The sequence below is a fragment of the Clarias gariepinus genome, chromosome 5, assembly GCF_024256425.1.
Source record: "Clarias gariepinus isolate MV-2021 ecotype Netherlands chromosome 5, CGAR_prim_01v2, whole genome shotgun sequence".
Lineage (NCBI taxonomy): Eukaryota > Metazoa > Chordata > Actinopteri > Siluriformes > Clariidae > Clarias > Clarias gariepinus.
The window spans coordinates 28,547,474-28,691,016 of record NC_071104.1 but is presented as its reverse complement, the minus strand read 5'-3'; the positions used below and the strand labels follow the sequence as shown (position 1 = coordinate 28,691,016).

The following is a 143,543-nucleotide window of genomic DNA, read 5'->3' as shown; positions in this document are numbered from 1 at the left end:
GGGCGACACACCATCATACCTGAGATATGTCGCGTTTTGTTTGCTTTTTTTCATGACTGTGTTGAAATAGAGTTCAGTGGACCTGGAGCTGTGAAAGGATCCGGGAATAAAAGGCTAAAGGAGACCAATCTATTTACTTCCTTCTCTCTCTCTCGCTCTCTCTCTCTCCTTTTGCCGCTTCCCCTTTATTCCTTAGGTAAAACATTTACAGACACTCAGTCAATAAATGTTCAAGCTGTTTTGTCATGTGAACTTGTTCAGGTAATGCAAAACCTGCCCATTATGGAATGGTAGGACTGCTCAGACTAAATCTTAAGTTCAACCGCTTGGGCTCTCTCTGCGTATTTTAAGCAGGTTTGGTGATTTTTGTGGGATGAGGGATCTTTGTTTAGCCTGTCAAATAAAACCTCCAGTTTAAATAAACAAAACATTGAAGTTGTCAAATAAAAACCACCAACTTGTTTGATTTTGGAATGACCATTTAGTAGGGTTAAACTTTCAGTGGTTTTACCCAGAATCTTTATAGGAACGCTTCATATGCAACCTTTTTGGGCAGGAATATGTCAAATAAACATTTAGACATTAAAAACATAAAGACGTGCCAAAAAAGTAGGACTTGGATGGTAAGGACAGCTTCCTTAATGTAAAAAAGCAACAACAAAAAACAAACATATTATAACGCTCAAATCATATCTTATTGCTTTCTGTATGACACAGGCAGTAACAAAACAACAGTTACATTTACATTTACATTTAGACATTTGGCAGATGCTCTTATCCAGAGCGACTTACAAAAGTGCTTTCCATCATTAGTTTCCATCACCGAATAGATTCTTACACTGGCTTAGGTTCCAAGCCAAGGACCATCAGTCAAACACAGTTGGGAAGTTTTGTTTGTTTGTTTGTTTACACACTTCGCTGTACGGACAAAACAGTTCAGAACAGTCAGACACAAATGGAATATACATATGTTTACAGTGCCAAGAAAACCCACCTTCAAGTCTGGATCACTGTAGCACAGCTGGGCATTGAGCTAATGTGAGTTCCTATCACTTCTGGCCTTACAGACCTGAAAGTTTTATCGCATTCATCATCTATTCATTTCTCTTGTCTCTTTCCCTGTCTCTCTTTCCCTTATTCTCTTTCTCTGTCTTACACACACACACACACACACACACGCACACACTCTCATACACTGGTCTAGCAAAGTCTATTACTACTCTAAAAATATCAAGAACTGCAAATGCAAATAATTATATAAAAGCTCACGAGCACAAATATATAAATATAAAGTACATAATGAATTTATTGATATTTGCTTTTTCAGAGCTGAGGGAGTGGCGGAGCAGTGGCGCACCAGAGCGGCCCGGGTGCTCTTTAAAGTGGTGCTCTGGGCTGTGGGAATGTACGCTTTTGGGTCGTGGCACTGAGCGATGGTGAGCAACCCTGGCTTTCGCTCACACAACATCCCTGATCGCTTCACTTGCCCATTCAGGCTATACCTTTCATTTAAAGAGCTTTCCATAACATGCAAGCCACCATATTAAGTGTCAGGATATTTCTGCCTTTCCTCTCACTGGCCCGCTTTCCATCTCTTTCTCTCTTTCTCTCTGTCTCTCTTTTTCAATTTGTCTCTTTTTCTCTCTTCCTGTACTTCTTGTTCTTTTCTCTCTTAATTAACAAAAGTCTAATTTATGTCCCGGAAAGGCTGCTCTAAAGAGATAATGTATATGTTGATTAAAGCTTAGGAGACAATGGCATTAGTCATTATTATTTCCACTGATTAGGAAGTCAATCCGAAGAATTCTGCTCTTCTGAAGTAGCGTGATTCAGCGCCGGCTGTTGACACGTCGACTTCAAGATCAGAGGGCAATGTTTTGGTTATGATGCATCTGGACGCTGGTCTCTGATTGCACTTGTCTGCTTTAAACCACTTTTGATGACAAATTTGAGCTAAGGTGGGGTCTTTAGCACACGCTAGCTTGGTCCAGCAGCAGCTCAGTTTTCGGCGGCTGTGTGGGAGTTCCCATTATTACTTCCTTCAGATTTAAATCTTTTGTGAACACGAAGTTTGTTCAATGAGTCCACTTCAATTTCCTTCCTACTTTGGATTTCAAACTTTCAATTGTGAGTCCACACTGAAACCCTCCACCCATGTCTATATTTGGAAATAAAGTTCAAATTACTATAAGTAGACATCCTTAGATTTTTTTAATTGTCTGGCATGTCAGCCATCATTTATGAGCCAATTATTCAAGTATTAAATACTCGAAATTTAAACCGGTAAGTGTCATGTCCTTATAGTAGCTGGCAAAGTGAATGAGTGATAATGTTCTTTTCATTAAACCTAAATTACTGGCTATAACTCTGCTCAGACTGAAATCTATAAACTAAAGCAGTAGAATAAATATAACCTTACTATAAACATCCTGTTCAGTATAATCACCGTAGCGCAGCTCCTTGACCTGTAGCTGCGCTCAACCAGGCTTTTTTGTCTCACCTCCGCGCTCTATACAGGCTGAAAGAGCTTCGGACTAATTTAAACACAACACATATCTGTAAGCTAAGGTACAAATACAGTACACACACAAATCGTGATGACAGAAAAGCTATCAGCAATAAATCAGACTGTGGTTTCTGGATGATATAACTAACTCCAGTCAGTCTGCTGCTTTTAAGAACTTTTTCTTCAAGCATTCCCCTTGATGATATGTGAGCCTGCATTCATTGCAGCGCGGTATTTTTGTCCATTATGGTGCTAGGTGAGCACGTTTGTGGTGTGGCCGTGTTTACCTGTGGTCAGATCTGCTATACTGCCCTGCTGTGAGCCTTGGTCTACATATAGGTGAGAAAGGGAGTAAGGGGACCTGAAAACAGATGCGGAAAAAGTTAAAATTAGAAGAAAAGGCCCTACTATTTTTCACATTTTTATTTACTATTTTTTCACCAGGGAGTTCATTCACTAATTTAATTGGTTTGCTGAATTATGGACCTCACTTAAAACAAAGCATCAAAAACAAAATGAAACAAAAATCTCTGCATGTGAGTTTATCATTCAGATACAGATTCATCTGATAAATCGTCCGTCCCTCTCCAGGTGTCAGTCACTTTGATTCGTCGCGTGTGCTAATTGTTTTTAACCTTTTTGCAGACTTTTGTGATTGATGAGGTATAAAAGAAAGATGCAAGGGAGAAAAGGAGAGAATGGGTCCTGCGTGTCCATGTTGTATGGGTTTGTCTCGTGATCCTCTGCGGGATGCCGCTGTCACCCCGGCTGTGGCTAGCTGCTCTGCTGCTGCTGCAGGCTTCAAAGAGTGCAGGCCTGCCCACAGCCCTAATTAGAGGGTCCCTGCCCGGAGCTGGGGACAAGCTAGCGGAAAGTGTGCGCAAGTGCACACACCACGCTTCGCTAGCAGCAAGCCGACATGGGCCGCGGAAGCAGGGAGGAGTAGCAACCTCATCAAATCTGTCCCATGATTCTTCTGCTTTTCTCTCTTATCCATAAACACGCTTTTCTTACTTCCTGCTTTTTTTTTCTCTCATCCTCTCATTCCTGTCTTGTTTCCTGTATTTTCTGAGTAAACACTATTCACGGAAAAGGAAGCATTAAAGAAAGCCTTGGTTTAGAAACGATGAACAGCACCTAGGAACTTGTAGCATTCACGTTATAGTTTCTATTCAAGTACATGTGCGAAACAACCCAAGACAGCTGCTGTGGAGATGGATATGGAGAAACATGTGCCGCCCAAAACCCAAAACCCAAATGAAAAAACAATCACTATGCTTCAGTAATCACCATGACAACTCATCCTCATCGCTCTCTTTCAATTATCTTCTCTTTCCTTTTTCGCCCCATAAGCAGACTTTGTATACCAAGACTGTTTATGTTAACGCTTGCCCATCATTGTTTATATTACCTCAGGGTTTAACTGTTTTAACCATATTGTCACAGCCTAGTTAAAGGAAATGGGCTGTTAGCCAGCACACAGCTGGCAGGGCTAGCGGCGGTGTAGTAAAATATAAATATAATAAGAACGTTTTTGAGCTGGTGTATCCATTCTGAGCAGTGAAACATCACCACAACGACCACAGCTGTGGCATACGTGCAGGAACGAAAAAAAAAAAGGCCAGGCCTCAGGAGCCTGACAGAGGGAGCCAGCAGAAGCAAGACGCAGTGAAAGATGTGCAACATGCGCTTCAGCTCCATATTTAATGCTGGAGTCAGCACAATTGTTCCAAACAGTGGTAGCATCCTTTCCTGTTCATTATCAACTTCACTTCTGATTCTTTCTATTTCATCTTCAAACAGTCTGTGGTTTTCTGTACATGTATCCCTTCACTTCACTACATCAAAATTGAAATGAATTTGTGAAAAACCCTATTTCTAGTATAATTCACTAACAGTTTTGAAGACTGAATCTGAAATTAAACGCTGACAGTCGAGTGTCTAACTCTCTTCCTAATAACAGTCTTATATTTAGCGGAGAGGATTTAGGCCAACGGAGATCAGGGAGGATTTTGAGTAACCATGAAAAAGGAAAACGTGAAGGTGGTTCTGAAGGTATAGCAACAGAAAGAGAAAGCGAGGGGGCAGCGTCCACAGGCTGCCATTGATGCATTGAGTTATTCAGGGCTCTGGACTTTGGGCCTCAATTACAGCTATTTGGCAGGAGCACTTACGCAGAGAGACGCGGCTGTGGCAAGTCCGGACCACGCTGCCCGACCCTTCGCTCTTCCCCTGGGCAGTGCTTTGTTTTTTTAGCAGGCCGCTAGCTCAGGCTGCTTTTAGCCTCTGCTTTTAGACATCTCTGGTATTATTTTTTCCTTGCTCGCTCCAATGATGGCCTCAGCCGTTCAGGGAGCCCAAGTGCTTGAAGAGGGAACAAAATGATCAATCACTGACAGTGTGCTTCCTGTATGCAAAAATTTGATGATATGTGTCTCATCTCTTCGTTTGGCTCCAAGAAAATTTTCAAACGTTGCTGGTTTCCCTATGGACCTGGATTAACTGGTGCAGAGTGACTGCTATAAAGTTTGCAATTAAGGCAAAAGTTTTTGATTGAAGAGACAGGAAAGTAGAAAAAAGAGAGAGAAAGAGAGAGAGAGAGAGAGAGAGAGAGAGAGAACTTCTCTGTTTCTCCATAAGGCTGTTGGGGACAGCAGGAAGTGGTGAAAACAAAAAAACAGCAACTATTACCTTGAGGAGAACGACAGGCCGACTGAAACACCGAATCCCGCCACAGTCCACAAGAACGCCAGTCCTGCAGTATAAAAACAACTAAAAACAGAGTTGTTTACCATTTAATACTAGGAAAACACCAATTTTCCTATGCTCTTTCTCTTTCTTTCTCTGCCACTCTTTTTCCTGCCTCACTTCCCATGTCCTTCTATTGGGTAGCTCTTGGACTCATGAGCAGCATGACAGCCACTCACTTACTCAAGTGGCATTGAATGATTGACGTTATGTGTAAAGCACCCATCTACTCCTGGTTTATCCCTCACATCCTCTCATTTCACAACAGAAAATTAATAACTTAGCTAAATCAACGGTCTCAGGCTGCAATCTAAATTGCTGCTCTTGCACGCCTGATGGTAAACAGCAGCCGCAGCACTTATAGTACTTCATGCTGTAGTTTCTGCTCTTGAGGGTGGAAGGAAATTCTGATAGGATAAGAATACATGAAAAGTATGTGAAGTACTATCAACAGTCTAGTTCAATAGCCAGACCTCCAGGTGGCTGAGTTCATAGGTTTTCTACTTCTAACAAGAACGTACTCCATAGGATCCACAAACTCTGTAATTGGTCTGTCCATGTCTGTCCATGTCATATATGTTTATACATACTAAATCTGTTTTCATTCGACCCAAGCGTCCCTTTTAAAGATGTTTAATGCATAACGAAGTACAGCATTTTCTCTTGCCTTTCTAAGCAATGGGGGGGGGGGGGGAAATTAATTAATTTAATTCAAATTAAACTCAAAATCAGTTCCCTTCATTAAATAAACCATTTATTATAGGTGATTAAGAGCATGAAGGTATGGATGAAATGAGAATGAGAATGAGCCAGACATCTTTTTGGGTAGAAGAGAGTATGAGAAGGAGATAGCACTCCTTGTGGGTGAAAAAGTGAATGAGAATGAGATAGCAGTGCTTGATTTTACTCTTTACTTCTCTGTCCCACATGAGGACAGACAGACCTAAACAGAACTAAAATATCTTATTATTAAATACTCCCCTGAACCAAAATACTTCATCCACACAAATAATAAAAAATATAAATCAATGCCAGACCGCAAACGTTGGTAAAATTTGCTTTTGAAATGGGCACAAAACCACAAGCTTCTTTTTGGCAAATATTTGAGGAGCTAATTTAGAAGATGTGCGGCTGTTTTTCTTTCTCGTTTAAGAAAGAGCTAACAGAGTGCAAGTGTCACAGATCTAGCTTTTCTCAAGTCTTTCGCCGCTAGCCGACCGACAGGCAGACTCATCGACAGAGGCACACAGTCCTCCATCTGTGTAAGTGGAGCATCCTCTCTCTCTCTCACTCTCTCTCTCAGTGCGGTAAAATAAGAGCCGCGCCTGTGAAAGCTTGTTCCTAATTATACTCTGCCCTCTCCCCCTTACCTGCTCCATCTGCAATTAGAACAGTGGAGCCCTCAGGAGAGTCATGCCACTGTCCATCACCTGAGTACAGCCTGGTACAGACTGGAGCCCTGTGAGTAAAGATAAAATTAGACTGTATTCTCAGTCTCAAAGAAGAACAATACTGTATGCAATCTCTTTGCTGTCTATGGACAAGTGCTTAGTTTACTTTGCTACTCTGAACTGGTGGGACGAAGGTTTCCGACCTATGTATGAGTACGAGTGTTGCTTTTGTTAATTAAAATGAGAAAAGTCAGATTTTCTATTAAAAGGTAGCCTAATGTGTTCCCATTTTAAAACACAAGGATAGATTCATGCTATATGGAGGAACGAGCATGCTGGTGATAATGAAAATCAGCCTTAATACCCCAACTGCACCACCTCCTCTGAGAGGTTCTGTTTGTACAGACTTCATGCAGAGTTTCATCCATATTTACATTACTATAGTGGATATCTTACTTTAGCTAACACAATAATACTGTTCCATCCATTTATCTAGGAACCTCTGTAGTCCAACTAGGCACCGTGGAGGCCAATGGTGACCATTATATTTATTCCCATTTCCCATTCCCATATGACTGTGGTTTGATGACTCCGAAAAGCCTAATCTGCTTGTGTTGGGACAGTGGGAGGAAACCGGAGTACCTGACGGAAACCCACCAGGCACAGGGAGAACATGCAAACTTCATGTACACAGACCCAGAAACGGGAATCAAACCGGACCCTGGAGGTGCACGCCGATAATGCTAACCACGAAGCACCTGTGCTGTCAATAATACTATTACTTGGCCATTTTTTGCATCCAAGAAACAATTCTTGTCTTATACATACAGTACTTGGATGGTGCAACTCAGTAGTGTGCTTTTATCTACACTTTGCCTGACCTATAATCTAGACACAATACTAATTTAAATGAATAAAATACATACAAATGAACGTTAGATTCTCTGAATCAGTTAAGTGTGTGTGTGTGTGTGTGTGTGTGCTGTTTGTATATCTACTCACGTGTGCGCACGCTCACCGGGGTCAGTGTAGGAGGAGGAGGAGGAAACGAAGGCTGCTGTTAGTCTGAGGTTTGAGGTGACTCAGGGCCACAACACTGCGCGCCGATCCGCGCATGAAACCAAGTCCACTTCAGTAATCAATGTAGAGGTTGGAAAAAAACTGTGGCATAGTACACAAGTGGGAAACAACAACAGCCCTGCTGCATCAGCGGCGTGCTTGCGTGCGTGTGTTTGTGTGTGTTTGTGTGTCAGAGCGGCCGAGTCGGCGGTCCGTGGCAGAGCCGGTGTGTATCGCGGGGGAGGAGGAGTGGCGCAGGCGGGCAGCATAGGGGTAGGAGTGCAGGAGCGCCAGGGCGCGGTCTTTACTGCTTTCTTTACTGATCACTCCAGCTCCAGAGACGAAGAGTGGACGAAGTACGCCAGAAGGCGAAGACGAGCGCAGAACATGAGGATTCCTCCTCACAGCAGCCGGCTCTCAGTCTTCACTGCGCACCCTGTCAGTCTGTCCCTGCGCGCTGCTCTCCGAATCTCTGCGCTAAGTTCAATAAAAGGACTTACCAGGATCCCCGTGTAGCCTCTAATTAAATGGACTTGTTCTCATTTCCATTCCGCTGTTTGTCGTCAGTGCGTATGGAGAGGCACTGTCCTCTCGGCACCACTGGATCCTGCTTTTGTTTTGACGCGTTCCTCCTGCGACGCATGACAGCCTCGCGCACTTTTTACGCACAGACGATGACGAGGATAAAAGCAATAAGGAATTAAAGATCCCTCAATTTCTTTACCCCCTCTGTGGGGGGAAAAAAGGAGCGTAAAAGGGAGTGCGGAGGAAGGGGGACAGTTTGAGTTTCACCCTTGACCCGTGGCCCCCGTAGCACTCCGTGTTTGGGGGCTTTCTTGTTTTGAGAGGGGGTAATGCGTGTTCCCGCGGTGCTGGGGCTCCTGGTCGCCTGCGCGCTGATCTGCGCCCCGGTGAGCGAAGCGTGCGGCCCGGGCAGGGGCTTCGGCAAGCGCCGGCCTCCCAAGAAACTCACGCCGCTCAACTACAAGCAGTTCAGCCCGAACGTGGCCGAGAAGACACTGGGCGCCAGCGGCAGGCTCGAGGGCAAGATCACGAGGAACTCGGAGCGCTTCAAGGAGCTCACTCCCAACTACAACCCCGACATCATCTTCAAGGATGAGGAGAACACGGGCGCGGACCGGCTTATGACCCAGGTAACCGATTCGATTACGGTCCCATTAGGAGATGCGCTCGGCGCCGAGGATCCGGTTACACGGCGCATTTGGAGCAGCCGCGCGCCACGTTAAAGGGGGATTGATCTTTTCGAGCGCTTCTTCCACACAGAGAATCCCCCTGTGCCGAATTTACAGTCACGGTGCTCACGCGTGCTTGCGATGTTCATTCAGCACCATAGGCTCGAGTCACGCAGTTTAAACTAGAGCTCTTATTTTCCCTGGGACATGGCCAGCATGTCTCTGTTTTGTATTTCACCAAGTACTTTTTTATTGGACTTCATACTTTTACACACAGTATTGTTGGACTATATGTCCTCATTCAGTTTAGTTTCATTTAATTGGTTATCTGCAAAGGCTTTCACTCACTAACCAGAATTTCTATTTGCCTGTTTAACCCTGTTCAGCTTTCCCATGCTTTTCTTTTCTGACTCACTTATGCAAATTCTAAGTTATGAATGTTATACATGTTATACAGGCTTTATTTGTAACTGTTTTTCCTAAAAAAAAGTGCTCTACTAAAATTACGCTGAATTATATTAAACTGGATGGTCAAAGTAGGATCTAACACGTAAAAGGAAATCGTCTACACAAATTTAGTTGACTATTAATAATATTTTACTATTTGAGTTTTATGCCTGTGTTGATCACCTCCAAGGAGTTAACAGGTGCTTTACCATGAAAGGCATATTAATTTAACAACAGAAAATGGACAATCGTATTAACTATGCAAGCACATAAACTGAGCAAAACATCATCACTTGGTAACACATGACATTCTAGAGCATCTTATACGCCTTATTTAGAGACCATAAACCATCTGACAGTTACGTCAAGAAAAAAAGGCAACGTCTGTGTGGTTTTTTTGCTTTCAGAACAAATATTGCTGAAAATAGCAGGCTGTCATGTTTGTGTTCTGTGTGTTGGCAGTGTCTGCTTGTTTCTATAATAAAAATACAAATATGACTAATATACAGAAAAAAACCCTTGAAAATGTGAAAGCATGTCAAAAGCAAAAAGAAAAAAAATGCTTGCTTTGTATTTTTTCAAAGTTTTCCAGGATTTTTAAAATGATGAATGAATTAAAGTGTGACAGTGGAAATCACGACTAACTGGCTGTTATAGCTTGATGAATCCTTCTAGCTACTATTTTTTTTCTCAGGTGTTTAAGAATTTAAAATGTGTAGCAGCTTTCAGAAATAAAGTTCGCTAAAGAGTAGGATAAGGTATGAACATATGTACGTACAGAATTCAAGGCAATTTCAAATACAATGTATTTAACATTTCTATAGGTTAGACATTTATGGATAAACGAGTGCAGATATTTATATAATATTTGCATAATATGGTTCCATGTGAAATTTCCTTGAATCTACAATAAATCCTACTTGAGCATTTTTTATTTGTATCAGAAGGGCCAGCTTGTACAGTATGTGATCATAAACTTTGACCATCTCCGACAGTGACCTTTGTTCTTTACTGATGACTTGTTGATTGCATGTCTACATATTTTGCTCTGTTACTGTAAGAAAAATTTTCTTTAAGTTACAGTCCCACCTACCACTCCTTTGTTTTGTCTCCATCCCAAGTCCCCTTTATCACAACATAATTTGGAATTTATATTATTTATCTTATATAATTATGCAGAGCCAAATATGTAGCCACTAACAGGTGCTTTTCACTTCTTTTTGCATTTAGAACTTGCCTATGCACTATCCGTAGACTTTTTCTGGACAGAATTAGGCCAATGCTTAGTCTTAGTAATGATGAAACAGACCTGCAGTGCTCTACTTTCCAGAGAACTGCATTTTTCATTGTATGTGTATAATTTTGACATAAGTTTCTGATCTTGCAGCGTTGTAAGGACAAGCTGAACTCACTGGCCATCTCTGTCATGAACATGTGGCCAGGTGTCAAACTGAGGGTCACTGAGGGCTGGGATGAAGATGGCAATCACCTTGAGGAATCACTGCACTATGAAGGCAGGGCAGTGGATATCACCACCTCAGACCGTGACCGTAATAAATACGGCATGTTGGCACGGCTGGCAGTTGAAGCCGGCTTTGACTGGGTGCACTACGAGTCCAAAGCACACGTGCACTGCAGCGTGAAGTCAGGTAGGAACAAGACTTCACACTTTAAGGCTATCAGATTGTCAAGGGCATAAGAGTACCACATTTTACTTATGTGCGGTTTTAAGATTAAAAACGTCCTCTATATTGATTTATGATAAATAATCAGTAATAGTGGGAAATGGGAAGTTGTCAATCTTAATATTAAAGCAACTCGATATCTTTTGTTGGAGATAAAGTCAAGGATATCCTGTCTTAAGAAAGGAAAGTATTTAAAAAAAAAAAAAAAACATTGATTTCAGTGTGCGACTTTATATATCATAACAGTAAAATGCTGTTCCATAACTCCAGCCTAAGACTTAGTGACCAATTTATAATGTAGCATCTGTTTATTAAAACAGTCCTAATAGCCTTTATCTAATTACTAGGCAGATGATTAGTTGATTATGGCTCATGTTGCACAGTGCAATGCACAAATAGCTGTAAATGGCTGGATTGGATTTAGACATGAATTAGTTTCACTACGTGTGGCTGTTAATCAAGAAGTGTCCCTTTTATGATACATTTATAGCCACAGTTAGTCATGCTAAGATTACACATTTTAGACTAGACTTACACCAGATTAAACTGCAAGAGTCGATAGAAACACAAATGCTCGAAGTGTCAGACTTCTGGGTGTGACCGGATAGGCAGTAGTGCTCAGGTGTGTCCGGTTGTGGATTGTGCTTCATTCTCATTAGTAGATGAGGTAAGTGGGAGACATGGGTTGGAGGTGATGACCAGGTAACAGACCACATCATTAGGCCGTAAACACCTCCCTATACTCATGTCAACCGGGAATAAATTACAAACCAGGAAGGAAAGACTGGAATTTTTCTAGTTATAACTCTTCTATTGTCTGTGCTATCGAAAATATCTTTTGTAAACTGTGAGTAATGTTTGACTGAATCTGAGCTGATTCTTTACTTTGCTAAGAGCAGGTCAGATTCAGACACACTCTGTCTCCTAATTTCTACTTGTGTATTCTTGTTCCATACTTCTGTTATTTGTATATTTTTGGAATAATGGAATGAGTGATTTGTCCATTTCAGTCAGGAACAATGTTGCAGGAATAGATTTTGACCTCTTTTTGCACTCTTTTTACATAAACACACAAAACTTGACCCTATGTCCTATGACTTTTATGTGTTAGCGCAACACTTAAGTTTGAAAAATGTCAGTTTTGGGCCCCTGTTGAGCAATGGGACTTCTGTGTGTGGACGTTCATGAAGCACTTTTGTTATCACTCTGATAGGGAGAGCAAACACAGGCAAGCCCTGTTGTCTGCGCCTGCCTTATCAAAGTCCTTTATAGGTGTGTTCTGCTACACAAGAAGCAGTACCGCTGCAGGTTTGCGAATTTGACTAAATGCTATTTGATTATTAAAAATGTAATATTTATGATATCGCATTTGTGATCTGAACTTATCTAAAATAATCACAACATGATGATTTTTTAATACCACTTTGTAACTTTTATCATTTTTTTTAGTCTTTTTTATTCTGTTGAGCCGCAACATCATTCCCAAAACGTTTAACCTGTGCTGTGGAGAAGAGATTTGGTACTATTCTTATGTGATATGAACACGGGAAAAAAAATACTTGTAGACATTCAGTAAAAGTGCATTGACCTCTAAACCTCTCCCTTTGTAGTTGTGGAAACTGAGTTTCATAATGTGTACCTTTGGGTCCTATAAGGTAGGTGTGGAAAGGGCAGAGAGCCGACTGAGAGAGTGAGAGACTGCGTGAGACACAATGTTAAAAGTAGAGCAAGTTACTAAAGTGCTTTTGAGATGATTAACCTGCTCTTTTGTTTCTAGATGGTTATTCCGTTGTTCCTTTTCTAAGATCTCTTATCTCAGCCATGTCTTATCACCTGGCCTTGGTCCTCACCTTTTCCAAATATTTGTGTTCGGCTCTAAGGAGACTTGACTCTCGTTACCGGCTCTATAGCATCTTGCAAAGTCTGACCGAGTAACTTCTGCAAGAGGAAAGCAGAGTCTGTTATTTATTAGCTTATATTGTATTTTTATGCAGCAACTCAAGCTGAGTGAAAGAGAAAACTCATTAGCTTTAAGAATGGTGTTTAAAATGTTTGCTTGCACACAAAGTTGTTTTGCCACTGTAGATGACTTTCTTGATTTTATTGGTGTTTTTTTTTTACATGTTTGCAATGAGTAAGAGGGGATCAGAGAGACGGAGACGATGTGAAGTGTGTGAAGAAATATCACATTTCCAATCGAACACTGCTTAATATAATGGATTGCTCTGTAAGTTTAACATTTAAATAGGTTACAAATTTTTAATTGTGTGTCTTTCTCTTTTTATAAGAACACTCTGTGGCTGCTAAGACAGGTGGCTGCTTTCCGGGAGGAGCTCTGGTCAGTCTGGAGAATGGGAGCAGGAAGGCTATGCAGGATCTGCAGCTTGGTGAACGAGTCTTGGCATCATTACATGGTGACGGCAGTGGGGAGCTCATCTTCAGCGAGGTCATCGCCTTCCTAGATCGCCAGTCCTTCACCCGCACACTGTTTTATTCAATAGAGACAGAGTCTGGTGCTGCATTAAGCCTCACAGCTGCCCACCTCGTGTTTATAGCTAAGGGTAACTGCTCGGGCTCGGTGGCCAGTGGACAGCTTAGGACTGTGTTTGCCAGCGAAGTCCAGCTGGGTCAGTGTGTAGTTTCGGCTCAGGGACCAGGACAAGAAGGAACGCTGTCCCGGGTAAAAAGGATTCAGCTACAGGAGGACATGGGAGTGTTCGCGCCTCTCACTATGCATGGCACAGTTGTGGTTAATGACATTGTGTCTTCCTGCTATGCAGCCATGGATGAACATTGGCTTGCTCATGTTGCTTTCGGCCCACTAAGGGCACTTCATCATTGGGGAGGGCCGATGGGCCACCAGGCTGAGGGGGTACACTGGTACTCCTCACTGCTGCACGGGATTGGAAGACACATACTCGACCCGAAACACTTTCACCCCTGGAGTGTTGTAGCTTCTGATAGATGAGAGGGAGAGAAATGAAATGCAAAAAGAGAAATCAGACATAATGAGAGAACTGAAAGAACAGAATAACTTTTGGTCCCATAAAAAAAAATCAGTTCTCTTAAAAGACTTGAAGATTGCAGTAATTTCCTGGGTGAGTTCTCATTTGGAGGACGTCCCCAAAACTCACATGTAAAATATTCAATGCAAAACTATTTGAAATGGGTTTTTTATTTGCCTACACTGGAGCATACTCACAAACACAAATACACAAACACGCACACGTCTACACATATGTGCATACATGATATTAATAACCATTCTTATCCGGACTGAGGTAATGCAACAGAAGTAAGCTGTAGATAAATTAGCTCAGGTAAGTAGTAGCTCAGTCTTAGCCTGTCTGATACTGTAGCTGGTTCAGTATGATAAAGTGTTATATGGAGATAACATGGGCTTGGGACACACAAACAAATGCAGTTATTATTAAAGGCAACAAAGAAAATCAACCAGATCTGCTAGATATCAGGTATTTCCCACTCCTGATGTTGTACCGTTCTGTATGTGTTACGTCCTGTTCGTCGCTTACAAGTCCAAACCTGGTGTCTTAGACTTTTCAGAGCTGTAATGTTCCGTGTTTTCCTGCTGGAAATGTTCTTTGTAACTTTATCATGTATTTAATAGTCACATTGTACACTGTATTTCTACATATAGCATACACAAGGGGTAAAATACACAACATTTGCAACTTTAGCCATACTAATTAAGCTATACTCTGCTATTTACTATTTATTAACTTCACTCAGTACAGATGTGTCCGAGAGCAGCCTGTTTTAGCCAGCATCCTTTGTAAATGCTCAGTATGCTAATTCCCTAAGTATGCTTTATGGAGTGATACTTGCAATCTGGCGTGCTTTATTTACCTTTTTTGTGGCATTATTAACTTTTTACCAAAAAGATGTCAAAATTATATGTTCATAAAAATATTTAAAGATCTATTTTTCAAAATTAAACTATATGGAAATATACCTGTGTTCCCTCCTTTTTTTCTTTCCTGTTACAACTTTCATGGTTATGATATGGAATATAAGAGTGTATACAATATACTGTATATAACCAGATAAACCGAAAGCACTCAACACACCAGTTAAGGTGAACATTTTGACACAGTGCAATGTAAAACCATATCTGATGCTGTTTAACTTTATCAGCAACACATACAGTACATGCTTTCATTCAGCCTACTGAGGTAATAAGCTTGACATCTCCGCAGACGTCACTGTGATTTTCTCCACCTCCAGGCTCCTGCAGGCACAGAAAGGAAAATTACGGAGACCAGGCCAGGCCATCATGTTCTTCACAGGTTGTGGAGGCTCGTACACAGTCGCTAAGCTTTGGCTGTTTTCCTGTGGCTTATCAGCTAATGATTGTATCTTCATTGTGCTCTGATCGTGTTCGAGCCCCCTCTCAGACAGGGTTCCTGGATCACAAAATGAGATGGAACAAGTTTATGATGATGATGACGACAATGCCGCTGCCGCCGTCACCACTAACAACAACAATTAAGAAGATGGTTTACATTTCTGGGGTTAGGGGGTTGGTGAAAGAAAATGAAGGAAGTCAAGAAGGAAAAAAAAGATGGAGAGAAGGGGGTTGATTTAGGAAGATGGAGAAAGGAAACAAAGGGGAAAAATCAATAAAAGAAAGAGAAATGGTGATAATGAGGAAGTATATAAATAATGAGAAAGAGCATAGGATGATAGCAATGAAAAAGAAAATAAAGAGCAGTCAGTGAGGAAGAGATAAAGGTGTGTGTTTTGTGTGTGGTCAGTCAGATTTTTTTAAGTGTATTTGAATGAGAAAGTCAAACAACTGAATAAAATACATGGTGTTTTTAGCATTAGTGAATGTGTTTAATACCTGAAACCGTGTGGTCTAGAAGAAAGGCTAAAAAGCTAACTAAAAACACTGGAAGCATCAGACAAGACTGCAAAAAGATGTCAAGACTGCGGAGACCTAAATGCAGAAACATTTAAATTAGTGCACTCCACCCGAAATGATCAAAAACACAACCCTGTTTTACAGTGAGAGGAGAACATTTAAATGTCTTCATCCTACCAGTGTAGATAAATCCAGACTGCATTCTAAACCAGCGAGGAAGCACTAAAGACATGAATACTGTGAAGCCAGTGTTGAAAATGTTGCGTCCTGAGTCCACGTCTGTGTACTGGAGGTACGTTATTCCTGTCGCTGAAGCCACTGTGTAGGTCACACTGAGCACAGCACCTTGAAATGAGGACGCAAAGAGATGAATTCAATAGTGTGATCTTCACAGGATTTGCAGGTATGACGTGAGTGTTAGTATGAGAGGTTGAGAATGATTATGAGTATGATCACCATGGATAGCCAGAGGGACTGAAGTAAGCAGCTGGGTCAGTTGGAGGAACAAACCCAGACCCAGGAGCATCACAGCGGCGAGCTGCACCGTGGCTCGAGAACCACACTGGAAACAGAGAGACAGAGACAGATATTCTTGTACATTATAAGGTTTTGAATAATTTTCCTGAACCATTGCTTAAGACTGTGAAACATAGAGGCATGAAGGAAGCTTTGTATGCTTTTCTCTCCTACCTGGCTGAGACTGATCATACTGGCATTAGGCACACTGCTGCACAGCCCCACCGGAGCCCCCATCAGCCCAGCGAGCACGCTGCCCAGACCCTCTACACTCAGCCCCCTGTTACATGCCTGTGCTGGAGGTGTGGGAGCTTTCACAAGCCGGGCTGTTACTACATAGACCGTCTGAGAGCTTATGCAAGAAGACAACCCTGCTGCAATCCCTGCTGCAATACTGTCACCAGACAGAAGGGGGAGCCCAAGACCTTTATAAAAAACAAACAAATAAATCTGTTCATATGAAAAACTTCAGTTTTAATCATGTTGAAATAATATCATTAGTAAAGCAAGACAAACCAGAGCAACACCAAAATAACAAACCACAGCAGGTTAAATGTTTTAATATTTTTATGTGAATAAGACACTGCATGATCTTCCATGTAAAAATACCAGGTAAGGGTGGGCTAAACCACGTTGAAGAAAAGAGGTTAGAGGAATTTGCAGCTGTCCGTTTTTGAAACTGGGTCGTATTTAAATCATCCTTGAAAAGGAGTTGGGACACAGAGTGAGGAGTGATGTGTCCACAGTGTTGCAGAGCAGCACACACAACCCACACCAACAGCACAGACAGCAGCACCTACACACAAGCACACAAAGCATGTTATTAAACCCTAGTCTGAGTATCGCTCAGGCAGTATTCTGTAGCTTAACTACAGAATGTCTATTAGAGAGCAAGTATAACAAAATAAATTAATAAAGTGCATTAAGTAATCAAATTAACATCAGAATTGTTTCTTAAAAAAATCTTAACATTGATATCTGGAGCGCATGTTATATATAAACTAAAGTTTATAAAACCCCTAAAAACCCCTAAGGTAACAGCTAAGTAATTTTGTAAAGTTAAAACTGGAAAAAAAAATTAGGACTGGATTTGCTTATTTGGCTTATTTTTAATTATAGTTTATTTAGTATCGTGGAAACTTGATGTACTGTACGTAATGCTGTAACTCACAGAGAGCATACTGACTGCAGGGTACAGTGGGAGCTTTAGATGGGCAGAGGGAGTCCAGCAACGCAGGTACTGCGACAGAAACACCAGCAAAACCACAGTCCTAAAAACAAAAGTACCGGTTTGTTTGTTTTTTTTTAGCTAACAGAGACCTACTACTAAGTATTGGATTTCTGAGCCACACAGCTATTTGGTCCCAATCCTTTGGGTTCCCATCACACAATGTTTTTATTGCAGTTCAATAATTAAGCCCTTTTAAAGGTGCTACTCTTTTTGACCGGGCAGTGGATCTCATAAAGCACAAGCCCAACCCCAATATTATGTGATGCTCACAGCAGAGCAAATCCCCAGTGGTCTGAACAAAGCAGAGCTGCCTCTCTGTAGATGGAGAATCCCAGCATGCAACACACAGGAGCGAGGACAAGCGGGCCACTTCGGGTCAGCGTGGCTCCGCCCACACCAAACAAACCCACTGACAACTGCACCAGGCCTGCTACTACAGCCATGCCCTGCAACTAGACACATAGGAAGAGAAAAATGTATTGGTAAATTCTCTTAGGAAAAATCATATCACTTTTGTCCATATTTAAACCACAACTTATTCAAAACTTGTTTTTCAATTTTCTTTCCAGCACACATGGTAGCATAGTGGTTAGCACTGTAGCCTTGCACCTCCTGTGTTGAGGGGGTTAACTCCCACCTCAAGTTTGTGTGTGTGTAGTTTGCATGTTCTCCCTATGCTTGATAGTATGTTTCCAGCTTAATTGTTTTTATAGGTTCGGTGGTTAATAGGTTTAAGATTATAGAAGACAGTCAGCACGTGTAGCTGTTGTTATAAGGTAATAGGAAGAGGGGTGGTCTGAGGGTTCAGCACCACGGACAGCAGTACAGCACCTCTCTCAGCTGGTGTGCAGAGACCTCAAACTGCTTTGATTGATCACACTGCCCCCTGCAGGCTGCATGACTCCCTAAAGAAACCAAATAAAAAAGAATTGGTGTCAGTGCATAAAGAATGATTTACAATTATAAATCAGATTGCACACAGGCTGAAGTACACCATAAGTCCTGTTGGTGTAGTATTGGTGACTGACCAGCACAAAGTAGGACAAGCGCTGGAACCAGGTAGTCCAGTGATGGAGCCTGGATCAATGGCAAGCTGCGAATAAGATAGAGAGTAGGTGCAATGTTAAACAATGCACATGCAGAAAAAGTAGGAAAGTGACAAAGAAAGTGCAAAGAAAGTCACAAGAAGGTGTTTACCGTGATCCAAAACATGTCTGGAGGAGTGCAGAAACACCAGAGTAAAAGAATACAGAGGCAGTTGTTCTTTCCTTCTCAGCCTGAGGCACTAATGCTCCAACTACCAATGCACACAGAGAGGAATGGACCATAACATGCTGCAGAGAGAGAGAGAGAAAGAGAGAGAGAGAGGGGGTTGTTTAGACTTGCTAAAACAGTTCTAAATCTTATCGGAGTACAGCAGGTAAATTAAGAAAGAGAACAGAGAAGCCTGGTGCTGTGGTTTACATGAAAGAATAAAATAACAAAATGCCATAATGTTAAGGAAATAAACGTGTATATATGGAACATTTGATCATTAGCATAAAATGTGCCATGTTGTTAATTTGAAGGTCAAAAATGGAAAATATTTTTCATCATTACGATTACTCAGTTACTGGCGGCACTGTCGCCTTGCACCTCCAGGGTCCGGGTTCGATTCCTGGTCAGGTTTGATTCCCTCAGTGTTCATGGAGTTTGCATGTTCTCCCCTTGCTTGGTGGGTTTCCTCCAGGTACTACGGTTTTCACCCACAGTTTAAAGACGTGCAGATTAGGTGTTCCCAAATTGCCCGTATTGTGTCTATGAGTGTATGAGTGTGTGTATGTGTGTGAGCCCTGCAATGGTTTGGCATCCTGTCCAGGGTGCACCCCGCCTCGTGCCAAATGGCATAATGTTTCTTGGGATAGGTTCCAGGCCCCCCACAACCCTGTATACAGGATTAAGTGGTGTAGACAATGAGTGAGTGAGTGAGTGAATTACTCTATGGTATTTTAAGTAATTATAGTAGAAAGCCAAATTACATCCTATCATGTATAGTATAAAAGCTAAAAATTATAAAAAAAAATTATCAAATGTTACACACAGTATTTGAATCAACTGTTTTTGTTAAGAAACTTTTATTCCACATGACCTCTGCTGTATGTCATGGTATTACAACAATATGTGAAATGTGGAACCAATAATAAAAGTTCTAGAAATGGTTCAATTAAATTTGGTCTCGTGGATAGTTGCTAATCTATATACTGATACCATACTTAACTGAACAAAGTAATTCTTTGGCAATCCTTCCTGTCAGCAGCAAACTGAAATACAACACACTTTACCTGCAATGCCAAGGCTATATTTAGCATGAGCGGAGGACGGCAGTCCACTTTAAGACTCTTCAGTGTGTCTGCGTCGTTGATGTCATGCTGAGGACATGCTGCCATCCACTTATGTCTGTCTGCCTTTACCATTTCTGCGTTACAGCTCCACTGCACGTCAGCGCAAAGTAAGTCCTCTTTTAGTCCTGCGGCTTTTGCTTTCAATATGAACCGAATCCCTTTAAGAGACTATATCACTGGCAGAACACCTTCAGACAAAGGCCTTAATCTCTCTTTTACTTTGTGTGCTGTTTAAATCTTTGGTGACCTTTGACTCCAGGATTGTGTAAGCTGAATTGTTTGTGAATACTAACTAGATGTTTCCACTTAATCATTATCCTTTTTCAGAGTAACAATAACACAGAACTTTACTCCATAAAGTACAGTAGATTTAAGTTCAGGGAGTATATTTTTGCTGCAAACAGTTTTTTTTTCTTTTTTACACCTCGACAGTAACAAAGTCACATTTGAATGATAATTTGATGCATAGATGAGGACCTGTATTCATCTTTGAAAAATATGAAAATTGAAATAAATTAATTTGGAAATAATGTTTGACAAAGTTAGATATCTTTCACAAATATATGCATAATTTTGTGAATAATCCCAATACACATATTACTCAATATAATACAATACTCAATCCCAATAAATTTTTTTAATGTTTAATTATGCAGATTATAAGTGAGTGATGCAGGTTACTGATTTTACAAAGTACTGAATAAAGATCAGGGCAGCACGATGGCGAAGTGGTTAGCACTGTGCTGTCGCACCTCGAGGGACCAGAGTTTGCATGTTTGTGCATGGAGTTTGCATTTTCTCCCTGTGCTTGGTGGGTTTCCTCCCACTGTTGAAGGACATTGGGTTAATTGGCATTCCCAATTTCCCCATAGTGTGTGTACCATGAATTGGCACACTGTCCAGGGTGTCCACCGCCTCATGCGCAAAGTCTCCCTGGATAGGCCCCAGGCCCTCCACAAGCCTGTACAGGATAGGACATATAGAAGATGAATGACCCAACATCTGTTCATAGTGCACCAGGGATTTAAACCAGCTCCCTTCACCCCACCTACGTCATTGCTACTATTTTCATATAATCATATACAGTGGTGTGAAAAACTATTTGCCCCCTTCCTGATTTCTTATTCTTTTGCATGTTTGTCACACTTAAATGTTTCTGCTCATCAAAAACCTTTAACTATTAGTCAAAGATAACATAATTAAACACAAAATGCAGTTTTTAAATGAAGATTATGTTATTAAGGGAGAAAAAAAACTCCAAATCTACATGGCCCTGTGTGAAAAAGTAATTGCCCCCCCTTGTTAAAAAATAACTTAACTGTGGTTTATCACAGTTAAAAGTTCAATTTCTGTAGTCACCCCCAGGCCTGATTACTGCCACACCTGTTTCAATCAAAAAATCACTTAAATAGGAGCTACCTGACACAGAGAAGTAGACCAAAAGCACCTCAAAAGCTAGACATTATGCCAAGATCCAAAGAAATTCAGAAAAAAATGAGAACAAAAGTAATTGAGATCTATCAGGCTGGTAAAGGTTATAAAGCCATTTCCAAAGCCTTGGGACTCCAGCGAACCACAGTGAGAGCCATTATCCACAAATGGCAAAAACATGGAACAGTGGTGAACCTTCCCAGGAGTGGCCAGCCGACCAAAATTACCCCAAGAGCGCAGAGACAACTCATCCGAGAGGCCACAAAAGACCCCAGGACAACAACTAAAGAACTGCAGGCCTCACTTGCCTCAATTAAGGTCAGTGTTCACGACTCCACCAAAAGAAAGAGACTGGGCAAAAACGGCCTGCATGGCAGATTTCCAAGGCGCAAACCACTTAAGCAAAAAGAACATCAAGGCTCGTCTCAATTTTGCTAAAAAACATCTCAATGATTGCCAAGACTTTTGGGGAAATACCTTGTGGACCGACGAGACAAAAGTTGAACTTTTTGGAAGGTGCGTGTCCCGTTACATCTGGCGTAAAAGTAACACAGCATTTCAGAAAAAGAACACCATACCAACAGTAAAATATGGGGGTGGTAGTGTGATGGTCTGGGGTTGTTTTGCAGCTTCAGGACCTGGAAGGCTTGCTGTGATAGATGGAACCATGAATTCTACTGTCTACCAAAAAATCCTGAAGGAGAATGTCCGGCCATCTGTTCGTCAACTCAAGCTGAAGCGATCTTGGGTGCTGCAGCAGGACAATGACCCAAAACACACCAGCAAATCCACCTCTGAATGGCTGAAGAAAAACAAAATGAAGACTTTGGTGTGGCCTAGTCAAAGTCCTGACCTGAATCCTATTGAGATGTTGTGGCATGACCTTAAAAAGGCGGTTCATGCTAGAAAACTCTCAAATAAAGCTGAATTACAACAATTCTGCAAAGATAAGTGGGCCAAAATTCCTCCAGAGCGCTGTAAAAGACTCGTTGCAAGTTATCGCAAACACTTGATTGCAGTTATTGCTGCTAAGGGTGGCACAACCAGTTATTAGGTTCAGGGGGCAATTACTTTTTCACACAGGGCCATGTAAGTTTGGATTTTTTTTCTCCCTAAATAATAAAAACCATCATTTAAAAACTGCATTTTGTGTTTACTTGTGTTATCTTTGACTAATAGTTAAATGTGTTTGATGATCAGAAACATTTAAGTGTGACAAACATGCAAAAGAATAAGAAATCAGGAAGGGGGCAAATAGTTTTTCACACCACTGTATAACATTTACACATATTTTGTGACAACCAGTAAAAACAAGCATATGGTAGTAGGATTAAATCAACATTTATTTGAGCTGACTTGACAGTAGGCTACACAGATTTAAATGAAGAATATTCATGGCTTAGAGGCAGAAGGTGGACCTGGACAAGAAAGCCACCTCAGCAAGAGAACACAAATACGACTACACACTGCATATGAAGTTAAGCATGCTTAGTTCTCATTCACACAATAGTCACATCTTTACTGTACATATTTGTACTGTAGAATATTACTTGTTTGTCAATGAAGCACAACAAACTGTCACCATTTACACATCTACAAATGCACTGGCACGAGAATAGAAGGAAATATACTCCTATAAGGAAGTACTTGAGGGATAAGGGTGTTTTCTATCCTGTAGGTTTATTCTCTAATTAAATCTATTTAAATTCCAACAACCAGAACTCCATCAAGTGCTTCAGTAAATCACTTATCCTCCCTCAGTGAGATGTAATAAAATTTTACTGAAGCATAACAGTGGCAAAAATAAGTAAAATAAATAAATATCAAGATTACACAAACTCTTGATTGAAAGAAGCTCTTTCATGCTTGTCATTAAAAGAACCTTAATAAGGGAAGATCAATAAGAAATGTGAAAGACAAGACTTTCTCTTCAAACACAGCAGCACATGTAGTGGGAATCAGGCTGCACTGGGTTTATCTCGTTCTCTGTGCAAATCGTGACAAGGTTAAAGTTCGTGTCAGATATACAGTGATACACAAGTGAACTAATGCACACATTATGAGCAGTCATAAAGAACTGAAACATGACATAACACAGAGGCCTGGGAATTACTAAGAAGTCCAGCCAAGAGTCCAGTCCATGGCACTTTTACACACTCACCAGGATCTCTTTTTTTTTTTTACTGTAATTTTACTCACAATGTACAAAAATAAATCTATAAACACAAAGAAGAGTGAATAAATATAATGCATATTTTTGGTTGAACAATGCATTGGATAATTAATACAAATCACAACAGAAACTAAAACCCTTCAATCACAACAGATGCATGTGAATGTCTTAGAGAATGTTGTGGCAGAAGAATTAAGATTAGTTAAGATGTTATTGCATAATTACATATTTGCAGGAAAGGGTTTAAATGTATTACTATGGTATTACGATTTTTAAGAAATGGAAAAAAAAAATGAGGCAAAGAAACATGTTCACATTGCCAAAGAAAATCTAAGGGCCAGACAGGGCACAGTGTTTTTGCTCATTTTCATCCTGAGCAGAATATTTGTTCCTTGTTTACTAAATTAGCTGCATATGTCACTGGTTAGCTGCATATATTTAGAGCTTTTTTACAGTGTGACAGTAAGTTCAAGAGCTTTGAGGTCTGCCGGTTAGTTTCTTCTGGAAATAATGCTAAAATGATCAAGTCGTCCTAACTCTCAGCTGTGATGTGATTGTATCTACTCACAAGATTATCATGCAGACTTTCTCATCTCTATTAGTAAAATAGCAACATTACTCATAGATATTATTTATTTATTGGCTTCCTAAATTCATCTAGCTGTTGTATACTGACTTATCAGACAAAAAGACTTAAAAGCTTAGATGGAAGCTTAGATGTGTAAGTTCTTACTGGGACATATGATACATGTCAATTACAGTAGCTGTGTAAAAGATGACAACACGTTTAAAAAAAAGCCTTCAATTAAGTTAATACAGGATCAAAAACTCAATATGCTGACAAAGTCTGACAACCCCTCTCTATACACGTGTCCTGTGTTGCGCAGTGATCAGTCTCATACCTCCCTTCTCGACAAGCATCCAGAAGTGTGAAGACGGAAAAAGAGGAATCAAGAAAAAAATGAACAAATGGCAAAAGTCATATCCTGGCTTCTAAATCTTGCGTGTGAAGTTTTCAGGAAACACCCCTTTTTTGCTGTGATCCTTCACCTGAAACCAGTCAGCCTCTTTTATTCCCATCAACCATCCATCATCCTGCAACAACACAAGGACACACAGAACACTTTCAGCTTTGTTTCTAGATGTTTCTATAATCCTTGTTAGATGCAAGGAATATTTACAGTGCATCCGAAAAGTATTTACAGCGCATCACTTTTTCCACATTTTGTTATGGAATAATGTGTTGATTTCGAAGGGCCTTTTGATCAAATACATCATTGCTGCCATCCATCATGCATAAGATCTAGTATAAAACAGAAGGAGTGCTAACCTGGTCCTCTGGGTTATCATAAGTCATCACTAGCACCACATCTCCTGCCTTCATTTCCAGCTCATCCGAGTCATTGGCAGCATAATCGTGCATTGCTTGGACCTAAAATGAATATATTCAAGGATTTCCTTTTTATTCAAACAGCCTGAGGATGTTTTTCATTCTCCGCAAAGCTACATGAAATGGGTTTGTTAAAATTGTGACGAGATCAGATATTTAGACTTACTTTGAACAGGAAGTTTGGTGGCATTTCTACTTCTGTGCTCTCGTTAGTGGTTTCTGCCGTCTAGAGATAGACAGAAAGAGGTACAAATATAATCAATCAATAAATAAAAAGAATATTCTCCCTCCACTAAAAAGGATCTGGCATTTATATTTTACAAAATTATTGTAAGTCTAATATGGCTCCTACTGGTAGAACAACATACAGATACTCTTAGAATTTTAAATATTTCTTTTAAATAATTATTTTGATTGTGTAAAGCTGCTTTGCGACAATGTCAATTGTTAAAAGCGCTATACAAATAAAATTGAATTGAATTGAATATATGTACTGTATACACACACACACACACACACACACACACACACATCCGCTCAAAAGTTTGGGATGACAACTTCATGGTCGTTCCTAATATTTATCTTCCTCTACATTGTAAATCAAAAATACAATGTTGAAGGCGTCCTAAATATGCAATAATCTCGTTAATGTTAAGATGTATCCGCTACTCACATAATCTGACAAACACGCTCGCATGTACGGTATATACACATAGTCTTATTCAATAAGAAAATATGTGTATGTGGATACTCACTGATGCTGGCTGTTCTGTGGTAGCTACACTTTCTGCCTAAAAACACAGAGCAGAAGAAAAGAGAACAAATGGACAGACAGACACATAAAGAATGACAAACACAGACAGAGCAACAAAACAGTAAAGTAAATCTCTGATCTCGAACACATACCCAGCTCCACTAACACTAAGACTTCTACTACTACTACTATCACCATGCCCCCAATTGCCATGCCAACTGATGTCATGCCTAACTGGTAGTGCCCACAGCAGCATGCCTTCAGTCTGACTCTTCATCAGCCAGTGAAGGCATGAGCACAGCCTCATCGAGAACAATACCTGAGCCCCATCACTGTGCAAACCCTCAGCCTTCACCGGCTGGGACCCATCATCATCCCAAGTGGGCTCTGCAGCTGGAGCATCTACTGGTTGGGTGCCATCATCATCCCGGGTAGGATAAACAGGCTGAGCAGTACGCACAGGATGACTACCATCATCATCCCATGACTGGGCTGCTTCAGTTTGGCTTTCATCTTGCTGTAGTGGGGCGAGGGTGAGGAAGGGTGATGGATAAGGGCATATGGCAGCCAGGTTGAACCATGGCCAGGGATCATTAAAAGGAAGCAGTGAAAAAGGAGAATGAAAGATCTGAACATTGCTATAATTGCAGATTTATATACAAAGAAATGGTCTTGGTTGACAGTATAGTGGACTTTTGTGGATAAATATTTGAGATACTTGAAGATTAGATACTGAAGACAGAAACAGAACAACAGAAACTTTTAAGCATATATAGTGTTGTATCACTATATCCGAAAGTAAAAGGGAAAGGGCAGCCCTCGAATATGGTTAAAGGATAAAAGTTGGTACACTCACCTCCCACGAATCCCAGGTCTTCAGTATGCCAAGGTAAATAAATAAAAAATTAAAAAATTACAATTATGCCAAATTGTTATAATTGTTTATAAAAAAATTTAATGGTTGTCTAACTATTCGAATAAAGAAATCTTTTTGCATGAAGGTAGGAGACAGACCTGTGGTACTGAAGCAGGGGCTACTGGTGTGGTAGCGGCTTGCAGGGCATCCAGGTCCATGTCTAAAAGATTACTAGTGGCTGGAGCATCAAACTATCAGATAGGAAAAACAGAGTAGCTCATTACCTTTTCCTGATTTTAAATGTTTCAGAAGATTACGGCAAGTATGTACAATAAACAAGCAGGTGTTGAGACAGCAGTATAAAACTGACTTGTGTCGGAGATGTAACACTAATGCCAACAGCAGAAGCCTCATCAAACAGGTTAATAATGTTATCTTGCTTCAGATCCTTGGATGGAGTGACTTTTGGTGGAGGAGGAACAGCAGGTCTCAGCTGTTTACACAAAAATACACACAAACTTTAGCAGCATATTGGGAAAAGTGTATTCTGCTCTTGTAAAGTAAAATGCCTAACATACTGTATAATTCTGCATCACTTATGTTTGTAAGGAGCATAAGGAGAATATACAAATGCATTTTAAACGTTAACCGACAAAATTACTATTACAATTTTTTTTTAAATAAACTAGTGGTGTATCCTGCAACAATAATGACCCTGACAATTGTCAGTACTGATTTAATAATAAAAATAATAATTAAAAAAAAGTTTTAAAAAAAAATGTTAATACAAGGTTAGAGATCAAGTCAAACTGGGACACACATGTCAAACTTGGGCCACTAAAGGAGTTCTTGGAAGGTTGGCATTGCAGACATACAGTACTGTAAAGCAGGCAATAAAATTGGCTCCAAAGTATTGAGAAAACTTTCGATCTTGATGGTATCCAAGCAGTAAAGAAACACTGGCAATACTGTAAGTGGATTAGTTTAACAGGGAATTATACTGTATAGAGAAATACAGGCAGTCCCCGAATTTCGAACAGGTAGTTCCCGAATTTTGAGTTACGGCTTTTCGCAGATATGGACGGACCATGGTTCTACCTTCGGTTCAATCATGGAAGTTGCTCACGTGTATTGTACAGAAAATAGATACTGCAGTGCACCAGATACCAATATTTACCATTATATAGAATATTTTCAGTGTGTAAGTGAATATTTAAAATGTCTAAAGTATAATGTGTGTGTGTGTGATTTTGGGGGAAGCTATCCAAAGCTTTTCTGACTATGAATAATCTTAATTTCAGAAAATCCTCAGAGTTCACAGTCCAATACAGTGGAAAACAGCTGTTCAACAAAATACAGTCCAGGATTCCCACCACGATTTAAAGGCGCAGAGAGAACATTTGACATGTGAGATTAATTTCCTCAGATGCAATTATGTTTTTTTCCCCACATAAGGCAGTGTGGGGAAAGGGGACAGATTTAGTCAAGGCTCCATTTTTCAGACTTACGAACAAATCAGACTTACGAACGTGCTCCCAGTACGGAACTTGTTTGTAAGTCTGGGACTACCTGTAAAGGTAGTTTTTACTCTCATAACTGTGTCCTGTTATTCTGTACAATCAAAAGTCCAGGTTTGACTTGAATGTCCCTTGTATACATGCTGGGAAAAATGTGCAAGATTGGGTTACTTGAGAAAAATATTGAAAACAAACAAATGAATTACAGGGAGTTATAAAGGCTAACAGTGGATATTAGAAAATAGAATTGAGAAGATTTAAACTTTTGATAACTGGAAATTTCACTATTTATTTCATTGCTTGCATACCATCATGCAAGTTGATGTAAATAAATCTTCCTAGTCATTAATTATGCTCCAATGTATGCAAATGTACCTAGAAAGTGTCATTACTGCAAATAATATAAACAACAAAAGGGTTAGTATCTTGGTTTTAACAACGCAACATCACATACCTTAGATGGAGATTTCGGAATAGCTGGTACCGGTGGACTCAGAGTGTGATTGGTATCTTGATTTCCATCACTGGAAGGTGAAGGACAGATATGTTAAATTACCCCATAGGACACATTTGACGATGTGGTACTTTATACACTCATGCTTGTTACAGGCCAGTCCAAGCCTCACTGATCTGCACTGCAAGCCTTATCCTCTGTATGCAGTTCTGTGCTTTATCTGGATTTTAAGCTAAAGATACATTATATCCATGCAAAAAGTGTAATATACACTTGTTTCGTCTATAAAACCATTCCTCACATGCTGGGAGTAAGCTGACAGTAAAAACATGGTTGTTCAAACATACACCGTGAGGCTACAAAAGCTTACAAAATTTTCATCTCGCACAAGTGGGCAGCAAAAAGAAGCAGACAAAAAACACCTACATACTGTACATGTATACATATATAGCACAGTGGCACACAGTCACACATCCTGAAACACACAGACACACTGCTGAGCTGCCACTGTTACCTCCTTTGGACTGCTGAGGTCTTCTCCATTCGGCTATCTGTTTTTCTGTGAGAGTGGTGGTGGCGTTCATTGATTTGTTCACTTATTGGTTTTTGAGTTTCAGTCATAATGAGCAGATGTTGAGCTGCTACAGCTCATTTACACTAAATTTATTGTAAATATGCCTAGTTTATCTGGACAACACTCTGAACATTATAAACAGTAAATAAATATATTACTGACCTGGACATGTCTTGATTCTCCAGTTTTACCAATGTATCATACATATTTTGGCTCAGCTGTCAACAAAAAAAATTAAAATTAACATAATCAATAAGCTAATTTTTCATGGTAATAATAATTAGACAGTAACACAGAGGAGCAAGCGCTGTTGTGATAAATATCAGCACGGCCCTGATCACATCCTTACATGACTGGCGGAACTAACTATCTGCAACTGCTAGTGCAAGTGACTAACAGATAGTGGACGACAGTGTATTAACAGCGGTAAGAGTCATTTTAAATTCTTACCGGGACTATGTAGCAAAAGGGTGTAAGGAATTCACAATGGAGATGGTGGAAAGTCCTAAGAAACGTATGCGATTTACTTTACGTTTCTTTGCATTTCGCTTTAGATTATCAGCTAACTTTCAGGTTTTGGGTTGAATCCCAAATAGCTAAATGGAAAGCTACAGTAGTGTGCTGTGTAAGTTAGAATGCCTTGTTCCACAAACAAGCAGTGCCCTTGATCAGGGGTTCAAAAAAGATTTGAGGTTCTGCCTTGTGTTAGACGTTAGTTAGCTTTTTATTGATAAGTAAAAGAACATGGATGAGGTAAAACCAATTAGGAATAACTTAAAAACAATTATAAGGAGACAAAGTGTTGTTTAAGATGTTACATAATGCTATCAATTGTGTTTTTCCTTTTCCCACTACTGCAGACTGTATCAACCAACATTAAACCATGCTGGTGACTGACAGTTAGTGGAATTAACGATTGTTCGAACACCTGTAGTCTAGAGTGATAAATATTGTTAAACCAGCCAGTTCTGTTACTGGATATTATGACGACTTGTGGAAAGCCTCATGTCCAATCAGATTAGTTTAAACTTAGTGTTGTATTACATGCTTTTTGACTTTGCTTGGCAATGGACATTACCTTTCCAATTTCTCTGTGAAACTTCTCCTCGAGGCCAGCCACGCTCTGGAAGGTGTTTACATAGAAGCCAACACGACTAAAGAACAGAACAAAAACACAAACAAACCCCACCTCAGATCTGTCCAATGCTTCAGCAACAATCAACACTGGAATTTTTAAATATCCAGTAATATTCTATTATAAAACATGCTGCCCAACAAAAATTTGACCGCACTGTACATCTGCAATATCAGAGCGAAGTTTAATTGTGTCTGGGGTATTTATTCAAAGGGCTTTGGTGAGAATGCTTTTTGCATTTTCTATTACATTGTTCAGTAATATAATTTAAGTTAATGATTTGTAGTGTACATAACTATTGTACATACCTTTTGGCCAAAGGATTAATCATACCAACGTAGTCTCAGAACAAAACGCATAATGCACATAGAATTTCAACCAAAAAGCACTTTGCATAGATTTGTCAGGTCCTAAATAAATGATGCTCTGATATTTCGTTTTTACTGATTGTTACTGCTTAAATACAGTAGAGTTTTTGTTTAGAGGAACTCAGATGTCAGCCATCCCCCCTTAACGACCAGCTAAAAGACAATGACAGCTAGCTGAGTTTATACTGGAATGACAGCTGGTGAAAGGGATGTTGGCACAATGGTGTGATTAATCCTCCAAGCTATTATCCTGCCAGTGTTCCGAGGCTGAAATTACAAACATGGGCTCAGCTGGCCAAACAAACAGCCATGTCGGATGTCAGGTAGTAATTAGAAGCTAATTTTAATATGGAAATTACTACTGAATTTTATTTTTTTTATTCTCTCCCAATAATAATCAGAGCAATTCCAGGGTTATGGATGTGACTTTGCACTCACACCAGATTACACAATGTCTTAAAGCAGATACAATATTTGTATCGGTTATTAATTTGCAGATATTGTCATTTATGGAAAATCTTAAAACTTATGCCTTGTATTAAGTGTTACATAAAACATAGCAGTTAATCAGTATTGTAATTGTGGCATTCAATGAACACATGTTCAGAGACTACCTTCAGCATTTACCTTAAATGCTGAATTTTACTGACCACTAATGAACAAAGCTTTTTGTTTACCAATACTTTTGTAAACTTTGTATCATAATTTTTATCATACATAACTTTACATTACATACATAAGTTTAATGTAAACTCTTCAGCTGAAAACAAACATTCATTCATCTTCTACACTGCCTATTCTGTACAGGGAGTGGGGGCCTGGATCCTATCCCAGGAGACTTTGGGTAGGAGGTAGGGAACACCCTGGACAAGGCACACACACACACACACACACACACACACACATATATACAGGCAAATTTGGAGCGCCAATTAACCTAATCTCTACAAGGTGTGAGCCCACTGTGCTAACCACGATGCCAACCTGAAAATAAACAAATCCTCAAAATGCATAGAATCATTTACATCCAGAAAATATACAGCATTGTATCAGTTACTGATAGATTAAATTGACAAAATTTCAATGGGAGAGCACATTTTTTCTTCAAACTGTGAATTTTATTCTGCAAAAATCGTTAAACTTGAAGATCTGAAAATGTTTGTAAACATCAATGATTTAGGCTAAACTGGTGTTATGGATGTAACATGTTTGAATCAGTCCTATTCAAATTGTATAAAATAACTTGGTTAAATTTTAACATGAATTATTTTAAATTGTAACTATAGTAAAATGAATTATGAAATTAATAAATCAGCAATTACTGCTGACATTTTATCCTAGACCTTTCCTCTCGCTTTCTTATCTTCTTTTTAGTAATTTTTTAAAAATCATTTTTGTGCCTTTTAGTAGTTTTAACAATTAGCACTAGACTTTACTGTTTAAGTAAAGTCTAAATTGATTTAAAAAAAATAATAATCTTCTTCTAACATATTAAGTCTTGCTTAAGGATGATAAAACCCTTTGGGAAATGCTGTTATCGACCACACCACAATGTGGATTACAACAGAATGCTATTGTATAGTAAATCTCACTTGGGGAATATAATAAACCCCCTGTTTATATGGAAAAAAGTGGACAGTAATAGACAGTTAATTAAGCACTTACCTGTTCCAAAGTGATGGCAGCTCCTCCTGAAGATCTATGTTGATATCATCAAATACCTTCTGCGCCCTCTCTAGCTCCTCCTCTGCCTATATCACACACAAAATAAATATGAGGACACAGACTATTATCATTAAAGGAAAACAGGGAGTTTTAGTAACTTGCAACAATTTCACAATCAGAAAGTTATGCCACTAGGAAATAGAATGCAATATCATATAAAGGCAGTGTTTAATTATTTATGCAACTGTGTTAATATATGTACTGATATGCTACTTAGCTTTCAAATTATAGTTTGATTAAAGCTATACTACACATGTTAGTGGAATTGTCCACATTTCATGCATTTGTATATCTTGCAGCACACTTGATTTAAAGTGCTTGAAGTATTTTTTGGATTTGTTAATATGCTGCATTGTGTGTTACATTTTTCCAAAACATTGTGCACATCCAAGATCTCTCTATGATATTACCACATTTTCAAGGAGGTGTACAGTACAAGTTCTGATAGAACTTTATTGTATATCTGCTCCAAAAGCCTTTGTAAGTTCATCACCTTGTAACTGATAAGTTTAATCAATCTGTGTAATTACCTGACACCGGGTCAGGTTGGTCTGAGCGACATTGTGAGCAGATAGAATTCCTTGTGCCCATCCCGGAGTCGCCCTCTCCAACAAAGATGCAGGCTTATTAACAAAAGATCAAAAAGAAATATAAAACTGGGTTCTGATTCTTGCAACAAATTTACTCAAGACACATTGGACATGGTAACTTGAACAATAAATCTGTGCTTATGAATGTCTATCCATAGTTAACCTTGGAAGCTTTGACTGGCCCTTCCTTCTTCTTGCCCTTATTCACTGCAGCGAAGGTATGGCGGGCGCTGTCGTAATCCACCAGCTTTCTGTCCCGCTTCGCTATACGGGCCTTAAAATAAAAGTAATTGTACACAAGCTCATTCAGGTATAAACTTACACAAGACTTATTTATAAAAGAACACAAATGCCTGATATCAGTTACAGTGTCGGCATCACTACCTTTATATCAGGAAACTGGCCCAAATAAGTGTCCATGGAGATTAACGCATGATCAACTAGTTTTTGGTGAAAATCTGTCCACAGAAGGTCAGAATCCTGCAACACACACACACACACACACACACATTTATTTTTTAAGCTATCCCTCTGTAATGTATACCCTAACCACCAAGTCTATAATGTAAATTTAGTAACGGAGTAGCAAAAGTCAACTTAAGGTAAGTTAATAGTATACTGTATTTTAAATGACTACAGTTAAAAAGAAATGTCTAAAAGACAAATATAACAATTCTAGTCTATTCTATTCTATAATTCTACCTCTATTTACAGAGATGAGGTTTCACCAAACAGATGGCATGCATTGATTTCTATTGATTTTTCCCCAAGAGGACTTTCAGCCTTATGCCACTTTACTAAACTGCTTATATATAACATGGAAGCCAGACAATATGAAGCTTAAAGACCTTTAAACTCTTTGAATAGAATTAGGAAACAAATTCAACTTAATGATTTGAGTCATTACAACATTAAATCTTATGACCTTAAACATAGGTACAGCTAATTTTGTATTCTTATAGTACATTCCAATTATAGACAAACAACAAATATATATATAAAAACAAAAAAAGACTAAGTGACTCAGAAAACAGCACAGATATGAGAAAAAAGTGTAGCATATTAGCACAGTCTTCCCCACACAGTTGTTTACAGCAATGATGATAAAGTAGATAAAGCAGGAACCTCTACAACAGAGTCCATTTCATCTTTGCCATACCACTCTGGTTCATACATATCAGCTAGGCACTCATGCACACGTTTGGAGGACTCGTGCATCGCTGTTAAATAACAAAAAGAAAAGCAATAGCAGTGAAAAAAGATGCACATAAAGAATAATAACCCACAATACAAAACAGAAGTCATTAATTTAATAAAGTACCTTTCACAGCGGCCAAATAGGCCCGCAGATCTTTCTGCAGTTTGGTGCCCTCTGCCTACAAAAGGAAATCAAGTAGAAATAAATGTGAAATGTAGACAGAGACAAAAGAATAAAAAAAAGGAAACAAAAGTACAATAATTAAATTACAAGGTAAAAAGTAATATATTGTGTAATTAGTTAATGTGAGTGCTCACTAGCTGTTTGTTGAAGTTAATCACTCCTTCTTCAAATGCAAGGTCTTTGGTCTCATCTGCCTTGCCAAGCTTTTGCATAACCTAAAAAACAACATTGCTTAATTAGAAGAAGAAGATGTGTACACATTTTCCTGCATTAAAATAGACATATCACAATTACAATTTTCTTCAGTAGCACAGCTAGATAAGAAGCAGGAGTCAGAGCCCAGAGTAAGCTGTAAAACAACTGCCCTAGAGCAATCAGGATTAATGCTTCACTCATAGCAGATTAAAGGTGCTGGAGCTTGAACTACCAACATTTGGTTGAGTAACCTAGAGCCATATAGACAGTAGCCTGAACTCAGGAGTAACTGAGGGACAGTGAGACAGCAATGCTACCGGTGACACCACCATGCCTCTGCTTGCTTGTTAGATGTTGAAGATACGTGTGAGATGAGAATTCAAGCAAAAAGCATTATTAATCATGAACATTTATCATGAACATTGCCTTCATGCCATACGCAGGTATAAATGACCAGGGATGTTTTTTGGTTACGTTGATGGTATTGAATGAAGGGTCCTAAAACTATCTAAAAATTAAACTATCTTTACTCACTCATTCATCGTCTATACCACTTTATCCTGTATACAGGGTCGTGGGGGGGCTGGAGCCTATTCCAGGAGACTTACTGTAAGGCACAAGGAGGGGTACACCCTTGACATGGTGCCAATCCATCACAGGGAAAATGTCTTTAGTTTAATTGAATTCTTCTAATGCAATTTTCCTTTTATTGTACTGAAATCTTTCTATCTTTCTATTCCATCCTTTCTTACCATTTTGGTACATATAAGCAGTTGTATAAGCATTTCATTGCATTCAGTACTGTGTATGGTTGTGTACGTCATCATACAGGGTTGCAGGGGTTGCACCTGTCTTAGGAGACAGGGCACAAGGACAGGGTTCCAATCCATTGAAGGGCACACACACACACACACACACACACATATACACAGACTCACACTCTAATTCAAACAGAACAGGCAATTTGTGAACACCACTTAGCCTAATCTGCATGTCTTTGGACTGTGGGAGGAAACCCACCAACCCACACAGACCGGAGGTGAGAATCGAACCCGGACACTGGAGGTACAAGGTGACAGTACTAAGCACTAAGCCACCGTGCCGCCTGGTTTTATATGTGATGGTCCTCCTTCCTTGCTAAGGGCCCTTGGAATCTCTCCCACATGCACTCTTCATGGTTCCACTTGCAAAAAATGCCAAAAACCACACGAGAGCAGATTGTCATTTCCGAAGATGTTCTTTCATGTCTGACTGATGGGATGCTCTGTTATAGTGGTATCAATATTCATATTATTTTTAGGAGATAAGGAAAGAATTCGAGTCAAGCTGAGAGACAGCAGAGCTCACTGCAGTATCAGTTAAAGGGGAAACCTCGACTCAAGGATCTTCTATGCTAGATTATATTGTAGGCCTGCGTCTTCGGCGCATAGAGCTTCCTCCTTTTCGTTATCCTTCAGTCGTGTAAAATTGCAGTACCCTTTCTAAACGTACATGGCCTTTAAACAGGCTGGCATTAATAACATTATACTGATGAACGCCGTAGCGCAGATCTGTCACAGAAAACGGATAATTAGGACATTGATTATTTCGCCTCAACGTGGATACATAAAACGACGGACAATTAATCCTGTAATGAAATGTTAGTGATAAACACGCTAACGTGTTCCTTACCTTTTCTTGTGCCCTGGTTATTTTTTTCTGCACATTACTGGCTATTTTTCCTGCGGAAACCCCTTTGCCCATCGACAACTCGGCCATTTTGTCTTATTTATATCTCTGAAACAGTAGTCTGAATAGATTAAAATGTCTATCGCATTGAGATATCACACGCTTATCTACAAGAATATCGCGCGAATTGACGTTTTGCGTGCCGTGAATAATAGTAATAATAATACTGGTCGTTTATTATAGGGACACCTGCGCGCGCACGGAGGATGCGCGTTACCCAGCTGAAACGTCCTCTTAAAGGAACAGCGCACCCTTTTAGAATGTGGGCGGTGCTTGAGTGGTCGCGTGCGCGTGTGTACCCCGGATATTCCATAACGTTCCACAGAAATATACTGTGCATATAAAATCTGAAACATTTTCCAGTAAACATTTCCTTTTAGATTAAAAAAAAAAACATTTCCGAGGTTGGGGGTGTACGAATAAACAATCAACAGAATTTTTTTTAAATGTCATAGTTCATGATCTGTTAGCATAGTGGATTAGCACCAGGATCCTGGTTTGATTTGGGAGAAAACCAGAGTATCCAGAGGAAACCTATCAAGCAAGTGGGCATAGAGTTTGTATGTTCCCCCTGTGCTTGGTGGGTTTCCTCTGGGGACTCTGGTCCTCCCCTCACCCCCCGCCCCCTAATACGTCAGGAAATCACAGTCCAATGCAGATTAGACTAATTGACATTCCCAAATGTCATCGTATGGGTGTGTGTGTGTGTGTGCCCTGCGAAGGATTGGCACGCCGTCCAAGGTGTACCCTGCCTCATGCCCTTAGTCTCCAGGGATAGGCTTCAGGCCCCATGCGACCCTGTATACAGAATAAAGCAGTATGGATAATGAGTGAGTGAGTTCATGATCTGAAGATGATGCCATAAGATAATCAGCATTTATTTTTTTTATTTATTTTATTTATATTGTTTCATTCATTTGGAGCGGCTGCTCCAGTATCTATTCTGACAAGTGCATTTTGAGTTTAAATGAATTATAATCCATTGTGGTCCTTCAAATAGTATACATACTTCAGTCTGCACAATGGATTTAAAGAACAATTTAGCCAAATGAAAAGTCTTTGATGCCAAGCTTCTGCAAACCCTGAAAAATAAAGATGTTTAATTGCACATTGGCAATATTCAATATGAGAGGAGCAATCACAATTTCAGTGTATCACAGGAACAAATCTCTTTATTCAGTTAATATGTGGAACAGTCACAGGGCAAAGTCCTGTGCAAAAAAAAAACCCCAAAAAAACTCCACCATCTTTTGAGTAGAGTAAATCTTAAATCAAATGACAAAACCTGGTCAAAATTTTAGATTGGACAAACCTTTGTAATCCTTCTTATCCTGTTTACAAATAACAAATTAACAGAAGTGTAATTATCATTGTTTTTAGCCTTTACGTTGTTTCATTTATTTACGAAATGGCTATTCCAGTATCCATTCTGACAAGTACTTTTTGAGCTAAAATTAATTATAATGCATTGTAGATTCTTCAAATAGTATCCATACTTCAGGCCATATGACGGATTTGCAGTGCAATTTTGCCACTGTATATGTATATAATAAAAAATATGTACACTAATGCATGGCTAACACTACAAAACGTCGGCTGCCCAAATAGTATTTACTACTTAGACCTAACTGATTGAATGCTGTAACATTTATGTGAAGATCTGTAAAAAGCTTGTTGCCTGTAGATTAAATACTTGCTGGGATCTTATTGGTTAGGCACTAAAAAGAGCAATCATTTATTTTGTTAAACTACAATACAATCACTTATATTGAATAGGTAGAGTGGAGTAAATGATTATGTCCTGTCATGACGTACTGATGTATTTTCACCACATGGTGGCGACAAAACGATCATTATAAGTTTTGTTTTCTACACAGTTTACAAGATGAACTAGACACAATCCCTAATAGAAACCCTAATACTGTAGAAATGTTTTGTCTTGTCTTCTTGTCTTTTGAACCATATTCCAAGCTGCATAACATCACTGTAAAAGTAAAACAGTCTATTCTGCGGACTAAGAGCTATAAAATTCACATCAGAAAATCCACATACATAAACTATTAACTAACAAATTATCCTTTTTCTTTTTTCATGAAAAAGTAGCAAATGTAAATTTTAGAGAAATTATATTTTAAATAAAAAGCACTACTAGGTCACCAGTAGAGTGGCTGCGCACAGATGCCTTTCACCTCCAGGCTTGGGTGTTTGACTCTTGCCCTTGTCTATGAGTGTGGAGTTAGCCAGATTTTCCTCTCTGGGTACCCTGGTTTTCTCCCACCGTTCAAAGACATTTGCTGTTATCTGATAAGTATTTCTAAATCCGGAGTGCATATGTGTACTTTTAATTGGCTGGTAAACCTATGATGAACCTTCCTTGTGTCCTAAGTTCCCTGGGAATGTTTTTTACAGGACAGAAAGGATAAATTTTTGTTTTATCCAAAATATGCAACAGATGTATACACATCTGTTAGGTTCTGACCACTGCAGACTAGAAACGGCCCACAAGATCTGCAGTTTTGGGGTTGTTCTAGCCCAGCCCTCTAGCCATCACAATTTGGTCTTTGTCAAACGAACTCAAACACACTCAAATCCTTATGGTTGCTTATTTTTTTTTGCTTCCAACACATCAACTTCAATACAACTTTAGCTACTGTGAGAAGGGTGACCTGGCAATAAGGCCATGGGTGGCCAAGGCTTACCAATACAAATGGGAAGCAATGGCTGGTCCATGTATTTCGATCTAATAGAAGCGCTAGTGTAGCTCAAATTTATGGAAAGGTTAATCAAAATTTTTTTACAACTTTTAACAATTGTCATTTTCGTAAAGCAGCTTTAAATATTAAAAAAAAATTATAGAAATTTGTATGAAATGTAAAAAAAATGTGTATTTATTAAATGATTAGATAGTCCCTGATGAGCAATCCAAGGGTGACTATGCCAAAAAAAAAAAAAAAACCTCCCTAAGATGGCTTTATAAAGAAACCTTGAGAGGAACCAGACTCAACAGGTAACCCATCCTCATTTGGGTGAAGCGGATAGCAGGTATTGTTTTGCAGTCGTAATGTGTGTTAGGTGGCTGGAAGGTAAATTTAACAGTTGATATATTTAGTTCTAAAACTATTGAGCAACTGCAGTCACAAGTCCTCAGAGAACAGCTGTCTGCATCGGCCGAAGCCAGTACCCGCATCCCAAGCAAACAACACGGGTCCATGCAAAGAGATTTCTAACCGGAAGCGGGGCACCAGGACAAGAGGGAGTCAGAGGGGGTCTGTATCACTGGCAGCTCAGGAGCAACATGTATAGCTTGACAGAGAGAGACAGGAAGAGGGAGGGGGGGGGGAGAAGCTGAATGTATATTTAGCGCAGAGTGCAAGCATGGACAGCATAACTAAAAGGGAGAGCCAAAAGGAAACACAGACATGAGGGCTTCCTAGGATGTAAAGCAACCAATCACTTCACCGTCAACTAACCCGAATGATCAATAAGAGTGGGGAAAACAGCATCTTAACATATTAGTTCACCATAATACTCTATGTTCATGAGTCCCCCAGATCTGCTCCTTTACCTAAGGCAAATCTAGTCACAAAAATGCTTAAATAAATAGGCCTAGACTTCAACACTGAGACTGTGTCTGAGTCCCAAACATTAATAGGAAGGCTATTTGATTACTTTGGAGCTTTGTAAGGAAAAGCTCTGTCCCCCGCTGTAATTCAAAATTCAAATTCAAATTCAAATTTTATTTGTCACATAGACAGTCATACACAGTACGATATGCAGTAAAATGCTTATACGACTGCCAGTGACCTTAAAAAATAAAAACTTATACATAAAAAATAAATATGAATAAAAGAAATACGTTAGAAATAAAATTAACTAGTAAAATAAACTTTACAAATAAGAACAAAATATCAATAAAAGAACGAAATATCAATATAACAAATATAAAAATATAGAAAAGAAAATAGAAATTTGTCAAAAACAGAAATTTAGAATTTTTGAATTCGCTGGGGTGTGCAAATATGCATAAAAAGTGACTTCGTAAAGTGTCTTATTAAAGTGATTTGTGCAGAGGTCCATAGATGAAAATATAAATATGTAGTGCAAGTGTGCATGAATGTGTCCAAAATGGCCATGAATGCCCAATCAGTGTTGGATGTTAAAAAGATGGTATTAGACCTGTGTTGTGTTGTGGTTGAGAGACCTTATCGCCTGCGGGAAGAAGCTCCTCCTCAGTCTCTCTGTGTTGGCCTTCAGGGAGCGGAATCACTTCCCAGACCGCAACAGAGAGAACAGTCCATTGTTGGGATGGCTGAGGTCCTTCACTATCTTCCTGGCCTTGGTCCAGCACTGCTTGCTGTAGATCGAGTGCAGATCAGGGAGCTCGGTGCGGATGATGTGCTCCGCTGAATGCACCACCCTCTGTAGAGCTCGTCTGTCCTGCATGGTGCTGTTTCCAAACCAGGTCGTGATGTTTCCCGTCAGGATGCTCTCTATGGTGCAGGAGTAGAAATTCCTGAGCACCTTGGAGGGCAGTCTGAAGTCTCTCAAGCGTCTAAGGTGGTAGAGACTCTGCCGGGCCTTTTTCACCACGGTGTTGATGTAACAGGACCATGATAGGTCCTGCGTGATGTGAACAACGAGGTATCGAAAGCTGTCCATTCTCTCCACTGGGCTCCTGTTGATGACGGGGGTCTGGTAGTTCCTCTCCTGCTTTTTACAAAAGTCCACTATCAGCTCCTTTGTCTTGCTGACGTTCAGGAGGAGGTTGTTTCTCTGGCACCATTTCTCCAGATTTCCAATCTCCTCTAGGTAGGCCGACTCATCGTTGTTCGTGATCAGGCCCACCACGACAGTGTCGTCAGCAAACTTGATGACGGCAGTGGAGTTGGTAGTGGCCACGCAGTCATAGGTGTACAAAGAGTACAGCGGGGGGCTCAGAACACAACCCTGGGGAGCTCCAGTGCTGAGAGTGATGGAGGCTGAGACATGTCTGCCCATCCTTACTGCCTGTGGTCTGCCAGTTAGGAAGTTGGAGATCCACTGACACATAGATGATCTGAGTTCTTGGATCGTAGTAGGCATGGCAGATCGTAAGACACTAAGTTTACTCAGATACTGCGGCCCGAAACATTTATACGTCAAATGTGGTATATTAAAATAGCATTTATCACAGTTATAGTGGCAAAAGGTGGAGGACAAACTTATATTATAATATGAGTAATATAATGTTAGGAAGATGGCAATATTAGGCCGAATATATACAGTATATACACACATGCCTTATCTTTACCTGATATACCCTTTTATATTGCATATTCCGCACATCCTATATAATGTATATTTGTATTATTATTATATTTTTGTAACTTTAATATTTATGATGAATATTATTTAATTTATCATATTATTATCATAGCAGCACGGTGGTGTAGTGGTTAGCACTGTTGCCTTGCACGTCCAAGGTCTGTGTTCGATTCCCAACATGCATGTTCTCCGTGTTCTCGGCGGGTTTCCTCCAGGTTTCCCATATTGCCCGGAGTATGTGAATGAGTTTGTGTGCCCTGTGATGGATTGTCACCCCATCCAGGGTATAGCCCGTCTCGTGCCCTTAGTCTCCTAGTCTTTGCCACCCTGAATACAGGATAAAGCGGTATAAACAATGTGTGAGTGAGTATTATTATCATATATATATTAATGTATAACTTATAGCAATACATTTTATTTAAAACATTTTATACAGGTCTTTCTTTCCTTGAAGCGTGTATACATTTTTTTTCTGTCTGACTCTGTGTATAAAACGATATAATGACACCACTCATCTATCCAACCCATCAACCACTCGACAACCCCCCTCCCCAACTCTCGCACCCCTCCTCCCCCCCGCTCTTGTCTCACAAATGGTACACTCCAAACAAAGCCATGAGCGCGTGAGCGACTGTATTGAACTCGACCCGCTGGATTGAACGGAAGCGGGGTCGCGCAGACCCGGTCCCTGGGGTTAGGTGTTCAACCCAATCATGATTCACAGCAGAAGCCAAGACGTTTGGGTTCTTTCATATAAACGCTAAGGCGTCTGTCTGGTTCTGTACCGCGACTGCGAAAGAAAAGAGAGAGAGAGAGAGAGAGAGAGAGGAGAAATTCACCTGTTATGGTTCTCCCTAATGGAAATAGCGCTTTGTTAAATGATAGACAGGATTACAGGAGTGGGAAAACGATGCTGAGGTTTACACTCGAATAGACGACAAGGAGGACGAAAATACAACTCCTGGATGAGCGGAGGCAGTGGAAGAGGAGGAGGAGGTGGGGTAAGTTATTATTGTTATTATTTTCTTCTTTTGTTTTCATGCATCATAATATCTGAGAGAGATAAAGATCAGAAGCGCTGTTGCACTTCACTGGTTTCAGCTGCGCTTTTGTTGTTTTGAATTTTGACCTGGGATGGCTTAATGACAAGAGATCTATTTATTTGCATTTAGCATTATCGGACAATTAAAAAGATAATAACCAGGACTGATTTTTATTGTATGCATCCATATACACGGTTAACCAATAATCCTATTGATTTGTAGAGCTGGTAAAAATGACCCACGAGCACCTGAAGGCGTTGTTACTATTGTTCTCTCAGCAGTGATATGTCTCCTTTTGTTTCATCGCTCCATATCCTGTTGTGTTCTGCAGCCAGGCAATCCCGTCTGATGTCAGTCACTTAAATCTGCAGTCACTTTGTCTGTTTCTTTCATTGATTTAATTTGATTATGGATGCAGATACGTGAATGCAATGTCATTTTTTTATGTTGCTTTGTTCGGAGTAGGGCTGAACTTGGGTAGAAATAACAGTCTGTGAGCAAGTCACGTGTTCAGGCAGGCAGAAAATCTGACCCAACATTACAGGGAATTTTCCTCCATTAAAAATGGTTATATTCTAATTTACTCCACATAGTCAACTGCCAGAACATCTGATGTGATAATAGAGACTGGAGACCTTGCTGACAATTTTTTCTTCTTCTGGTCAGTAATGAGTCAGGCACTGAGGATAAATTCCTACAGAAAATATATATTGCTTGCTTAGGCCAAGCTCGGGAATAAAGTTTTGGACATAAAGCTACCAAATAGTTCCTTGTAACTGAAATGGTACATTTTATTGTGTGCATGTTTTACTTGGAAAGAATAATTACCCTTTAATATGTAATTGTAAGGTTAAATCAGTCATCCTTAATGTCTAATTATGTAACGTACATTATTTACAGTGAGAGTATCTCTGTCTGTCGTGCAGAAGTCCTGGGTTCGATTTCCCAATTGGGACCCCACAAGCGGCACAACTCAATGCACTCTCACCATGGGTCCCAAATAAGGATAAAATGGAAAGGGTTGTGTCAGGAAGGGTATCTTGTTGCCAAATCAAATGCACACATTAGCTTAAGGATAAATATATCTTTAATGGTAGGACACCACAGGAGAATGCTGCATCTAAGCTTTTACTGGCATGCTGAGATGTCACTGTACCTTGCCTATCTGATGTTTTTGGAAGATTTTATTTATATTACTTTTGCTTGCTTGATAGCCCTGAGCATCACCTTAATTGCTAGCAACACCTTTTGAGATGTGGGTTTCTTCACAAAGGATGAGTTGGCTTTACCAGCTCAGTACAAAGGTTACTGATGTGATGGCCTTTCATCTTTTAACACATTGAGATGAGTCTGATGATTATTCAATTATTCAAGCTGATTGCTTATATGCCAGATCCCCTTATCACTGGCTTTGCTTCTCTTTGCTTTGATGAATGGATGCATACACTATAAACTGTAGTTTGCTCAGTAGTAACAAAGACATGCAAAAAGTGTACTTTTCAATGGAACAATGACAGGCTAAACATTATGTGTCTGAATGTGATACTGTATGAATGTGGAATGTGAAACAGGTAAAGTTTTTTTTTTTTAGGTCAGAGAGATGATTCTGAATGAGTAAATATTAAGCTCTTCCAAAATTATTTTTTTCATTTATGATTTTATTACTTTTGACTGCTCACAGCAAACCTCATGAGCTGTACTGAACTTTTGTGCCTTAAAATTCTTTATATATTTTGTAGATTTTAAGTCAGTAGAGACCTTAGGTACATTTCACTTAAGGGAAACATGCTGCTTGTTAGACTTTCTAGCTTGTTACTAAGGATAACTGCAGAATGCAATATAATTGCATTAGTTGGATTTTCAAAGACTTACATTAACATGATTTTTTAAAGATAAATTGTAAATAAAGGTAATGAAATAATGCAGAATAGAAATGGTTAAACAGGTAAAAAAAATTCACTCCGTTGTAAAACTATAAAAGGTTCCCATTAACATTAGCCTAATTAAAATCTTAGTATAAACTAGCATTAGAAGGTTGTTGATGTTCCATTCTCACCCAAACTGTAGAAGACTTTCTCAGCGCTGTGATGGGCAGAGGGCTGTTTTAATTACACTTTCTCAGTAATTTTTCACTTTGCACCTCATTGCTAACTGCTAATTAGCATGATGTGGGTAAAGGGGGAAAAACACCAGAGGGTGGTGATCGAGTCATCAGGGGGCTATCAGGTACTCATAGAAACAAAAAGCAATGAATTCATAGATAATGCAAATGCCACATTTGTGTCACATCCCTAGTTTCTGTCAGATAATACAACAATAAGCATGGCATTAGATCTAATCTTGTAACTTGTATTGGAGTCTCTGGGGTAAAAGTTCAGAGGTGCTGTCTGATTTCCACAATCATGTCATATTGGAGAAGTATGAGATCCAGTCATTAATAATTAAATAGAATCTACTTTGTCTGCAATTATTTCATGGCAAAATCAGCAAATTAAATTACATTAGAGACACAACCTTGCTTAAAAGATTTAAAAGCTTTTGAGCTCTGCATATTTATTGACTAGCAAATGGCCTTAGGGAACTTGGGCAGGATAATGATATAGCGGCCTAACATCATTTCTGTGATAAAATTATAAACCCATTTCTGATGGACTTTAAACCAAACTTGGGATAGTACAGAAAAAAATTGAAGATTGTGGAACTTGAGTGTTAAAATTGATACTGAGGTACTTTTTCATATTCTTTTGGAAAATATGCATTATACAGTTTTACTGGAAATATTAATGGTGATGCATTATCTGTGGAGGAAAGTGTGCTCAAAATACAATAATTCATTAGTTTCCCAGATGGGCATTATAGTTCCTATAGTGTTTATACAAGTTTATAAAGTAAAATAGTGTAGGTAAGGTGCTTCAGTGTTTCTTGGTATTGTTTCTGCATTCTCTGTGTCTGGAACTGAGCTGGTGGGATAAATGCTGTTTTTCCAGAATGTATTCCCTTAAGGGGTGTTTTGATGATGATACTAGAGAGCTCTGTCTAACAGATTGGCCAAAATTGCCTGTAAGTGTTCACTAGGGTTGAGATGTAGTGCTTATAAAAGCCAAAGCATAGTTGCTCCAGGATCAAGGTGCTACATACATAAAAAGTTAAATTAAAAAAAAAAAAAAATTAATTGAATTATGGCAGCAATGCGTAGTGTTGTTTTCTCTTAAGATGTCGGTAGTCTCACCATCGTTGTTGCTATTATGTGCCTGTCAAAAGGGAGGCAAATATTTTCCATGTTGAAGTGTATATTATTTTTTGGGGCCTCTCTGTGTGTTTATATGTATTCATACAGACAGTTCTGAGAAAAAAACTAACTGCCATTAATTTTCTATATAATTCCCCTCTGCACTAATGCAATTATCAAAGAGTTTTACTAGCGTAGAAAGTTTTCTTAGTACACCAAAGCGATGATTGGACTCGTGTTTGAAGCATTGGCCTCCTAGGAACTCATGTAAGGGGCGAGACATGGAAATCACTTGGAGCAAGGTCAGCACTATATGAGAAATGTGGCGATAACTTCCAGCTGAGTTCCTGTGATGTGCAAGTGGTGATCATGTATGATTTTGTGTACAGGTCTCACAGTCAGATGATTTTTTTTTTTCTGTAAATTGTCCATTGATTATTTAGGATCAGATGCGCCACATGCTAAATGTTCATGGGAATGACTGTAGTGGCCTCCGAGCCACATTGGCCAAGATTTTCATGCATCCAGATGTTTGAATGTACAGCCTATTTAAAAACGTTTGCACTATTTAAATGTTTTACTGCGGCTAGGAGTCTCATCGCTGTACTGTCCTTGAAGACAGTTTTAATGCCCTAATTCACAAGAAATTTCATCACAAGTCCTGGTTTGAATTGAACACGCGAATATAAATATATAGACACACCTACACACAAACACAGAGCACTTGTACATTGCTGTAACTGTAAAAAAAAATGTGTGTTTTGCTCTGTGATTGGGTGTTCTACCAAAATTCATTCAGAGTTTCATTACCACAGCATGCTCATAAAAAGCTATTCTGTGAGGAGATAACGAGATACAGATGTGTGAACACCCATGCTGGCATGAAGAGGGGTATTAATTGAGGAAAATGAGGAGAGTGAGGCTGAATGAAATCCAGTCAATGTCTGGTTTAATAAAAGCAGTTATGTAACATGTGGGGATAAAGACAGCATATGGGGTCCTTAGAGAAACACCTCACATTATGTTACATTACAGTACAGTACACCTACCAGTTTTGGATTTCATTTGAGAAGAGATTAAACAAAGACTGAAGGAGAGAGAACAAATAATGGAGAAAATGAAAGCCTGAGAAAAAGAGACCTAAAAGAGACAAAGGAGAGGCACAGGTGTGAAAAGAAGATGAAGCTGAGGAGTGAGAGTAAGTCAGTGTTAATCCCATTATCCCTTTTACTGCACTCCTTCTCACCATCCCTCTCACTATTCGTTTGCATTGATGCTCCTCTTGGAAGAATGGAAGGAGGAGCATCGATTTGATTTGTGATTTAAAGACGTCATTCTCATTTTACTTACTATAAACTACAGTTATGTTGCATTTTCTCTATATAATGTGTACAGTATTTCACTTCTGGTATTGTTTATGTATGTAATTGGTTGCATAACACCAAGTGTCCTTCTATGCTGGACATAACCACAGAGTGAAGGTTCAGTTTGTGTATGTTCTGTTTGACATACTGTCTTCTCTTGCCTCTGTGCACTATGATGCTCTGATCCAAACTTGATATTTAGCTGCATTTTAAATTAAATAGCTAGAAATTGTAAAAAAATAAGGTATCAAATCTGACAGGGTGTTCTGTTATAGACAACAAGCTATACATATGATATAGCTTTGTCTTACTTAGTCTGCTCCTCTTATAAAGAAGCAGTTTCTGCACTCTTGTAACTATTTATTTATTTGACTCATTTTCATTTATACTTATGTGTGAGGAAACAAATTAGCTCATTTTTCTGCAGGGACAGTCTATGGTTTTTTTTTTTTTTACTATGTCTGACCCATGCCATTATAATAAATGAATTAATCGTCTGACCAGTTGGATTTAAGAATAGAAAGCACCAAGGTTTTAGGGGACATTGTTACAGTTTAGTCAATCACTTCATCTGTGCTTTTTATGAGTCTAGGAGTCAGTGTGTGTTACCATATTTTAAATGTCCATATTTTTATATTCTCGGTTGCTTTCATGCCGACTTATAAAGCACCTGAAGGGTTCGGTTTTAACTTTTTTTTTTTTATCATTATTTTAAAGACTGAAATGTGCAGTTTGGAGGCTGCTGTTACATCAGCCGAAGCAAAAAAAAAAATTATTACATTGTAGAAGAAAACCTAACTTATTTTAGCCCTCAGCCTCTCTGCCATACTATTTGAAATTTCAGTGGATCTTTTTTTTTTCATCCATTCATGCTGTATTGCCTGGATGCAGCAATTTGACCAACTGGAATTTAGAATTTATTTACAGAGCTGGCAGAAGAGAATAACGAAGCTCAGGCAAACATTTAGGTTATCTTCACACATTTGTACTTAGCTGGGGCCCCTTTCTATTTGACTTTACCCTCTTTTGCTGTTCTGTCCATCTTTTCTATTTTCTTGCGTGACTTCCTCTCTCCCTGCCAGCTTTCCCTACACTATTCTCTTGTGCTCCGGTGGATCTAAGAGACTTGCCAGATACCAAGGCCAAGAATAGCTCAATAGAGGCTCTGTATCAGGCTGAAGCCTGGGGAAAACCACTGTGCCATTTAATTTGGACACAAAGTTTATGTCAGGGGTCATTCTGTCATTTGGGTGTGCATGTGTGTGTGTGCATGTTACGAAAAATGCCCCACAGACCTACACCTCAACCACAATAGCATTATTTGCCATCCCTGTCAACTTAAATTTACATGAAGATAAAAGATTAAACTCTTGGCTCGTTGCTTGCAAAACTGTCCAGATCTTAAATCTAGTTATGTGTGATCAGCGCAATCCTAATGAAGTAATGAAATAATAATGGTTAGTGTCAATAGTAAAGTTGTTTGATAAAAGGAACAATACATCTTTGCTCCTAACTGTCCCTTTAGTTAATGATTGTTTTTTCCTCTTTAGCAAAGGCTTTTCCAATTGCCTGTCAGCTGTCTACTGGGAGCTTTGTCTGCGGGTCAAACGCGGGCCTCTCAATCAGATCCGATGCCAGATCAGATGCAACGCAAGGCTCAGTGTGAGCTTCTGAATTCTGTAGTAAAGCTTGGGCTCGAACATAAAACTGGGATACAGGACAATTATGTGCCCTGAACAAGCATTCAAAAGCTTGATTATGATTCAAGTGCTAATGGTGATTGCTCCTATTAGCCATCAGATGGCTGATGAGACACAAACACATACAGCATCTGGCGCAGTGTTTACAGAAATCCATTACAGGAAGACAAAGATCCTTACCCTCCTTCAGATGAAGTTCTGTCCTACGTAATGAGAAGCATTCCTCATCACTGTAGCGGGCTTTGGATGATTGTGTACACATAATACTAGCATTGTATTATAGTCATATTGAAAAATAGTGAAAAATGAAAATATTACATTACGAGTAAAATTACCGTCTATTCTACAGCAGCTTATACTTATTGTACATGTTGTCAGAAATTGCCATTGGCAATACTTGTTTAGCCACATAATGTTAAATCTATAGAACATTAGATGGTTAGTTTGTAATTATTCCTTCTCAACATTCACATGGATTTAAATACATTATTTTCATCTATTAATTCCACTATAATGAATGATAAGGCTACTATTTCCCATTCTATTTATTTTTTTCTAATTGCAGCTGAGACAGTTAAAAGATCTCCAAGTTTTCATTTTTCTACAGATGAGATCACAGATGGCCACAATCGATTTGCTCTGATGTCTTGTTCTTTCCCCAGACAGCATAGTCATTTGGACTCTCTAGATCTTTCAGAGAGGAATGTCTGTGGTATTGTTGGGGATGGAACGCATGATGTCACCTTGCAGTAGAATCAAACCTTGTGCAGCTACTACATGTATTGTGCAGGTCTAGATTTCCCTAAACAGTGCAGAAAGAAGAATAATTATTGTTAAATAAATACAGCAAGCATTGTATTAAACACTATCTCTATAATTTAAAGAGATTTAATCATACCAATGTTTTTTCTTTAATCTTCTTCGGCATTTTACTTTTAATAAACAATCTTCTTTATATGTATTTATAAGATGGATAGAAAGATAGATATAAATGTAAACGTTGTCTTTATGGTAGTTTTCACTTTCTTAGAGAAAGATCAGTGATCAGCAGTGTGTATCCTCAAAATCCTCAACTGATATTTCAAGAAGATAAACTAAAAGCAAGAATTTTATATTTTGTTTTTCTAAACCTTTTTGCGTTTAATTAATGTTTTACAAAAAGGATTTTGTTTGACTTTATAAGTATTGTTTCCTTTTATTAAGTAGGCAGCTGTATAGGAGGCTAAAAAGGCTTTTCTCTCATAAAAAGGTGGTCATATATAATGTTTCATAAATTTGAATGATTACATTTGTGCTTAAAGATTATCATTATTTTTTTAAATTGCACTCACACTCTTTTATATATATATACACTGTATATAACACATACTGTATATCTCACATATTACACAAATAAAGACCGAAAAAAAAAAAATCATGACTGCGGAGTTTTGGATGTAGATACACCCATTAGAGTGCTGATCTCATTCAGGTCAGGAGAAGGGGAAAGCCCTCCAGTGCTAATGGATTTTGGAGCAGAAGCTCTCAACAGGATTAACGAGGTTGAACAGAGCCATGGCCCTGTCGCTCAGACTTGCGCACACACACATACACACACGCACCCCTTTCTGTATCTCACACATGCACACTTACTCCTCTCAGCAACTCCGAGATTTCACCTCAGGATCCCTCCGTCACTTATCCGCTCTCCAAGCCATTGATGCCAAGAAAACCTGTACTGTGCTGCTCGCTACAGAATAAGGAGACAACAGTGTATGAAGCGAAGCTTTTATCTGGTGTCTGCTTGAAAAACTGGAGTGAGTCAGTGTTTTCTGCAAGTTCTGCAGTTCATTTTGAGTGTCCAGTCTTACTTTGTTTCTACGTGCTTTGTTTATAAATGCGAATGAATAGTGTTTTATAATTCTGTTTTTTATGTAATCCAAGTCTTTATAGATGCTGGATATGTTTCTATATTGTACATCATGTTTACAAGGAGTATTTTTTTTTTTCAATTTTACATTAGCAATTACCTGAGAATGCATTTTTAACAGTGTGATTTGTGTTTGGTCTGGATTCACGGATGCTGGCTGTTGCTCTGTGACCAGTATGATAATGACGCTGTGGTTAATGTGAAGTGCATTAGTCTAAAATGTAGATGTCAGCACAGTGTACACTCATCTTAAATTATAAAAACTGACAGCAAAGAGCATCGATTGAACACCAACTCTTGCCTTTGTTTAGAATAAGAAAAATATGTAAGTTTGATAAAATACTGGAGCCAGTCTTTAAGAGTCTTACTCGTATTATATGTAGCAGACTGCTGTAATAATTGATTGAATTCCATTTTAAATACAACTTTGCTTTTACTCCAACATGCTACCAGATTATAAATAATTAGAATTTGTGTTGTAACAGCAGGAATCAAGAAATGCATTTACAGTATAATTTGCAGTGGTGCATTTCTTTTTCTAAAGTAACAAGAAGTGTTGGATGCTTTTATGTGTCGTACACATACATTTATCTTGACACACTTGTTTAAATATCATTTCTATTCTAACAGCTTAGGGAAATGTTAGGCACTCCGCATAATGTAAGACTAATAAGAGAATTATTGACAAACCAACCTAATAACAAAATTTTAACCATTTTGTTTTTAAAAAGAAAAAAAATATATGAATGTTATGAGGATATTGAATCAAATCACCATAGAATGTTTACGAATCACCAAATTTAGACAAGCACTTTTCTACAAGAGCGATATGGCATATAATTCTCAGATGTAGTATTAACCTTTATCTCTTATAAAACTTAATTGCATTTTATCATAAAATTAAAATGTAATTTTTTTTTTACTTTTGTTTTAAAACTTCGTCAAATCAGGACAGTCATGATTTTCCCATGTGTTTCACATAAAATCTACCCTCAAGTTCGTTTAAATCCCTAGTGCCATCCACTTCACTATATGTTCACCATATAGGGTCTGTATAATTGCCATTATGGCAGGCCAACACACGCAACAGTAAAATGATCTCATCTTACTCTTCACCAGGAATGAGCATCATCATGAAACTGGATACTGTGCTCTTGTTTGAGGTTATGTGGTTAATTTTAGTCCACGCCTTTTATATAATTAATTGATTGATTTTCAGACAGCATACACAGTATGTGTTTTCCAGCCATTAGTACTAATACATATGACTGATTTGCTGTATACATGAGTGTATCATCTCTAGTCCACTGCGAAATGTTTCTTATCTATTGTGTGAGACAGTGCACATGACTCATTTACATCATGTGGCTTTGGACATAACACACAGATACACACAGTCTGGTGTCATTCTGCTGAAACTTCCTCTCGGTGCTCCTCAGTGCATTATGTAAAGAAATGCATCAGGCATTTCATGTTCAGTAGGGCTTGTTGTGCTTCATTATGACTGACATGCAATCATGCTGCAGATGAGACTGATGTTTTCTCTGTTGTAGCCTGCCGAGGAGCAAAAGAGCTAGAATAGATTACTGGAAAAGAACAAGTGAAGTGATTAGGTTTCATAGCGATGGAGGTCTTGCTTTTTGGTTTCTGGGCTCTTATTAGTAACGCCTGTAAGAGTTTGCTATAGGAAAAGATTCTGTTATTTAATCTTTTGGGGATTTTGATTGCATTTAATATTGTTAAAATTAATCGTTGTTTTGATTTTTATAATAATAAGGATATTTTATTTCAGCATTGCTTTGTTATCTACCTTGTTTATATGCCTTGAGTGTTGGAAAGTGTGGGAGGGGTGAGCGCTGATCATAAAAAAAGAAAAGAGAAACACAAGGTGAGCTAAAGCACTGATTGGTTCTAGACCTGTTGCCATGGTGGCGGGCCTTTCTCTCGTTTGCTAAGTGCAGTATAACTGAAGGCATCCCATAATGCTGCAGTTGTTATGACAACAGACAGGAAGTAAGACTTATTATGGTTATGCTACAACTTTTGGTTTATTTGATGTTTTCACGCTACCCCAGAGTCATCTATTGTATGTGTACAGTCATGAAAATTATATTTAGTACTTGTATAGTTATTACTTAATTACTTTTAAACGTTCCTGCTTCTTTTTCCACAGCATTTAGACATTGCTAAGCATCCTTCTCAAAAAGTGTATCGGATTAATATATTCTAGTCCTAATGATCTCCTCAGAGAACAAAATTCACCACGTTGACTAATTTTATCCTTTATATTTGTAAAGCATAATTGCACTGTTGACTCATAAGTATAATTATGCTAGATGAACCTGACACGAAACCGGGTAAATGTAATGCTTCGATTTTTTTTTTTTCGTTATCACACAAGAAATTAGATGTGAGTTTGCTCATTTAAAAAATACACACGACTAAAGCAGCTGCAGTTCACAGCCAGTTCACTGATGGAGCAACGAAGACGGAATTCTTAAAAGGGCCGTTTTTTCCTTAGGTTATTCTTGTGCTTCTGTCACCTGTATGATTTTCTTGTACATGAAGACTTTTGATGGTTGTGTGAGCTTTCTTTTCTCTTTTTTGTGCAAAAAAAGACCTTTTTTTTTGCATGAATCATGCCTTTGGACACTTTGTGATCCAGATCAAAGAAGGACATCTCAAAGAGCCTAATCTTAGAATCTTATTTTCTCTTCTATCTCTTACTTTCAGGGTATTTCAAGTCACACTGCAACAGCTCTGTCTTGTCAGTGAGAGAAACAGCATTTATTAGAGTGAACATAACTGTCCTTTTAGGCGTGGTATATTTCTCACACAACAGTGCATTTATGTGTGTGCGTGTTTGTGTCCTTGTTGAGAACATGCCTTTCCTAAACTCCTATATCAGTAGAGATAGCGCACAAGGGCTCTCACTCACACTCGCGCGCACACACACACACACCACTGCAAAATTGATGTGACAGATCTATACACTGAAGCACATGCTCCCACTGATCAATATGACACCCCTTCTAAATACATTCCCCGAAACGCAAACACACTCAGGGTTGTCTATACTCGCTGTCTTTGCAAGAGGATCTTCTACCACATGTTAATGCGACAAGATCTTAAATCTTTATAGAAGATGTGTTTGCGCAGGAAATGTTGTAGGGTTTAGGGCATCTTCAGTAAATGTGTTATGTTGGTTTTCAGTTTAGATAATGCATTATGCATAACAGTTCACTTGTGTTTTACTTTCTCTAGTAATTACAAGCTTTAAGTAGTTCTGTATGCTTTTAGGTCACTTTGGGAAAGAGTCATTTGTCGAATAAAAAAAGTATTTAGTCAGCCACCAATTGTGCAAGTTCTCCCACTTAAAAAGATGAGAGAGTCATGTAATTTTCATCATGGGTATACCTCAACTATGAGAGACAAAATAAGAAAAAAAATCCAGAAAATCACATTGTAGGATTTTTAAAGAATTTATTTGCAAATTATGGTGGAAAATAAGTATTTGGTCAATAACAAAATTTCATCTCAATACTTTGTTATATACCCTTTGTTGGCAATGACAGAGGTCAAATGTTTTCTGTAAGTCTTCAGAAGGTTTTCACACACTGTTGCTGGTATTTTGGCCCATTCCTCCATGCAGATCTCCTCTAGAGCAGTGATGTTTTCGGGCTGTCGCTGGAAAACAGGGATCTAGAAAGATTTTCTATGGGGTTGAGATCTGGAGACTGGCTAGGCCACTCCAGGACCTTGAAATGCTTCTTACGAAGCCACTCCTTTGTTGCCCGGGCGGTGTGTTTGGGATCATTGTCATGCTGAAAGACCCAGCCACGTTTCATCTTCAATGCCCTTGCTGATGGAAGGAGGTTTTCACTCAAAATCTCACGATACATGGCCCCATTCATTCTTTCCTTTACACGGATCAGTCGTCCTGGTCCCTTTGCAGAAAAACAGCCCCGAGGCATGATGTTTCCACCCCCATGCTTCACAGTAGGTATGGTGTTCTTTGGATGCAACTCAGCATTCTTTCTCCTCCAAACACAAAGTTCTATTTTGGTTTCATCTGACCATATAACATTCTTCCAATCCTCTTCTGAATCATCCAAATGCTCTTTAGCAAACTTCAGACGGGCCTGGACATGTACTGGCTTAAGCAGGGGGTCATGTCTGGCACTGCAGGATTTGAGTCCCTGGTGGCGCAGTGTGTTACTGATTGGTAGCCTTTGTTACTTTGGTCCCAGCTTTCTGTAGGTCATTCACTAGGTCCCCCCGTGTAGTTCTGGGATTTTTGCTCGCGAGATTATCAGTGGTCTTGTATGTCTTGTATGTCTAGAAAGAAAGTGGAATGTTCTAAGGCCAACAGGAGGAAATTTATAAAAGGAGTGGTTACAGAAATCCCGATTAATATATCGGTAGAAGATGTGAAACAAAACATAACAAATGCAAATGTAAAAGAAATCAAATGTCTGAAAACAAACACCATTTTCTAGTAATTGCTCCCACAGTTAATTTCTTCACACCAAGCTGCTTACCTATTGGATTCTGCCTTACCAGCCTGTTGCAGGTCTACAATTTTGTTTCTGGTGTCGTTTGCCAGCTCTTTGGTCTTGGCCATAGTTGAGTTTGGAGTGTGATTGTTTGAGGTTGTAAACAGGTGTCTTTCATACTGGGAATTTTCTTCATTTTTATTGGGAGCAAAAGTTGATTCACATTCCAAACCAAAAATTAGGTGTTATGATGCCAAGATGTGGACATTAAGGATGAAGTTACAGGCAGAAAACCATGCTGCTAGTCACTGGATCTCCTCTTTGTAGGCTAAATCATTATTGTTGCTGATGTGACCTACCACTGTGGTATCATCTTCATACTTGATGATGGTGTTGGAGTTATGCACAAGCCCACTGGGGTGTAGAGCAGTGCACTCAACCCCCACGAATTGCCAGTGTTCAGGCTGACATGTGATTGCCGAACCTAACAGAATAGATAAAGAATTATCGGTTAGAAAATTTAGAAGCATAGAATCCTAGAAGACTAAAATTAGGGTGTTTGTTTTATTACTTGTTACATTTTAAGAAAAATTGTGATGTTGATAAGTTTGATCTTTGTGCACTGTACTAGAATTTCAGAAATGAAAAGCAGGGCTGCATGATATTAGTTTTTATTACTACCATATTGGCATAGCCATGACCAGTACATACCAGACCAAATACATCTTGATTTTTATTGTGATCTCTGAACACTCCATACTTGCAGGACTTCCAGATGTTTTTTTTTGTGTGTGATCTCAAAAAATAAGTGCATCCTTTTTTTAATTTTTTTTTTTTTAAAGTTAACACATTAGTTTTTGCACAGTGCTTTTCATTAAATAGCCACGTATATTGCACTTGCAGTGTGTAGCTGTATAATAGCAATGCTATTTTAGTCCATGTCTTGCAGCTCTAATACAAAGCAATCACCTACAGGTGTCGAATAAAAGCTTTCAAACCCAGTGCATCACCATGGTGTTATCCTCTACATACTCTATTCATTTCTTCATCATCTTTAGCAGCATTTTTATACTGTTCAAGGATCTGGTGCACATCATAGAAATGCTGGTCATGTGGAAGAAGTACACCCCAGATGTGTTCTGTACTTAACAACAATCACTACCTCAATGCAATATGCATATTAACTGTGTTTGCTGGTAATAAACTTTGTGTGGTCTGGCCTTGTCTAGTTTGAGCAGCTTATGTAAATGATTTATCAATGTGATCAGTAAAATGTAAATCCGATGGTGTGAGATGTGCCATGTCAGCTTGGAAACAAAAAAATCTGGAAAGTTGGAACATAAATTGGGCATCTCCGAAAAAGGATGCAGATCTAGGGACAGATCTTAACTTGCACGTCACATTATGTAACAAGTTCTTTCTCTAGGAAGCTGTAAAGCATTATGACAGCATAGAAAGAGGCACTTGTGTGTTGGATAATGTAATGAATCAGAAGGCTTTATTTTAACATGAGATTTCCTAATGAAATTGGAACATATATTTAATAAATATTGCTGTTATTTTTAACATCATTTCTGTCTTTTTTCAGGTAAAACTTCTTGAATGGGAAATTTCTTCTGACCTTTTCTGACCAAGCTGACCCCACTGTTCCTGCCCTCTTCAGCTTTGCCCACCATAAGATCCCCCAAGTGATCATCATGACCTCTACGACCCAGCTGCTGGCCTTTAAGCTCGCCCCACCATCTCAGAGTGGGAGCGGTGATATCTTTAGCTGTGACGAGGAGATCGAGCGGCGCTATGAAGTTGTCCCTTCTGTTGTCTGCTCCATGTGCTGCCTTTTTGGCATCATCTATTGCTTCTTTGGTAGGTGGCATGGCATGCTGATTTGACAAGACGGTTGTGGTGTTTTTTGCAAACCACAAAGCTTTATTAATCCTTTTAACATCAGTTGGTTATGTAAGATAGGGTAATTAAGTGTGTTTGGAAGGAGAAACACACACTCACTATGCACAGACAGAAAAAAACATTTATACAGTGAATAGATTAAGCCTCATGGGTGTTAATGTTTTGCCACAAGATGTACGCTTAATAATCCTCTGAATTTGATAATGATGATGGCGAGTGCTTCTTTCTGACCATTACATTAGCTTTATCACGTGACTTGTGAAATCTTACTCCAAAGAGTCAAAATAAAACTAGGAAAGGTTGGAAGTGACAAATAGCAGATAAAGCATTTATCATCTCACTTTGTGTTTCTCTGAACTGTAGCATGGTCCTGTAGTACCTGGTCCTGTAGTACCTCCTGTCATGTCTACTTAAGGCGCACTCAGGCTGTAGGCAAATCCGATTAGTTTCACAGATCTGATCTTTAGACCCGACTGTCCACACTTATTTGAAAGGGATCAGATCAGATTTGGCTCTGTTCAGACTGGAAGCCCAAAGTCAACACATTGTCCACCTGCATCAGTTGCTCTGGCAACAAACAAAGAAGGTGTGGGTATAATTGTATCATGTGTGTTGTGTGATGACAAACTTACAGACAGATTACAACATAGCAGTTAAGAATGGTCACATCACATTTTACCTCATTCTACATTCAGGGACTATGGTTCTCCATTTCAGTCTCAATTTCTTCTATTGTGTTCCCCGTGGATTCATCTCCACGCTACATGATCGTGCGGACTTGAATTTCTCTGTCACGTTGCGGGTGATGTAATGGACACCTCTTTATAAATCCAATTTTTTAAATCACCTATGGACTTGCTTTGGATTTGCAAAAATATTATGTATTTTTTTTCACTTAAGTTTTTATTTATGTTGCCCCTTTTCACAATAGTAATCTGATTCAAACTGATTTGATTTAAATCTGGTTGAGCCAAATTTCCAATTTGGGCTAGCAGTCTATACAAGGTCTTGGTAATTTCCCTGCCCCTAGTTAATTAGAATAGGTGTGTTAGAGCAGGGTATGTAATATAAAGTGCAGGAAAGGTGGTACCTAAGGACTAGGGTTGGGGGAAAATGTGCTTTAAATTGATACTGTTAGCCAACTTAGGAAAGCCCATAACTATGTTCTTGCTCCAACTTTTTTGCTGTGATAAGGATAATAAGATATAATACATTTTACTTTTTTTTGGGCAACTGGTATGAAAATTTCCCTGTTGGCATAGGACAACATAACCCAAACATCTTTTTGATTGATATACACATTTTTATGGAATATCAGTTTTAAATAAACACATCTGTTGTGTGTTTGTGTATATATATATATATATATATATATATATATATATACACACACATACAGTGTATATATAGTGCAATTTGCTTTTAGATATGTTTTTGAATAATATGTTGTAAGTCCACCTCTGCTCTCTCTCTTAGGCTACCGCTGTTTTAAGGCTGTAATGTTCCTCACTGGCCTGATGTTCGGCTCTATCATTATCTTCATGCTGTGCTACAAGGAGCGAGTGATGGACACGCAGCTGAGCGTGGAGGCCAGTGTGGGAATCGGGCTGGGCATCGGCACGCTGTGCGGCCTAGTCACCATGCTGGTGCGCAGTGTGGGGCTCTTCATGGTGGGCCTGCTGCTGGGCTTGCTGGTGGCACTGGCGTCCCTGGTGGTGCTGGAGGAGTTTTACCACCCACGCACGGTGTGGTTGCCGCTCGGTGTGCTGCTTGGTTCAGGCATGCTGTTCGCCGTGCTGACGCTGCAGTGGCAACGCTGCTTCACCACACTCTCCACAGCCGTGTTTGGCTCGGCCGTCGTCACTGTCACCGTGGATTATTTTGTGGAGCTCTTTGCACTCACACGTTACATCTATGAAAGGGTGAAAGTGGCCCCGCCTCAGCCTGTGTGCTGGTACACGTGGGTGGTGATGGGGGTGTGGCCTGTGCTAGCCCTGCTGGGCGTCCTCATTCAGTGGAAGGTGACTGCAGACGGATACTCGCACACCGAAGGTAGGGTTCAACACCTATCGAACTGTTCTTATAGAGCTTCAGTTTCTTATCTTGGACCAAAATCAATTTTGCACATCTGCTAGAGGAGTTAGTGAATAAATGACCATTGTTTTTTTTTTTTTATTATTATTTTTAATTTTTATTTGATAAATTTTTTTTATTATTTATTTGCTCAGACAATAATAGAATTCAACATCTTGAAGAAGGTAGAAGAATTCCATGATAGCGGTTGTATTTGTTTTACACTGATATCATTTACAAAATGTGTACTGTATGTTAATAAAAGACAAAAGCCATCAAAAACAGTTAATGCATCCTTCACAACAATCTGTTTACAGCATTTTGATCTTTACTTTAAAATAGCATTCTTTAAAATACTTGAGAAATAATATTTTTGTATTGATGTGTAACTATTTATTATCTCATGCCTTTCCGTGTGGTGGCACTGTGGCATAGTGGTCAGCACTGTAGCCTTGCACCTCCAGGTTCAAGGGTTCGAATCGCACCTCGGTCTGTGTGCATGAAGTTTATATGTTCTCCCTGTGCTTGGTGGGTTTTTGGCGGGTACTTCAGATTTCCTCCCACGATCCAGACATGGCAAAAATGCCTGTTGTGTGTGTATGTGTGTGTGTGTGTGTGTGTGTGTGTGTGTGTGCGTGCTCCATGTGATGGATTTGCACCCTGTCCAGGATGTACCCTGCCTTGTGTCTCCTGGGATAGGCTCCAGGATAAGAAGATATAGAAGATGAGTGAATAAATAAATGCCTTGTGTCATTCATTATGAAAACTTTTTTAGTCAAGTACATTTAAATCACCTTAAGCCTTTGTCACATTACCACTGCCCCTTAAGCTTAGATGAATTCAGTTACCTGAACACAATCACTCCTGTGAAATATCTGGATTAGTTCAACAGAAAGATATTTCTGAATGTCCTAGAGTTGATGGGAAGGGGGAAAATAAATGCTCTGTTTTCGTTTCTCTTATTGTGAAATGTTTTATTGTAAAATACAACATTACCCAAACTATCGATTTGTGCAAGTAAAATATTAGAATGTTGTTAATGCTCTGTTATATTTTCATGGATGCAACTTTACTGCATTTTGTGTCGTTGCTCATTCTATGCTAAATATGATCCCTTTACTTATTTAATAACAAAATGCATTCAGGGGCTTGCAAGAACCCATGGTAAAAACAAAAAGGTGTCTTATGGTTACCACATTTATGAATGTTTAAATGTATGGTTGATCTAATAATTTAAAAAAACATTTAAGCGATACAAGTGGTTTCCTATCATAGAATCAGGCTGTACATTTCAAGCATGCAGAGCTAACAGCAATGATAAAGGACTGCTATTTCACTGATGATGTTGCTTCCTCAGGGTTTTTAAATGTATTATGTAATATGGACTACATAGTACTTCTGGCCAGTGTGGTTAGATGAGGAGAGAACTATAATGATACTCTATTTCTGACTGTCCTACTTAATTATTCACTTTGATGTTGGCCCTGTGGAGAGAGAACTTGTTCTGCTGCATCCTGTGTATTGGCTGAGCCAGAGCCACTGTTGAGCTGCATGTGCTGCCTGAGGATTTCTATGGCTGCCAAATCATTGTGTTTTTCCAACTAAGCTGGAGTTCTGTTAAGTCAACTTTTACTGTCGTCCATTTATGTACAAGAAGACTGAAAAAAATTCATTTCAGTATAAATTTACTTAATTTAGGATTGTGTACATTTAAGTTAAAGGTCCCACATTTTATTATTCATTTATAAGTTAAAATTCAGTACTGAGCAAAAGTCTTCAGCAATCCCCCCATTTCTTCATATTTAATTCAATTCAATTATGCAGATAAGGTAAAGAAATGGTATCAAATGTTTTACCGCAACAGGCTTATTTCGCCAAAAGGATTCAGCAATGTATAGCAGTCATAACATTATAAGTGGCTGCGTCAGAGCAACTCAAAACTTCAGCTCTTGTGGGATCGTCACAATCTGTAGTGGTAAGGACCTCCAAAAATGGTCAAAGGAAGGAAAACTAGTGGACCCAGTGACAAGGTCTGGGGTGGCCGTGGCTCACTGGCAAACAGTCCAATTCGATAGAAGAACTACTGTAGCTCAAATTGTTAAAAAAGGAATTGTTAGTCCTGGTTGAAAGGTGTCAACACACACGGTGCATAGCAGTTTGTTGTGTAAGAGGAAATGTAGCCGCAGACCCACCAGAGCACCATGCTGACCTGTGTCTACTGCCAAAAGCAGCTCCAGTGGGCATGTGAGCATCATAACCAGACCACAGAGCAATGGAAGAATGTGGCCTGGTTATGATGTATCATGAATTATTTTTTACATCATGTGTATGTAACGTGTTGCTTGCGCCATGGGAAGAATGCAAGCTGGCGGAGGCTGTGTGATGCTTTGGGCAGTGTCTTGCTAGTCAAGCGTTGGTTTTGCTATTCATGTGGATGTTACTTTAACATGTAGCACCTATCTGAACATTGTTGCTGACCAAGTACACGTCTTCATGGAAATCAGAGGGATAATGCTCTCTGCCACACTACAAAAATGGTTCAAGAATGGTTTGAGGAATACAGCAAGTTTGAGGTGTTGACATGTCTTTCAAATTCTTCAGATCTCAATCCAATCAAGCTTCTAGGGAGCTGCTGCAAAAACAAGTCCCAACTATGGAGGACCATAGAGGACTTATCTACAGTTACTAAGATCTACTACTGACAGCTTGGCGCCAGACACCAAAGACACTTTCATGCATATTTGCACACCTCTCAGTCATTTTTATTTATTTACACTAAAATTTCATTTACAGAATATTTTTATTTGTACAGAATATTTTTATTCTATCCTAGCTTTTTTTTATTTATATTTATTTCTTATTAAAAAGCTTTTATTACGGGTGGTCGAGCATTTCACTGCATATTGTACAGTGTATTACTGTGTATGTGACAAATAAAATTTTAATTTAAATATCTTCAGAGGTCTAATGGAGACCATGCCTTGAAGAGTCAGAGCTGTTTTGGTGGCAAAAGGGGATCTACTCAATATTAGGAAGGTGGTCATAATGTTATGGCTGATTGGTGCATGGTATAGTGTGTGTATGTACAAATAGTACTAGTCAAAAGTTGGACACACGTTCTTAATCATTGTTTTTTCTTTATTTTTATTGTTTTCATCATTGAATATTAATACTGAAGACATGGAAATTATGGCAGAACAAATATGGACATATGTTTTCTATAAAAATGTGTTAAATACCAAAGAACAAGTTTTTCAATTCTTTAAAATAGCCTCCTTTTGCTGTGATGAAAGCCTTACATACTCTTAATCATCTCATCTGAAATGGGTTTCCCACAATCTTGAAGGAGTTCCCAGAGGTGTTGAGTACTTGTTGGCTGATTTTTCTTCACTCGTTGGTTCAACTCATCCCGAATCATATCAGCTGGATTTAGATCGAGTGTTCTGGAGGCTCAGTCATCTGAAACAGCATTTCAAAAAATAATCTTCCAAAGTAATGGTTTCTTTACCACAATTTGATCATGAAGACCTGACTTCGAAAAGAGGGTGTTGGAATATGTCTGCTGCTATCACCACATTTTGCAGAAGCTTTTTTTATGTAGACTCTAATCTGAGGTGCTGTAAATCAGGAGTTTTTGAGGCTGGTCATTCTAATAAATTTATCTTCTGCAGCAAAAGAAGTTCTGGGTCAGGGCAAGTTTTTTTTTTTTTGATGGATTGTCTTTTCTCTTTACTTAGATGCGTGTTTCTTGCCATAATATAGATTATTACAGTAGTTGTAGTAGCACTAATGGAGATCATGACTCTGTAAACATCCTTCCACTGATGGTCTAAAGCATGTTAAGGAAGCATACCTGTGAAATAAAAACCATTCCAGGTGATTACCTTGTAGATCCGAAGAGGCGTGCCAAACTGTCATCAAAGCAATTTTTTTAAATATATAAATATACTTTGGACAACTTAAAATATAATGTAAATAAACACTTTTTTGTTACCTACATAATTCCAACTTTTCAGGATTAATGTACAATGTTGAAAATAATAAAGAGAAGGTGTGTCTAAACTTTTGACTGGTAGTGTATATAGTACAGTGAGCCACCAATTGTGCAAGTTCTCCCACTTAAAAAGATGATAGAGGCCTGTAATTTTCATTATAGGTGTATCTTAACTATAGGAGACAAAATAAGAAAAAAAAATCCAGAGAATCACATTGTAGGATTTTTAAAGAATTTATTTGCAAATTATGGTAGAATTTTTTTTTTTTGGTCAATAACAAAATTTCATCTCAGAGTTCAAACTCCAGAGATCTCCTCTAGAGCAGTGATGTTTTGGGGCTGTTGCTGGTCGACACAGACTTTTAACTCTTTCCAAACATTTTCTATTGGGTTGAGATCTGGAGACTGGCTAGGCCACTCCAGTACCCTGAAATGCTCCTTATGAAGCCACTCCTTCGTTGCCTGGACGGTGTGTTTGGGATTATTGTCATGCTGAAAGAACCAGCCACGTTTCATTTTCAATGCCCTTGCTGATGGAAGGAGGTTTTCACTTAAAATCTCACGATACATGGCCCCATTCATTCTTTCCTTTACACGAATCAGTCGACCTGGTCCCTTTGCAGAAAAACAACCCCAAAGCATGATGTTTCCACCCCCATGCTTTACAGTAGGTATGGTGTTCTTTAGAAGCAACTCAGCATTCTTTCTCCTCCAAACATGTTGAGTTTTTTCTAAAAAGTTCTATTTTGTTTTCATCTGACCATATGACATTCTTCCATTTCTCTTCTGGATCATCCAAATGCTCTCTAACAAACTTCAGATGGGCCTGGACATGTACAGGCTTAAGCAGGGGGACACATCTGGCACTGCAGGATTTGAGTCGCTGGCGGCACAGTGTGTTACTGATGGTAGCCTTTGTTACTTTGATCCCGACTCTCTGCAGGTCATTCACTAGGTCCCCCCGTGTGGTTCTGGGATTTTTGCTCACAGTTCTTGTGATCACTTTGACACCACGGGGTGAGATCTTGAATGGAGCCCCAGATCGAGTGAGATTATCAGTGGTCTTGTATGTCTTCCATTTTCTAATAATTGATCCCACAGTTGATTTCTTCACAACAAGCTGCTTTCCTATTGCAGATTCAGTCTTCCCAGCCTGGTGCAAGTCTACAATTCTGTTTCTGGTTCCTTTGACAGCTCTTTGGTCTTGGCCATAGTGGAGTTTGGAGTGTGACTGTTTGAGGTTGTGGACAGGTGTCTTTTATACTGATTATAAGTTAAAACAGATGCCATTAATACAGGTAATGAGTGGAAGACAAAGGAGCTTTTAAAAAAAGAAGTTACAGGTCCAGAAATCTTGCTTATTTGTAGGTGACCAAATACTTATTTACAGAGGAATTTACCAATTAATTCATAAAAAAATCCTACAGTATGATTTTCTGGATTTTTTAGGTATACCTATGATGAAAATTACAGTCCTTCATCATCTTTTTAAGTGGTAGAACTTGCACAATTTGTGGCTGACTAAATATTTTTTTTCCCTCCACTGTATGTGAGTGAATTCAACAGTGAAATTCATTTTGACATCTTTAGTACAGACCATGTGTACAATGGTACACTGGATTTAACATAAGGTCCTTCAGGACCACAGCACAACATGAGACAGCACCGTGAGACAGCAGCACGGCAAAACCTGCACCACATGCAAAACTGCATAACAGCACAAGCAATGAATAGTTTAAGGAGTATATTTGCAATCCAATATTATATGTGTGAAATTGTGGTATGTAGCACTATTGTACTGTACAGTATGTGTGAGTTGTATGGTAAATGATGAAAGCCGTGACAGCCAAGGTGTTAACACATGTTGGCAGTTTTACATTTTCAATGTACCCATGCTACATGCAGTTCCAGGAGAGGTGCATTGTGGTTTGAACTAGGATTTTGGGATCTGCGAATAAACTATATTTTACACCAGTATGTGCACTGGTGGTGCTGGAGGCGTTCCCAAGAAAATCACTACAGCAACAAACAGAGTGTTACTTGGTGGGAGGATTGTGATGTGAAGCATGTGGTACAAAGTGTGAGGCTTTTTTTAGTCGGTGGATTATGTGCTACACGATTGTTGCATGATCAGTACAAACGATGCGTACAAGAACAAGAGCTTAATGCGCTGTGTGAGATCAAACAAATATGTCCCCTTCTCTTGCTGAGTATTAAATAAGGTTTCTGTGGCCCGTCTTTGTGAGAAAGCAGGCATGTTAAAATACAACGCAAATTGACTCACATGACCCCAGAAATATAGTGTGTGTGTGTGTGGGGAGGATGCTTCAGTGGTGCTGTGGATGTTGCCATAGTGACAAGCTGGGGCCCCTGTGTATAGGGGGAGGAAAAAGGGGCATTGATCAAGAAGGGGGAGAATATGAGCATGGGCTAGGAGGGTTGTGTCTGTGTAAGTGTGCATGCGTGTTCGAAAGAGGGAGCTCATTATGTGAATTCTCTGACAGATGGGGCCCATATCTGTCGAGGCACAACAGAGTGAGTGAAAGGACAAAAATAATCCCGAAGCCTCTATTAGTGACAAGGAACAGAATGTGAATGCTGATTTGGGTCTGTGAAGAAGCAGAAAGTGTCAAAACACTCAGCCGTTTGTTTGGCATCGCGGTGGCGGATCAGTGGGAGAGAAATCCGACTCGTACATGCAGCTTAGTGTCTTTACTTTTTAGCAAAACTGAAATGAATGAATGGGAAAACGTCTTTTTTTATGTGTCTGTGTGATGGATGGTATGAACTGGTGTGGAAAACGAGTAAGCTGTTCTTCTGAATCAGTTTGACTTTCACCTCTCTCTCTCTCTCTCTCTCTCTCTCTCTCTCTCTCTCTCTCGCTCCACTCCATATTTCACTATGACCAGTACTCTGTTTTTCCAAACTGTCCTTATTTTGTTTAGGAATGAATGACTTTCCTCTTCCTCGCTTTAAATCTTTCTCTATTGGTTTCTCTCCTTCCCTTTCTCCTTCCCTCTTTCCCTCTCCTTTTCCCTTCTTGTCTATAAAGTGTTCATCAGTCACCAGCAGAGGCGGCTACAGCTGATGAAGATTCGCCAGAAAGAGGAGAGAAGGGAGAGCAGGAAAAAAAAGAAGAAACAGCAACAACAAAAACCTCCACAGCAACAGCAGCAACAACAACAGCATAAGCAGAAGCAGAAGTACCACCATCCGCCCCAGTCTAACCCTCACACCACCAACCCGCCTGCAAAATCCCAGCATCAAGACCCAACGTACCGCAGGAAACCCAACCCCACGCGCCGCTATGATGGAGACGTACTCTCGCCGGTAAACTCTGTTTTGATTCCATCCCTTATTTTCCAATTAATTTTTTTCCTTTATGTCCTTACAGTATATTCACCGCATTTTACTGAATCATTGGCATTGGTGTTGCTGTTTCTAACTGCAACAATACCAATAATTTCTTTTTTTTCCACTGCAATGCATCATCACATCTTATGAAAAACTTGTTTCTAAATAATATTTTTATCCCTATGTCTACTTGTAGACCTTTCCTCTTTATAAATAGCTGTCTTTTTCTTTTTCTTTTTCTTCTCTCATCCAGAGCTATATTCAGCATTTCCGGGACAGACACGTGGACAGACGAGGCTACTCTCATGGCAGACTGATCAGCAGCTCTCACACAGTGGATATAGACTATGACTGCGGCTCTCAGGTCCCTCTGACCGCCCATACAGGACCTGCAGTGAGAGTGTGATCCTGCCCCCTTGTGTTCAGTGGCGTTGTTCCAACCAGTCCTTCTCCTGTGCAGTCCTGAGTTCTGAGTCTGAAAGGAGAAGAAATATTTATACAGAGCACCCACATGCCATTGCTCTGCTCTGTTAAGATTTTTTTTTTACATTTTTCCTGACAGCCGTATTCATCAGAGCTCTGATTGGAAATAGTTCCTTTTTTTTTCTAGATTGAAATTCTGTGCTGCTGAGGGTGTGTATGCATGCATGCGTGCGTGTGAGTGGTAAGATTTGACTGTACATTGTTCCTTGGTAAGCAGAGTGGGATCATTAATGTGACACTCGTTTTAAAGAGGGGACATTATTCAGACTGAGCAATGGCCCGAATACAGCAAGGCTCTGAAGCCTTCCCATCCACATAAATCATAAACCATACACTTTTATGTCCATACAGTATGTTTAACAGCAGCAGACTTTTTAACTCTTCCTTGCGGGAGAGAAATATTCCCAGGTACGGAGGCGCACTCTATTCACGGAACATTGTTTACAGTACAGATGAGACCGTCGGTACATTTTACAGCAGCAGAAAACTGTGAGCTTCATTTGTCAGGACTAATGGCCTGATTCTGTGCACACTTGCAAAGAATGGCTCTTAGATGGACTTTACTGAAACCTATAGTACTGCCAAGCATGTCTACTAACTGGTGTATGTTTATCTCAGTCAGGCGATGTTGGGTGAATAAGGCATCGTTATTCAGTGTCTAATTAAGACTGAATTTAGCCCTCATTATGTCCCATATGGCTTAGTTAAAGCTTGGTGTAGTGACTACCATTAGACCTGCAGGGGATAAGGCATTACCGGATTACCCTAATGATGCAGGTAACACTGTGAACACTACAGGAGTTTATGTACAGAAGATTTAAAGTGTCCTTGTCTACTGTAAAGGTTTTTCAATGAGACTAAGGTATTGATGGAACTCGAGTGAAGACTAATAGTGGACCAGCCACATTAAACAGGGATTATATATATATGTGTGTGTGTGTGTGTGTGTGTGTGTGTGTGAGAGAGAGAGAGAAAGAGTGGGTCTGGGTATGTTTGTGTGCATGTGTATGTATGAAGAGTGTGGAAAAGGAGGGCAACATGACGATTTGTCTTCAAGGTTTGTTTACATCCTGTCTAATCACAAAACTGGAAAGAACTGAACCACTCAGCCTCACTCTGTTTACTGTCTTTTACCCCAGCAGCGTGTGCTGCTGCTGGACATTTTGTACATTTAGTTGAATGCTGAACATATTTGTACATATTACACCACTAGTGACATGGTTTGTGTGTTTTTTCTCTGATTAATACTTAATTACATCTGAATGCTGATTCAGTGTCATCATGTGTCTGCTGGGTCTGTTCATATTTCAACATTTTTGTTGTGTAAAAATGACTGTCTTATGAAGTCTGTCCACAGGAAACGAGGAGCCCATGTTAATTATTATTATTATTATTATTATTATTATTGCATGTGTTTGTAAAAACGTAAATATGATAAAGTGCTTCTAAAGACCTTTTTACGTGTGTGCTATTTTTGCTCTTGACAGCAGAATGAATTTAGAGATATCACATTCCCATTCTAAATGCTGCTGACTTCAGCCCATGCATCAGCCATAACGTTCTTATGCAGAGCTGGGATGCAAATCAATTTTTCTGTGGAAATGAAAGTTGTATCTCTCTGAATTAATTTGCATTGAGGAAGCGTACAAAATCAGATCATGCTAGGGCAGCAAATATAGTTAGATATTGTGTTACTACTTAAGTTGTCAGCTTTCTGCTAGACAGGGTAAAGTAAATTTTCTGTCCTATGTGAAAAAAAATTTCAAATTGAAAACATTATTCAATTGTAATTTTTCTCAGTTACACTTATTTTGTTCTGTGTATACACTTAGTGTATCTAGGTATACAAACGCTGTCATGGTTGAACTGCTTTCGTTTTATTAGGATTTCAGCGGCCATAAATAAAATATCTGCTGACTGGGAAAAGAACAGCGATACTGTAAGCTCTGTAAATGTCTGAGAAATCTCTAATATTATGAACTACCAGCATCCCAATACTCTGGTGAATCATGTTGTCTATCAAAACATGGAGTGCAAAGCTCCACTTTTGCACTAAAATTAAGGCGTTCCAGCCGGTGTGTTGCACGTGAGAGAACACTAAATGTCGCTGTCTTTCTGTTTTTCCGTTTTAAAATAACCAGCTCCTGCTAAATTCCATCAAAAGCTCTTCAAAGCTGTCCTTTGATGTATTTGTACGTGCTGTGCATGTGTATTTTTTTGAGGTGGTCCAGACTGCTGATGAGAGAAACACTAACCAGTTTTAGAATGATTATAAACTCTCAGTTTACGACCCAGTGTTTGGGATCCTGTTGCAAATGTGCTAGTACTCTCTGGAGGAAGTGTCTAGACTGCTAGATTTGAAAGTGATAGAGAGGGCATTAGCACCTGCTCCTACTGGAACAGCACTCGCAGCTGGATACATGGACTTGTAGTCTGATATTGTGTGAGAGTACCTTGAGAGTGTGTATTTTCACAATTACAGCATATTGACACCAAGCTTCTGCATATTCTTAGCCGTTTTTGCTGTGTTTTTTTTTTTTTTTTTTTGAGTCTAAATTGTGTTTAGTCTCAGCATACTCTGATGGGATGCTGAGACTGAGATCTGATCAGAGCACTGAAGCTTGATGCATAGTTTAAGTGGATGAGGAATAAGGAAACCTGATTATGAGCAGTGAATAGGAAAGGTCACAGTGGAAGAGATCCCACAAAAGCACACTTTTTTCCTGGTTTATTGAGCTGACATTTGGCTGCTGAAATGAAACATAATGTTATTAAAAAGGAGCTCAGGGGCAACCTGTGTTTGTGTAAGTGTGGAAGGAGAAAATGAGCTGCTCCAAGGGAAAAAATCTGAATAAATGAGTAGCGCCTTAATGCTATGCGAGGCATTTTGCTGACATGGTTTGAATCCACGTGTAAAAAGATCTTCTGACTGAACACGTTTATCCTGAAACATTTATTGATGAGTGAGGCCTCTTCCTGGATGGCTCCACCCCCATTCAAAATTTTCAAGGCCTTACTGTAAGGTTTGATAAGGTTAAAAATTGTTGTTGGTCTTTCACCTGCTCCTGTCGAGAGGACACCACTGCGGACCATCAATCCGAACAACAACTTGGCACTGGTTTTACGGCGGACGCCCTTATCGACTTTTATCCGGGCTTGGGACCGGCACTGCATGCAGTGGCTGGGTAGTTTGGGATGTGATCCCCTAACCAACTGTAGAGGCTTAGCCACCTGAGCTACAGTACCACTCCCCCTAAATGAGGTATGTATTATACTTTATTCTGTGGTCTTTACAGTTGTCACATCTCAACCCAGTTCAACAGCTAGGGAAGTTTTTGGAGTCATGTTTAAATCATTGCACAAATTTATGCTAAGATATACTGAGACTTTTCTACCGGCATGTGTTGGTTCATAACCTCATTACTGCACTTTATGTTTGTGTGTCTTTTTATTTGTCACCTGTCTGTATGTGTGTGTGTGTGTGTTATGGTCTTTAGTCTCATCTGCAAAGGACAGGTGTGTACGCAGGGTTCTATTCCATTAATGCAGAAGCGCACCTCCATCCACTCGTTTCATCTTTGCCTTCAAGCTAAAATCTTCTATTTGCTGAAAATCTGATAAATTCTACATCCTTACTAAGATTGACGACCTGTGGTGCAATAGGCTGTCAGTAAACACCAGTTTATGAAATCTGATAAGCATAGAGGAAATATGTCCTTTTAATGTTTTTCCCTTTATATAATCCTAACAAACAGGTTTGTATTGTAGTTCCCTTTCTCATATCTGTAAATCATTAACATTATCTTAAGTTGCTAAGCCATTGACATTTATGTGATCAAATTATGCAGCACTTCAAATGATTGTGTTTCAAGTTTCTCTTTAATGAAACCACAAAATCATTTAACAGGCCTCATATGGTGGTATGCGATAAATCATGATGCAGATGTAACCCACTTACTCACAAGCACACACATACACTTCCATACAAAATTCAGAGTTTAAGCAGTTGAATATTGCCCTTCTTTTTAACAAATGACCACCACAGTTAAATCTTTATTCATAATCTTTTGGCCTTTGCACACTTTCTCTTTTATTCCTCATAGCTGCCTGGAATTGTGGGTCATAGCATCACTAAAGGTATATAAAAAAAAAAGAAGAAAAAGTGGCCTGTATGGCTTGGAAATGTTTTGTTTTAAATTGGAGCAAATTGTACTGCTGATTTCTTTGCATAGTGCCTTTCTTCTCTTTTCTTCTCCTACAGGACGTCCTGCTGGTGCTGTGTGGATTCACTGACAACCTTTAAGAGAAGACAAGAAAAGATCAGTAAAAGGTAAAATTGACAAGGCATACAATTTTCCGTAAAAGATTTAGAAGACGTGTAAAATAAATAAAGTGCTGGAACAGACACAAGGTGGTGTAAGATGAATTCAAGACAAGGTGTGTGTCAAATGTTTGTCAGATAATAATTTTAAAAATTGAATGATAAAGTGTGCATGGGGAACTGAGTTTTTAAGCAGTAACTCTCTTCTGCACTACAGGAAGATCAATGTTTATGAGTATTGAGTGGATTTTAATGATGCTGCAGGCCTACGGTGCCTCAGAGGAATTCGTTGAGTTCAGTGGCATTTAAAATAAAGGGGTTGGATTCTCTAAGGAAACGTTAGGAAGTGTGAAGGAGGTGTGAGAAAGAAGACAAAATGGAGTTGCTGCTAAACTTACACACTGAGCGCTCATGGCACTCATTGCCTCACGAGACATTTTAGACTAGGGTTGAATAAAAAAAAATATGACAGCTGATGATTTCAGGAATAGAACAGCAGCAACTTGTATGCATCTACAATCAAAGCGATGAAAAGGTGACTAACATCTTAAAGTGACGTGTGTGTGTGTGTGTGTGTGTGTCTGTCACCTCTCCATCACGGGTCTCTATGGTCTTGATCAAAACTGTTTTCTTGGAGTGGACCTCAGAGGAACGTGGCTGTGAGTACTGCTCTGGACTCATCTCTGTAACATACATAACCACCATAAGATTACATTGTTGAACTACATTATTAAATTTTCTGTACTGAATGGTAACATCCTTTTTTAATGCATTTTTCGGTTTCCATCACAACAATAAGTGTAATGGGTTAATGCTTTCTATGAATCCTGTATCCAGGATTTATTACTGTACATAATGAAACATCTTCATAACAAGATTCTAGATATAGGCATAGATGCTATTGTGCATCCTTTATTATGGGTATAAGATTGAACAAATGGAAGTAGTGTTTTTGCTCCCCCTGGTGGAGGATTTAAAGAGTTCTGTTGACTGTAGAATGTAAATACTGTATATAGTCTATATCTACATATAAACGCCTCACCTCTGAAGCTCAAAGCGGAATACGTCTGCGGAGGCAGAGAGATCCTGAAAGGTCAAAAACAACATATAAGATTGCAATGTCTTTCTCAATGATAATAAGTTATATAGAAACAATCTGATCAGTCTGTACAAAATATTATTCTAACAACAGACGAATGCTTTTCTTCACTATTTCACCTGCTCTCCTCTCCCTCCAGCAGCTTCCTGTATGTGGCGATCTCCACATCCAGGGCCATCTTGACATTAAGAAGATCCTGGTACTCGCGAAGGTGACGAGCCATGTCATCTTTCATTTTGGCAATCTCAGCCTCCAGTCGAGCAATGGTGTCCTGGTAACCGCCAGCCTCGTGGCCCGACCTTTCTTCCATCTCTCTCATCTGCCTCATCAGAGACTCATTCTAGACACATTAGAATTATACAGAGTAAATCTTTAAAAAGACAGTTCTGTAGATACAAAATGTTAATCTTCAGAATCTCAGTTGATTCAAGTGTGTAAATACCCACTAAGCTCCCGAGCAAACATAATAAAGACCAGCTAATAACTACCCAGGTGTACTGAGGCTGAGCTCATGTTTACATTGACATGGGTGCTGGTAATTGTTCTTGTACCTTTATGAAGAAGATTAAATTAAATATGAGATTAAGCGTGGCTTACAGTGCCCTTGAGGGAATCGATCTCGCAAGTGTAGGACTGGATTTGGTGGCGGAACTCCGTCATCTCCATCTTGGCCTTTCTTAATGCATCGTTGTTCTGGCTCACGGCTTGGTTCAGATCTGATACCTGGGGAAGGGGAGGGATAAGATGCAGTCAGTGGGGTTGCTAAAGAGTGTCTTGTCCTTCCACATTTATTTATTGAGGTAATTAATTGACTTTCTTTTATTGATTTGCTCAGATTTTAATGAGTACAGATAGTTCTATTCGCTATACAATGTTGGTATTCAAATTACTGACCTTAGACTTGTACCACTCCTCTGCTTCTGAAATGTTTTTCGCTGCAATGGCCTCATACTGGCCACGGATGTCCTTCAAAGCAGAGGTAAGGTCAGGCTTAGACATGTCCATTTGGATCTGGACCTGAGTCTCCTGCATCTGGTTCTGCAACTCACGGATTTCCTATTTAGACAAAAAAAGAAATAAAAATGTAAACAAAAATAAACTCTTCAAAAGAAAAGACCTCTTTGTGGGTTCTTCAAGGGTTCTTCCAAGGGTTCAGTGCTCCAAGCTCCTCAGAATGGTTCTACTTGAATGCCTTTTAAATAGTGAAAGCACTTAAGTTCTGGGGGAACTCTTAGGTTCTAGATTTAACCTTGACGGTGCATTTTTGTAAACCTAAACTAGTACTATCGAAGTAAACTAGAGACTGTTTTTTTTCTGTTCTGTATAACAGTTGCATGTGAAGCTGTCTCTCTTGGAGTTTAATTATAGAACTACATCTGTTCCTTTGCATTGCACTGCCCCCTCCCTGTCATAGCACACACACGCGCGCGCACACACACACACACACACACATACAGTACACACACACACACCAGGCTAATGTTTTACCCTTAAATGTCAGACAGAAAAGGAAAGGAGCATGAAAGGCTCTAACCTTTGGAGATTTGGCATGTGTGTGTTCGTGTGGGCGGGTGGAAGTATGTGTACACTTTGTTCCTTTTATATACTAAGTGATTGACATGTGGGCAGAAATAGAACAGATCAGGAATGTTTATAGTCTACTAACGGCTGTGTGACATTTGTGACTACCAAGACACAATCGATATGTGACTTAGTCAATGGTCTGGAAAGCGCACAAACCTCCTCATGGATCCTCTTGAGGAAGGCAATCTCCTCGTGTAGGCTCTCAATGCGTCGCTCCAGGTCCAGCCTGGCAAGAGTGGCGGCATCAACATCCTGTAGACAGGATTAGGCTCAGATTCAACAAAAGTGCTGTAAAATGACTCATTTAAAGAAATACATTTCAATAGATGAACCTTTGATCTTGTCATAAAATAATGTGTGGACTTACAGCTCTGAAAGCAGAGAGGTTATTCTCAGCCTCTTCTTTCTGATGGATCTCCTCTTGAAGTCTGCAGAAGAATACAATTCAAGCTCAGTGACCTTCGAATGTGCTCACTTCTGAGGTTTAACAGACATTTGTATCTTTTTTTATATAAATACCAACACATGACAATAGCAGCACAACACATTACTGTTACATTAGCAAAATCTGTCACAGATTACATTCATTTTTATTTAATAAAGAATGGCAAACTTTGGATTCTTTTTGCCAGTTAGTTAGCTAGTGAGTGATAGCTGTTATAAAGTCATTCTGTCCAGAGAACCACTCAATTTGACCACCTGCCAATTCCCTCCCACCCCTATCACAAGACAGCTACCAGCTGGAAAGGTTAAAGGGTAACACATGCTTCCTCTGACAAATGTGAAGGCAGCTAATTGCATCTCTGCAGACCGCTGCCCATGCTGTGTCACAGGGTCACAGGGCAGCAGGACATACATAGAGAAAAAGCTACCTGCACTCTTTCGCGTGCATGAATTTAGAGATGCTACAAAAGGTCAATCCTGGCCACAGATGGTGGTAGCATTGTTGGGATTTTTTATTTATGTGAAACATATGTGCATATGAATCCTTTATTTCTATAGAAATGATAAATATTAGCATAAACACGTTAATAAAAACTCATGATTTGCTCTGCACCCTGGGAGCACCTACTTAACAATCAGAACCAAGCACTCAACGGCATTGCGCCATAAAACCTAATGCACAATAATAGATGCGCCGACTCATCACTCACAGTAACAAGCACCTATTAAAAGGGTTGAAGTGTATTTTTGTTCCGTGTGCTTACATGTTTTTTGTGCAAGTTTATTTTTATGAAGTATCATGATAAGATATTTTTAGCCCTATTGACCACCCCTTCCCCCTGCAGACATTTATCCCAAATGCAGTTGTTTCCATTTACAGAGGGCCACTTAATAAAAGAGAGAGAGAGAAAGAATGCCTGGTGTAATCTTACCATGAATAAGCAATGTAAGGGGTCAATGAGGATATGGCATTTGTCCAAAGTGGAATCACATTGGTTTTTAAAATCGTCCCTGACCTCTTTGAAAAGACTAGGCATACATTATGAAGCACATGTCTGGTTGCATGCATATCATGGTTGGTATGCTGATTATGTCTGATATTTTAATGACAGATGCTGGAGTCATGGCATGATTATCACTATTCACTGGCTGATCACTCAATTGCCTGCTGTGCTAGAGAGACATGATTGAACTATAATGCCATGTTAATGCTTAATAACCGGTGTCATAGGCGTTTTTGGTTTTCTTTAATCACTACATATAGGTGTATGTGTGTGTTAGTCTATGTTCTTCCTCTTTTTGAGTTTTCCTTATAATGTGGAGATCCATTCTGCTTGAGAAATGCCTACGAATAGCATCTGCTTTTACCAGCCTGCAAACGGTTCTAGTGAATCATTATTGTTAATATAGGGCAGTGATTCTCTAACGCCTACAGTCCCTTGAGTGCTACATACTCACCCTGCCACACACACACACTCAAACACACTCGCTCAGCCCCACCAGCACCCAACCCACATGTACACGCACTGAGAGATAAGAGTATTTTAGGAGATGAGAATTCTCCACAGTGCTGGGGGGGGTGGAAATATCAAGGAGGATAATAATAGCTTACTAATCTGGGAGCCATGTTACTGTGAATGCTCTTGCAGCTGGGAAAGCAACACAAGCAATTTCAAATCACATTCCCAATAACATAAACGCTTTATATATATGAGCTTCAGCAGTGGTTAATGTACACCACAAGTTCAAACGTTCCACTCAATCATATCATGTTGCTCGCTCTGTTACATGCCTTAATTCCTGAGCAGTCTTTTTTACTTTTAAACCCCCTGCCCCAGCTGTGCTTCACGATTACACTCAGTTTTAATATTTTAACAGCTAGCATTGTGTCCAGGGCTTATTGCCCTTTTATGCTTTTTGACACCATAGCTGCTAATTAAATCTTCTGTGACGAACAATGCCTGCAGGGTAAAATGGAATTGCTTTTCTGCAGTATTTGTTGAAAAATAAAACATTTGATCTTTTCCACAAACACTCTTTGAAATATTATACGACTGTTAGAAAGTATGCCCTCCTGTATTTCAGGAATCTAACCGTAAAGGTCTTTGCTCATATCTGCGCAATGTTCATGTCAAATTCTGTAACCTAGACCATGAATTTTCATTAAATTCAAATAACAGTAGTTCACTGTTATTGCTCCAGAAAAACATAAAGTTATAAAGAAACTTGGGTATATTATTGGATACAAACTCCCACTATAATATAAACTCTAAAATAAATAATACATCTTGGATCACCCTTTTTTCTGGTCTTTTTAGGTATACACATACATGAGTCATGAAGACAGTCTTCTTGTTTTCAGTCTTAACCTGACCTGTTGTATAACAAAGGTTAGAATAGTGGCGAGCATGCTGAAGACTTGCTGTGTCCTTGAAACACCTTTGCACGTCATTAAATGTTTTAGTGCTAATTTAATGTGTAAATTTTTTTAAGGATGTTGTCACGCTCAAATCGAAACATTATGCAGGAGGAATCTGTTTCCCCATAGTGTCACTCCTGAAGTGGTTATTATCTGTTTGTATTCTGTTCTAATAAAGAATGATGCATCTCTTACAAGAGCATTTTCTCAACAACACATTTCAAACTTAATTTGTATGATACATGATAGTTTTTTTTTAACCCATTTTACAGATTTTCATATTATTCTATTTCAAAATAAGTATTTAAACCTTAGGCATATTAGGCAAACTTCCAACACTATTTACATACTTTTATCTTCAGAATTTTATAACACTTTTACACAAATAGTTTTTTCAGTAGATAGAAGATAACCATAGGGGGGAAAAATAATGCAGCTATCACAATTCTAAGGAGATTTTACCCCAACATATATAGAAAGCATCCAGCTTTTTAAAAAATATATGGTTTAGAACTCTTTTGAAATTTCTTTTACCTGAGCTTAAGTTTCTGTAGGTCATCAGCCAGGTTGTCACGCTCCACCTCTACACGAGCTCTCTGGTTGGTCAGAGCATCCACCTGCCTACGCAGCTCCGTCATCTCCTCCTCGAACATCTCAGCAATACGTGTGGGCTCACGACCCCTCAAGCGCTCAATCTCTACAACCAGGCCCTGGTTCTGCTGCTCAAGGAAGCGCACCTTCTCAATGTAACTGGCAAAGCGGTCATTCAGGTGCTGCAGCTCGGCCTTCTCATTGGTGCGTGTGTGCAGGAAATCCTGGTTCATGGCATCAGCCAGGCTGAAGTCCAGCTTCTCACCCGAACCTGCATAGGAGTGTTTCCCAGCTCCACCATAGGCGAAGGAGGATGCTCCGGAGCGATGGCTTGAGTAAAGAGGGGAGGAGGTCTTGGTCATTTCATAGACCCTGGAGGAAACACGGGAAGTGCCAGAAGAGCCTCGGCCAAACATAGAGCTGGACATGGTTGAGCCCAAACCTGAACCAAAGGTACGACGATAGGAAGAGGCCGTCTCAGCAGATGAGGAGTAGGTCTTGCTCATAGTTCTGAAGTTATGGAGTGGGTTGTGTGCTGGAAAGAGGGTAACTGTGTTGAGAATGAAGATCAGTGGCAAGCTCAAAGCTTTTATATGTAGCCTTAGTCACATTTACCCCCTCCCTCACATTTGCCACCCCTCTTCTTAGTCCACCCTGTTCTCTCAGCTGTCAGGAGGTTTCCAGTAGTTGGGTGGTGTAGATGCCAGTAAGTATGTGAGATAGAGAGTGAGTTACTGGTAAAGTGACTTACTTAAGAGTTTGAAGTATAGTATTCCATTCTAAATAGATAGTCAGTGACTAACTTACCTGACGATTTAACTTATTAATTTTCCAGTTATACGCAGTATTCTGTTTAAAATAAGATGTGTCAAAAAATTCTATTTATACTGTATGCGTGAACGCATGAGGTTAAACAAAACCTCTATGTAAAGACTTACAGCCCAATGGTTTCTTTTAGACTTTTTAGCATGTATGATGTAAATCTCAGTGGCCATCTGCCATGTAAAAAATCATCCATTTCAGTGTTGGTTATATTAAATCATGGCTCCAAGTTTTCTGGTACACTCATTCACACCTCAGGCCCTCCATGTGTAGTGGGTTGCCAGATATTGGCATGTATTTTGTCTTGCAGAAGACAGTGCTTCATTCATGTTTGTCTGTGTGGCCTTGCCTTATAGAACAAAAGAGAAAATCTTTTGGATCTTTGGAGGTGATCTTTGGAGTGAAAGCTATTTGTGAGGTCGTACACATTAGTGATAACACAAAAACTTAAGTTTAAAAGGTTAAGTGAATGTCATGTGTTTCATTAAAGAAATATTTTTTGCTAGTCAGGGTATCAACAGGCCGAATTCACTTCCTATTTCCTGGCTTTTTATTTAGGTTCCTTGTATTACATCTTATTCAACAATTTAGATGACTTTACTCGACTTGGATGACTTAACTTTAAGAAAACAGCTATAAAACCCTGTAAGACCTTTGGCATGCCCACTTCCCCCGGTCTCCAGTACTGTTCCCCAGGCAGAATGGTCTGTGTTACTCCACAGCTGCTGCTGTCACTGCTATTAATAGGCTTTTAGTCTGAACAGTTTCTCTTGAATATTCTCCTTAAGGCCTCGGAGTGCATGAGAGCTTGGGCTTGACAACTTTAAACACTTACCTCTTCAAATGGAGCATCTTTATAAACACCGAAGCACTAAAATTTACAAAACAGCTATCAAGTAGCTAAAAATTAGACTATTTCGATGTAGAGTAGAGGGAAAACCAAATCTACTATCTCCCAGCTTTCATGTAGGTTGAATGAATCAAATCACTCCGCATTTGGGATGACTAGTGCTAAATTTGTGATAATGCATTGTGTTTTAATTTGAATCGTCTTTTATGGAACATATCACAAGCAATGAGAATCTTCTAGTCTTCTAAAATGCAGTGTGCAAAGTCTTGTCTGACAGGTGGCACCAAAGTTTCCAGTTATACAGTATACAAGCAGGTGAAAGCTCTTTTTTTAAAAACATGCAGGCTATTGGATTACTGCATAGAAATAGTGCACAGTTCATTCCCTCAATATCATTGTCACTAAATCACCTTGTAAGTGTTGCTATAGACACAGGCTTATGTCCCCTGGCATATTTACTGACATTTAGATTTTTATTGCACTCTAACAATATAAAAGGGGTATTTTGAAAGTAGAAAGTTCATAAACCATGTGTCTTCAAGGTCAAAAATAAACTTCCTCCCACTATGTTTAACAGCAAATAAAATCCACTAAATGATCTCTTTTTGAATATAATTACTTTTCCTAGAGACATTAGAAACAGTGAGGCATCACCCTTGTTTATGTTTCAGAGAAATCTGTACATCACCAGGGCACAAAGATTGTCTTTGGGTCATTTTTGACCTGGCAGATGGAAAATAGTTTGCACTCCACAAAAGCCACAAAGATACACATAACCCCCATCCACCCCCCCTCCCCATACATATGCACACGCAGATGCATACACACACACACACACACACACACACACACACACACACACACACACACACACACACACACACATGCATGGTTGACCCCAGAGCCCACAAGATATGCAGTCTAGGACAGTGCCTAAATGCTCTGTGTGTTCACCACACTAGGTGTCAAGAAGGTCTTCCTGGAAATAGCACAGGTGGAAATATAAAAAAACCTGGAAAAGCATCCATCCATCCATCCATCCTTTCAAATTTTTAAAAGATTAACCTTCAGGCCTACATACAGTAGAGCTGCTAATCTTGGCAGATGTGTATAGGTCCTGAGGAGAGGTTACATCTACTCCTATCTTTGTGAAACTATTTCTTCACATCTTATGAACTCAGCGAGTAGCTCCTGAAGAGGCAGATCACAATGGTAGGCATAAAAGGAACAAGCTCTTTCTACACTCCTTGCAACTAGGGAGACTCTAGCTTCATATCTACCAAAGGGTTAAAGTCCTGGTCCTTTTAAGGACAAGTTTATCCACTGTGAAGAGGTAAAACACAGTTATTCACAAAGTTTGTAATTAATAACAGGTTGTGTGTTCATGCAAAATATATTTAGGGTTTAAATATTGGTGAAGCAGCTTTATTTTAGAGGTTTAATGAAGGTGGGTCATTTTGACCTTTAAGACAAGTAGTATAGAGAATGTGTAGACAGACAAATCCATCTGTCTTTCATTGGAGATTTTTTTTTCATCTCCCAGTGCTGTGAACAGATTTGTACTTGTTTTGTGTTTCAGATGTCACAATAGACCAAAGGGATTTAAACAACACCTCATCTAATGTAGTGTACTGTAATTTTTTTTTTTTCTCATGCTGTACCAGGGAAGCTGTTAAGAGAGCTAGAATGACAAAAGCAACATAGCCTTTTTAGGGCATGGGAACTCAGTGAAACCCTGACATTTTCAGGTTTGTGGGTGCCAGATTTACTGAAATAACACAAAAACTTTAGGCTAATGTGAAGTTGCTCTAGTTTGTGGCAACATTCTGGAGTATTCTAGCAGCGCAAGTGGGTCAGCAGAATGGAAATAGCTTGATGTAGCAATTTTAGAAAGTGACATGATAAGGAAAAAATTTAGGGGAGTTCCCTTCATCTGTGTTCAAAGACATAGCATGTGTCCCTGGAATATATTACTCTCACTAAGGGTCACCAAACTTAAGAAATGATGTTAAACATTACATTAAGTAGCTAAAATATTGAGTTACAGGCAGTGTTACTTAGTGTGCATGTCCACCAGTCCTCCATATACAGTCCCGTTGAAAAGTAAATAATCCTTTATTTAATCCTATGTATTTTTGTATACAGTAAAAACATAATAAGAATCATCTGATCATAGTAGGTCTTAGTTTCAAGCAAATACCACGTCAACTTTTTTTTTTTTTTTTTTTACATTTTTTTTTCTTTTACAGTACCATTATTTGGTTAATAAAAATAAAGCCAAAAAACAAACAAAATTTTTTATACAGTATATGTGTGTGTGTGTGTGTGTGTGCAATGCTAAGTACCCCCATGATTCAAAAGCTTGTAGATTCACATTTAGCAGCAATAACTTGAAGGGATTGTTTCCTTTATAACATTATCAGTTTCTCACAAAGACAAAGGAATATTCTCCTCTCAAAGGAATTTTGGTCCATTATTCTTTGCAACATTGATTCAGTTTATTAATGTTTCGGGGTATTCAATTATGCACAGCTCTGTTAAGGTGCTGGAACAGCATTTGAGCAAGGTTGAGATCTGGACTTTGATTGGGCCATTCCAAAATTCCTTGATTTTTTTTTTTTTTTTCAGTCATTCTGATGTAGATTCATTTGTGTGCTTTGGCTCATTGTCCTGTTTTGACCCAATTTTGACCAAGCTTCAGCTGTTGGACAGATGGCCTCAAATTTGCTTCTAGAATACTCTGATATATAGAAGAGTCTGTGATTAACTCAGTGACATCAAGGCACACAGGTCCTATGGCTGCAAAACAAGCCCAAATCATCACCCCTCCACCATTGCGCTTGACAGGCGTTTCTGCTGAAATTCTATTCGTTTTTCATTAAACATGGTGCTGGGCATTAAGGCCAAACAACTCCACTTTGGTCTCATCTGTCTATGGGATATTGTTCCAGAAGCCTTTTGCTCTGTTTAGATGCAGTTTTGTGAACCATGTGCTTCCCCGGTCTTTTTATACAGGAAAGGGGTTTCTCCTGACAACTCTTCTGAACAAATCGTACTGTTCAGTGTTTTTCTAATTGTGCCGTCTTGGCCTTTAACATTTACCATGCTCACTGAGGCCTGTGAGATCTGGGAAATAGCTCTTGGGTGTATTTCTATTAGAATTGCTTGGTCTGAGTTTGGGGTGAATGCGCTGGAACGTCCACTCCTGGCAACATCTTAAATGCTTTCTGCTTATAAATAATCTTTCTTACTGTAGAACAATAAACTCCAAATTATTTGGAAATGGTCTTTACCGCTTGGCATTATGTTAACACATATCTGAATTCTCCAGACCAGCAAACTGCCAAGGCCTTTGCTTTCACAGAGATCTGCACTCCTACTGGTGATCAATTAATCAAGGGCTAATGTTCAGCTGGCTACAAGTTACCCTCTTAAATAGTGGGGAAGCATTAAGGAGATACTTAGTATTGTCCACATTTTTATTTCTTTTTGGCTTAATTTTTGTTAAATAAATAATTACCAATTAAAGAAAAGTAATATGTTGTTGTTCATCTAAAGTTAAATTTGCCTAATGCTGAGACCCACTATTATCAGATGATTATTAGTATTACTTATACTAACTTATACTGACTGAACTGACTGTACACCCTGCTACCACATACTATACAATCATGATGACATCGAAAAAGAAAAGACACACTGACAAGTGTTTAGTCCAGTTCATAACCCTATAGAAAATTATAGTCTAGTATGAATAAGATTAGTCGCTGTTGATTAAATGAAGGCTTGTGTGGTGTGCTGCATTTAGGTCACCCCTTAGTGTGATCATTTGCTCAAGCATGCTTGTGACACAGAAAAAAACTGGGCTCTTTGCCAAAACAGAAAATGAACTAGCGGATGTGCCTCTATGTTTATAGCAACTGTGTCATAGAAACAGTCATGCTTTTCAGCAGATGGAAACTAATCATATCTAATCCCTTTGCTCAAATATGATTAATTTATATAAAGAATAATCATAGTCTAAATAAGATTTGTTTTTGTCATCATCTATGATTATATTAACTAGAAACCTCAAAGTAACACCCTAAATATTTGGAGCATTCAGCTATCATATCCTGAATATAAATATATTTAATTTGCATGTGGCACATTATCAGAGTATGGCATAAAAAAGGAAGAGAGGAAAGCACCGGCTGGTATATAGGCTGACAGGTCAGAAATGATTTATCATGAGGTCAGATCTCACAAGTAACTCCTGTTGCCTGGTAACCACAAATACAGGCTCTGACATGTGGACTAACCATGTAAAAGCCGCCCTGTTCAGGAGTGGTGGTTTGTTCTCTAAATGTTTGTCTATGATATAAAATTGTTGCAATTAGGCGGATGATATTCTTAACCAAATATCAGAGATGTATTATTACATTTGAATGATATGATAAATAAATGATACATGCCAAATAGTAAAAAAGGGTTTTTGTTTTTTTGTCTACTGACCAGCTATGTGGAGCTGTAGATAACAAAACAGAGATGGAGCGGATATCATGTTTGGGAAAGCGTGACTCAATATTTCAGTGAGTGCCAGGTCACATTATAGATTTTTTCCCCTAGATTTTTACATAAAATGTTCTGCATTTCCACGTAACTAAGCTGGGTGCCATGCATCCTGTCATTATTTAAGACTTTTCAATTTTTATGAAAGAACATTGAGGTCATGTTAATCCTTAATGCCCGAGAGTAATTAGTGAGTCCACTAATGATTTTTTTTAATCTACAGTCATGTGAAAAAATTAGGACACCCTTTGAAAGCATGTGGTTTTTTGTAACATTTTTAATAAATGGTTATTTCATCTCCGTTTCAACAATACAGAGAGATTAAAGTAATCCAACTAAACAAAGAAAACTGAAGAAAAGTCTTTTCAAGATCTTCTGTAAATGTCATTCTACAAAAATGCCTATTCTAACTGAGGAAAAAGATAGGACACCCTCACATGTATTCCCTCTTAAATTGGCTCAGATCTCACACAGGTATATCACACCAGGTGCACATAATTAGTAGATCGTTACTCTGCATGTTGAATGAGGCTTGCCCTATTTAAACCTCAGACATTTAGTTTGGTGTGCTCCTGACTGTTGAAGTGAGAGTGAGCACCATGGTGAGAACAAAAGAGCTGTCAGAGGACTTCAGAAAAAAGATTGTAGCAGCCTATGAGTCTGGGAAGGGATTTAAAAAGATCTCAAAAGATTTTGAAATCAGCCATTCCACTGCCCGGAAGATAGTCTACAAGTGGAGGGCTTTCAAAACAACTGCCAACATGCCCAGGACTGGTCGCCCCAGCAAGTTCACCCCAAGAGCAGACCGCAAGATGCTAAAAGAGGTCTCCAAAAACCCTAAAGTGTCATCTCGAGAACTACAGCAGGCTCTGACTACTGTTGATGTAGAAGTACATGCCTCTACAATCAGAAAGAGACTGTACAAGTTTAACTTGCATGGGAGGTGTGCAAGGAGGAAACCTTTGCTTTCCAAGAGAAACATCGAGGCCAGACTGACATTTGCCAGAGATAAAGTTGACAAAGACCAGGACTTCTGGAATAATGTTCTTTGGACAGATGAGTCCAAAATTGAATTATTTGGACACAACAGCAGAGGACATGTTTGGCGTAAACCAAACACAGCATTCCAAGAAAAGAACCTCATACCAACTGTGAAGCATGGAGGTGGAAGTGTCATGGTTTGGGGCTGCTTTGCTGCAGCAGGACCTGGTCAGCTCACCATCATAGAATCCACGATGAATTCTACTGTGTATCAGAAGGTGCTTGAAGAACATGTGAGACCATCAGTTAGAAAATTAAAGCTGAAGCGGAACTGGACCATGCAACATGACAATGACCCAAAACATACTAGTAAATCAACCAAAGATTGGCTGAAAAAGAAGAAATGGAGAGTCCTGGAATGGCCAAGTCAAAGTCCAGATTTGAATCCCATTGAGATGCTGTGGGGTGACTTGAAAAGGGCTGTACGCGCAAGAAACCCCTCAAACATCTCACAGCTGAAAAAGTTCTGCATTGAGGAGTGGGGTAAAATTTCCTCAGACCGATGTCGAAGACTGGTAGATGGCTACAAGAACCGTCTCACTGCAGTTATTTCAGCCAAAGGAGGTAACACTCGCTATTAGGGGCAAGGGTGTCCTATCTTTTTCCTCAGTTAGAATAGGCATTTTTGTAGAATGACATTTACAGAAGATCTTGAAAAGACTTTTCTTCAGTTTTCTTTGTTTAGTTGGATTACTTTAATCTATCTGTATTGTTGAAACGGAGATGAAATAACCATTTATTAAAAATGTTACAAAAAACCACATGCTTTCAAAGGGTGTCCTAATTTTTTCACATGACTGTACATACCATTTTCTATTTTCACTGTTGCTATTGAATAATTAATTGTAGTTAAATTAACATGCTGATTAAGACTTTAATGTAACGGCACTAAACATGAACTTCTCACTTTTCTGTATAACAAAGCAACTTTATTGCGATGACTTGTTTATCCTTCTCTGTAGCATGGATCTGTCATTAGCACAGCCTGGAGCATGTGCCAGCATGGGGGTGGTGAGAGAAAGAGAGAGATACCTCTGAGAGGCACTGAGGTCTAAATGCCATGACATGTGACTCCAAACATAGGCTGGGGGGTTAGGGGACAGCGTGGGTGCCACCGAAGGTCGGCTTTCAAAAAAAAAAAAAGAAGTTGCTCCAGCAACCCTTCTAAACAAACTTCAACAAGGAATGTGATTTCATATCAGCTATTATAAGTAGATAGACGCCACAAGCATGAACCATGGGGAAGTCCGCATTAAACAGGGAACAATACTCAACTTTACAATTTTCAGCTAATATTCAGTTCAGTAATTATTTATTTATAAAATATTTTTGTGTATTGTACTTTCTAGTGGTTTTTACTTATTAGGGTAGTAGCCATGTACTGGACAGGCAATGTCTACATGTAGACAGTGGGTGGCACTGTGGCCTCGGGCTTTCTTCTGAAGTATTTTTAAGTTGATGTACCTTACAAACTGATACAATTTCAAAACAAAGCAAGTTATGGAAATGATGTTATGTGATTTAACATACTTTATAGATCATTGGAAAAACTTATAGGGTGCTCCATAATGGAGAGGCTTTGTGTTTAATATGGTTAGTCAAAAATTAACATTTAATATTACCCCTGAAGATTTTGATTTAGTTAGATAAAAGCTGTGTCAGCCCTTAGTAGTGTGTGTGTGTGTGTGTGTGTGCGCGCGCGCGCGCGAGAATGAGTGGCCAGCAGTGGGAAATTTGCACAGCGCTCCCCAGCTGTCATCCACAGTGATGTGCAGCACATTAAAACGAAACACTGTACTGTAAATGGAAGGGGTCACAGTTATAATCATAATAAGGTGTATAAAAATAATATTAAGTTTCGAAAATAAAGTAAAGTAAAAGGTTAGATTTGTTAAAAAAAATATTTCATGTTTCTCAAGGATCTAAAAACCTACAGTATAAGGTAAAAGCAGACGGACTGTTTTTGTTGTTTGTTTTTATTTATTATGTCATAGTGGGTGTGATCAAGATCAACCATTATCAAAGTTAGTCACAATAGCAACAACATCAACCAACTTTTTTAACATAAATTATATAGTTTTAGATACAGCACTGTGCCAAATCTGGCAAATATTTAGGTGGTTTTTAAAATTATTAGAAATAAAAATATACATTTAAGTTTTTATTTTTATGTCTGTCTAAGCAGACAAAAACACAATTTACCACAAATTGTTTACTTACTGGAAAGACCAGTTGTTGTTATCGGCACAAACCCTTAACTAATGGGGGAAAAAAACAGCTGACAAAACACAGGGCTGCTAAAGATGGAAGAACAACTTAGCCAGCTGGTACATGCTGTTTGGTGGAAACGGTATGTAAGTTACCACTACTACTGTAAATCTGCAGAAAGGTGTTAAAAACATAAAGCAAGTCACTTGCTGGAAAATGAATTTAAACACATTATTTAATTAACAATACAATCTGGTCTCCTGAGCAAATTATATTGGCCTACTGTAGTCTGACCCAATTTCATAATGTTTCATTAAATGGAGGTAAGAAATGCACAGTAGATGTGGAAAACCCATGGAAACCCGTAGTTAAAATAAGGGCAGAATATAAAGTCAACAAAAATAAATAAGTAAATAATGGCAAGCTTGTTAAACTTAAGCAATTAAATACAAATACGCACATAAATAAAATAGAAATACGTACATTATTGAACAGTATATCAATATATAAAAGCTACCTACGGCTATAATCCTATCTTACAATCTTCAACACTGCTGGTTTGTGCGGCGGACAAAAAAACCTGCAACCTCTCTCTCAACCTGCATACAACTACGCAACTAATGCGTCATTAAGGTGTGCTTTTGGGAGGTTTTTTTTGGAAACACAAAGCCCCCATCTGAGTGTCCATGAGAGACTGTACGGAAGACCTCAATACCCATCCTTTGTCCCTCTTCCGGGTCCGTTGATGACGTCACGACGGGTTCCCGCCACAGCGACAGGGGGGTGGGAGACGGCCCTGCGCTCGACTCCCGATCCTGGTCTCAATCCGCGCTGCACATTCCAAGCTTTCTCCATCATCTCCGTGCATGTATGTGTGTAAGAGTGTGTTTTTTTGCCTAACCCAATCGCGCTCGGTTTGGCATTAACCTGACTGGCTCGTGAGCTGTATCAACTGCTCCAGCGACCCCTGGACCAAAATGCGGAATTAAAGCGGAGATCTCCAAACTGCGCTCTGGTGGACCGTTTTGCGACGATGCGTCCGCGGTTATGGAGAGCCCTGTTGGGAATGACCGTGCTCTACCAGTTTGTCACCGCAGGCAAATACGGTGAGTAGCTATCTGCAGCCAAGGCAAGAAGGGGAGTGGGCTTTAAGGGGAAAATAGGCATCGAGATGCGTTTGAGCTGATCCGCGACTGCAAAGATGAGCAGAGCTAAGGAGACGTTTGGTTGTAGGTGTGCTTCTAAACAGAATGTAGGCAGGTAGTGCATGTAGGTTATATGCAGGCGACAATCCTACAAAAACAGCCACAATAACATGAAGCTGTTTATTCTGGGGAGGGACAGAAACAGGAGAGTGTTTACGAGGACGCGCCTGAGCGAGGATGCGAGGATCTCTTCTGATACGCTTCACATCGCCTTCGTTACATCAAACCTGACGTCGGTTTATCCAGATCACGAACCCTGACGCTGTCGTGGTCTTGAAGACGTTGGCCATTTCCGTCATTTCCGTGCACCTTACGGAGCAACTGGTGGAAAACTCGAGCTCGAGGCTTTCAGCACCACGGACAGCGCTCTCATTGCAGTCTGCTCTTCCTCCCTCAGGCTGTTCCTCTCGCTCTCCATAAGGATCCTAACACACTTGATCACTCTGGTGTGAGGAGAACACAGAGTCTAGGAATCTTTATTTTTTTATTCCTCCTCTTGTGCATCATACAGTAAATTGCCTGGTAGATTCATGGCAACATTTTAGAGTCAACTAAAATTAATGATACTTTAGTTTGAATTTGCTTGCATAATCCTTATTTGCCACTGCAGCCTGTTATTGTGTGCTAACAGAGCATTTGTGTGACTTTGTTTCTTTCTCCACAGCTAATAAATACCCATCCAGTATATGGCTGCTTTATTTTACAGTTTGCAGTATGCGTAGGAAATTGACTGTAGGAATAAAATCTAAATACCACATATTTTATTTTTCTCACCAGGTGAGATTGCTATACTTGTTTTTCCCGTTTTTCTGTCCCTGCTTTTTTTTCCTCTCCTGTGTTCCCTGTGCAGTAATGACTCACTGAGTACATCAAGACCAATCGCACACTATTTCTCATGTCTCCACCATCACAAGTCCACTGATACATGCCGATCAGTAATTTTTGCTGAATTCCTGTTGATGAATCTGATGTGTGCTTTTTTGCATAAGTTGCATTTTATTAGTATTATTATTAATAGTTTTTTGATGAATAAGTTGTGTATGACAGAGACCAGCCATAAAACTGCAGACAATACATCCAGTGTGAGTGGGAAGCTGTCACTGCCATATTCAGACATGAGATAACAGCCTCGCTCTTGCTGTCTTCTTCTCTCTTCCCATCTCAATTTCCTTCTGAATCACTCATTTGGTTGCACAGCTCAGATCACCACCTGTTAGCAAGTGCGGGGATGTGAGATTGGCAAGCCCTATCTCATCCCATTAATATTTGCTATGATTAATTCAAATGGAATACGTGCAATGGGGCTGGTGAGAAATAGCTGCCACATTTGTCCATTCACTGTGCTGGAGAAGTGATGATGTACCAGAAGTGTTAATACTTTTAATACTAAGTAAAAACTATGTGGTTTCATAGATTATTGAAGGAAGAGCTCATGTTTTAACAACTGACAATGCATAAAAAACATACACAAATATCCAATATATTGGATGGATTTGGAATGATGACATATAGTGTTTCTGGTTTAAACACATTTTGCTGCTATCCAGCTGCTACCTTTTTTTCATTTCCAATCAGGCCACTACAGGTTTTCCTTCCACCCTGAGGTATTGCTGCAGCTTTTTATCTGTGTTTGTTGAAGCTCCATGCACTTGTTAGGAGCGTTGTTAGCCATTTCAGGTTATTTACACACACACACACACACACACTGAGACAGGAGATTGGTCAGTAGCTGACTGGTCACTGAGGAGTCTCTGTGTTTGATCAGCTGTGTCCTGTACACACATTAAGGCTCTGGCCCAGTGAGTGTCCGCAGAGATCCAGGTCATCAGCTGTTTTTCTGGAGCACTGTGTATCTAAATGCTGATCTGTATTAGAGCGTTGTGTGTTTTTGTTGTTGCTGAGGGGCCATGGCTGCAGACTGACTGTGACAGAGTCAGAGACATATCAAGCAGGAAAAGACAGATTTCAGCTGGGGCTGTTTACAGTTCACTGATGCAGAGCTGCATGTAGGAGTAGGGGAGAGGTCAGATCAAATCAGAGTCCAGCGACAAACTACACACACGCATACATATATATGTACACCATACATAAAGTGACCAAACCTCTAAGAGCAAATTGAAAATGTTTTTTTTTTTCATTCAAAGGGGGGAAAAAAGCGGATAAAAAAATTTCTAGCACTCTATGACAGATTAGATCTAAAATGCATCATAAGCTTTTGCAGTTCGTGCCTGCTTAAGTGCACACTGTCGTTAAAGCAAAAACGGGATGTACCAAATACTAATAAAATCTGAAATCCATTTTTGTATTTCAAAGATTCTACTTTCCACTCCGGTTGTTGTCAGTAATACCATTTTTAATAAAAATAGTTGTTCAAAATAAAAAATAAAAAAATAATAAAAAAATAAATAAATAAAAAAAAAAAAAAATGTTTATAAATTTTTTTTATTGCAAAATAAAAGTATTTTTACTAGTTCAGTCAGACCTTTGGATCCCTCTGGATCTACTACATACTAGTAGATTATTTTTCAGATCGTGTTTCTTTTCATTTACTTGTGGTATATCAAAAATATAGTATGAAATATTATCAATATAAATACAGTTCTTTTCCCTGCAAAATTTTGTTAAGTGGTTAACACTGTGGCCTCGAACCTCTAGGGTTGAGGGATTGATTCACACCTCTGGTCTGTTTGTTTGAAGTTTACATGTTCTTCCTGTGCCTGGTGGGTTTCCTACAGGTAGTCCAGTTTTCATATGACATGCAGATTAGGCTTATTTGCATTTACAAATTGCCCATAAGGTGTGTGTGTGTGTGTGTGTGTGTGTGTGTGCGCGTAGTATCTTTGTATGCCCTTTGATGGATTGGCACTCTGTCCAGGGTGTACATCACCTCGTGCCCCAAGTCCCTTCAGGCCCCCTTTACCCTAAACAGGATACGCGGTATAGCAAATGAGTGAGACTAAGTGTATACAAATAAATTTACTATATAGGGAAACAAACACACGTCTGCTTTACATTCACACAGTCTCTCAGCAGTGTGAGTGGATGTTTTTCACTTATGTCACTTCTCAAGTTTTGTTTCATGAAAGTTCCTAATAACCTTTACTTTAAGGCTTAAAACTATAGGAGCATGATTCAGTAAATATAGTCACATTTAAACTATGCAGTTACAGAAGTGAAATATAATATAAATAGAGACCAAGCAATGGAAATTGCACTTATGTTAAGTAGATTTATTTGGTTATTATTATTATTATTATAAAAATTTTTTTTTACTACTTTATATGTTACTATACATTCCATCCATCCATCTAGGAACCTCTGTAGTCAAACTAGGGACCGTGGAGGCCAATGGTGATATATTTATTCCTATTTTTACGATCGTAATAGGATCTCCGGTCAACATTCACATGCACATTCACATACTACGGTCAATTTGGAAAGGGCAATTAGCCTAATCTGCATTTTGTGGACTGTGGGAGGAAACTGGGGAACCTGGAAGAAACCCATCAAGCATGGGCAGAACATGCAACAGAGAATTAAACCCTGGACCTGGAGATGCAAGGTGACAGTGCTAACCACTAAGCCACTGTGCTTGCTTAGTATACATTAGATGTTCTAATAGTTATCTCTTTCCAACTTCTTTCCCTCTTGCTCTCTCTCTCCTTCTTTACACTTTCTTTACTCTCAGGCTGTCTGTTTGAGAAGAGGCTGTGCTCCAGAGAGCAGTTCTGCTCTGATGGTGAGTGTATCAGAAAACTTTCTATTGGTTGAACATAGTCCACAACTGCAAACTGACTTAAAGATGTACTAACTTCTGTTATATCTAGCTCATTGACAGATACATGCTCACACATATGAGGCACCGTATAGGGTTTAAATCAAACTTCACTCATGCACACACATATAAAACACTTGCATACACATACATATATACTACTAACTGCTCAAACAACTACATATGATATATGTGTGTGCATGAGTGAAGTTTGATTTAAGCCCTATACTGCGCCTCATACACACACACACACACACGCACACACACACTTTCATACACATTCACACACAGACACACTAATGCAGATCTGCGATACACCCACAACAATACACATGGCTGAATAATGGGTTACACTGTCAGGCCGACCAGTGGAGTTTCACTCTGCTTATTCTCTGTCTGTCTAAATGTGTGTGTGTGTGTGATAGAGAGATAAAGAGAGTGTGTGTCTGTGCATATTTTAAAGAAATAGGTGTATGTGTGCCTGTAGTGATGATGTACAAAGGATCATTGGTGGCTTTGGTGTTCTGCAGATGATCTTAATTATTGTTATATAATTAGAATAATTGAATTGTAAATAAATTACATCATTATGTTTTTGGGTGTAGTCACCATGTTATAGAAGTGAATGGCTGCATTGTTGCTTATATTAGCTACCTGCATTTTTTTTCTAATAAAAAAAAATAATAAAAAGAAAGAAAAAAGTTTAGCAATACTGTACTGTATATCTTGCACTAATATTAATAAAACCTAAATATCACAGATTACTGTATATACATTAATGCATCATAAATCTGTCAGCTATTATGATATTTTTATTCCAGTAGTTTTGCCATACTACACAGCCCATCCTTATATTTCCCTGACTCCTAGCCGCTACATTCTACGGCGGCGAGTGAATCACAGTTCGCCTGCTGCCTTTTACCCGCTCCTCTTTTTCTGTTTGTCTGTCTGTTTCCCCGTTCTGTCTTCTCCTCTATCTCATCTTTTTTCTCCAACCTTCTGCACAACCCCTCCTCTTAACAACCCCCCCCCCCCCCACACACACTGCTCTTCATCTCCATGGCAACCCTGACATCATCAAGCCCATTGCAACTCAGCGCACGCCTCCACAATCACTGATGAGTCACTACCCCTTGCTTACGCACTGGCTCTCCTTTCTGTTCTCAGAAAAATCATACACAAACACCCTTTCTAACACTTACACAAAACCGCAGTTGTGCAATCATATTTAAAACTTGATCGTGAAACTATAGCAAGTGGACTTAGGCGCTAAGTGGACCAAGTAAATAGGCAAAATGGTCAAGGGTTTCTAAAACAGGACGTGAGCTGTGCGTGTACACGACTACATTAGGTCCTGCATGTGGGTGATCTAGTCTCTATACCTGAAGAGGAGATTCTTATAGATCTTCACACATACACACAAAATATTTTATGATAGGAATGTGTGTGTGTGTGTGTGTGTGTGTGTGTGTGCATACCAAAAAAGTTTATCCCATCATTCCATCATTATGCAGAAAATAAAATACACATGTGCACATAAACCACATACAAACACAGTGTGAGTGTGTGTGTGTGTGTGTGAAAGAGAGAGAGAGAGAGAGAGAAAGAGCAGGTGCTCTAGACATACTCATATTACGTATGCACAGAGGACCTGGGTCTAAAAACACACGCACACACACACAGAGTCACACCCCAAGCAGACGAGCAGCAGCCCAGAGCACCGTGTGCTTTTTTAAATTAGAGCTTTCCGATGTTTCCCTCTGTCTCTCATCCTCTTACATATCTCATTTGTCTTTAACGTTTCTGCTCTTTTTCTTTTAGTAAAGCTCACAGTGCTAACACAGATTTGATACAGAAACCTTACAACTCTGTGTATTTTTCTAAATTGCTCTCCCTCCATTATGCTCTCCATTAGACATTTAATAGCTGTGGGAGCTGAAATCTCTCCTCTAAACTCTAAGCACCAAAGAATTTTAGAATAATTAGGTAAAACAGAAGGGTAACATTTTTGTAGTTGTTGTTACGATGTCTCTGTTATAATAGCAAACAAAAAGATGCATAAATCAATATAAAATCAATATGTTTCCGATAAAGAAGATAAGACAAGTGGTTAAGACATTCTAAGATGTGTGAGTGTTCTGTGGTGTATTAAACCTTCTGAACATATCATTGCTGAGGACATTTTATAATATATTCTTCCTTTGATTTTCCTCAGCAGTGTGTCAATTCCCTGAAAAAACTTAAACATTTATATTTAGAAGGTTTTGTCTGTAGTGGTAACGAATCATTACTTAAACAGCTGCCCTCTGTCTGATAGCAGCTCATATTTCTCTATCCACTAGTAAGTGATCCATCTCCCCCTATATAGGGCTTCTCTCTCGATAGCCTCTGCCTTATAAATAGCAGTGAGTCATGTCAGCTCGGACAGAGGAACATGACTGAGTTCAGACTGCGAGCTTGCCCGCTCTGCCAGGGGCTTTTTATACATGTTTTAGTCAGGGATGAGTCAGAGTAAGAGTGAGAGAGAAAGAGAGAGAGAGAGAGAGAGAGAGAGAGTGTCTGTGTGTCCATACGAAGGCTAAAGTGTGGATCCAAGAAATTGCGTATCATAAATTATATGTATTATTTATAGAGTTTTTTATACTACTAAGAAAAAATATATATTTTTTTCTCTATTTAATATTTTTTCTTTATTGTGTCATGATATCATCTGTTATTTGTTTATTAAAAGAATACTCCAGTGTCTTTTTCAGCCTAATCTTTGTCTACAGCATCTGTAGCATATGGCTGATTACCAAGAACAAAATATTCAACACATTTCCCTGTAATGATGGAAAAACCTTCTTTATTTCAAACTCACTTTCATTGGAAGACTGTAAGAGCAATGTTTAACTCTTTATAGGATATTCTATGAAATACTTGGAAATTCCAAATGTAAAGATTTCAAGATCATTTCCAAGGGTTGTTCTTTTAGTTTTGATTATTGTTTATTGTTACCATTTTTATGCTGCAAATTAAAGTCGCTGAAGTTCAAGTTCTAGTTCTATTGCTCTTTGCTCATTTAGGGCAATTATATATTAAAAATATTTTCCTAAAAAAAAAAAAACTTATTTTCTACAAATACAAGTTTTTCTTAAAGAGCCGGTACTGGCATCTGCACAGTTGCCAAATGATAGTAGGTTTAACACATGCATGTTTATGTATACATGTAAAGTGGATATATTTTTGTAGCAAGATTTTATAATATTTTTTTACTACCTAGACAATGTGTGGCTTTTAAAGGGAAGAGTTTGTTGTGTAATTGTGACCCTGTATAATTTTACATTTCACACACTAATTTTAACTTGTCGTAACAGCAGCTTAAGTGATAGAACATTGCCGGATAATATAATCACCTGACAGAAAATCTTTTTTTTTGTCTCCTGATTGTAGGGAAAATGTTATGCTGTTTCATGTCAAAGCCAAAAAATATATAACTAATTCTTCATGGATTTACTCTCATAAACAAGTTTTGAGTAAACTTGAGTTTTAATTGTGTTTTTCTATTATTATTTTTAAGTGTGTAAATCATATGCTACATATGCTGTGAATAAAGATTAAATGTAATAATACTGGAGTATTTTTTAATTATTTTTTTAGTTTGTTGATGTGGAAGAGAAACTCTGTGAAAATATTTAATATTTAAGTCCTTTTTCCCAGATGAAACAATGACTTTCAGACTCGCTGTTTGTATATGTACTCTACATGCATGCATGTTGTGTGTTACAGACAAGTTGTTCGGTCAGTGTCGGAGATCCAGGCATGAAGAAATTCGCTATCAAGTCTCTGTTCCTGTACTGCAGAGGCTGCAGGAAGTGCTCAAGCAGCTGATGATGCAAGGTGCACACATCCACAGAGGACTCGCATGTTATTACTCATAACCCACGCACAGAGTTCTTTCAAAGTCGAATATGTTTTAAAGTGTCGATATACCCCCACGCAAAAGTGACTCATATTTTCTTATATATTTATAATTCCCATGTAACCCATACATGAGTCAGAATATTTGCTCCTAAATTGCTATCAATGTTCGAAGTGTAATTTTTAATCGATCCATAAAAGATCAACACAACAGACTAACTATTGTCCGACACATTCCCTGTTGTGTTTTGTTTATTTGTATATGTGGGTGTGGACAGGATTTTCCTGGCAGGATGATATCACTCAGCACATCATAGCTAAGGAGCTGAGCCGGATTCCTCATGCTCGAGCGCAGACCTCTCAGCCAGCGCAGTGAGTCATGAACACTGGCATTCATCTTTTTTTTGTGTGTGTGTGTGTGTGTGTGTGTGTGTGTGTTGATAGCCCAAACTGTTAACTAGACTTCCTTCAGAAATTCTACAGTCATTTTTTTTACGGATCATGTTATTTTTGTTTGTTGTGTTGTCAGAAAAGGTATAAATGCTGGACTTTTCATAATTAGACTCATGTAGTTATTACAATATTCATTAATGAATATATTTATTTCTGTTCACAAAATACAAACAAAATGAATAAACTACTTGACAAATTTGAACCCTAACCCTAACCTGACATCTACTAAGGATGAATGATCAGTCACTTTTTCTATGAATCTGCATGTAAATAAAAATGATCTGCTAGTGTAAATTTACCTTTTCAAACCTTTTTGGTAAAGTTAAAAACAATCATATTCATATCTGCATACTATATCTCTTTAGAGCACCTTATTTGTTTATTGTGACTAATGTATTCATATTTAACACACATAACACACACAATGCATATCGTACCACTACAGACACTGTTATTCCATCAACATTTGATGTTTTATTTTATTTTTATGTAATCATCTGTTTATGTGTCTCCTGTTCAGGTCTACACAGGCTGCTTCTAAAAAGACCTATTTGAGCTCTAAGTCTGAACCCAGCGTTGCCCAGAATTATTTGGATTATATGATTTTAGATCCTCGGCAGTCCTCGTCACTCCGCATGCAAGCTTTACCATTAGATCCGTACACATATCTGCAGGTAAAGCTATTGATGTGTGTGTGTGTGTGCCTAATGCTTAGAAAATGTGCATGTGTGTATATTTTGGCATGAATTTCTTGATTGAGATCCATTTGCATTTGCAACCTGCCCTTTTATAATTTAGTTTAATAATATATTCTTCATTCTCACATAAGGCTCAATTCCTGATCACAGCACATTAGACTAAGCATCTGTGATTGTTCTCTAACAGGATGACATGTCACACTCGCTGCACCCTCATGCTGGTGCAGGCTACCAGCGTCCCCCGTCTCGCTCCGGCTCACAGCAGCACCAGCGAGACCGAGACAGGCAGCTTTTAGAGGAAGCTGTGTCGCTCTACCTCTCCTCTGCACAGCCTTCTTTCCACCATCGGGGGGCAGCAGGCCTCCCCGCTGCCCCTTATTACGAGGATTTGGACTTCCCACTGGATTATGGGGAGGACTACACCCTGCCGGAGCGACCCAGCTCACGCCAGCGGACCAACAAAAAGGTTCTGCAGGACTACAGCTCTCTGCCAGGGCTGGATGGTGAGTGCCGATCTGTAGGCGCGTGCCAGCGATAGGGGCGAAAACGAGGCTACTGCTCTCTTTTGTTTTCTAATTTGACTCTATGTATTTTTGAATGGGTCTGCATCATAGGAGGAACGCCCCTCGAAATAGCTTTACCCTGTCTCTTTTATTTGGAGTGTTATTTGTAAAATTATTATTATTCGTCATAACTGTATATATTTGGAAGACAGCGAATTCATAAAAAAGAGAATTGGATGCAATTTTTGGGAGGTTCAAAGCCGTAGATCTTACAATTTGTGCTCAAGACCTTATTCGCAGCGGTAATTCAGTCATGCAATTTGAGGGTGTGTGTATAATTTTTAACATTTATAATGTTCTAGCTGTGTATGTATGTTTGTTTGTGTGTGTGTGTATGCATTGTAGATGAGACAGTAGTGCAGCTGTCCTCAATGTTGGAGAGATCTGGGGTGGATCCACGAGAGCTAAGCCCTCAACAGTTAACCAAACTCGACCAACTGTTCAAGCTCCTGCAGATAGAGGACCCTGAGAACACAGGTACAAGGCAAAGCATCCATACACTCACTTATACCGCAACACAACGATGCTGTATTTCAATTCCCATCATGTGTCATTTTAAAACAAATCTTCTTTTTTTTTTCATGCAAAGCATCATAATGCTTGCTTTGTAACAAACTGCACTATTGTACTGTTTATGAGAGGGTAATGAACATGACAGATTTTTTCTCATTTTCTCATTTTCAGATAAACATCCAGGAACAGTCGCAGTGAAAGAAGTATGTCCAGTTAATATAATATAATACTGTCTATTGGCACAAAAATATGCTCCTTAAATAGTTCTGTGATTTTTTTTTATTAAAAGCTAAATGATACTGTAAAAAAATGTAATGCATGAAATGTCTATTAATTGATTCATAGAGCACTCATCCTCTGAAATTGTTAAGCTTGTGATCAAAGTGAGATTTATTTATTTGTTTATTTATTTAGCTATTTAAAAAAAATTGTGTTTTAATTTGTGGTTTGTTTTTTTTTGTAATCATTGGCCTTATGGGTTGCGTGTGCTTCCATAGCAACAAGTGGATGTAAAAATAATAAGATTATGGCTAATATCTGTAAAAGGCTGAAGCAGATTAAACTTAATTCCAATGGTATTAAGTTGGTCTTTGATGCTGCTGTTTTTCTCTTTGAAAAGTTCACATTTTTTAAGTACTATTAGTGTGCAAATATTTTTTATAAACATAAATTCCCATATTAGTCAAACAATAAGTTCCCATCTTATATTTCTCCACAAATATATTTATAATTTCACAACATTATCAGTATAGCAGTATTTTTTGATATGGTTGTTCTGTACTGTTCTAAGAAGTTAAATATGTACTGTTGTGTTTTCTTATGTCCAAGACCATCGTAGAGGGTAGTGACAGGGTGTCACAGAAAAGTGCCAGACCAGTGTCTCCTGTAGTGACCCAGCCCACCACCCCGGGGCTCCAGCTACCCTCAACACCGTCCCCTTCTGCCCCGGCTATCATCACTGTGGCGCAGGGGCCTGGGGTGGCTACACATGGGCCAGAGAAGGACGCGGAGCTGGAAAAGGAAAAAAATCAACTAAGTCCTAAACCAGGAACCAAGGATGGCTTGAGTGTCCGAGAGGAATACGGTTACATAGTCACAAATCAGAGGTACTTGATTATTCAAACTAATATTATTTAATATTATTGTGATCTTTTTACATATCACAGCCTTTTTATTTTAATTTTTATAAGGCAGGTCTCACTAAAATTGTAGACGGTTGACCAATGACGTATGAATACTGATACTTATCAACACACTCTATTATAGTGTGACTGAAAGATTGTCAAGATATGTTTGGTAATATTTGTTAAGGAAATGTATTTCACTGACAGTGAAGGAGACCAAAAACATGATTTGATCAGTGTCATTGAAGAAGATTAATGATTCATTCACTGTTTAGCTATACAACAGTTTTCAAAGTGTGCTGAGAATGTTCTGTATGTGTGTGTGTGTGTAATCCTTAGTCCTCTGAGCCTGTATGATGGTGTAAAGCTATTAGAAACGCTGGCAGAAAGAATTCATCTCACAACAAGCAGCTTTATCAACATCAGGTACAACGAACATGAATGTAATCATGTGTGTGTGTATGTGTGTGTGAGAGAGTGTGAACACATGAGTCACAAAAGAAGAACACTAAGAATGACAAGGGAAGACAAAGTGTAGTACATTAAGTGTAATTTCGGCTGCACAGAGCACATCCATCAGCGCCCGTGTGTGTGTATATGTGTGTGTGTGTGTGTGTGTGTGTGCAGCGTGGTGGGGCCTGCACTTACGTTCAGGATCAGACAGAACTCTCTGAACCTCAGCGCAGAGGACGTGGCCAATAAAGCCGGTGAGTGACGGGCTCTCACACTCCTGCTCACTTCACATTTGGGTTCCAGTCTGCGAGCAATTTAACACGAGTTGTACAGGGAGCATCACACACACACTCCAGATCTAATTCTTTCAAACTTCAGCTTCGTTACTTCAAAGAGCATTGGATGTACTTTGATAAAGTCTTTTTTTTTTGCATCAGATGTGAATGATAAAATCATATGTCAGGTTATGTTTATTAATAATCTATATGTTTATTAATAATCTATATGACATTATGACTAAGTATTTTACATTTATTATATATAAGAGCAAGTGAACATTTTGCTTCTGTTTGCTCTCTAGTGGCTGAGAAGAATTTCTTGGAGGGAGAGACGGGACTAAAGATCATTCAGACGGGGGTGGGAGAGGTGGGTGCACTTACTTGTTACTGTATTTATTTTTTATTATTCTCTGTCTGTGTCTGTCCTAAGATGATGCACTCGAACATCCTGACTGGAGCATGGATTGGAAGTCTTGTTAATAGCTTTGCACGATTTTTTTGAGACGTGTATTGCTTGGTCATGCTCGAGTTGTTCGCCTCAGTAGAGTTCAAACAGATAAAATTAGCTCATGCTTTTTTAATTTTAGGTTGCAAATGGTATATTGTAAAATGATTTACTCTATGCTTTTTAGACTCACAGTTCATTAACAGTCTCTGCTCTTGTCCTTACTGTATCCGTCTCCCGCCTAAAATCCTTTTTTTCTCTCCCCCTGCTGCTCCTCACTTCTCTCTCTCTCTCTCTCTCTCTCTCTCTCACTCACTCTCCTTTTCTTTCCCTGCTATTCTCCACTCTGCCATTCTTTTCGTCCCTTCTCTTTTTGTTACCTCTGCCGCTGACCCCTCCTCTAAGCCTCCCCCTCGCTCTCCTTCAGTCCCCCCCCCCCCACACTCTTTCTCTCGTGGCCTTTGTGCTTCCCCGTGCATATTCAGGCGTTTGTCCCTCTCCATCGCTTTCACTCTCTTTTCACTGTGTACAGCTGTTGTAGACCCTTCAATGCAGTCGAAGGTCTTTTGTTGCATCCGGCTGCTCATATTTTTAATTATTCGACATTGTTCAGTCGGGGGCTATGACTCTCTCTTTGCTTTGAGATGTGTAATGTATGAATGATGTGTGTATGACTCTGTGTGTGTGTGCATGTGGGTCCTTCTTTTGTGCCATATCTTTCGTTTTCTCTCTCTCTCTCTCTCTCTCTCTCTCTCTTGCTCTCATTCTCTTTCCCTCTGCTTCGGTAATGAGACCTGGTTGCACCTGCTTCTTTTTTGTCTCTCCATTATTAGGACCAAATCCTCTTCTGCACCTCCCCACCATCACCATCACCCTCTCTCTCTCTCTCTCTTTCTCTTTCTCTTTCTCTCTCTCTCTCTCTGACTCTCCTTCATTACTGAATTGAATTAATCTACATGGTTTGTTGTTCTGCTGAGCTGTACCCCCTGCAACCCTTACTGAGATTATCCAGCAATCTTGTTAATTGTGCTGTCTGCTAAGCACAACCTGCAACACATACACTCACATACTCACTCACACCCAACCACCCACGCACTCACACAAGAGGGGAGTGCATGTTCTTTGTGCTCGCACTAAAATTCACAGGACCCTTAACATTTTATTTCAACTGAAGGTCTGTGTGTGATGTATTTGTTCATTGCTGTATTGAAAATGGTCACTGTGTCAAATTGAGAACGCCCTATTGAATTCCCTGCTTCATCTCATCTGCTATTATTTAGGGCCGGTACAGATGTGCAGATCAGAGTTTGTTAGCTAAATACATCTTTTTTTTCTCCAACCTAAGACCATAAGACTTTCTGTATACTCCAGTGGTCCCCCCCCCCCCCCATGCCAAATTCCCCCCTCTTTTCGAGCCTGTTCAGTCGGGGGCATCAGTGTGTCGTCCCCCTCTGGCCCATCAGTAACACGTGGAGCGGTTGCCATGGCAACACCGTTTGATGTGACATAAGTGGTGGAGGGTGAATGAAGGTGGGAGGTTACGGGGCCTTCAGCTTCATATGGGACGGACACAGCTCAGAGACGCATGTATGCTTCCCTCCTTTTTTTTTCATCCCACTGATTCCCCCCCTTTCTCTGCTAGTCATCCCGCGCACACGGTCCCTCATCATCTTTAAAGCTTACACACAAGGACAGGTCTCTTCGTGTATAACTTCTCCACTCTGTGACCTTTGACTCCATGCCGGCTTGTGAATGTAAGCTGCAGTGCTGTGTTCAGGATGCAGAAGAAGCATCTTCCCTCCTCGCGTTTTTTTCAGTCGAGCTTTATGCTGGCTTGCTGCAGAAAGGCTCCAACAAACTCTAACACATTCATAAGTGTGTGTTCACAACGAGTATCCTCCACCACTGAGGATTCAGGCTCAGGTAGGCCCTATGTAGATTCTTAATTAAATTAAGGATATAGGGTTTGTATGTACTAGTTTATTAAATAGTACTGTGATTGTTCTAATCCTTTCTTTATGTTTTTGAGTTCTTTAGTTGTTCTTATTTGTTTTTTGAAGCTTTAAGGTTTTTTTACCTATTATCACAATAATCTGCGCTTGGTGTGAATTGTATCACTTTGATCTACTAAAGAAATGCTTTAAGTTTCATATATAAAAGAAAGGAAATTATTAATGTGATAAAAAACTGTAATTAAGTGGTAAATTTAAAAACATTCCTGCCAAGTATACTAAAGGAAAATTGTTGCTTTTTGTATCCACAACCAGTGTTAATTATTTTATTATATGAACAACACAAATTGGGAATTCAGGCTCTGTTTTTTTTTTTTTTTTTAAACAAAGCCTCTCTGGGAATGCTTAATTGTTAAAGTGTAATGTAAAGGGCTTAGACCTGGTCATAGATTTAAGTCATAAATTTTTAAGAAGCACAAAACTCTACTCCTCCTTTACTCTGATTTATACCACTAATTAGAGACTGAACCACACCTTTATGAAATGTTGATTAATGACTTGTATATATTTGTGTGTATTTTAGTGTATGGATTGTCCTTGGATAGTATAACAAAAAATTATATTTGTGAATATTTAATATATGTAAAAGATATTTAATAGAATTTTTTTTTTTTTAATTATATATTTGAAATCAATAACAAATTAATTATGTATAGCTTTGATACAAGGTTGTAATATGTTTTGGGAGAGCATTACATTTTATTATAGGAAATAAGACAAAATATAATATAAATTAAGCCAAATATTACATAAACTGAGTTTTTCATATGGCGTCATAATAATGTGTCAGACACTGGCACGCTTTGTGTGTCCGGCGTGTGTGTGTGTGTGTGTGTGTGCGTCCTGTGTATGTGTGTGTTTACCCATTTGAAATGAAATGCTGGTGTTAAGTACTCGTCCTCCATCTCGGACGGTGATGTCAGGTGGATTGGTTGCTGTAGTAACCAGACAGAGCAGCCTGCATGAGTGAGATGATGTAATGTGCTCGTAGCTGTTGCAGGTACACCGTAGTTTGCTGGATTATTTTTTTTGTGGCTTTCATTTAAGAATTAGTACATTGGTTATCATTTATTATCAATTATTATCCCAGCTTCACTCAGTGTTATTCGTGTATGTGAGTTGAGTGTTGCTCTGTGCATTCGCAATGTGAGTTAGAACATAAACAAGCTGCATAGATAGATAGATAGATAGATAGATAGATAGATAGAAAGTTATTACATAATTGGGTGTAAAAAAAGAAAAGAAAATCATTAATGTATGGGAATATCTTGCATATTTCAGATGCTATGCTCTGTTCTTATTTTGAGAAAAATAACACTTCCTAAAGCAAGTGCGTCTTTTTAAAAAACTTTTACTTTGAGTATATAATTTTCAGTAGAGTACTCCCGGTGTAGTGAACGCTGACGACTTTTGACGAGTCATGCCCTGAAAGCTATTTCAGACAACAACGCCGCATTGGTAAGAGGGTGAAGTAAAGTTTCCCAGATTCAATAATATACCACTGAGTAAGAGTTGAATACAGGCCCACACTGGATTTCTGCACCACTATGTCTATTGTGATGCAGATAGTGAAGCTCTGTGTGAACGTAACCCCTGCAATCACCCAAAAAACATACACACCCACCCTCAAACACACACACACACACACCCTATATGTGTGCGTGCCCTTTATCTGGCGGAGGTTAAAGGGTACATTTGAGGTCAAGGGGCATTATGGGGGATGGTCATGAGGTCCTGGGATCCTGCTTAATATTCTTGCACCTCTCAAGGAACAGATGTTATGTCATCTTTAACTTTTTAATGTGCATCCATTTGTTTTCATCTTTTTAAGGAAAGTAAAGTAGGATACGTGAGCAAATGACAGGCCAGCGTGCAACTCTGGCACAGACAGATTCTCATGTATCATGTTTAATCAGCCGCTAAACACCCTTTTACCCTCCTCTATCTCCTGCCCTCTGTGACTGCGATTTGACTCCCTTCACCCCTCCGTGCCGTTGCTCTCTACTCTCCGTCGTTCCCTCTCTCTGCCTCCTCGCTTCTCTGCCTGGCCCTCTCGGACCCTGGGGGGCCTTTGTACTCCTGTCCTGAACCAGCTCATTTTTCCTCGCTGGATTCTGAAAGCCTGTCACTCTTCCTTTCGAGGGCCTCTCTGGAGTAGCAGGTGAGGCGCCCCACACCCCGTTCCCTCCTCCCTTCCCCCCTTTCTCCATTGTCCCTCAGTCCAGTTGCGCGCTGCCTACCCCCGCTTACCCCTTTTCCACACCCCATATCCACTCTCCGGAACATTCTTCAGCTCTTTCAAGAGAAAGGGCCGAACTCAGGGAGGGATGAAGGGGGACATAGAACCGGGCTGAGAAACATGTGAGGTATGAGAGGAGAATAAGACGTGTGAAGAGGACTGAGAAAAGAAAAGGGGGCGAATCGGTTGGTGAATTTTGAGAAATGCTAGAAGGAGGAAAGGAGAGGGTGCCTCAGCGTTTCCGTGGTGAAGCAGAAGGATGTATTCACACTCGTCTCCCATTGCTAAAACAGTGCAGCCCTAAGCCCCGCTGTGTGACGCTCTGCTTTCGGATGGATGCGAGCAGCGTGTCGTTGGTCTGCGGGGAGATCGGTAAAACAGCTGCTTTACACCCATGAACAGTTTTAGTTTCAATTTAATTCAGTCAATGATAAGTGTGTGTTTAATCCATTAGGCTCAGTGATGTAAAATAAACATATGAAAAATTCATACATGATGCGATATTTTCTCTCCAATTTTAGTTCACCAGTACCTTCTTCATACCGTCAGCATCGGCCTACTGTAGGTGGAGTTGTGACCGTTACAAAACAATTGTTGGGATTTAAGTTTTTAAGTATTAAGTATGTCTTTCACATCATTTAAATTTAACAGTTAGGTAGAATGGAATTATGTACAGAGAACGTAACTGTACAGAGTTCCTATTATTTGTGCACGATGTTTAATTTCAGATTGATTAAAATTTCTCATTTAAATTGTCCACGTTGCTTAATATATATAGAAATATATATGATACAAAATTATTACATTTATTTCATTGACAGCGAAGAAGAAAAGTTAAATATCTTTAGAGATTTACAAATAAATATAGAAGAATGATGCGTACTTTTTTATATGCTTCAGTAACTGTATACTACTAAAAAGAAATTGAGCTGAACATTCAAAAGTGTGGTTATCATTTTCTCGATTTTTATTTTTTATATAGAGTTTATTCTCTATTCTTCTTTCACTCACATCTTCCCGCTCTTTTCCTGTCTCTCTCATACTTGCTTTATTTTTCTATTTCTCTCTCTCTCTCCCTCTCTCTCTCTTTCTCTTTCCTCCTGATGGCCGTTGATTACTCAGAGCTTTCTCCTGTTGCCATGGCAGCACCGGGGCCTGTTCTCCCCTGCCGAGGCTCAGAAACGCCATGGCAACATCAACAGGCAGGTTTGGAGGCTCGGGGCCCAAACCGCTTTTCCCTCCCTTTCTCATTTTCTGCCCTTTTCTTCTCATTCTTGTAAAGAAGTAGCATAATTAAAGAAAAGCAGAGTGACAGAGAGAGTAAATAAGTGAGTGTAAGCGATCTTAGGATAATTAACCCTAGTAGGAGGGGCTTGCTTATTTGTTTACTTGTTAATTATGAAAAAAGAGGAGGGGGCAAGTAATTCTCTGTAATTATTGAGTTGAGGAGGCCTGGCACGTGGCTCTGTGTGTGTGTGTGTGTGCGTGTGTGTGTGTGTGTGTGTGTGTGTGTGTGTGCGCGTGCATTGCTTGAGTAATTAGTCGCTGATGATGACACTGACATCCAGCTTGTTTACACAAACAAAGAGAGAGACAAAAGAGCCGTAGTGCGCGAGTGTGGGGGCGATGCCGTATTAAGTGTGCCAGAGGGACCACCCAAACACACCCTTTCTCATGCCCGCTTCTCTCCTGCACTGCTGTCCCAGACATGTTCCACTAGGCCTTTGACTTCCTGGCATGTTGGTGAATAATCGCTTAATTTCAAGTTGAGCACGAACGGCTGTTGAAACAAATAGTCTTTTCTTCATTTCGTATGTTTTCTTCTCAACTGCTACTTCATCGTTTAATCGTGCCGCACAATACGGCACACACAGATGCAGCTCCGCAGATGAATTTAATGTTGACACTTAGGTTAAAGATGAGTTTAATTGATGATTATTAGCTTCTCGGTGTGCCTTTTGCTCATCCTCTCTCCATCACTGTTTCCCTCCCTCTGTTTCATTCCTGTTTTCCAGAGGAGCGAGGGACGGGGGCTTCCCCAGGCCACACGGATCAACGATGGCTCACGTGGCGTTGTCCTCACCGTGGTGGCCATGGCGTGCGTGTGTGTGGTGGTGCTGGTTGCTTTAGCCATTGCTTGTCTGCGTCATCATGCTCGTCAGCTGGAGTCAGGGAAGCTGGGCCTGGGCCCGGAGGCTGGCACCGAGACCCATTTTGATTACCAGGTGTGAATTTCATGAAAATTGATTGTGTGTATTCGAGAATATGTATGTTGTCATTTTAAATATTAAGTGTCTGGAGAACGCAGGCATGTGATGTAAATCCTAAGATGCCTAGTTTATTATTCACATATTTATCTTAGAGCACATTATTCAGTATCCACAATTAGTTATTCAGTATCTAGAGTGAAATCTGTTAGAAAAGGTGCGAAATTATGTCAATCTATGTGTATGCACGTGTGTTTGCGCATGTGTTAGGAGCTCTGTCGGCAGCACATGGCAGCCAAATCATCGTTCAGCCGTCCAGAGCCGGGCGGACGGAGGGGGACAGATACGTCTCGAGTGAGCAGTGTGTCGTCTCAGTTCAGCGATGGGCCACAACACAGCCCCAGCTCTCACAGCAGTACACCCTCATGGAGCGAAGAGCCCGCCCAGTCCAACATGGACATCTCTACTGGACACATGATACTGGTAAAAACAACTTTTGAACAAAGCTTGTAAACAAAATACAAACGTATTACAATCTGTGTTTACATGCAATTTTAGCATTGTGTTGTATATTTCCTACTGTACACAATAATTGGTTTCTGCATCAGTAACTTTAAAAAAAAATTAGTTTGCATACTGCCATATTGCTGCTGCTCTCACAAAATAAGCATAAACAAAGTGGTAATTGAAATAGATCGCTTGTTGTTTGGACATCTCTCCAGGCATACATGGAGGACCATCTAAAGAACAAGGACCGTTTGCTAAAGGAGTGGGAGGATCTCTGCTCGTACCAGGCTGAACCAAGCTCAGTTTCCATCGCCCAGAACGAGAGCAACCTGGAGAAAAACCGCTACCCTGACTTTGTGCCCTGTAAGACACTTTTTTTCACCTTTTTTTTCACTTTTCACTCTCTTCTGTTCCACAGGTTGTCCCAAAATTCTCCATATATAGAGAAAATTAACATAATTAAGCAATACCTTGCATAACACCAGATGTCTTAACACAAGTTCATCATGAGTGGGAGTGATTTGTGTGTTTGCAAGGAAATGGCAAGTAATGTAGAGGATGTTTTGCTGTCTGCATTCCGCTTAATTTTCTCTGTGTATTTCGGCTTTGGAGACACGTTTGATACTTGTGATTTTACATAATTGCAGAAATATCCAGGGTTAGTGAAGTAAATGCAGTGACTTCACGATGAATTGATTACAAATCAGTGCATGTGTTATTGAGTTTGTGAAAAATCTGTGCTAATGTGTGCTTAATGTGTGTGTGAGACCAGATGACCATTCCCGGGTGAAGCTGAAGCCGGAGACAAACCCGGCAAGAGAGGACTACATCAACGCCAGCATTATAGTAAGGAATTGAGCTCCGAATCCATGCTTGGGAATGTTGCTGATGTGCGACACAGAGTTAAAAGACATAAACACAAAATTCTTAAGTGGAAAAAGTTACATTTTTCCACCCTAGTAGTTAGTTTAATAGCCTTGTCAGAGACCATTACCCTTTTCCTTCACAGATAGACCATGACCCACGCATGCCTGCTTACATCGCTACTCAAGGCCCCCTGCCACACACCATTGCTGACTTCTGGCAGGTCGGTAACAGTTCAGTGGTTAACAATTAACTCTCATACAGTTCTGCTCAATAACCATTAACTCACTAAAAACAGATGGCCCGGTAGAACGCTTTTCTGCTGTGTACAGTCTTTCCTTTGACAGCTTTTGGGTGTGTGTGTGTGTGTGTGTGTGTGCTGTAGATGGTATGGGAAAATGGCTGCACGGTGATCGTGATGATGACTGCTCTAGTTGAGGATGGTGAACAACAATGTGAACGTTACTGGCCTGATGAAGGATCCTCTCTTTACAACATCTATGAGGTGAAAATTCTCATGTGGCTGGTAATGGATAAGTTTAGCTAGTTATTAAATAGTGACATAAAATGAAAAACATGAAAAAATGAGTTTAAAAAAAATAAAGCTTAATGGAAACTCCAAGATTCTCCACATAACTATTTTCAACTACATCAGGGATTACCACATGATAACTTTGGTAATTAAAAAAAAAAAAAAGCTATTTCACCCAAGCTTTAAGTATAACGGAAGTCTACGAGCGGTTTACTGAATTGGGTCATGAGATGAAACAGACCTGAGACAAGCTTTTACCCAAGATGTTCTTATGTGGTGTTAACATAATCACACACATGAACAACAGAGTTAAATATTTTCGGTTACTTGCACTTTCCCTGTTTTGTGTCCCCTCTGCTCCTTCACGCCGCAGTTCTTCCCCTGTGAAGTTATAAATTGTAAAGCATTTATTCAATTGTTGCAAAAAAAAAAGAAAAAGAAAAAAGGTGGGAATCTCATGGGGCAAGGCACAGATAGTAGCCTGAGATAGAGATAGATGGCGATGTCTCACTACTGCTTACTCCCTGAAAAGGGCGAAGAGGATAAGTAAATAAGTAAAAATACTTCCCACAAATGTTTACTTTCTTCCCCAACAACTGCTCTTAGACATCCGTTATAAGTGAGCTTTGGGTAAACATGGTTTTCTGTACGTTTCTCAATAGAGGTGGTAATCTTTCAACTAACCACATATAACAATATATACACTTTAATATACAGTACATAATATGCATAATATACAGTATACACACTTTAATCAATTATATAAAACTAGATTAAAAATGCATTGAATGGTTTCCATAAACCAGTGCTTCTCAAACAGCTGATTATGCTTCCTAGTCCTCCCTATTAATTGCATGCAAGTGAAATGAATTATTTAAGTAATTGGTTAATAAGTTGTTATAATTATTATCCCTTTTTTATTCTTATTGCTTTGTTTGACTAGAATCTGGAATTGAGTAGATTGAATTTATTATATTTATTATTATTATTATTATTATTATTATAATGTATGAATTACCTCAAAAGGCCATCAATAAGGCAGTGGGTCTGATGTGCCCTGATGAGTGAAGTTTCGAAAATAGAAATGTCTATGGATTAAATAAATAAACAAAATATAGTAGCTGACAATTAAATAATCTTTAAGAAATAAATCTGTTCCAAGGTAGAACTACAAATAGTTTGAGAACCTCTGCCGTAAACTGCTTCGTCTAAACGTAACCAGTTTAATGATCACCCCTGAGCTCTTAGTCTAATTAGACTTTTTCTTTCTGTAATCATTTACTGGATCTTCTATCAAAGATCACATAGAGCTGCTCTGGGTTTGCTCAGATATTTTTGTGTGGCAGCACCAGATGGTTTTCTTCTTTCTCACTGAACATCCCTGTGACTCTCAGGTGAACCTGGTGTCTGAGCACATCTGGTGTAAAGACTTCTTGGTGCGCAGCTTCTACCTGAAGAACGTGCAGACCCAGGAGACACGTACCCTGACCCAGTTCCACCTGCTCAGCTGGCCAGCGAATGGCATCCCCAGCTCCACGCGACCCCTGCTGGATTTCCGCAGGTACTGCTACAGCTCCGCTGAACTGATAAACACGAATGTGCAAATGAACACATCCACATACGCACAAGTGCTATCTGCTATGGTGAACTGGTGACAGTCAATCCTCGCTTTTCCTCTCTCCTTCCTTAACTCGGTCCTGATTTAGTGTTGCTAAAGCCCTGCAAAAATGTTCTCCATTTATTTCCCATATGCATGGGGGTATTCCTGGTTTATGCTTTTCTATTCTCTTTCTCTCTCTCTCCCTTTCTTTCCTTCTGATGGAGGTTGGTGGACTCCTGATCGTTGCACACCTCCCAGTGTCATTTTTGTGGTTTGCAGCTAGTAGTCTCGGTCCAGTTGCATAGTCACAAAAATGATCATTGGTAGGTGTGAGTGCAGCAGGAACAAGGCTGAAAGGATGCTCCATCGCCTCTCCCTCCTTTTCCTCCTCTTCCTCTCTCCTCTAAACATGGCAGCTGTGACATCTGTGCTCCACACCCCGTCTAGACACCGCACTTTCATCTTATAGTAGCTCAGAATAAAATAGTATAGGGTTAATAACATGTGGCTCTATGACAAATCTATTTTAATCCTGTTTTTTGCTTGGTCGGTTTTCTTTCAGGAAAGTGAATAAGTGCTACCGAGGCCGATCCTGCCCAATCATTGTGCACTGCAGGTAAACAACTGCAACACCAATCTGGAGCTCAAGGGGGCACAAAAGAACCTTCATGTCTCACTGTTATGGTTAAATGTGTTCTGCCTAGGTTAAAATGATCCGTTAAAATCTTTTACATGGTTGCTAAAAAATACTACATTATTATTGGTATAATTACTGTTATATGAGATATAAATTTCTATACTAATAAGTTTAAGAGGCCGGGGTAGCTTATCGGTTAAGACATTGGACTACTGACTGGGGAGGGCTCTAGGTTCAAACCGCAGAACGACTAAGTTGCCATTGTTAGGCCCTTGAGCAAGGTCATTCCTTAATCTTTAACTGCTTGATGTAAAATGAGATAAAATGTAAGTGACTCCGGATATGGGTGTCTGCCAGATGCTGTAAATGCAATTTTTACAAAAAAAAGTTTTATCATCAGAGTATGTTACCTCTCTGTTGCATCATATGAACATTTGCAGATGAAAAACTAAAATGAAAGAAAATTTTAAATTTTCTAAAAAAAAAGTTTTTTTTTTTTTATTATTTCACCACATGCTGACTGTATTTCTGGTCTAATTCCCTCTGCCTCTTATTTCTACTCTCATACAGTATGTCCACACATGCCTTTGGAAGCTTTTTGACTTTTTTTATTTTTTTATAGAGTTCATCCCTGAGATGATTTAAGCTACTGTAAAATCTAAAGTTTAGGTTGATGTAGTCTACTGCTAAACAGAATAAAATAAGGTAAAGACCTATGATTGTAATTATTTTGTGATCCTTCACAGTGATGGGACTGGAAGAACTGGTACTTACATTCTTATTGACATGGTCCTGAACCGCATGGCGAAAGGTATGTAGTCTATCTCACACTTTAAACACTGTAATCATCCTTCTCATACTTCAGGCTGACTTTCTGTCACTGTGTTCTTTATGTAGGTGTTAAAGAGATTGATATTGCTGCAACACTGGAGCACATTCGTGACCAGAGGCCCAGTATGGTGCGGACAAAGGTACACTGTAGTCTTGCTTATACAAGTTTGTAGAGTACAGCATGTGAATGTGGATGAAGTGTACATGCTTCTCTTTAAAATTTGTGTGCATGGACAGAGGTACATACAATCTGTTGTTTTTCTGTCTGTATAGGACCAGTTTGAGTTTGCCCTCACAGCTGTGGCAGAGGAAGTTAATGCCATTCTGAAAGCCCTCCCACAGTGAGCCATTCTGCAGTGTGGCTACCTGATCATATGCATCTCGCCCACTTCTCACACATACTCACACAAGCCATTACACAGACTGAACCAAGCTTGAAAAATTTAAGAACACATTTCTAAACCATGGCCTTATTCGTTTAAAATGCAGGGAAGGTTACATAAAATTTTCATCACTGTGTATGCAGTATGATGGTCAGAGATTTGTTTGTGCATCAGTCATAGCTGGATCAAAGGTCATAACAGTTACACAAGCTTCAGGTACTGATAAAAACGGACCTAGTGTCAGCATGGCAAATTTTAACATATCTGTTTTTTTCTTGCGTCAGGTGTTGCTAATAAATACCCCGTCATTCCATCATAACACACTTAGTGTCCTTTACAGGCAAACATGGTGATTATATGTATGTATGCACAGTACTACACAGGAAGACTCCTTTTGGAGTGTAATTTACTGCCTGTTAATGTTTCACAGCGCAAAGTGTTATACTCATCACTCAATGTGCTCGCTTTTCCTTGTGTTCTTTATGACTCGTGGATATTTTCTGTCATGTGATTATTGTAAATAATTCATTGATAAGTCTATTTGTTTATTACTGTAGCAAATGTGTGGAAAAATTATATAAAAACAGAAATATATGACTATAATTTTTACATTGTTCTGAATTAAATGTGGTGTGGTGCAGCAGCCTGGTGTGAGATATTCATGTTGTCCCATCTTTTTTTGTCTGTCTTTTATAACACTGAAGTCATACATCATACAGTGTAATGTTATAAAAGCTGCATCACCATTAACATGGATTAGGTGTGATTCAGAATGCACAAATGCTAAATTTATACCACAACACTGTTGGATTAATAAATCTGACTGGTGAGGCAAACATGCAAGCTTTAAACTTTAATGCACTCATTCTAGTACATTGTCATGTCTTTTGTAACAACCCATTCACTAATGCTTACATGATCATGGATGTTACACATTATCTAACCATATATAAACAGATTTAATACCTTTGAAAAAAGGAGTCTTCCTAAGAAGGCATGCATCACCTGCCAATTGATCCACTTTGCTTCTAAAACTAAAACAGCTAGTGCACATCTATGCTTTTTGATAAAGGTCCTTTGAAGATTTGGTCAAAATCCCATAAACGATTTAGGAGGAGTTGCTGATAGGATTGGTATTTTAACCCAGAAACCTTGGCTTCCCTAGTTTTTCAGACTGTACTTGACATTTAAAAAATCGTCTAACATTTTCTCATTAATAAACTCCTCTGTGTTGTTGCTGACGGCCATGTCTTTTTTTTTTCACTGAGTATTTTACCGTTTTAAGTGAAACAGCACACCCCCTTGTGAATTTGTGTGGTGAAACTGCATTGCACATCTTAGACTTATGTCTAAAAAAAAATCCAGATCAGTGGAGAATATGGTCAACGAGGTAGTGGCATCATAACAAAATCTCTTCTTTGAACACACATTCAGCGAGTAGTGGATCTAGAAAGTTTTACTTGGGGTGGCAAATTTTTGGCAGGGTGACATGGGAAAGCAGTACACAGGCTGCTACACGTAAACAAACTTTTTTCAATCACATCATGCATGTATTCATTATTGATTTTACATTCTTTCAGATCCATCATTACATTTTAAATCTACAATGTTATTTTACTTAGTGAAATGGTCTGTTACTGCACTATAATATATAAACAGAGAATAAAATTAGGCTATGAGGTCCAACTTGACTACAGCAGGATCATCTGTCTCCCTGTCATTACCTGTCTCATCATCACCCTCTGCTTCTGTCCCTTGCTTCCATTCATCTGCACTCTAGTCTTCATCTTCAACACATTAATTTCTACTTCATCTCCTCTCTCATTTCCTCATTTCTTTCCTTTGTGTCCTTTTCTGTCTCTCCTGGTCTAACTTGCCTACTCACTTCTCCTTCTGTATTTCTCTTCATATCTTCCTCCTGCCCAGACTTCAGCCATATTCTGCTGAAAAAACATGCAATATTGGCAATATTTTAAACAAATGGTTCGTAATACTGCCCTGCACATTTTTTCTCAGTTTTATTACACAGTTGAATTCAGAAAAGACTGTTAAGTAGCTCATTAGTTAAATAAGGTGTGCTGGGAGCTGAAAACGCTAAAATGTGCAGGGCAGGTGGTCCTCCTGGACGAGAGGGGAGAACCACAGTTTTAAACCATATTTTAGCTCCTTTTCATTTCTTCATTTCCTTTTTAGTACTGTGACCTACAGGAGTCAAAGTATTAATAGGGTTTATGGTTAAAATCCACATATTTCAAAAACCTTATGTGATTAATACATTACTATAAAACTATGAGATCAATAAAGACTTAACACAGAGAGTGATTGTGGTGGCAGCAGGGGCACGGTTGCATGTTATATTGGTGAAGAGAGCGACGTTCAGGTGAGTGGCATGGAACATGTTAAATAAATAAAATTACCTGCACTTTACCTTTAAAAAAAAGTAAAAATTAATGCCGACAGATAAGTGTTTTCGTTTATGCGCGCAGGCGCTGTGTGTGTGTAAGTGTCTGCCAAATGCCTAAATGTAAATGTAAATGAGTGTTTGTGTGTGTGTGTTTGTATATGTGTGTGAAGCTAAGGTTAGAGGACAGGAAGAATCAGACCCTCCCTCTTCTCATCTTACACAGTAACCCTTCTTCCTCTCTTATTTGAGTTTTTTACACACACACACATAATTATCGGAAAGACATTAAAATTAACAAGGAACATGACACTCGCGTGAGCGCATACTAACGGAATCAATTTCTGTGTAGAGCAGAGATAGAGAGTGTGTGTGTGTGTGTGTGTGTGTGTGTGTGTGTGTGTGAGAAGGGGCACGGTGTCCAATGACGCACGCAGTTAAAGTGCAGGCTGATACGAAGAGGGAGAAAATGGATCTTTAACCTGTCTAATGAGACTTTCTTTTGCTTTACATGCGCGCACACATTTGTGTTATACCAGTGAGAGACGCGCAGTAAGACTGAGCAGGGGGGACAATTACCCACAATTCCGCAGCGCAAGAGAGAGAAAAACCATTGGCTCAGTTGTGATCACGTGACGCTCAGCGTCAAAACAAGAAGCGCATGCATGATACATGATACTCTGTACTCGTAAACCAAGACTTATTCGTTTTCAAAGTTAACATTTATTAAAAATCTTTGCTCGTCTTGCGGAACACTCACAAACCGCGCTGAGTATATCCACTGTATAATCATTCATTTGGTAAAACTGTGTTTATTTAATGTTTATAGAAGACATGCTAGTTTGCTAGTATGCTAACATAAAAAGCTCCAGATGATGTCTTATAAAAAAAAATGGTCAGGAAACTACTATAACGAGAATTGACTGATCGTACATATCCACAAATTAAAAAAAGATGAAAGTGTCATTAATTCATTAAAAATTATTACTGTTGGAATTTTGGTGTGGTATAAAAGGAATAAAACTTCAGGACAAGTAAAATATTCTGCTTTGAGGTGAATGACATTACATCATGACATTACAATTACCCGGATCGTTTTTCTTACAACAGTACACTCTATTATGTATTATTTATTTCATATTTAAGCAAGTTTTATAGGGCTATATGTGTCTGAATGTTGGGACATCAATATGTCACTCAGGTGCAGTTGTATGTGCAGTGCACATGTGCCCTTCATCTTAATAGTGTTCATTTTGGGTTCAATCAAAGGCTTCTGGGATTTATTGACAGGTTAGAGTAAACAAATCAGTTTGTGTTTCCAAAAATTTAAACCATAAATGTCATTAAAATTATTTTTTTCATCTTTATCTTTCAGATAATTTTGAATCTTGTGCTTTAAATGTGCCATACATTTACTGCATACAGTACGTAACTGAGGACGTGACTCAAAACGTAACTTCCTCCGAAAGACATGATAACATTCCACAAGCCGGCTTTGACAAACATTATGAACACCACTATACTTTTAAATAAAGTTCCAGTCTTTCATCTAGAGACCTGCATGCCCACACACACACACACACACACACTTAGCAAATATATTGACCTGTTTGCCTTGTTGTATTTTTCCAAATAAAACTTTGAAAACTGAGCAGCAGGAGAGCCAGAAGGAGAGCAGAGCATGTGGAAGCGCTTCACCTGTACAGGGCATACGGATGGATGAGGCATTAGTGCTGTCCCTGAGACAGGCTTACATAGGTTTAATTCTCTAATGTCACAGCACACCACACAACAAGACACTTTCACAAAATGGTTAGAGTGAGTATCACTAGACAAATGTGAATTAAATTCTCCCCTATCTATATTAGAGTACTATTCTCTAAACATCCTCTAAATTATAGCATACAATGCTATTAGATACTATGGGATTAGGCAACCCTTGAGGTGGTGGTTTACTTTCATTATGACATACTTTTATTTATTTATTTATTAAATATAGGAGGGAAAGTCAAAAATTATCTGCACTCTGGCTGTAACTACAGAAATCCTAAATACACAAGTTTTTGACACAATCTCCTTTCTTTTTCAAAACATTTTATTCATGTATCAACAAGCATTCATATTCTGTCATTAACAAATGTTTAAGGTTGAGCTCTGTGTCAAGAACGCACTGTCTTCACTTCTACATAAGAAGTTAATATTCATCCTTATAGGACTGCTTTTAAGAGACAAACAGGTGAAAGTCCAGTGGAACAAGATCAGGACTAAAGGGAGGATGCTTTAACACTTTAAAACACAGTTTATGCAAATTGTCAACTGTCTGGGCAGAAGTGTGCAGATGTACATCATCATGCAAAAGCACAATGCCTGTGGATAGCTGTCCTATGTCTTAAATCCAGAGTTTAGGCTTCGGATCTTCAATAAGGATCTCTCCTTATCTAGCGCTTCATCCTTGATTGTTAAACCTTTTTCCTGACAATGTTCCAATACTGGCCCTTGAGAATTTTAGAAAACTGTAAGCATCAATTTTTCAGCTGATGGTTGACTTTGAAACTTTTTCTTGGTGATTGAGGATATTTCCATTGCATACTATGCTGTTTACTCTCACGCTTATAGTGATGAATCCATGTCTTGTCACCAGTAACAATTCTCTTAAGGAAACTTTCACTTCCTTAAAGTATTGGTCCAAATTTTGATAACAGACATCCAAAAACTTATTTTATGCTGTTCTGTAAGTTTTCTGTAACTTCGGTACCCATTTTGCACAAACTTCACCCTCAGACCACAAAAAAACAATTTTAACAGGAGTGCAGATAATATTTTACTCACCCTCATACATAATGTTTGGTAAGCTCTACCATCAAATATAATATTAAAAATTCAATGCACTGTAAATATTTAAATTAGCCAATGCTTTTAGATAAAAAGGTCAGGTGTTAGGAGACAATGTACACAGAATAAAAATGCACAGGGTTCTCTCTTTTCTTTCTTTTCTAAACTACTCTTTACCTCCGGGGAGAGAAGGGGGAAACATGGTGACCACTCAGCCCGTGAAAGCCTGGAAGTCAGACTCTGTAACAGCAGGGAAAGGGAGTCAGGTAAACACACCAGATCACAAATAAATTAAGATGCAAAAAAGATACATAGAACAACAGGACTAATTATGAAAGGATAAAGTGTGGCACCAAAACAGACAAATGGGTTTGTAATAACAAACTACAAGAATAATCTGTTTTAGTCTAAAGAAATAGGAAACAAATTAAAATCTTAGAGTTAGAATTACAATAAAAAAAAAATTAGTGACATGTTTCTTGCACACAAATCCTGGGGTAACTTTTAGGTTTCAGTATATAAGGGAATGCAAAAAAAGCCTCTGCCAATGTTGAAAAGCATTATTAGGGTTGAAAATATAGTACATTTTGTACAAAGACTTCTCACTCACTCATTCATTGTCTATACTGCTTTATCCTGTATACAGACGCAGGCCTGGAGCCAGACACACACCCCCATTCACACACTACAGCCAATCTAGGAACGCCTATTAGCCCAATCTGCATGTCTTTGGACTGTGGGAGAAATCCCACCAAGCACAGGGAGAACATGCAAACTCCATGCTCACAGAGGTGGGAATCGAACCTGGCCGGGAATTGAACCCGGACCCTGGAGGTGCAAGCCGACAGTGCTAACCACTAAGCCACCGTGCCCGCCTGTACAAAAAATTGTTTAACCAAATATAGAATTTGTTCTCTGAGGTTTATTGTTACTTAATGCTGACAAATCCAGGCAAATCAAAAATAATTAAACACACTTGAAAAAATAAAATGAGAATATTATATTTATATTTAAACCAGAGCTCTCCATACTTTCCATTCCAAGACTTTCATTCATTATAAATCATCAATAAAACAAACAGTGTTACAAAAAACATGATAATATTCATATAATATGTCAGAAAACAATATGTGTTTCATATATTTTTTTGGCTTTTTAACATTGTGTGTATTGCATATAAGAGAACTGATGTTCCAGTTGATACCTGCTAATCATGTACAGTATATAATCAAAAATAGAAGTGAAAACAGTTGACTTGTCTCCACATTCAGCAATACTGACAATAATTGGCACATCAAATTTAACATTCTCAAGGCACTAAACATTTACACCACATGATTCATTCTGATATACACCTTCAACATTCTACCAGATATTTATTAACAAAAGCTCCCTTTCGAATCTTCATCATAAACAGACAGTCACTGCACTTGAATCAAGTGCTATTTAGTCCCCCATGGACTGATTGTAGGTAGAGCACAAGAGGTGATTTATCACATCATTATGATGAATAACATTAAGCATAAGAGGCATGGCATTACTGCACGAACATCTTTAGACACAGACGACTTAGCCCAAATCAGCCTGTTTTTGCAATCTGAGTATACATTCATAAATATTCAAAATAGCGTTATTTTTTTAAATAAATTCATCAACTTTTGAGAAATTTTATCTCCATAATTAACACTGTCATTTAAAAAGAACTCCAAACACTCCAAAAAAAACAAAAACACCCAACTATCTTCAACTAACCCTCATTTTAATTGGGATAGTATGGCAGATACTAACTTAGAAGTGCTGTTTTAACAACTGACTAACAACACAAGTTCACATTCAGTTTTTAATTTGTGTCAGGGATAATCCCTAGCAGAGACTTTGTGTGTCCAAAGACTTTCTGCATTTCTTGTTCATGATTTTGTGAAAGATTTAGCGGAGCACGTGAAAGAGATAGAAGTGAGACCCCGCATAGCATCCCGGAAGAAGACTGGAAGAGGTGAGCGAGCAGCCGAGCCGAGCCGAGCCGAGAGGGCTCCTGGCTTGTGATAAAGTGCGTGCCCTTCGAGACACAGCGTGTCAAAGCTCAGAGTGACATGGCAACCCACATCGACCACAAAGATGGCATTGCGTGGTCCAGGGAGAGGAGAAACCCCAGACCGTGTGTTGATGGAGAGCGGTAGGCAAAGACTATCTTCTCTGTTAGCCCTGTTGAAGGCCCTGTTTGCTTTATTAGCCCTATTGAAATACCTGTTTGCTGTTAACCTTGTGAAAAGCCTTTTCTGCTCTGTTAACCCTGTTGCAGGCTCTGGCTCTTCTAAAGGCCCAGTCTCCTCTGAAAATCATGAATGCTCTGGGACTTATGACAGTTTTGTTGGAAAACCCCTGCACCTCTTGAGCCAAGCCCTAACCTACCTGAGCTTCCCGAGTCATTTCCAACAGTGTTACAGCCAGATACTGCACCCTCCCTGCCTAGTATTGCAGTGTTCTCTGGTACCAAGGGTAGCTGCTACTTCTTCGCCTCCGGGGATTGAGGCATTTGTGTATGCCCTCCTTTTTTGGAGGGTTTATGTCAAGGATAACTACTAGAAGGCGCCTTGTGCCCAGAGACATTCTGTACTTCTTGTTCATGGTGGACATCATTCGTTGCACTTGTCAATTCTTTTCACCTGCATCTACTTTATTGGCCTAATTTGTATAGGCATTTAGAATGCTGTTTTTTTAGTCAGTGTCTCACAACTGTTGCCCTGTCATTACTATTTTAGTTTCTATTGTAGTCAGTTCGGGTTCAGTTTAACTGTGTTTGTTTTTGTTTGTATTTTGTTACTTAATTAGAGTCTTAACATCTGCAAATATGCCTTGCCTGCAATCCTCTAAACCCAATAATCTAAATAATACTGTACGAGAGCAGTTATTACTGAATTGTTCAGCATCATGTCAGTTGCAATATTATAGTAGATAAAAAACGAATAAGCCAACAGTAAACAAACCAACCGAATTATATATCAATCATGACTTGCACAAAGCAATTACTTACTGTATAGATATATGACTTGTTATTACACTGCTTTAGTACACTTAGCCACTTCTGAAGCATCTAATCTCTCTGTGATAAATCAGTACCAGTCCTGGTATTCACATTAAAATTTAAGAAAAAATTTAGCATCAACCTGGCTTACCCTCTAGGGAAACAAAGGCCAAGATACCTCTTTTAACAGGCTACACAAAACTTCAGATATGGTTAAGATCAACACAGCAGCCATAAATATATTTAAAACTGAGAATATCATGCAGCAATGTTTAACAGCATGTCCTTTCTCTGTTCTAAGACTCAGGACTACTTCTATCTTCAACTTAACACATCACACACTGACATGAACACCTTTTGCGTTTCTTCACAGAAGTACCATTTGCAACATTTTCTTCTCCCTTTCTGTCTTCTAAAAGTACTCCTTCGGGGCTGGCGCTTTTTTCTAATCCTTCTGGTCCCTTCCCTGGTACTTTCTCCTCAGAAGCTAAACAAGTGCGTTGTACTGATTCATGTGCTGATTCATGTATCCCCTCCCTCACTGATCTAATCTCATGATTAGCATCACTCCCTTTCATCTGCTTGCCCGGCCCTCCCCTGGCACCTGAGATTATGTCTTGGGTGGAGGCGGCTGCCCGCTGCTGGGCTTCAATCTCTGACAGGCTGCATGCCATTGCCATCTGTAGGTCTTCATCCACCTCTTCGTTGTCACTCGCGCAATTGAAGAAAGGGGTGGAGCTGAAGGATCGCTGTGTGCTGTTTCGTGGGTCGTGATTGGGCAAATTAGAGTGGGTAGTGTTGGCGGTGAGCCGATGCTGTTCTGTCCACTGAGGCTGGCTAGACTGCTCTCTCCGGCTAAGTTCCACAGCTAGAGCCACCTCGTCTTCCACACCTGAAACCACATATTAGCTGAATTAGACTCACTGACTTGACCTGACCTGCCCAGATTTGAACCAATGTAAAGAAGTCAGAATTACAAGGGCTGATTATTGGACATAGTGTAAAAATTACCATTAATTAGGACAGTCTTCAGAACCCCATCTTCCTCAATCTCTGTTCTCTCCTGTCCATTCTCTCGGATCCTGTAAAGAAAAGTATTATAAAATATTCCATAGCTGTGGATCATAGCTGTGGATTTTCATGAAATGATGAGATATATTATGTGAAGTGATTTACACATAATTCATGCCTTGTGGATAAGAGTGCGAGCAAATATTTTCTATTAATTAAATTAAGCCTTCCTTCAGCATATATAGTTAGTGAATAATGCAGCTAAGCCTTACTTTAAATAACAGTATTGACAATGAAATGACAATGTTAGAGAATGTGTACAAAATTAAACTGACTTTTTTGTTGTGGTACGCTTCCCATTGACAATCCGTGTGGAAGTGGACACAGACTTATAATTCCCCCCTCCAGTCCCAAAGCCTCCCAGTGAGGAAGAAGAGAAGTTGGTGAAGTCAGCTGTGTAAAAAAATAAATAAATAAATCATTCACTTAATTACAATAGCATAAAATTACCTAGAAATTATATTGTAAATATATCCATAAAAGTGGGTTGTGAGCACACACAGGATGGTTTGTGGGTGTCTTTAATTATTCCAAAATGTTAAATATTTTATAAGTTCACAGACATTTAACATGTAATGCTTAATGTCATTACAAAGGCAAATGGATGACAGTCCAATTTAAATTAACTCAATAAGACACAAACACTTGTGCAAAGCAAAAATACAGTATTTAACTATGTTGCATTTGTTTTAACTTGATTTTCCTATATTTCTTGATTAACTTATATTTTGTCATATTCATGTAAATTACTGCTATTATATTTAAATCTTTGTATACAGTTAATACTTAATCTACAGTTAATACTGAATCTAGCTAATCTGAAGATGTGCATGGGCTATGTAGAATGGATCCCAACCATCTGCTGAGGGAAATGAGAAGAAGCGACTGGTCCCAAGTCTGGAGGGGCCATGGTGTCCATGGAAAGCACTGTGCATCCCACTGTGCATGCCCCCAAATGGGAAATCATCTAAAGGAGAGATAGTGTGAGAGAGAGAGAGAGAGAGAGAGAGAGAGAGAGAGAGAGAGAGAGAGAGAGAAAGAGAGAGAGAGAGAGAAGGAGAGAGGGAGAAAGCAAGAGATGGTAATAATAAAACATTTAGTAAGACATACATTGCTCAGAGCAGGACATTACAAACAACAGGACAAGAAGAAAGCTTATGAGGAGTGTAGAATGTTTTTTTTTAAGCAACAGCAGTCAATAAAACTGCAGTTAAAGCATTCACTGGCTCTCTGAGACTAACCACCAAAGAAGTCTGCGAATGGATCCTGGCCTCTAAAAAACTCCCGAAACACCTCATCTGGGCTGCGGAATGTGAAGGTAAATCCAGGGAAGTCATCGGGAAAAGAGCTACCACTGGAGCCTTTAAAAAAATTATACATTACATCCTAATATGTATAAAATCAGAAAACTATATTATGGGTTTTATTAAACATTTAGAATTTCTCACCTGAGCTTGGCATGCTACTTTTGCCATAAGAATCATACGATTGTCGTTTGCTTCCTGGAAAATGTGAAATTACAACGATGCATTAGTTTTGAAGACAAGAATTACTTTAAAATAATTATAATTTAGAAGCCACAGTTTAAGCAGTCTTACTGTCTGACAGGACTTCATAGGCCTCTGCAATTTCCTTGAACTTTCTCTCTGCCTCCTCCTTGTTGTCTGGATTCTTGTCTGGGTGCCACCGCAAGGCCTGCTTCCTGTATCTATACATGCACACAAAAAAATAACCATACAAAGGGGATTAAAATCAATGCATTTTTAGCACATACCCTTTCAAAGGACTAATCTGTTCACATATGTGTCATAAAAGTTGACAAAAATGTGCTCAGTCATGCTAAATGTGTAGCTGTGCTGTAAAAAAGCAGTCTTCAACATGCTGTTAGAATCAACACTTAATTTTTACACAATTAATATCTGCATTTGTCCCAAAGTTTAATTATTGATTAAATGCGATCTAGCATGGATGGAAATATAGTCCAACAAATTAAGCAATGTTTTTGAACCTTTAGCTTTGCAAGTGTCTGTGAATCTAGGCCAACCAGGCTGGAAAGGTCAAAGCAAACTCTGCAAAACTGTAGACGTGAAAGGAATTTTCATGATAATCAGACGTTTGTAATCCTTGATGATATAACATCCTAGTTTCATCGTGAGGTCTGGTTACTGTTTATGAGTATGTATGTTTTCCCTGAAATTGTTTCCATGAAATTACCCTGCCCCTAGCCAGAGCAGAGCTGCATACCCAGCATACATAGTGGTGGTGTGGTTGATTGGGGCAATGTGAGAGCTTATCGACGTCTTCATTATAATTTCATTTCATTTTGCAGGCAGAAGAAGGCTATAAAATGACACACTACCCTTTACTTACAAGAGTGAGAAATCTAAATATAGACTTTCCATCATGTTCAGGAGTGATGATGGGAAAATGATGAATCTACAGGAACCATTTGGTATCTTGGGAGTTACACTTACGCTTTTTTGATGTCATCTGGAGAGGCGTTGCGTGACACTCCCAAAATGTCATAGTAATCCACCATGTCTTCCAGGCCTCACTGTACCCACTGTGCCAAGTGACAAATAGAAAGTAAAATTTCCTCACATGCCATATCAATGAACTCTGTCATGCAAAATGAGTGTTATTACACACCTAAAACAGAAACTGAAATTGGTGAGTGACTGTGTTATTATTAACCTATTTATTTTACATATTTATTTATTAACCTAGTAAGGGTATTATTTGACACACAGAATGGATTTATTTAAATAATTATTTAGTAGTGTTGAGTATACGTTGCACCCCTCTAAAGTTACATAATAATGTTACATGCTCAAGTTACATGCTACTCTCAGGTTATAACATAAGTCCATTCAAACAGATGACTGAAATGACGATTATTTGTTTTTACTTATGTGGACAAAAACTCTCTGTCTGTCTGAATGTACAGCAGTATTCTATAGAATGAGAGAAGTGTGGAGATCACTGGAGGCCAGGCACCATGTGCTGTTCATGTCAAGCTCAAACTTTGCAATTAGTTTGGGGTATAATGGCCGCTGACAGCTGCGCTGCTTACATACGCGCCCGCCATCATACTTCCAGCAGTCCAAAAGACACACACACACACACACACACACACACACCCTCTCTGTCACTTCACACTAGTCCCAAAACTAACCCAGAAAGGCAATTTACCTTTTTTAGAAGTGTCCACCAGGGAGGACCGACCAGCGCTTCTCTTCTCTCCTCGGCCGCTCTCTAAATAAACAAGGCGGAATGGTGTTGCCTAGGCAGCCGCTAGAATGCGCCGTGCTCGTGACAGCTCGTGCGGATTTCTTCGCGAAGACCGATGACTATAACGGATGTCTCGCGCGACTATTGTTTTCTTACACTTCGTCCTAGCGCTGTGTCAATTACGAGACAGTGCGGGTTATTATTTACGCTTCTATATCTGTCTCTCGGTCGTGCCACCCCTCCTACAGCCACGCCGCGTCACAATCAGCTGAGCGTCAGCTCTAAAAAAACCCCACACATGTCTGAGTTTTGTCACACCGTTGACCCCGCCCACTAACAAAAAGGAACGTGAGCTCTGCCCCCGCTTTCCCTCAAAATCCCGCCTCCTGTGCTATGATTGGATACTGGGCTAGTGATTGGATACTTGGATAGTGAGCTATGATTGGCGAATAGTATAACACTTTATGGAACGTTCCTGATTTTGCTAGACTTATTCTTATTCTTATTAGAATAATTATTCTGCCTTGAAAGTTTACACGCAGGAGAGACTGTAAGATCTAGAGTTGCCCTAGGCTTTCCCCCATTTCTCACTCAATTAAAATTACTCTGACTGGCTTGATGGTGGCGCTATTGCACTGTGTATTATATTTGGGCTAATAATTTTCAAGAATAAGAACAGACCAAGAAGGAAAAAACTGCTTCCAAAGTATCCAGTGGTTTGTGGGGAATCAATTGATCTTACTTTTGCCTAATTAAAATTTTCACCAATATGAATTTTCTTCAGAACTTATTTTCACACTACTCTCCTCTGATAAGCATGACAATCGGTTGGGACCTTCTTGACAAAAAGTTATCAAAGTCTCTCAATTTGAGAGACTTAATAAATTGCCTTATATTAGCTATTGAGACTATAGGACATGACCCATTGTTATTATATGAGCTGAGGTTATTATACTGTATTATATATTCTAAATGGCACTTTAAACAAAACAAAACACACATGCATGAGAAAATTCTGAGGATAGACACACAGATCCATGGCTGTCTGACTGAGGAAGTTGGTATGCTTTCTATTCCCAAGAATTCGGTGTGCTTCCTCCGGAAAGCATACTAATCCACTGGCTAAAATATCATTTGGACCTCAACAAAGAGGGCCATCTATGACCAATCAATATTTAGCAGCTTATAATGACCATAAAGAATAACCATTCAACATAAAACAGGGCCTGGTTAAGGTGGCTTAGTGGTAGGCACTGTTGCCTTACTCCTTCAATGTCCAAGTTTGACTCCCACCATGGGGTCTGTGTGTACAGAGTTTGCAATTTCTGCTTAGTATCTTCTGGGTTCTCTGTCCTCCTCCTACAGTCAAAAAATATGCAGATTACCCTAATTGGCATTGCCAAATTGCCTGTAGTGTGTAAATGTTGACCGGAGGACCTATCATGGTTGTCAAAATGAGAATAAATACAATTCACAAAATTGGCCTCCACAGTCCCTAGATGGAATACAGAGGTTCCTAGATACATGGCATCATTAAGAAAAGGTATACTAAATTTAGGGTTGCCAACCATCACTTCATTGTTGGAAACTAAAAGAAATGTTTAGTATTGAACCAATAAGGGACTTCATTTTTGAGAATCAGTTTAATGAAATATTCCCAAGGGATATTTGCTTAATCTAGACTCTTAATTTGGGATGTTGAATAAAAAGAAATATAGTTCAAGTTCAAGTTAAAGTTCAATTAGGCTTTATTGTCATTACAACCATATACAGTTAGTACACAGTGAAACGAAACAACGTTCCTCCAGGACCAAGGTGCTACATGCAACATAAATTTACGACATAATATACTGTACTTACCTATGAGTATACTCATGCTTTTTTATGTCATCTGGAGAGCGTTGCGTTTTATGTCATCTGGAGAGCGTTACAACATAATATACTGTACTTACCTATGAGTATACTCATGCTTTTTTATGTCATCTGGAGAGCGTTGCGTGACACTCCCAGAATGTCATAGTAATCCACCATGTCTTCCAGGCCTCACTATACCCACTCTGTCAAGTGACAAATCGAAAGTAAAATTACCTCACATACCATTTCAATGAACTCCTTCATGCCAAATGAGTGGTATTACACATCTGAAACAGAAACAGAAATTGGTTAATGACTGTGTTAATAACCTATTTATGTATTAACCTGACACACAAAATAGATTTATTTAAACAATGATTTAGTAGTTGTGTATATGTTGCATCCCTCTGAAGTTACAGTAATGTGATATATGCCATATTGCTCTCAGAACATAACATATAAAAAGAAATAATAAAAGGTCAAAGACATTAGGTGCCCAGTTTAGAGAAAAAAAGGAAAATGGAAAAACTAATATGTTGCTAGCTTACATAGTGTTGGATATAATTTTATATCTGGTGTTTCATATCATAACTTTAAGCAAGTAAAGGCAAAAAGCCACTGCCCGAGGGGGAAATCCAGATGCCACAGTGCATAACTACAGCAAAATTGCAAATCAGTCTGCAATAATTGATAAATACACTTACATTATTTTTTACTTCAAAACTTAATCCAAATGAGTACCAAACAATAGTTACTATTTAATTCATAATAAATACATATGTATATGATATATACAATTTTTACAAATATTTTACAAGCCCAACAGCTCATATACATATTCTATAGAATGAGTAAAATATATGAGTTAAACCAGGTAAAAATTTGTGATGAACTTGTGATGTATTTCTCGTGAAGGAAGGCATAAAAGTAACACTAAAAATCCTCCTGCAACTTACAGAATAACCAAATTTTAGCAGTAATCACCCACAAGGTGGCACTAAAGCAATAATTCAAGAATGCTAAATCAAATTAAATTTCCACTCTACTGTATATTATTTAAAACTCTCACATCTGCAGATATCATTACTTACAGATTTTTTTTGACACATTAAAAAAATTCTTTTTTTTAAGTTAAAAGTTTTAACTTTTAAACTTCTCCTGATCCATAAATTTGGTCGGTATGTGTATATGTTTGTGCCCTGCAATGGATGGGCACCTTTTCCAGGGTGTCCCCCCACTGTGTGCCTTTAGTCTTGTGGGAACCCCCATGACCCTGTATGCAGGATAAAGCAGTGTAGACAATGAGTGATTAAGTGAATATCTATAGATACCCCTGACAAAAACTTTGAGGGTGTGGTCCAAAGTAAGATGAAAAGCTTTATTATGTGAATGTAAAGTTATATTTTCACAAAACCTATTTGAGACAATTTAAGATTGTGAGGACATGAAATAGAAATGTGTGACCGATGTTAATACCTTTTTTTATGTACATTTCACATTTTTTCCAGTTTGCACAAAAAGGAAATTTTATTCATTTTATACAAGTTTTATATCATGTTTTAAAATCAATCTTGCTATTTTAAATCTGTTTGGATGATTTAGTGTTTGTCTTTGGAGTACAATAATTGAAATGTCCCTTAATAATTGCCACTCTCCGAATTTCTTTAAATAAGGATAGTAATTACAATAAGCCTTGGATGTATGTATTAATTCTCTATAATTTTTTTATTGTCTTGTGGTCTGTATTTCCAATTCTAAGTAAACCTGATATGTAGTATGTAAGTCAGAACCAGTACCTCCACCAAAGCTGTGGAAAATGAAAAATCCTTGAAGGTCAGTAGGGGTGAGAAAATTTTTAGATTTATTTTCTAAATTACTGCTTATAAATCTACTGTCTATTTACATTTTTGCAATATTTTCATTTTAATTCGGAAGAAAGTTTATGTTCTGTAATTCTCTGGGTTTTAGGGATACCTGCCCTGACAAACAGAGCCATCTTTATGTACAAAAGAGTGTTTAGTTCTTAATTTTTTACTTTATCTACTTTTCACCGATGGGTAGATGGAGGCAAAAGTTTGTAGGTTGGATCATTGGAATGTAAAATTAATAGAAATATCAAATAAATAAAAAATATTGTGGTAAAGGTGTATTTATTGTTTTTTTTTTGTATGTAGTAGATGGCTTTTGTGCTACAGGTAATGCTGGCCCGCTTTGCTGGATAAAATCTGCAAGTGTATTTCAGACCTTTGGGAAACTGTGCTCTATACCGCTTATCTTGTATTGGGTCACAGGGGTCTGGAGCCTATTCCAGAAGACTTTGGTCACAAAGTGCCACAGACAGGGTGCCAATCCATTGCAGTATGGAACACACCAATGGGAAATTTGAGAATGGCATTTAGCCTAATCTACATGTATTTTGATTGTGGAAGTAAACTGGAGTGCCCTTAAAGCATGAAGAGAACATGCAAACTCCACGCACAGAGACTTAAGGCGAGAAAAACGTACCCTTGACCCTGGAGGTATGAGGCCACATTGCTAACAACTACGCCACCATGCTGCCCTACAAATATTTACTATTAATTAAAATAACCTTTCTTAGTGTAATCGTACTTACTGTGTAAGTATACTGTGTAATTGAATAACCCAGCTAAGACTAATTTTAAGTAACCACGGCTTATTAAGAAAAAGAAAAGCTTAATGAAATCACAGAACATGTCTAGAATATAATTAAACTTTTTGTTGTTGTACATTTCCCATTGACAATCTGTGTGGAAGTAGACACTGACTTAAAACTTCCCACTCCAGTCCCGAGACTGCCCAGTGAGAAAGAAGAGGTGGTGAAGTCAACTGCACATGAAAAGAAAGAACCGTAATCATTCACACAATTACGATATCATATAATGAACAAAATTATATCCCCTATATCATTGATTAAATAAAAATTTTAAGGAAAATTTGTGTGCAAAGGCAATTTTTTTGCTATGACATGCAAAATGAACCCAATAAGTCACAATCACTTTTGCAAAGCAAAAGTATTCAACTATGTTGCATTTAACTTATTTTTTATGTCATATTCATAACATTACTATTATATTCAGATCTGCTTTGTATATGATTAATACAGCTAATCTGAAGATGTGCGTGAGCATGTGCTATAGAATGAATCCCAACCATCTGCTGAGGGAAAGGAGAAGAAGCGACTGGTACCAAGTCCGGAGGGGCCATGGTGTCCATGGAAAGCACTGCACATTCCACTACAAGAGAGATGGAGAGAGAGCGAGAGAGAGAGAGAAACTAAGTGTAACAATAAAACATTTAGTAAGACATACACAGCACATTACAAACAATGGAACAAGGAGAAAACTCATGAGGAGTGTAGAATGTGTATCTATGATTAACCAAAGAAGTCTGCAAATGGATCCTGGACTCCAAAAACCTCCTGAAACACCTCATCTGGGCTGCGGAATGTGAAGGTGAATCCGGGGAAGTTATTGGGAAAAGAGCTACCACTGGAGCCTTTAAAAAAAATAGAGAAAAAATTCCTGATATTTATAAAATCAGAAGAATTTACTATGGGTTTTATTAAAGATTTTGACCTTCTCACCTGAGCTACTTTTGCCATAAGCATCATATGCTTGTTGTGTGCTTCCTGAAAAATGTTAAAATACTGTAGAACACTGCATTAGTTATTAGTTTTAAAGACAAGAATTATTTTTAAATGATTATAATTTTGAGGCCACAGTTTAAGCAGTCTTACTGTCTGACAGGACTTCATAGGCCTCTGCAATTTCCTTAAACTTTCTCTCTGCCTCCTCCTTTTTGTCTGGATTCTTGTCTGGGTGCCACCGCAAGGCCTGCTTCCTGTACCTACACATGCACACAAACAAATAAAAATACCCAGGTTTTTTAATTAATGCATTTTAGCATATAGCCTTTCAGATTACCTGCTTATGTGATACAGAAGATAAATCTTAACATAAATATTTGTCATGAAATACTGACAAACAGAACAAAACAAGGAGTAGGTAATGTGTCTACTTGAGTACGAAGCAGGCAGAGATGCTTGACGGTGGTCTAAGACTGAGCATTGTCTATTGTCCATGACAGAAATGTGCTCAGTCATGCTAAATGTGCAGCTGTGCTGTGAAACGCAGCCTTCAACAAGCTGTTACAATCAACACTTAATTTTTGCACAACTAATATTTGACTTTGCAAGTTTTTAAGTTGCATTTAAGTAATAATTCAATATAATTTAGGCAAACTAAGCAATGCTTTTTGAGCCTTTAGCTTTTTTATTGTCTATAAATCTAGGCCAAATAGGCCATGATCCTGGCTGCTCTACACTGGAATGAGCAAAGCAAACTCTGCAAAAGACATTACATTTGCATTTGCATTTATCAGGCCTGGAAAATTACACAGCATACATAGTGGTGGTGTGGTTGATTGGTGCAATGTAAGGGCTTATCAATGTTTTCATTATGGTTTCATTTCATTTTGCAGGCAGTAGAAGGCTATAAAATTACACACTACTCTTTACTGCTTATACATAACTACAAAAGTGAAAAATCTAAAAAATAAAAAAATAAATGTTTAGGGGATAAAGGACTTATGATGGAGAAATAATGAATCTATAGGACCCATGTGCTATCCTGAGTGTTTATACTTACACTTTTTTTGATGTCATCTGGAGCGGTGTGGCATGACCCTCCCAAAATGTCATAGTAATTCACCATGTCTTCCCGGCCTTGTTTTTGTCTGTCTGAATGTACAACAGTATTCTCCAGAATGAAAAAAGTGTGGAGCTCACTGGAGGCCTGGCACCATGTGCCAACACTAACCCAGAGAAGTGGTTGACCGACCAGCGCTTCTCTTCTCTCCTCGGCCGCTCTCTAAATAAACAAGGCGGAATGGTGTTGCCTAGGCAGCCGCTAGAATGCACCAGATCCTTAGTGGAAACCAATGACTATAACGGCTGGATGCCTCGTGCCACTATTGTTTTCTTACACTTCGTGCCAGCGCACTGTGTCAATTACTAGACAGTACGGGTTATGTCTGTCGGTCGTGCCACCCCTCCTACAGACAAGCTGCATCACAATCAGCTGAGCATCAGATAAAAAAAAAAAAAAACATGCCAGGGTTTTGTCACGTCGTTGACTCTGCCCACTAACAAAAAGGAACGTGAGCTCTGACAACGCTTTCCCTCAAAATGATTGGATCCTGGGCAACCTTATAGTGAGCTATGAATAATAATCTTTTGTTATTGAAAGTAGAAATAGAAGGTAGAGATAGGAAGTATCTCAGCAGTTAAGGCTGTCCACATCCAAGGTCCCAGCTCGACACCTGCCTCTGGGTTTGTGTGTATGGAGTTTGCATGTTTTTCCTTTCCTTGGTGGGTTTCCTCCGGGTACTCTGTTTTTTCCCACAATTCAAATAAATTTGCCTAATTAGGATTCCCAAATCGTCTGTTGTGTGTAAATGAGCCTGTGTGTGTGTGTGTGTGCCCTGCGATGAATTGGCAGTGTGTAACCCGCCTCGTGCCCTATTTCTCATGGGATAGGATCCCGCCCCTCCGCAGCTCTGTAAACAAGAAAAAAAAAAAAAGGTATAGGAGAGAGTAAGTAAGTATTGTGCTGGTTTCTTAATGGTGAGAGGACTAGAAAACAGTCCTGGAAACTGAAAGGAACGCAATGGTGGTAAAGCAAAGTGGACACAGTGGACAAGGCAAGACAGTCCTATAACGGACAAGATAGTCCTTGTTGGCAAATCTAGCTAATTAACACACCTATTTAGCTGACTAGTGTAGGATTACAAATTTATAAAAAAAAATAAATATCTATCATTCAACACAATAGAATATAACCTGAAAGAGTTATGTACGTTGGGTTTTACATTCGGAGGTAAAGATGGTGACATTCTAAGAAGATCAAGTCTGGTAGCCCAGGTGTCAGAGACATTAACCTTTTGTCTTTATGGACTTCCTGACCACTGAGTAGGGTCCCAAAGTAAATGTGAATGCTAATCTCTAGGCCAGGCTGTGCCTTTGTCTCTATGATAATGTGAAGGTCTGGGTGATACTGTCAGGCTGATTATATAACTACCTATGCATTTAAAAGGCACTGTTATGCTGACGAGATCAGGGCTGGGGAATTTCCGTTACCAGGCTGATTCCTGTACTACACTATGCTTTGTTTAGATTGTCTCAACCTCTTTGTATCACTCCCTCTTGAAAAGTATAAACTTCCAGAGCTGAGTTTTAGTCCGACTTGGATGACTACAGCGACACATGGAGAGTTCTCAATAACGAGTAACTTCTGCTTGAAAAATATCCCTAAGTCTCCTGGTCCCTGCTTTGACGAAGGAAAAAGTTTCCAATACTAGCTAAGACAACAAATAAACACTATAAATTAACAAAAATATCTAGGAATGCAAAGCAAAAGCAAAAGACAGCATAAAGTGCTCCTGCAAACGTCCAAACAAGAGCAACTATATATGACAATGCAATACTTTGTGATAATGAGTTGAGGTAGTGCAAGTAAATTGTCCATGAGATGATAATAAAACAGTAAACATTTCTTGTTGAAGTAACAGCACAGATAGAAAACAGTTCTTGCGCAAATAACATTATACATCTTGTGCAAAAAAGCAGTTGCAGGTAGGTGTGTGTAATTGCTAGATGGTGTTCTTCTGAGTGAGGTTGTCAGCGTGCTTGTGTGTTTGTCAGTCTAGTCCTGTTTTATTGAGGTGATTGTGTTTATCTGAGTGTGTGTGTATTTCCTTTCCAGTGCCATTTTATTGTGTTGGATGGCTTGTGTGAAGTGTTGGGGGGGCGTTACTTTTTAAAGTTACTAATTACATTACAAAATTACTGTCTTTAGAAAGTAATCAGTTACATTAGAGTGTTACATGCTGATAAAAGTAACTAGTTCGAGTACTTTTCCATTGCAGAAAATGAAAACTTCTTTGTCATTCCTCATGCATGTTGTTTTAGTCAAGAACTTTATAATTATTCTACCATCATCACTCAGCGAAGTTTGGCCCATAATCTGTTAACTACTTATACCCATATCTCACCTACGCGGTTTTACGCGGTGGCCCTAAGTACAGTTCATCATGATTCACCTTGAGTTTTGGTGCTGTGATTAGGTTTCAGTCTTTTTGCGCGTCTGTCCTCACATATTTAAACTGCATAGGTGAGATAGGGGTATAACAGCAGGAATAACAGAGGGGGGCGAGTTATCAGGGGCAGGGCTTGTAGGATGATTTTCACACACACACACACACCAACGGATTGGGAATGACTGCTGTCTGGCTCACGGATTACATGAATTAATAAATAACTAAATACCTGAGTACTTAAATGGCGGACCTAACGCATTAGATTACTCGTTACATCAAAAAAGTAATCCAAGTACTCTACTTTGTAACACGTTACACCCAACACTGCTTGTGGGAACAAACTGTTATACAGACTGGATGTGAGGTCCGAATGCTTTGGTACACTTTTCCAGATGGGAATGGGGTTTAAGTGTGTGTGAGAGGTGTGTATGATTGGCCACAATGCTGGTGGCTTTGCGGATGTAGTGAGAAGATGAACCCCTATGATCTTATCAGCTGTCCTCACTATCCGCTGAAGGATCTTGCGGTCCGACATGGCACAATTTTCAAAGCAGACAGTTACTCCTCAGTAAGAAGAGATGCTGCTGGGCTTTCCTGTTTAAAGGCATATTTTTTTCAAAATATCCAGTGGTTTGCGAGGAATCAAATGATCTAAGTCACACCTATTCCTGCTGTATTTATAATTTTCTCAGCATTCTGAACATACACCCTAAGACCAATGGCTGTCTAACTGAGAAAGTTGTTGTGCTTCCTCCTATCAGAATACTACAGCTTTGAAACTAAAATATTGTTTGGACAAATCAATAAATATAGCCAACAATAACTAATCAATATTTAGCAGCTTATAATGACCACAAGGACTAACCAATCAACATGGAACAGGGAGCAACTGGATAGCATCATAAGGAAAAGGTATACCAAGTTTCAGAGTATTCAGCCACAAGGTGGCAATATAGAAAGGAAATTACTTTTATGTCTCATGAATGCAATGAACTATATCTAATTTAAATACAGTACATTCTACTTTCTCCCAAACACTGAAAGCTCACACATCTGCAGATATCATTACATAAAGATTTTTTTTTTACCTATTTAAATGCTCAAACCCCAGCCACTGGATGCAGTGCCGGTCCCAAGCCCAGATAAAATGGGAGGGTTGCATCAGGAAAGGCATCCGGTGTAAAAACCCGTGCCAAGTTGTGTGCAAATCAAATAGCCTGCTATGACAACCTCTTCCTTTCGGGAGCAGCCGAAAGACTAACAACAAATATGCAATTTTTTAACTTTCAAACTTCTCCTAGTCCATACATTTGGTCAGTAATGCCTACAGATACCCCTGACAAAAACTTGGGCGTGGTTCAAAGTAAGATGAAAAGCCTTATCATGTGAATGTTCACAAAACTTGGTGTGCAAAAGAAGATTGTGAGAAAATCTAATTATAAAATCACGGAGGCTGTTAATGTATTTTTAATGTACATTTTGCATTTCTTCCAGTTTGCTGAAAAAGGTCATTCTATTTATTATATAGATTTGTTATATCATGTAATTTTTCTGTTTGGTTGATTCATTATTTCCCATAGACTTAATAAGCTTTATCTTTGGTGTACAGTGATTAAACTGTTCCTAAATAATTACCACTTACCAATTAAAAAAATAAATAAATAGTGTAGCAATCAAAGTGTACATAGATATTTTTTAGTCTTGTAGTCTGTGTTCCTAATAATAATGAAGTTAGTTAATAAATAAGTTGTTTCCAGTGCTATATTAGGATAGTTGAAGCATAAATAAAAATGCGAGTTGAAGTTGAAGTTATGTAATGAAATTATGGCTCCATATTGGTTAAGGAAATACACTAATGTGAGTATTTACGATAGGCTTCTGTGAACTCACTAAAAGAAAAGTTCAGATGACATTTACCGTGTTTTATTTTATGCAATAATTAAACTTTTACAAATTTAAAGAACAAAAAACCTTTTTCTAAATACTAACATATGTACTATCTTATATGTACTATCTTTATAACATATGTTACTATCATATGTGTGTGTGTGTGTGCACCACAATGTGCAATTTTTGTTTCCTAGTTTCCTATGGGCCACTTGTCAGAGACTTGGAAATGATTACCTCAGAAACATAGCATAGATTTTTTTATTAATATTTTATTAAATCAATTATAGAACGGTAACAAGTTTATGAGATTAATTTGACCAGACATCTAATTACTGCACACTTTGCATTGTATTTAACATAACATTGGCCAGCATTTGTTTTCTTAGTATTCTTCTCCTTCTTCTTCTTCATCTCCCACACTGTCAGTGCCCACTTCTTCATAATCCTTCTCTAGAGCAGCCATGTCCTCTCTGGCCTCTGAGAACTCACCCTCCTCCATGCCCTCTCCAACATACCAGTGCACGAAAGCTCTCTTGGCATACATGAGATCAAACTTGTGGTCTAGACGGGCCCAGGCCTCAGCAATAGCTGTAGTATTACTCAGCATGCAGACTGCTCTCTGCACCTTAGCCAGGTCTCCCCCAGGGACAACAGTAGGGGGCTGGTAGTTGATGCCCACTTTGAAGCCAGTTGGACACCAGTCCACAAATTGGATGGTGCGTTTGGTCTTGATTGCAGCAATGGCAGAATTAACATCCTTCGGCACCACATCTCCACGGTAGAGGAGGCAACATGCCATGTATTTTCCATGACGTGGATCACACTTTACCATCTGGTTAGAGGGCTCAAAGCAGGCATTTGTGATGTCAGCAACAGAAAGCTGCTCATGGTATGCCTTTTCAGCAGAAATCACAGGAGCATAAGTGGCCAGAGGGAAGTGAATGCGGGGGTAGGGCACCAGATTTGTCTGAAACTCTGTCAGATCCACATTCAGAGCTCCATCAAATCTGAGAGAAGCAGTAATGGAGGAGACTATTTGGCCGATGAGCCTGTTAAGATTGGTGTAAGTAGGGCGCTCGATGTCCAGATTTTTGCGACAGATATCATAGATGGCTTCGTTGTCCACCATGAAGGCACAATCTGAGTGCTCCAGGGTGGTGTGGGTGGTCAGGATGGAGTTGTAGGGCTCCACCACTGCTGTGGAAACCTGGGGAGCTGGGTAGATGGCAAACTCGAGTTTGGACTTCTTGCCATAGTCCACAGAGAGGCGCTCCATCAGCAAAGAGGTGAAGCCAGAACCAGTACCTCCACCAAAGCTGTGGAAAATGAGAAATCCCTGAAGGCCAGTGCACTGGTCAGCCTGTAGGGGAGAGGGAAAGTTGAAAAAAATACTCTTAACTACCCCATATATATATATGCCTGTCATGAGTGCAATATTTTGCAAAACCTAACCAGTTTACGAGTCCGGTCCAACACCAGGTCAATGATCTCCTTTCCAATGGTGTAGTGACCACGGGCATAATTATTGGCCGCATCCTCTTTGCCAGTGATGAGTTGTTCAGGATGGAACAGTTGGCGGTATGTGCCGGTCCGTACTTCATCTGTGTATTAAAATAGCACACAAAAATTTAGGTATATAGATCTTGATACACTCATTAAATTTTGTTTGCAAAGCAGCAAAATATTAATTCAAGTAATATTCACACTAGCTAAATTAAAATTATCTTACCAATCACAGTGGGTTCCAGATCCACAAAGATGGCACGTGGAACATGTTTGCCTGCCCCTGTCTCACTGAAGAAAGTGTTGAAGGAATCATCCCCACCTCCAATAGTCTTGTCACTAGGCATTTGTCCATCTGGTTGAATTCCATGTTCCAGACAGTAAAGTTCCCAGCATGCATTTCCCATCTGGGCCCCAGCTTGCCCAACATGCATCGAGATACACTCACGCTACAAAAATTAATCAGAACAGAATGCAATGGTTATGTATTTGATAAGTATGGTTTGAGTTAGTGCTGTTATAAATTAATGGAAAATGTATTCATTTGAAGTGCGGACTATAGGGAGATTTATTTCCATATATGGTATCCGGTCAAAACAGTGCCGTATCAAATATCTTCAAAGTTCTTTACTATCTAAACTAAATTTCTTTACTTATATGATTTAATATATGATTTAAATGTGACCTCAATTCTTGGACTAAAATCTCAAATTATAGCTTAATTTACTTAAATCAACAACAGCTATCAGATGAAAATTCTTTTATCAACTCTTATCTATTGTTCGGTTCACCCACTGAAATCTGTGTATATTTTTCATTATGAGTTAAGTCATATGAAAGGAGAGAAAAAGATATCATTTACATTGTACTACAAATAAAAATACACCCACAATTTCCTTATTGATTCAAATTCCTATAATTTTTTTTTATAAAATCAGGATGGTTTTTGCCTATGCGTGTCATATTAAAGCTTTTTTAAAGGAATGTATGTTAGACAGCAAATATCACAGTTCCTTAGCGAGCAGCTCTCACTCCACCCCCCTTCCCTGTCCCGCTGTGCTGCACACTCTCCTTTGTGTAACACACAGAGATATCTCGTCTAGGCCGCTTTAAAAGAACAGGCATATCTATTCATGCCAGTCTCTTTAGTCTTTCTCAATCATGATCTCATCTACTGCCAGTGAATCTCTACATCATAATAGCACATGAATGCAATCATTCTTTTATAAATGAGACATTGCTGTCAAACAAGTTCCCTTTGTTTGCTGAGTTATTAACAAAGACATTCTGGGATATTTTGGGATTGAAGAATACTTGAATATGCTATGTTGCTCGTCTAGACATTAAGGACAAAATACTAAGAACTCATTCCCAAATCTGTAGTAGCGTTTGAGGCCTCTTTGAAGGCCTCACCACATCCTCTTTCTTAGGAGACACATGGTTTCTTCAATCTTGACTGTAGCTCTGTCTAAACATCCCCCATGCTATTCTTTTAGCAAGCATTATTCGTCAATTTGTGAAATATTTAATGGATTTCATTTTGAAAGTCTACAGATTGAACTATAGAATATACATATACATGTAACATTATATGTCTCCTAATAATCAATACACACAATATGAACGTAGATATAAATGTTGTTATTACTAGTAACATTTTTTTGCTAGTCACAATTGATCTAAATGAGCACTTACCATCTTGAAAGATTTTCCTTCAGGCCGACTTCAGGGTTCGGAAAAAGAAGGCAGATGTGGAGGAAAGACAAAGAGGTGGGGTTTTTATAGAGAGGGAGGAGGAAAGGAGGCAGGAAGCAAGATCGCCTGTTGGTCCTATAGAGACTTCTATGCAAAAGAAGGCCGTCCTTTTTTTGTGCAGAGGAAGACCTCTCCTTCCTCTGGGGAGTACTGAGTGTATGAAAAAAACATCTGCCCATTTTACTGGGTGTGGAAAATAACTATGGAGTAAAAATACATGCTAACTTTGTCTGCTGAAGTATTTTGTGCTGAGAAAACACAATTTAAGATGGCTTGCACACACAGAATGTATTTAATAGTATTTCTCTTTTTAGAAGCCGTCCCATTTAGTAGTATAGTATATACAGTACTAAGGCTTTCAAATTGTGTAAAAACATTTTTTGTTGCGTTAGTTACTGTAGCATTCTGAGCTCTGAGTCTTTTTTGCAGTAGAGGGCATCAAATCACAGCAAAGAGTGTTGATAATGCAACAATCTAAGCAAAGTGGGTGAAAATAAGTGTCCTGGATGCTAATGATGAACTTTCTAATTGACTTGGTATTTTTATTTTTATTTTATTTGGATTGGGGGTCTCTGCAATTGTATTTGCCTTCTCAGAACTGCTATAAACTGCCATTTTTATATCTAAAGCCAACAGTTTTACTACTTTATTTTATATTTTTATAAAACAAAACCAGGCTCAAATGTCATGAAAAAACAAAAAAGGCTTTTACATTGGTCCTCTGTTAAAAAGTAATGAATGATACACAGTTTTGTTTATATGGTAGGAAGCACATGACAAGACCATTACTGATTATGCCACAATAACAAGCAAAGAGTCTTACAGATGGCAAAAAAGAGCAAATCTTTAAATTCACAATGAAAAAAAAGGACATTTTACTCTAAGAGCAAATAAATTGTTTATGGTTTAAAAAATATTATAAATCATTTAACTAACAAATAGTTTATTTCACAATAATGAGTAACTATTAACTAAGATTATAATCTGTAATTTAGTTGTAATTACTTAAGTTGAGAGCTCAGTATCCAGATTTATGGACAGAAATCCATGATGGCTTCACTTTACACCAACAACCACTTCTCTGAAAATCTTGGGTGATGGGTGGATAGTGAATTGAAGCTTGGATTACCTCCTGCCAGGAGAGATTTTGAATGAAAGACCACTGTTTCCAGAGAAACATTGGAGGACTATCCCCCACTCCTCATTGACCAGGCTAAGGGTTAGGGTTGCTAAACTGGTTGGATCTTATGTTCCAGACAGTAAATTCTCCATCTTGCATTGGCTCAGCATGGCAAAAGTAGCAGAAATTGGTTAATACTGCAGAGAGTCATAAATTATTCCTAGCATCTGCTTTAATCAAAAATAAATTTTGCTTCACAAATCCAATAAGCACATCTCATGACCATTAAAGCTTGTGTGCGTGTTTTTTTTAATCTAACATATTATAATTTATAATTCATCTTGTGTTACTGATGGGCTGGTCTCTCATTTGATATGTATGTATTCCCACCTCAAGTCCACTGATGCATAGGCTCTGGATCCAGCTTGACCCTGATCAGGATAACATGCTTTCTAAAGATAGATAAATTAATCTAAAGTATTTTTAAAGAATGTTTTTCCACATCATTCCCTTTGTTATTTTCAATTGCCTTGTAGTCATTTATGTAACAGTCCTTATACCATTTTGAGTAATCATGTCTTCGGGATGACCCAAATTTCTTTAAATTATATCATTATAGCATCTTTTGCAAAATGAAATGAAAAAAAAAAAAAAAAAAGATTAGCACCTCCTATATATAAATGACTATTTTTCTTAATATTATGAAGTGTAAAACTGAACATATAACTGACTATAACTGTGCTGTCCATCCTACAGAAAAGTGTTCTGGCTGTTTTAAAATGTTAACAAATCCACCCTGGAGAATATTAACTGCTTTATGGTAAGAAGTACTGAACCATTAAATTGATTTAAAACTGATATTTAGCCCTAAAGTTGACCTTCTAATTTACTATGTGTTTATACTATTGAGGAACGACTGCAATGCATAGTATATACAGTCTTTCAATAGCATCTGGATTAGTACCATGTCTAGACCACCTTGCATGGAGGACTTTTGCAGACTCATTAACATGCTAAGGAAATTGGAAAAAATTAAGTGATATTTCATTTTAATTCATTAAAATAATATAACAAAAAGGTAGTCATCAATGTCGGCTTGTATTACACATTCATATTAGGGATGTGGTATAGAATTAGCTTTTTATTCAACATATGCCAGCTGTTTGATATTTAACTCGGGTTATTTTCTATTTTTTTGAAAGATATAAAAAAAAAAAATACATTGGGCATATCCAGTATCATAAAGAGTCTAGGAAGGACACACCAACTTGCATCCTGAGGACAAGTTGTTTTTAATATCAAAACATGATTTACAGAGTTTCTGTTTGCTTCATAAAGAAAACCTCCAGGCATTAGATTTTGAGTTATGACAGAAAATCCCTGAAGGTTAAACTTGTCTTTCCAGGCCTCAGCATGCTCCTCACATACTTATCATCAAGAAGATACTGTTACATAGCGGTTTTACAGAAACCTGATTCCTGTATTTTTAAGAGTGACGCCATCAAAGATTCTCTGAAATGACTCAAACTATCTTTCCTGCATGAAGCCCTGAGAAATGCTCAGCCATAGTCACAGATGAAATTACAGAGGTAGGAGATACAGTATACTGTACAGAAGCACTTGCTCCAAGGATACTATTTAAGAAAACACAAAATTATATACTGTACTTTTTTTTTCTTTTGGCAGTACTTACTGACTACATTCATATTGTACATTTACTTGCAAATTTCCCTTTTTTAAGGTTCCTCTGGGAGAAAAGTTGTCTGCAGTTCCCTACAACAAAATGTTTCCCTACCACAAAGCTAACCATCATAGAGCTATTTCTTTTATATCATATTTTATTTAGTTTATGTTTATTATTATTTAAAATATTCACTGTGTAAATAAATCTATGATAAAACTATTAACAAGTAGCATAACATGTTGCAGGGAAATCGAGGCACTGTTTGCCATAAGCACTGTCGCCCTGCACCTCCAGGGTCTGAGTTCCATTTGTGTGTATGGGGTTGCATGTTCTCCCTGTGCTTTGTACCGGTTTCTTCTCACAGTCCATAAATGTACAGATAAGGCTAATTGCCGTTCTCAACCTGACTGCAATGTGTGAATGAGTGTGTGTGTGTTCTGAGATTCACACACCTGTCCAGGGTGTACCCCATCTCATCTCCTAAATCTCCTGGAATAGGCTCCAGGCCCCCAGCGACCCTGTTTACAGGATAAAGTGGTATAGACAATGAGTGAGTGAGTATTTGCCAAATGCTGCCATCTAGGGGTTTAAGTTCGTGTGTTGGGTCAGTTACTGTAGCAGTCTGAGCGTTGAGTCTTTTCTATCAGTAGAGGGCATTAGAACACTGCAAGAGTTGTAATAATTCATATTCCCCAACTAAGAGAAGTGGGTGAAAATAAATGTCCTGGCCACTGATGATGAACTGTCAAATTTACTTTTACACCAATCTTATTTGGATTTAATGTTTACTTGTTACTTGTTGAATTTAATGTTAACTTTAAATTTGTCACAGTAATTGTATTTCCCCCCCAGAACTGCAGTAATATGGCACTTTTATATTTAAAGTTAACAATGTTACTACTTCATTTTATATTTTCTTAAATTATTGGGTTGCATCAACCAAAGAAAAGTCTCCGGAGACAGTGTTATGATCTGGGGTTGCTTCATTTGGTCAGGTCTACTGTAGGCTCATCAACATTAGTGGGCAATCAACTGAAGTCGGTGAACAGCCTGAATAGAGTTTTTCTTCCCTGATTGCTAAGAGTAGTTCTGGGAGCATCCGGTGTCATTTTCACATTGGCCAGAATATTATCAAGTTTAAAGACTAGGCTTTTGGAGGCAATTGCACCCTGATCAAAAGAAAAGGGGGTGTGAGTATAGTATTTCCACTCTGATTTCGAATCAGTCTTCTATTGTAGGATCTGAAATAAAAAGTAAAACAAGGAAATATTAGGAATAAATTAAATACCTATGGATTCAGAATTTTGCTCCACTATGTACATATTAGCAAGTGCAGTGGGTAGAGTTGCTTCACAACTGCAGGGTACATGTTTTTTTTCTGATCCTTACTACCCATGTAAAGGTTCACATGATTGTTACGTGTCCATGAGGGCTTACTCTGGATTTTTTAAGTTCCTCACATCTCCCAGAAAAATGACAGAGGATTGATTACATTAAGTCCCCTAAGTTTTTTGTGTATTCTTGACTCATACCCTTTATTACCAACAGAGGATCTCGATCCACTATCTCAATGTAGTACTAAAGATAAATGGATGTATAAAAATTCCCACATTACATTCCACATCTTGCTGGTGCACTTCAAACTAACTCATATGTATTCATAACAAGTTTGATAACATTAATTTATTCATCTTCTATACCTCCATCCAGTGTACAGGGTCATGGGGCCTGGAGCCTATCCCAGGAAA

At 38.9% G+C, this 143,543-nt stretch overlaps 8 protein-coding genes across 14 annotated transcripts; 3 read left to right on the top strand and 5 right to left on the bottom strand.

Moving 5' to 3' along the window:
- The first annotated feature begins 7,761 nt into the window (after positions 1–7,761).
- On the top strand, positions 7,762–14,962 carry ihha (Indian hedgehog signaling molecule a). The gene is made up of 3 exons (XM_053495759.1): positions 7,762–8,858; positions 10,732–10,993; positions 13,318–14,962. The coding sequence occupies exons 1-3, from the start codon at positions 8,559–8,561 to the stop codon at positions 13,995–13,997; spliced, it is 1,242 nt and encodes a 413-aa protein (XP_053351734.1). The 5' UTR covers positions 7,762–8,558; the 3' UTR covers positions 13,998–14,962.
- A 101-nt stretch (positions 14,963–15,063) lies between these two features.
- slc23a3 (solute carrier family 23 member 3) lies at positions 15,064–20,147 on the bottom strand. The gene is made up of 12 exons (XM_053495760.1): positions 19,983–20,147; positions 18,859–18,995; positions 18,690–18,754; positions 18,493–18,566; positions 17,932–18,113; positions 17,602–17,701; positions 17,040–17,226; positions 16,605–16,855; positions 16,371–16,476; positions 16,092–16,259; positions 15,894–15,989; positions 15,064–15,453 (listed from the first exon to the last, which is right to left on the bottom strand). Exons 1-12 carry the CDS (start codon positions 20,112–20,114, stop codon positions 15,215–15,217), a joined length of 1,737 nt encoding a protein of 578 aa, XP_053351735.1. The 5' UTR covers positions 20,115–20,147; the 3' UTR covers positions 15,064–15,214.
- A 2,651-nt stretch (positions 20,148–22,798) lies between these two features.
- Positions 22,799–36,520, bottom strand: LOC128523688 (myc box-dependent-interacting protein 1). 3 transcript variants are annotated; one of them, XM_053495766.1, is made up of 20 exons: positions 36,257–36,520; positions 34,525–34,605; positions 34,331–34,385; positions 34,135–34,229; positions 33,394–33,489; positions 33,173–33,283; positions 32,950–33,042; positions 32,360–32,445; positions 30,270–30,345; positions 29,354–29,409; positions 29,132–29,176; positions 28,618–28,687; positions 27,017–27,139; positions 26,805–26,897; positions 26,647–26,664; positions 26,110–26,307; positions 25,792–25,827; positions 25,203–25,262; positions 24,977–25,078; positions 22,799–24,741 (listed from the first exon to the last, which is right to left on the bottom strand). In XM_053495766.1, exons 1-20 carry the CDS (start codon positions 36,341–36,343, stop codon positions 24,640–24,642), a joined length of 1,683 nt encoding a protein of 560 aa, XP_053351741.1. In that variant the 5' UTR covers positions 36,344–36,520; the 3' UTR covers positions 22,799–24,639. The 3 variants fall into 3 exon arrangements, with proteins under 3 accessions (XP_053351741.1, XP_053351744.1, XP_053351742.1); XM_053495769.1 differs by lacking the exon at positions 26,110–26,307; XM_053495767.1 differs by lacking the exon at positions 29,132–29,176.
- A 5,763-nt stretch (positions 36,521–42,283) lies between these two features.
- tmem198a (transmembrane protein 198a) lies at positions 42,284–68,621 on the top strand. Of its 2 annotated transcripts, none has more exons than XM_053496759.1 (5): positions 42,284–42,613; positions 56,947–57,221; positions 58,740–59,315; positions 66,383–66,660; positions 66,938–68,621. In XM_053496759.1, the coding sequence occupies exons 2-5, from the start codon at positions 57,056–57,058 to the stop codon at positions 67,088–67,090; spliced, it is 1,173 nt and encodes a 390-aa protein (XP_053352734.1). In that variant the 5' UTR covers positions 42,284–42,613; positions 56,947–57,055; the 3' UTR covers positions 67,091–68,621. The 2 variants fall into 2 exon arrangements, with proteins under 2 accessions (XP_053352734.1, XP_053352733.1); XM_053496758.1 differs by having other exon boundaries at positions 42,284–42,618.
- Positions 68,622–71,027: 2,406 nt separating this feature from the next.
- desma (desmin a) lies at positions 71,028–78,194 on the bottom strand. 2 transcript variants are annotated; one of them, XM_053497278.1, is made up of 9 exons: positions 77,569–78,191; positions 74,539–74,599; positions 74,328–74,423; positions 73,482–73,643; positions 73,185–73,310; positions 72,707–72,927; positions 72,531–72,574; positions 72,077–72,171; positions 71,028–71,464 (listed from the first exon to the last, which is right to left on the bottom strand). In XM_053497278.1, exons 1-9 carry the CDS (start codon positions 78,129–78,131, stop codon positions 71,423–71,425), a joined length of 1,410 nt encoding a protein of 469 aa, XP_053353253.1. In that variant the 5' UTR covers positions 78,132–78,191; the 3' UTR covers positions 71,028–71,422. The 2 variants fall into 2 exon arrangements, with proteins under 2 accessions (XP_053353253.1, XP_053353252.1); XM_053497277.1 differs by lacking the exon at positions 71,028–71,464 and adding an exon at positions 71,562–71,931 and having other exon boundaries at positions 77,569–78,194.
- A 9,639-nt stretch (positions 78,195–87,833) lies between these two features.
- ptprna (protein tyrosine phosphatase receptor type Na) lies at positions 87,834–112,959 on the top strand. Its single transcript, XM_053497008.1, has 23 exons — positions 87,834–88,203; positions 91,991–92,041; positions 95,846–95,956; positions 96,256–96,349; positions 96,951–97,104; positions 97,316–97,631; positions 98,037–98,168; positions 98,376–98,407; positions 99,033–99,310; positions 99,668–99,754; positions 99,956–100,035; positions 100,362–100,426; positions 106,771–106,980; positions 107,233–107,445; positions 107,685–107,832; positions 108,242–108,315; positions 108,479–108,556; positions 108,719–108,838; positions 110,260–110,426; positions 111,028–111,081; positions 111,849–111,913; positions 112,000–112,073; positions 112,207–112,959. Exons 1-23 carry the CDS (start codon positions 88,131–88,133, stop codon positions 112,276–112,278), a joined length of 2,748 nt encoding a protein of 915 aa, XP_053352983.1. The 5' UTR covers positions 87,834–88,130; the 3' UTR covers positions 112,279–112,959.
- Positions 112,960–115,500: 2,541 nt separating this feature from the next.
- On the bottom strand, positions 115,501–125,164 carry dnajb2 (DnaJ heat shock protein family (Hsp40) member B2). 3 transcript variants are annotated; one of them, XM_053497017.1, is made up of 11 exons: positions 124,835–125,161; positions 124,117–124,205; positions 123,241–123,350; positions 123,091–123,144; positions 122,884–123,003; positions 122,499–122,609; positions 121,918–122,035; positions 121,583–121,653; positions 121,176–121,463; positions 117,727–117,789; positions 115,501–116,415 (listed from the first exon to the last, which is right to left on the bottom strand). In XM_053497017.1, exons 2-10 carry the CDS (start codon positions 124,179–124,181, stop codon positions 117,761–117,763), a joined length of 966 nt encoding a protein of 321 aa, XP_053352992.1. In that variant the 5' UTR covers positions 124,182–124,205; positions 124,835–125,161; the 3' UTR covers positions 115,501–116,415; positions 117,727–117,760. The 3 variants fall into 3 exon arrangements, with proteins under 3 accessions (XP_053352992.1, XP_053352993.1, XP_053352991.1); XM_053497016.1 differs by lacking the exons at positions 115,501–116,415; positions 117,727–117,789 and having other exon boundaries at positions 117,819–121,463; positions 124,835–125,164; XM_053497018.1 differs by lacking the exons at positions 115,501–116,415; positions 117,727–117,789; positions 124,835–125,161 and having other exon boundaries at positions 117,817–121,463; positions 124,117–124,192.
- A 10,867-nt stretch (positions 125,165–136,031) lies between these two features.
- Positions 136,032–139,046, bottom strand: tuba8l3 (tubulin, alpha 8 like 3). Its single transcript, XM_053496607.1, has 4 exons — positions 138,932–139,046; positions 137,463–137,685; positions 137,186–137,334; positions 136,032–137,093 (listed from the first exon to the last, which is right to left on the bottom strand). The coding sequence occupies exons 1-4, from the start codon at positions 138,932–138,934 to the stop codon at positions 136,116–136,118; spliced, it is 1,353 nt and encodes a 450-aa protein (XP_053352582.1). The 5' UTR covers positions 138,935–139,046; the 3' UTR covers positions 136,032–136,115.
- Positions 139,047–143,543: the final 4,497 nt, after the last annotated feature.

What these genes read in the sequence shown, in the direction of transcription:
- tuba8l3 (XM_053496607.1), bottom strand. An exon ending in TCTGGAACCCACTGTGATTG is followed by an intron (nt 137,335 to 137,462) that starts GTAAGATAATTT and finishes TTTAATACACAG; the next exon opens with ATGAAGTACGGACCGGCACA. An exon ending in TGGACCGGACTCGTAAACTG is followed by an intron (nt 137,094 to 137,185) that starts GTTAGGTTTTGC and finishes TCTCCCCTACAG; the next exon opens with GCTGACCAGTGCACTGGCCT.
- slc23a3 (XM_053495760.1), bottom strand. Translation starts at nt 20,114, where the DNA reads ATGGTAAAGGCAGACAGACATAAGTGGATGGCAGCATGTCCTCAGCAT. An exon ending in ATATAGCCTTGGCATTGCAG is followed by an intron (nt 18,996 to 19,982) that starts GTAAAGTGTGTT and finishes CTCTCTCTGCAG; the next exon opens with CATGTTATGGTCCATTCCTC. An exon ending in GTTTAGCCCACCCTTACCTG is followed by an intron (nt 16,856 to 17,039) that starts GTATTTTTACAT and finishes TTTTTTATAAAG; the next exon opens with GTCTTGGGCTCCCCCTTCTG.
- tmem198a (XM_053496759.1), top strand. Translation starts at nt 57,056, where the DNA reads ATGACCTCTACGACCCAGCTGCTGGCCTTTAAGCTCGCCCCACCATCT. An exon ending in CGGATACTCGCACACCGAAG is followed by an intron (nt 59,316 to 66,382) that starts GTAGGGTTCAAC and finishes TTGTCTATAAAG; the next exon opens with TGTTCATCAGTCACCAGCAG. An exon ending in ATGGAGACGTACTCTCGCCG is followed by an intron (nt 66,661 to 66,937) that starts GTAAACTCTGTT and finishes TCTCTCATCCAG; the next exon opens with AGCTATATTCAGCATTTCCG.
- ihha (XM_053495759.1), top strand. Translation starts at nt 8,559, where the DNA reads ATGCGTGTTCCCGCGGTGCTGGGGCTCCTGGTCGCCTGCGCGCTGATC. An exon ending in CGGACCGGCTTATGACCCAG is followed by an intron (nt 8,859 to 10,731) that starts GTAACCGATTCG and finishes CTGATCTTGCAG; the next exon opens with CGTTGTAAGGACAAGCTGAA. An exon ending in GCACTGCAGCGTGAAGTCAG is followed by an intron (nt 10,994 to 13,317) that starts GTAGGAACAAGA and finishes TCTTTTTATAAG; the next exon opens with AACACTCTGTGGCTGCTAAG.
- ptprna (XM_053497008.1), top strand. Translation starts at nt 88,131, where the DNA reads ATGCGTCCGCGGTTATGGAGAGCCCTGTTGGGAATGACCGTGCTCTAC. An exon ending in AGACCCATTTTGATTACCAG is followed by an intron (nt 106,981 to 107,232) that starts GTGTGAATTTCA and finishes CGCATGTGTTAG; the next exon opens with GAGCTCTGTCGGCAGCACAT. An exon ending in CTCTTTACAACATCTATGAG is followed by an intron (nt 108,839 to 110,259) that starts GTGAAAATTCTC and finishes TGTGACTCTCAG; the next exon opens with GTGAACCTGGTGTCTGAGCA.
- LOC128523688 (XM_053495766.1), bottom strand. Translation starts at nt 36,343, where the DNA reads ATGGCCGAGTTGTCGATGGGCAAAGGGGTTTCCGCAGGAAAAATAGCC. An exon ending in TAACCAGGGCACAAGAAAAG is followed by an intron (nt 34,606 to 36,256) that starts GTAAGGAACACG and finishes GTTGTTTTTTAG; the next exon opens with GTTATGCAAAAGCTTGGCAA. An exon ending in TGCACAGTGATGGGGCTCAG is followed by an intron (nt 25,828 to 26,109) that starts GTATTGTTCTCG and finishes CTGTGTTTTTAG; the next exon opens with GCAGAAAGTGTAGCTACCAC.
- desma (XM_053497277.1), bottom strand. Translation starts at nt 78,131, where the DNA reads ATGAGCAAGACCTACTCCTCATCTGCTGAGACGGCCTCTTCCTATCGT. An exon ending in TCAAGAGGATCCATGAGGAG is followed by an intron (nt 73,644 to 74,327) that starts GTTTGTGCGCTT and finishes TTGTCTAAATAG; the next exon opens with GAAATCCGTGAGTTGCAGAA. An exon ending in AGGAGTGGTACAAGTCTAAG is followed by an intron (nt 73,311 to 73,481) that starts GTCAGTAATTTG and finishes CCCCTTCCCCAG; the next exon opens with GTATCAGATCTGAACCAAGC.
- dnajb2 (XM_053497016.1), bottom strand. Translation starts at nt 124,181, where the DNA reads ATGGTGGATTACTATGACATTTTGGGAGTGTCACGCAACGCCTCTCCA. An exon ending in CCAGATGACATCAAAAAAGC is followed by an intron (nt 123,351 to 124,116) that starts GTAAGTGTAACT and finishes GTGCATGTATAG; the next exon opens with ATACAGGAAGCAGGCCTTGC. An exon ending in ATTCGCAGACTTCTTTGGTG is followed by an intron (nt 122,610 to 122,883) that starts GTTAGTCTCAGA and finishes TCTCTCCTTTAG; the next exon opens with ATGATTTCCCATTTGGGGGC.